Raw genomic sequence first — 127,531 nt, 5'->3', positions numbered from 1 at the left:
AAACACAAATAAAAATCCGAGGAGCCAAAGTCAGCAGTTAGATATTCACATCAGGCTGGAAGAAACTGTCCTTTCAGGGTTTCCAGCCCACACCCTCTGCTGGCATGACTCCACGCCTCAATTTCTCACAATCACTAAAAGAGGAATCAACACTGAAGAATCCTGTTTTGTGTCTGGAATTCTTATTTTCTCCGACCTTGGCCGAGGGTCTCAGATCTCAAGGCACAGCAGCTGAGCAGCACCACGCAGTCATTTGCCTCCCAACCCCCTCCACCCTCTCCCTGCCCAGCCTCCCACTCCTTCGCCTGCTGCTGAAACGAAAAGTAGATTCTGCTCTTCCTGGCTGACTCGCGGGGGGACCTTGGCCAAGACAATTCCCTGTTGACCTTGTGGTGGGGACTATGGCCCTCATATTTCTCAGTCAAATCAATAGGAAACTTTTGTTGGCAATTGTGAGTGATCAGCAATACTGATTTCTCTGCCTCCAGATAGGCCATCTGTCCAGGGCAAGGGGCCCGGGTAGCACTGCTGAACCTTATGTCACTCGGAAAATATGTTGTTTTTCTGGGATGAATTTAAGAGGTTTATTGAGTTAGTGGAAGTTAGGAGCTGAGAGTTTTTACTTCATTTGGAAAATGGTGGCTGCGTGTGGCTGCTACCCATAATGAATTCTCCCAGTCCCAAGTCCAAAGGCTTTCTCCCTAGCTCGTGTAAGGGCACTGGGGTATCTTGCAGTTGTTGTAGTTACCTGGAAGAAGAGTTCTGCAGGCTCCTGCTTTATTGGAAGTTTTACACCTACTGAATGCAAGGCCAGGAAAAGGACATCCAAGTAAAGAACGATAAAGCAGAGGGTAGATGACCCTTAGTGCTCTGAGAATGTGTGCTCTGATGATGCAGGTAAAGGGGAAGTTAAAAGTGGAGTCCTCCTGCAATGGTGGCTGTGCTTCTTTCTTAGGTCAGCTCCACTCTGGAAGTCTGGCAAAGTTAAACAGCTCCATGAAGATGGACCTGTCAACAGATTTGCCTTGGTTTCCTCAACTCAATAACACGGGGAAAAGAAGAAGGGGGACAGGGCTGTTCTAAGTTAAAGGAAATCTAGGGACACAACATTTATGCAATGTGTAGTCCCCAACTGAATTCCAGTTTGAATAAATCCATTTTAGGGGCAATTGGTGAAGGACGATACTTGGGAACTGTATATTAGGTGGGATAATGGTATTATGGTTCTGAGGAAATTGTCCTTATTTTTAAGAGGTGCATACATAAGTATTTAGGAGTGAAATGTCACAACAAAGCAAAGAGAGCTTTTTAAGGAAACATAGACACTACCAAGTAGCCCCAAAGGTGGAGGCAGGCTAGCAAAGCTCATCATCCACTGTGGTCCCCATTTTCCTAACCCAGAGGCATGGTCCTTGAGCTCTAGATCTCTTCTGCTTTCTGAGTAGGGCTCCAAAGTAAACCACTTCTACTTGGGGATCCAGGGTTCAAATATTTTCAAATAATAATTAATCCTCCATAAATTGAACCCATGTACTCCCTGTGGGCATGTTACCCTAACAAGAGGTAATCCAGAGCAAGAAGTGACTAAGGTCACTCCCCGCATCAGGTGGTCATGTGTCCTTGCAGGTTCAGGCAGTGGTCCCCACAGCCCAGAGAAAAGGGTCCAGTGGGTCACTAATATCCAGAGCCCTAGTGCTTCCAAAGGGAATACAAGAGTCAAACATTGGAAGAGTGGCTAATGGGCTTGGTTAAAGGAAAGAGACCGTAAATCATTCAGAAGACCTTTTGCAATAGCCTTAGGGCTACTGGAACACTACAGGAGATAGAATGTGAAGTCTGGAGAAAACTTGGAAAGCTTTTCTAATCTTCCACCCAGCTTGAAATCCCTTTTACTTCCCTAAATTGAGGCATCAGAAAGCCTGTTGCTATCTTTCTGGGAAGGAGAGGTCACACCTGTGATTACAGTTAGTCTGTAAGGCAAGGCATCGCCCTTGAAAGCTGATGAGCAAAAACAAAAGAAGCAAAAACAACAAAAACTCCCTCTTTCATGCAGACCTTTCAGTTTATTTGCCCAGCTTTAGAGTGTGAACTTAAAGAATGAAGTTTTTTTCTGGCAAAGGATCAGAAAACCTTGGGTACAATGTAGCCACACCTTAGTTTTGGGTTAGGTCCAAAAGATAGAATCTGTGTACACTTAAAACTCCTTTAATTTCCCTCAAAGTAGGATATATTGCCAGATTTTCAACCAGCATTTGGACATAGATCAATATCCTTAGCTGAGCACCAGATAAAGTTGTTGGTTTGTAGTTAGGAACTGTGTTGTCTTTTATTTTATTTTTTTTAAGGCACCTTGAAGCACCAGCATAGGTAATACATTCAGGACAATTCCAAGTCCCAATGCCCCCATATTACCCCTCTTTTTCCCTCTCCCTGACTTCAGTACCTCCAGCGGCCACTGTCTTTACATCAATGATATAAATTTCTTCCATTGCTAGAATCCCAATAAGTCTATAGTAGAATACCAATAAGTCCACTCTAGTCCATACTTTATTCTCCAATGCCGAGGATTCTGGGATGGTGATGCCCATTCCACCTCTAATTGAGAGGGGGCCTTGATCTCATATGGCTGATGGATGGGACTCTCTTGATCACAGTTGCAGACCCTTTCAGTTCCTTGGTATGGTTGTTGTCCATCCTCACCTCCTTGTTAGTTGTCTCCAGTCCAATGAACTGGAGAGTAGGTGTTGCAACTCCACTGAGGTTCAGGGCCCAGCTGGCACATGGACAGCCCAAAGATTCAAGTCTCTTGGACATACATCTACCAACTCCAGCACCAATATAGGTCCCAATAGAAGGTACAGAAGAGGCATGTGTAGAGAAGTCACAACTGAGTCCAACAATCACACTCAGGAGCACAAACTCCAAAGTAGGGCCCCCTGGCAAAGCACCAAATTCCAGAACTATCTGCCATGACCGTAGGACCTGGGTGTCTCCAGAGCCCTCAGGAGCCCCACTATTTGGGGAAGTATCTATTATACTTTGGCAGTCTATGAGATCCTGCTGAGACATGCATAAGCATTATCTCTGGGATGACCTACTGACTCAATTTGAAAATACAATGATGGGCAGGATAACTGGCACCATTTAAATTGCCTTTTATCCCAATCTCTCACTTTTTCTAGGGCACATATATTTGATTTTTCAAAGTTAAATATGCTGATGACGTCATTCCAGGCAGAAGTTTGAAGGGTCTAATTTTCATTAATCCATTTTATTGCTCTATTCTTCAAGGTCTCATTAGGATTTCTACAATGAATCACACGGACCTGAAACATATTTAATACCAAACCAATCAATTATTTATTGCACACTTATCATGTACCAGGCACATGCCAAGCATTTTGGCTGAGCATAAAAAAATAATCTTCACTCTCCAGGAGCTACAGCAAGGTTGAAAGAGATGAATCTAGAGTGCTGAATTACCAGAGAAGTGCAGATCAATCTGTGAGGAGATACTGTCTTGATTTGTGACTAGAAGTGTTATGGTCCTCCAGAGAGGAATGAGATTCACTATAAGCTGGAGGAATTGCAGGCCTTGGTGGCATGGGTGGGAGCAAGCTGGCAAGCAAGGGCCTCAGATCAGACCAGTGTAGCTGAGTCTTGGCTCTGCCACTTACTAGTTGCGACTTTCGAAGTCTCAGTTTCGCTTCTGTTAAATGGAGATAATACTAGTACACACCTCATTAGGCCAGTATGAGGATTAAATAAGACAGAGAATGTGTGTCCCCCACAAATAGGAAGCACTTAGGATATGCTATTATTTTTCTTCTGAGTGGGGCCTTAGATATACAGAGGGAAAAAGAGAGCCCAGGCCAGGAAGGGGGGAGGTCTCCAAGGGAGGATCATAGGGGAGGAAATAGAACAGTGATAAAACGGACATGGATTCTGAATTTGGTTCTGCTACTTTCTAGCTTGTGATTTGGGGCAAGGAATTACGTTCCTGTGCTTGAGTTGGCTCAACTATTAAATGGAGATGATAATACCAATTACCACATAGGGGTACAGTGAGGATCAAATGAGATATGTTTTGAATGCTCAGCACAATATCTTGCCAGGCATACATGAGGAACTGGCACACTGTGGAAGACAATTTATTTGCATCTCACTACAAACCCTTCAGATATCTTTAAACTTTTTTACTCAGTGGAGATTCACAATTTTAAAAAATTGGATCTCAAAAATCATATGCAAAAAAAATTAGTATGGAGACTGATAAATAAATACAAAGTAAATGAGAACCACTGTTATATTTGTATTGCTAGGGTAGGATACTATATTCAAAACAGAGTAAGATCATATTCTTTCTCACACTCTTAACAAGAGTACAGGATAATTTCAAGATCTAGCCAAATAAAGATCTAGCCAAACTCTGCCAAAGCCATATTATGAAAAAAGAGATTCACAAAAGAAATGCCGAAATCACTGTTTAGCCTTCTTAAGGAAACAGTTCAAGGATTGAAAGTAATTTTGGCAGCATCTATTTAGATAACAACTAATTGAGCCAATGACTTTTTTTTTCCCTTTTGGCATTTAAGCAATCCAAAGAGGATTTCTACTTGTTTTCCGCAGCTGTTGAACTGCTCAGGAATATGCCTTAAAAATAATAAATTTATATTTACTTTTTATATTCAGTTTTTAAAATACTGTGTAGTTTGTTTTTATCCACATCCGCTGTCTTTGAGATTATTCTGAGTTACTGTATGCTTCAGAAGAGGTTATCAGTATGTGTTTCTTTTCTCTATATTGGGCTTGAATTTATATTTACTTTGCTTTTCTTCCCTTTTTCCTTCTTAAGCATTGTTCCCCATTCCTTAACTACAGGCAGTTTCCTATAAAAACACATTGTGGATCAGTTTGGTATGCTCCTAGCCTTCTAAATGAACGTGTCAATTCTAAAATGCTTTCCCCAGTTTTTCCAGAGATCCTCGGATCAGGATGTTCAATAATGTGCCCTGGGAATTCCAGGCTTTGCTTTCCAGCCGTGGCTCCGCTCTGAGCCCCATCAGCCCCTCCATATTCACGCTTGCCTCCTTCCCAATCCCTGTTGACAACCACCGTCCAGGGGCATGAGAGGGAATCACTGCACGCAAAAGTTGCCAGGACTTCAATTATTACAAGATATTGCATGACATGTAGTGGAATCTTTCTGAATGAATCAATTTTGACTTCTTAAATATCTCGTCATTTTACATACTCATTTTAGCAGTCATCAGAGGGCCTGGTCTTCCTTCAGATAATCTCAATCAATGGCCATTTCCTCTTACTACAGGAAACCTACTGTGTGGCAAATATGCTAACACTGCTTAAATCCCAGAGTAAAATTACAAGAAACTAAGGGGAAAGTCTCTAGCCTTAACCCATGTGCTTAAGGGTTCATTTTAAAAATAGGCAGATTCTACTCTAATTTTTCTCTGTCATATGCAGTGTTTTCCTAGAAGTAAGGCTTACTTTTTATTTTTCAGTTTTGGAGATTGATTTTCCATCTGACTTTCCCACTTTCAACTTACCAGTTACAAACATGAAATCAAAATTCTGGAAAGTTGTCAGAAGTAACTTGATTATAGCTCTTCATCCAAGAAATAAAATTAAAATTGCCTTGAATAAAGAGAGAACAAGACGGTACAGAAAATCCGCAAAGACATCACTTTCCCAACTTGCTTTTTGCCTCACAGATGGGAGCAGATGTCACATTCCTCCTCTGTGACCTCAAAACATTTCTCTGGAAATTCTCTTGCGTGACAACTGAGAATACCCATGTTTAGAGGCTAACATGCTGAGTGAGGCGAAAGGATCACTTTAAAAAAACGTAGGCAGAGAGATAGTATCCAGATGCAAGTGAAGGCATTTGAATCATGTCAGTAACAGTTGAAAGTTAGCATGCTCAGAGGAGGAGAGAAGCTTAATGTTCTAGGAAATTAGTGCGGGGAATTGAGAAGATTTCTTCTGAGGCCATGAATTAAATGAAGCTTGAGCTTCAAGTCCCCTCACTTGCAACAGCCCTGGAGGTGGGGATGGGGAGGCGGGTGGAAGTTGCTGGAGCTGTCAGGGTTCTAGGAGGGAGGGGTTGCAATCAGGAAGCTTTTCTGTGTTGCCATTTCTAGTAAATTGCCTAATCTCAGAAGAAAGGGCTCTGGCAATGTATTGTGCTTTATTTTCTCAATCTGTATATTTATTCTCAAACCTAACTGTTGCATTCAATATTTTATATTTATTTTTCTTGAAGAGGCCCCACAAACTGTATAAACTTCAGGACCAGCCAATTCTGGCTCCACCACCATAGAAGAACAAGTATTTTCATTACAATTAATTGCCTAGTCTCCATTTCTGACTTTCCTTAATCAGTGGTTCCTTTTTAACTTTAAAAAAACGTCATTATGGGAATCTTATAGACCTTTCCCTCCTTCAGCCAAGCTATTAAATGAAAAATGGAAGAAAAGTGTATGTATGTCTGTCTGTAAGTGGGGAAAAGGAATAGTGGAGCCCTGAGAAGATAGGGCACCCATCCCCTACTAGAAAATAAATGGTTATATATATATTTTTTCCTCACTGAAATATTGAAATGTCCTAAACTGGCAAGGTGTTTGTGGCTCTTCAAAGTTCTGAATTCTGAACACACACTAATATTTCAAAGAAACCACTACCACCCACCCTCCCTCCCATAGAATTTGCTGTACTGAAGGACGACACTATTAGAAAGAGCTTACCAGTATTAGAGCTCCTAAAAGGATATAATTGAGAGTTTTTCATACAGTCCTTTTCCAGGAAACTCTCCAAAAATTTTTCTAGTCTTAGTACCAAGAACGGTTATACTTCTTTTGGGCCACTGACCTTTTTATCTTATTGACTCTGTGAATTGTATAACCAGCCATACTCGCCACTTCCGTCTTTGAGTTGGCTTCTATAAGCTTGAAATTAAATTTGCAGACCAGTCACGCCTAATAATTATGATGTGCTTTTGTAGTCTTATTACTGGCTCCATTTTAGGTCAGCTTTCTTCCTTCACTTCTAATTTTTATTCATGATGCATTGTATCTATCTTTTCTGAAGAGAGTACAGTATGTAAATCAATAAAATATTCTTTCAATAGCATGCTGGTCACATTTTTACCATGGGTATGTGGATTGGTAGCAAAGGCCGTGGGTATGTGGGTTGGTAGCAAAAATTCCGTACTTATCATACTACAAAATTTAAAAATAAAAAGTAAGACTTAGAAGGAAGGGTATTTGAGATGAGGAAATCCTCTTTGTTCCTGCCCATTTCCCTTCTTTCCATTCATACTTCCACTCACCAAGTGCTTCAAAAGTGCCTTTCAAATCATCCTAGCATCCTGTCACCTCAGGGAATGCAAATAGTGGCCACTGCTTCAAACACATCTTTGCCACACCCAGGACACTACCACCCCCCAGGCCTCCCTGTCCCCACATCCCCATTCATAGGAAATAGATAGGCACTGATACGCTGGGAGCACTTACCAAGATCCCTGTATACTCGGGATTTTCACAGGAAGGGCAGATGCATGCAATTTAAATTCAGGGAACAGTTCTCAAGATTCTGAGAAAGAGTGTGAACACAGATGGGACTGGCATCACAGAGAGTGCAGAGAGGAAAGACATCCGACTTCCCTTGCCTGGACTCTCTCAATACTTCACAATGTCTTTGTCGGGACGCTAGGCCTCCTGGCAGAAGCACACCAGGTGGTCTGAAGGCTGGGAAAGCAGGGAAGCAGTTGCCCTGGCAAAGAAAGGGGTCTGTTTGGGATTTGCTCTGGCCAGGTCAGTCTTTCTCTGGGCTGGTCTGACCTTTGTAGGTCCCATCTCATTCTTGGCCTCACTCAAGATTTCATACTTGGTGAGAACAGAGTCTAAACAGGAGGTATTCACTCTTACCCCAGAATTTCTCGTCCTGATGGGCTTTTTCTCCGAAGTGCCCTTGTTATGTAAGCACCAAGCCCCAAGGCTGTTCTCTTGTAGCATTCTCCACTCCACCAACTCTCTAGGAGTCCTTTCATTGACACCATTGAGGCTTTTTATGTGTATGGTTTGGGAGTTGAGGGCTAGAAAGTAGGGTTTTCTTGGAATGCCGGAGGGTTTGATGGTCCAGAGGGATGAGGGTCCTTATCTGCTCCATTCCCACTGTGATAGCTCATTCTTGGGGGGAGATACGCTGTCTTCCACACGTAGGCAGCTTGCTCAATCAGTTGGAATGGAGCCACAGCCTTATGACCTGGTAATCACTGCAAACCTCTAACAGTTATATCCCCTAAGAAATGAAAGTCAGCATTCCAGAGTACTTCATGACCCAGATGGAAGGAGTTGTTGAATGGGCACATTAACAATTAATACACTGAATCTGCTCACAAGACATTAACCTCCATGGAACCGGGTTTTTTTTTCTATTGTATTAATTGTCATGTCCCCTGAAACTGACACACAGTAGGTACTTAATAAAGATCTGTTGCTGCTGTTGATTAACTTGGTGAAAATGTGTCTGTATTCGTGTATTAAACTGAACAGTCTCACAGATTCTGAAGCTTCTGTGCATCTAGAAGGAAGTCTAAAGTTTTTAGAGGAAGGGAGAGAGGAAGAAAGAAGACAAGAAGTCTACCATTTGGGTTTCCTCATTGAAGGATATCTTTACATCACTGTTATAATCCTGTGCTTAGTGAAAATGATCATTTCCACAACTGAAGTTGTCTATGGCAGATACTATTTGTTGCTTTTCAATATCCATTGCCTCATGTTTTTCTTTGCCAACAAAACTCCATTGTTTCTCAAATATTAGATGACCCTGTGTGTCAGAAATATTAGTCCTTCCCCAGTCCAGGGAGGAATGTTTTTTTCTTCAAGGAGACTTCACAAAAAGTTGCAAGGTTACAGAAAAATTATGCAGAAAATACAGAGTTCCCAATACCCCTCCCCCTGTGCACACACAGTTTTCCCTATTAATATTTTGCATTAGTTTGGTCCATTTGTTAAAATCGATGAAACAATATTATTAGAATTTTGTTATTAACTAAAGCCATAGTTTACATTAGGGTTCACTCTTTGTGTCATACAGTTCTTATTGGTTTTTATTGGTTATTTTTCTTTTTACTGTAGTAATTTATATACAACATAAAATTTCCCATTTTAACCACTTTTGAATATATAATTCACAATGTTGTGCTACCATCACCACTATACATTAGCAAAAGTTTTCTATCACTGTAAACAGAAACTCTACTCATTCAACAATAATTCCCCCTTCTGCCTTGCCCCAACCCTGACCCTGGTAACCTGTAATCTACTTTCTGTCTCTATGAATTTTCACATTCTAACTATTTCACATAAGTGAGGGCATATAATGTGTCCCTTTTTGTCTGATTTATTTCATGTAACATAATGTCTTCAAGGTTTTCCACTGATGGGCATTTGGGTTATTTCTGCCTTTTAATATTGTGACTAATGCTGCAACAAACGTTGGTGTACTGGTGTACAAATACTTCCAATTCTTTTGGGTAGCTTTTGTGGTAGATTGAATTATGTACCCCTCTCAAAAGACATGTCCTTTATCTTAGTAGACATTCCTGTGGCTATGTACCCATTTATAAGGAAGACCTTTTGAAGACATTATTTTTAGTTAAGGTGTAGTCCAACTGAATAAGGCTGGTCTTACTTAGTGGAGTCCTTCGTAAGCAGAAGAAATTCAGATACAGAAGAGGAGCCAGTAGCCTGAAGTCAGCAGAAAACCTGAAGAACAAACACAAGGAGAGAGAGATCACGTGAGGGACAGAGATGTCTTCCAAGGAAACTCAAGGACTGTACATGCCAGCACCAGAACGCTACAGATTTTGGAAAGAAAGCATGGCCTTGCTGACAACTTGATTTTAGACTTCTAGTGTTCAATACTGGTGGGCCAATAAATTCCTGTTTTTAAGCCAACCCATTGTTTGGTATTTGTCGTAGCACTTGGCAAACTAAGAAAGTTTTATATACAGAAGTGGGATTGCTAGGTCATATGGTATTATATATTAGATTAGATTAGATATAATATAGTTCTATGTTTAATTTTCGAGTAATCACCAGTGGCTATCCCATTTTACATTCCCATAAACAATGCATGAGCGTCCCTACTTCCCCACATCTTTGTCAACACTTGTTATTTTCCATGTTTTGGTTTTTTTTTAACAATGCTATTCAAGCTGGTATGAGGTCGCATCTCATTGTGCGTGTTTTTTCAAAGATTTATTTTTTATTTATTTCTCTCCCTTCCCCCACTCTCCCCATTGTCTGCTCTCTGTGTCCATTTGCTGTGTGTTCTTCTGTGTCTGCTTGTATTCTTGTCAGTGGCACCGGGAATCTGGGTCTCTTTTTGTTGCATCATCTTCCTGCATTAGTTCTTCATGTGTGCAGCACCACTCCTGGGCAGGCCATGCTTTATCGTATAGGGCGGCTCTCCTTACGGGGCGCACTCCTTGCACATGGGGCACCCCTACGTGGGGGACACCCCTGTGTGGCATGGCACTCTTTGTACATGTCAGCACTGCACATGGGCCAGCTCACCACATGAGTCAGAAGGCCCAGGGTTTGAACCCTGGACCTCCCATGTGGTAGACGGACGCTCAATCAGTTGAGCCAAATCCACTTCGCTCATTGTGGTTTTGATTTGCATTTGCCTAATGGCTAATTATATTGAGCATCTTTTCATGTGCTTATTGGTTATTTATCTATCTTCTTTGGGGAAGTATCTAGTCAAATTCTTCACCCATTTTTAGATTGTGCTGTGTAGTCTTTTTGCTGTTTACTTATAGTTCTTTATATATTCTGAATATTAAACCCTTGTCAGATATATGGCTGCCAAATATTTCTTCCCATTCTGTCAGTTGTCTTTTCACTTTCTTGATAATGTTCTTTGATGAACAAAAGGTTTCAATTTTGATGAAGTCCAGTTTACCTATTTCTTATTTTGTTGCTCATGCTTTTCATGTAAAGTTTAAGAATCCATTGCCTGATATAAGGTCCTGAAGATATTTTTCTATGTTTTCTTCCAAGAACTTTAAAAAATGTTCACATCACCAAATATTATTATTTTGATTGAACTCAATAATTTGAAAATGTAAAAACCACACAAATAAGTACATATAATGCTGAGAAAATCTAAGATCAGTGTATTGTACAGTCACACCTTTGAGATATTACAGGTTTGGTTTCAAACCATCACAATAAAGTGAATATTGCAATGAAGTGAATCACACAAATTTTTTGGTTTCCCAGTACATATAAAAGTTATGTTTACACTATACTGTGTGCAATAGCATTATTTCTAAAAAAAAACAAAAACAAAACAATACACATACTTAATTTTAAAATATGTATTGCTAAAAACTGCTAACCATCATCTGAGCCTTCAGCGAATCAAAATCTTTTTGTTGATAAAGGTTCTTGACTTGATGTTGACGGTTGCTGACTCATCGGGGTAGTGATTGCTGGAGGTTGGGGTGGCTGTGACAATTTCTTAAAATAGAATAAAAATGAAGTTTGCTGCATCGGTGGTTGACTCCTCCTTTCATGAAAGATTTCTTGGTAGCATGCAATTCTTTTTTATAGCATTTCACCCACAGTAAAATTTCTTTCAAAATTGAAGTCAATCTTCTCACACCCTGCCACTGCTTTATCAATTAAGTTGATGTCATATTCTAAATCCCTTGTTTTCATTTCAACGATTTTCACAGCATCTTTCAGGAGTAGATTCCACCTCAAGAAACCACTATCTTTGCTCATCCACAAGAAGCAACTCCTCATCCGTTAAAGTTTGATCATGAGATTGCAGGAATTCAGTCACATCTTCAGGCTCCACTTCTAATTTTAGCTCCCTTGCTATTTCCACCACATCTGCAGTTACTTCCTCCCTTAAGTTATGAACCCCTCAAAGTTACCCATGATGGTTGGAATCAACTTCTTTCAAACTCCTCTTAATGTTGATATTTTGACCTCCTCCCATGAATCACAAGTGTTCTTAATGGCATCTTGAATGGAGAACACTTTCCAGAAGATTTTCAATTTACTTTATCCAGATTTATCAGAGGAATCACTATCTATGACAGCTATAGTCTTGAGAAATGAATTTTTAAAATAATAAGACTTGAAAGTCAAAATTAACCCTCAATCCATGGGCTGCAGAATGGATGCATGAAAACAACATTAATCTCATCATGCATCTCCATCAGAGCTCGTGGGTGACCAGGTGCATTATTAATGAGCAGTAATATTTTGAAAAGAATCTTTTTTTCTCAAAAGCTCTCAACAGTGGGCTTCAAATACTGTATTTAGTAAATCATGTTGTAAACAAATGTGCTGTCATTCAGGCTTTGTTGTTCCGTTTATAGTACATACATAGAGTAGGTTTAGCATAATTCTTTTTTTTAAAGATTTATTTTATTTCTCCCTCCCCCCATTTCCCCCGTTGTCTGCTCTCTTTGTCTGTTGGCAGTGTGTTCTTCTGTGTCTGCTTATATTCTTGTCAGCAGCACCAGGAATCTGTATCTCTTTTTTGTTGCGTCATCTTGCTGCATCAGCTCTCTGTGTATGCGGCGCCACTCCTGAGCAGGCTTCACTTTTTTCATGTGGGGCAGCTCTCCTTACAGGGTGCACCCCTTGCTCATGGGGCACCCCTATGCGGGGGTGCCCCTGCATGGCATGGCACTCCTTGTACGCACCAGTACTGTGTGTGGGTCAGCTTACCACACAGGTCAGGAGGCCCTGGGGATCAAACCCTGGACCCTCCATGTGATAGACAGATGCTCTATCAGTTGAGCCATGTCCACTTTCCTAGCATAATTCTTAAGAACCCTAGGTTTTTCAGCATGGTAAATGAGTATTGGCTTCAACTCAAAGGCATCAGCTACATTAGTCCCTAACAAAAGTGTCAGCCTGTTCTTTTTTTTTCTTTTTTAATTAGTGAAGTTGTAGGTTTACGGAAAGATCATACATATAATAAAAAGTTCCCATATCCCACCCTACTATTAACACCTTGCATTAGCGTGGTACATTTGTTAACAATTTATGAAAGAACACTTCAATAATTGTACTATTAACTAGAGGGTTTATTTTAGGGTTCACTGTTAATGTTGTATCATACTAAGGATTTTTTAAAAAATTTTTATTCTAGTAACATATACACAACTTAAAATTTTCCCTTTTAAGTAATGTGTAAGTCAGTGTTGTTAATTACATTCACAATGTTGTGCTACTATCACTACAATCACTACGATCCATTACCAAAATCTTACTATCAACCCAAAAAGAAACTGTATATTTTAAGAATTGATTCCTCACCCCTTACCCCCATCCTTCCCCTGGTAACCTGCATTCTAGATTCTGACTTTATGAATATTATTTCATATCACTAATTATTTCCTATCAATGAGTATATACAATATTTGTCCTTCCGTGTCTAGCTTATTTCACTCAACATGATGTCTTCAAGTTTCATCTATATTTTCTTATATGTCAGAACTTCATTCTCAGCCTGTCTTTTGAAACTTTGAAGCTAGGTTTTTTTTAAAGATGTTTAAATTTATTGCTCTCCCCCTCCCCCTCATTGTCTGCTGTGGGGTTCTTCTGTGTCTGCTTGCATTCTTGTCAGCAGCACCAGGAATCTGTGTCTCTATTTGTTGCATAATCTTGCTGCTTCAGCTCTCCGTGTGTGTGGCACCACTCCTGGGCAGACTGCACTTTGTTTTGCTCTGGGTGGCTCTCCTTATGGGGCACACTCCTTGGGCATGGGGCTCCCCTACACGGGGGACACCCTTCGTGGCACAGCACTCCTTGTGTGCATTAGCTTACCACATGGATCAGGAGGCCCTGGGTTTGAACCCTGGACCTCCCATATGGTAGGCAGACACCCTATCAGTTGAGCCAAATCTGCTTCCCTGAAGCTAGATATTGACTTCTCCTCTCTAGTTTGAAAGTTCTAGATGGCATCTTCTTCTGATGGAAGGTTGTTCTGTCTATATTGAAAGCCTGTTGTTTAGTGTAGCCACCTTCAGCAGTTAACTATCCTCTGTATAACTTGCTGCAACTTCTATATTAGCACTCACTGCTTCACCTAGCACTTTTATGTTATGGAGATGGCTTCTTTCTTTAAATTTCATGAACCAAACTCTGCTAGCTTCAAACTTTTCTTCTGCAACTTCCTCACCTCTCTCAGCCCTCAAAGAATTAAAAACAGTTAGGGACTTGCTCTGGATTAGGTTTTAGCTTAAAGGAATTTTGTGGCTAGTTTGATCTTGTATCCAGACCACTAAAACTTTCTCTGGGTTGGCAATAAGGCTGTTTGGCTTTCTTATCATTTGCGTGTTCACTGAAGTAGCACTTTCCATTTCTTCAATAATTTTTCCTTTGCATTCACAAAGTGGCTAACTGTTTGGCACAAGAGGCCTAGCTTTCCCTGTTTTGGCTTTTGACATGCCTTCCTCACTTCACTTAATCATTTTGAGCTTTTGATTTAAAGTGAGAACTACTCTTCAAGCTTTTAATTGGTCTAATTTCAGTATTGTCATGTCTCAGAGACTAGGAAGGCTCAAGGAGACGGAGGGACGGGGAAACGGCTGGTCAGTGGCATGGTCAGAACACACACAACATTTATAGATTAAGCTCGCCCTGACATGGGCACAGTTTGTGGCACCCCCAAAACAATTACAATGAGAATGTCAGAGATCACTGATCACAGATCACCATAGCAGATAGAAAACAGCATTGAAAGGTTTGAAATATTGTGAGAATTACCAAATTGTAACACAGAGACATGAAGTGAGCACATGCTGTTGGAAAAACTGTGTCAATAGACTTGCTTGTTACAGGGTTGCCGCAAAAAAACGCAATATCTGCACAGCGCAGTAAAGCAGAGCTCAATAAAATGAGGTCGCCAGTATCAATCCTGGTTATATATTGTACTGTATGGTTTTGTAAGATGTTATCATTGGGGAAACTGAATAAAGGGTATGTGCAATCTCTGCATTCTCTCTGTGTTACTTCTTGTAACTGCATGTGAATCTACAACTATCTCAAAATAAAATGTTTAATTAAACAAAACATAAAAATCATTCTTAGCTCCTGGGTCACAACAAATAGGCAACATTTGGCCTGCAGACCATAGTTTGCCAACCTCTGCTGAAGAGAAAATGGAGTTGTTGCAACTGTTTGCTTTGTTTTCCAGAAATCTACCCCATCTCACCTTTCCCATCCTGAATCACTATATCTGGCGCTCGAGAAATTAGATTATTTTGGTCACATTTCTTTCTGTATCTTTTACCCAGGTTCTTTTTATTTGTTCCAAAAAGCAAAAGATTTTTTAAAAAACACAGCTACAATTCCATATTTGATGTTAAGAAACCAGTGCTCCAGGTTTTAAAATGCCCCTGTGAGACCTTTGCTCTTAATGTATACTTAAATCTTCCTTGCGTTCTGACAGAGGATTGTAGGGTGGGACAGCTTGCCTGCCTCCTGGGAATCCTCCCTCCACACCCTTACACCCGAAGGCCCACCTGCAGGATGGCCTCTTCTCTTGCTTACAATCTCTAATTGTTAAAGTCCTTACATCACTGCTCGGTTCCAAAGCCAGTATTTTCAATCCCTTTGTTTTTGAACCCAGGACCTCATACATGTGAAGCAGGTACTCAACTTCTGAGCTACACCTGCTCGCTCAATCTTTTCTTTAAAATTGACCACAGTCTTGTTTAAGAAGATATTCATAATGATGATATTCTTATAATGTCCTGAAGTAAGTAGATCACTTCACAGATTTTTTTCTTGTGTTTTATGACTGTTACATTTATTCTCTTATTTTTTTTTTTTCCTTAGGAGGTACCCGGGATTGAACCCTGGACCTCATACACACAAAGCAGGTGCGCAGCCACTGAACCACTGAGCTACACCCCCTCTGCTATATTGAGTATTTTATGACAAATTTTTAAAGCAGCGAATTGTTGTCTTTGTTTCCATTGGACATGGTTTGCATTGTCTCCAAGTTTTGGTGGGGATTTAAAAAGAGACCATCGCCAAGACCATAGTCCTAACCCACACACTAGCAGAACCCTCCCAGACGATTTAACAGCCTCCCCACGTCCACACTTGCTGTCCCTCCCTTCACTGGGTTCTCCACACTGCAGCCGGGCTGACCTTTTTGAAGGACATATCTGATTATGGCACCCTCTTGTTGAAAACAATTTAATAGTTTCTCGCCATTCTCAGAATAAAATACCCAAATCCCTACCATGGCCTACAAAGTCCAGCACTGACGGTTTCCAGCCTCGTCTTGCTGCCTCGGTGCTCCATCCTCAGGTCCTCGGATGTGCCACACTCCCGCCCGCCACATGGGATAGCAGAGACCGTGCTCACGGTGAATCCACCACACACACACCCCTACACAGGGGTATACGCTTCGTATCTTTTGGGTAAATTCTAAAGAGCAAGATTGCTGTGTTGTATGTTACGTGAATGTTTAGCTTTAGAAGAAACTGTTTTCCAAAGCAGCTGTACCATTTTGCATTCCTGTCAGCAATGCATGACCACATCAGTTGCTTCAAATCCTTGCTACCACTTAGAATTGGCAGTTTTCAGTGTACAGAATATTTTTAACAAACCATAGAATAATAACTGATGATGAGGTCCCACCCAAAGCACAGATCATGAGTAACTGCTTTGAACCCATTTGAGTAGAGCTCTCTGGTCTAAGTTATCTCCTACTCAACCCCAACCTTCAGAGCAATAACGTTTAGCCAAGCTTATGAAAGCACGGGGGGATTTAACGTGCTTAACCACAGAGATTGTTTTTCAGACTGAATCGATAGAAGTACAGCAGCTTCAAAGTCTTACCCTAACATCTCTGCAAAGCTTGGTCTTACTCCCAACCACGACTTCTCTGTTGGAATCAAAGTGGCAAAGATGTGTGGAAATGTCACAGAGGGCATAGTCACAGAGGGCGCAAAGGTTTCCTGGAACGGAAATATTTTAAAGATTGGTTAACGTATTTTCCAGATCAACTGCTAGTTTAACTCTTAAGAGGACTACCAGTGAACTGTTGTTGTTGTTTTTTTCTTAAACACAAAATCTACATGTTGATAACTTTAGAAGATCCAGGTACCTCCCCCACAGATCCCTCCCTCATCCGTTTGCTCATTTGTCTGCTCATTGTTTTTGCTCATTGTCTGCTTATTGTCAGCTCGTTGTTTTTTTTATTTTGTTTTTGTTTTTTGCTCCTTGCCTATTCTTTGTTTGTTTGTCTTCTTTAGAAGGCTGTGGGAACCAAACTGGGACCTCCCATGTGGGAGGTGGGCACTCACCTGCTTGAGCCACGTCCGTTCCCCCCAGATACTTTTGACAAGTGAAGTTTGCACTACTGAATGTAAGTGTGATTAATATTACACCAATTAAAAGGCTGATATGCACATTGCCAGGAGGGTTTTACAGACAGTTTACATTTTATTTCATCAGAATACTCCAGTGAGAATGTTTTTGGCTAATAGGGGAATAGAAGACTGGCTCTGGAGCTAGCCTTTGCTAAGGTAACATTAATGAGTCATCAGAAGCTATAAATAGAACGCAGCATGAACTTCTGTCCACAGCTTCACCACTGTGCCCACAAAGAGAGACGTTACTAATGACAGAACATGCTTGCTAGCCACTATTACAGCCAAACGGGCTTGCAGACCCAGGGAACCACAGCCTTGTGGGAAACGTGCCTTCAGATAAGATTTGCCAAGAGAACATTAATGTACTTTCTCCGTCTCTCTTACAGCCTGTGAAGCAGCTGTATTGTTTTCCTTAAGGATCATCACTGTGTGTGCCAGCCATGTTTTTCAAATTCTTGCTCTCAGATGATAAAACCCAAATAAAAATTGCCTTGAGGACAGGGCCCATGATTTCTTTGTCTTTGTCTCTTCTCTCCTTCACAGCAGATAGCAAAATATATCATATAACATCATAGCACGCATATAGCAGGGCTTCATAATTATTAACTGGATGGATCAGTGGATAGATAGATGAGCATATTAACTCTATGCTTTAATATTGCACTCTGAAATTTTGGCCTTTTATATATAGGTCTATACATTCAAGTCAATTTCCTATGTAATATACATTTAAATGCTTCCCTGACCAAAAAACACCTCTACCAATAGCTCTACCATGTTGCCTCGTACTCCTGTCCTGCTTGTTTCTTTACATAGAAGTGAGAAGAGAGTAAAATGTCACTGGAAGCAGAGAGAAGGTCAACATGTTGAGACATCTACCACAGTTTAGGTCCAATGTTACTGTTAGGGATTGAATCATGTCCTCCACAAAAGACATTTTCAAATCTTAATCCACATTCCTATGGGTGTGTGAATCCTTTGGAAACAGGACTTTTTGAAGATGTTAATATCAGTTAAGGTGTGGTCAAATTGAATCAGGGTGGGTTTTAACCTGTATTACTGGAGGAAATTAAAGAGAGGAAATTTGGATGCAGTCATAGAAGCCAGAGGACACAGAAGCTAGGAATCAGAGAAAGCCACAGGAGGAGACCAAGAGCATCACCATATGATGGAAGACGGCCATCACCAGATGCTACCAACTCTAGGAGAAAGCATGGCCTTGCCAACATCTTAATTTTGGACTTCTGGCCTCTGAAACTATGAGCAATAAATGGTTTAAGCCAACCCATTGTATCTTCCTTACAAATTTGCCTGGTTGCCCTGAATCTCTGTGAACAAGTCTGTAGTAAGTGCTCTCATCTCTGAGTCATTCTGAAAAAGCAGGGTAAAGTAGGAAAGGGGAGGTGGATGTGCTGTGGCTGTAACTTCCTCTTCTTGATCATTTTTGTGAATAGTCTAGGTAGCTGGTGGGAAGTCCAATCAGTGGTCTCTTATTATAGGTTCACCACCTTGTGATCCCACCTCTGGCTCCCTTACTTCTCTCTTCCTCTCCCCAACAATATATACAATACCTTTCCTCTAGTGGCCATGCCTCCATATCTACTTTATTTTCAGTATAATCCTGCCTCGTTTTCTGGCCTTCCAAAATTCAACTCATGGGACCCAATGGAACAAAGGCAAAGATGGCCAAGTGAGCAGAGCAGGAGAGAAGGAATATCTGAAATTCTGAGACATTGAGACTAGTCTATCTCAAGAAGTTTCCATTCTTGGGAGCAAGGAAAATGGACAGATTCCCTTGAAATTGTAGGCCAGCTTCATCCAGGGCTAGCAGTAAGAAGTCCATACTATGTCTTCTTCATGCTGATCTTCAGGTTCAGAGACTCAGTCCTACCTGAGATAGATGGGGCTTGTTGCGATGCCTATCTCTCAGAATGACTCCCCGACCCCACTGTGGTGGCAGTTTAGGAGAACTCTGAGCTCGAATTCTCAACTTTCTCTTCCTTTGACTCATCTGTCATACTCACAGCAGCTAGGAATACACAAATCCCAGGAAAAGAAGGTGTTCACATAATGAGGATCTTCTGCTCTAACAGGTGGCTAAAAGTTCAAGTGATGCAGAAAAGACAAAAGAGGAAATACAAGATACAGAGGTGTCTATGGCAGCAAAGCCTGAGAGAAGAGTCGTATAGGGACTGAATGGCCTTTGAAACCCAGGGAGTAATCTCTGTGTCTCTTTCCTCTAATTCAATCTTAAAGAGAGAGAAAATAAATTCCTCAGCGTTCAGGCTGCTTGGCAGTATATAGTTTCCCAGAATTCTTTTCTTTTTTTAAGATTTATTTATTTATTTCTCTCCCTTTCCCCCCCACCCCAGTTGTCTGTTCTCTGTGTCTATTTGCTGCATGTTCTTCTTTGTCCACTTCTGTTGTTGTCAGCGGCACAGGAATCTGTGTTTCTTTTTGTTGCATCATCTTGTTGTGTCAGCTCTCCGTGTGTACAGCGCCATTCCTGGGCAGGCTGAACTTTCTTTCATGCTGGGCGGCTCTCCTTACCGGGCGCACTTCTTACGCATGGGGCTGCCCTACGCGGGGACACCCCTGTGTGGCATGGCACTCCTTGCGCACATCAGCGCTGCGCATGGGCCAGCTCTACACAGGTCAAAGAGGCCTGGGGTTTGAACTGCAGTTGGATGCCCTAACCACTGGACCAAGTCTGCTTCCATCCCAGAATTCTTAAAATCACATATTACAGTTTCAGTCACTCAGAAGAGACTACTCAATTCTCTATCAATCCCAAATCCAAAATTCCAAAGGAAAGAGTATGCATGTTACAGCTTTGGTCAGATGTGGACCCTTCTACTATGAGTAGAAAGCAGGAACGCAAAGCATAAAGCATAGCTGCCAGCTACTTGCTTCTGACCCCTTATGATTCCAGGTAGGGGGTGTTTCTTAAAGGAAAAAGAAATTGTTGTGAGCTAAGCAGGCATTCCCAAAAGATGTCTACTGCAGGCCCAGAGAAGTTAGAGGAATGTATCTAAAGTTTACATATCCTTATAACGATATAGTCAGGTCCAGAACTGACCTCTCTCATGTCCTTGTCCTCACTCTTTTTGCCTCACAAGCCTGTCTCATTTGGATGCCTGTGCTACTTTTTTCCTCACAACTCCAGTCCTAGCCATACTCTGGCATAGTCAGGGTTATGAACACAAGGTCTTCTATGGCATATCTTGTGCCAGTTCACTGAGGGTTGAGGTATTAAAAGCCATAAATAAACGGTTATTGTGCTGCTGTTGAAAAATGAAAACACCAGAGGAATGGGAATTGATGCCAGCTGATCCCAAGCATTCAAACTGATTCTGTAGATTGTCTCAGCAGATTCCAGGGCTGGTGTTTCCCTTGTAATCTTCTGGTGAAAAAGAATATGACTCCAAGAGAAACTGGGCCCAGTGTCCATGCTGATCCCTTGGTGCTCTGGATATATCAGAGCAGGGATGAGGTTGCCAGGGTTTAAGTGTAAGGGGAGGGTTTGAGCCCAAAAGGGTAGACAAGAGAATTGGAGGGGTGGGAGGCAATGGAACTCCTCTGCATCTTGATTGTGGTGGTGGCAACATGATTATATGCATTTGTCAAAACTCATAGAATTAACATCAAAAACAGTGAATTTTTATACACCTGGATTTAATTTTTTATTTTATTTATACCTCTCCAGATGCTTCTCATGGACAGCTTGTTTGAGAACCAGTGCGTAGATAGTGCTGGATGGTCCGGTTGTTCTATAACCCATTCAAAGTACTCATTGGACACTTATGACCTGCTAACTTACCATTGCTATTTTTCTGGTAACCATTACAGAATTTGGACATTTTCCACAGACTTGAAGTACAAAAGTAATCTGTCATGTCAGAGTGTGTTATGGATCTAACTGAGTATATGATAGATCACAGGACATGGATGACATGGTAATTTTCTTCTAGTGTTTGTCAATCTGAAATCACAATGCCAAATGTAAGACCACTTTAGAACCTTCTTTTAAAATATGAGTTATATCTCAACTCTGAGTCAGATTAATATGGAAATTATTTCCCTTAATGGGGTTTGGAAAGTGTAGCAGTTTGATATTGTTATGAATTCCAAAAATAGATATTGGATTATGTTTGTAATCTGGTCTGCACCTGGGCGTGATTAAGTTATGATTAGGGCTTTGATTGGGTCACATCATTAGGTCATTGAGTCCCCACCCACCAGGACTCACAGATAAAAGACAGAGCAAAAGACAGAGCTGAGGGTTTTTGATGTTGGAGTTTGCTGCTGAAGCCTTAAGCTCACAGAGGAAAGAGAAGCAAGCCCCAGGAAGAGAGGAACCCTGAACCCAGAGAGAAGCAAGACCCTGGAAGGGATGAACCCAGGAAGCCTGACCCTCACAGACATCGGCAGCCATCTTGCTCTGACATGTGAAAATAGGCTTTGGTGAGGGAAGTAACTTACGCTTTATGGCCTGGTATCTGTAAGCTCCTACCCCAAATAAATACCCTTTATAAAAACCAACTAGTTTCTGGTATTTTGCATTAGCATCCCTTTGGCTCACTAATACAGTAGGTAACCAATGAACTTAAAACAAAATGTTTAACAAACAAACTTAAAGACCAACCCCTAATCAAAGGCCCAAATCAGCAGGTATTTTTTGTAAATCTAATGATCCTAACCAATTCCAGTGTAGATGACTTCTCATTTTTCCAGTGCTCTAATAAAGTACAATAGAGTGGTTGGCTTAAACAACAGGAATTTGTTGTCTCACAATTTTGGAGGCAAGAGGTTGGTTGGATCCTGCATTCTCTCCAGTCTGTAGGGTGCTGGCAGTAGCTTTCCAGCAATCCATAACGCAATTTCTGCCCCCCTCACATGACAGTCTCTCTCCCCATCTGTCTCCTCCTTATGTGTCCAAATTTCTTCTGCTTATAAAGACCCCAGTCCGACTGATTATGGCCCATTGTGATTTGGTGTGTCCTCTAGTAACATCTCGAAAGATCCTATTTTCAAATGGGTTCACATCCACAGATCCAAGGGTTAGACTTGAATCTGTCTTTATAGAGGACGTGATTCAATCCATAACAATCACTTTGGGTATTTTCATAAAATTTGACATTTATTTACATAAAGAAATACTTGCCCAAGAATGCAAAGTGAGGCAGTAGCATATTTAAAAATAAACTCAAGAATCCTGAATCCCTTCATTTGTGAAAATGTACAACTATGCAAAATAGATGAACATAATGCACAAGTGTTTATGTATATACCACACTCGTTAACAGTGGGTCTAAACTTGTTTTCATTGTAAAAGGAAATCTCATTTAAAAAAAAAAAAAGAAGCCATATCCGGCTGAGGTTGATTGTCTATTCAAACAAGGTGGTTAAAATTTAAATAGAAACTCTCAGGTATAAAAAGGAAAGAAACAACAAGAAGGCAATGCTTAGATTGGAATATAAAGTTGATTTCAACTTGAAAACAGAGGAAACAAAGAAAGTAAAGCACTTCCCTGTGCAGTAAGGTAGATACTATTTGATGTTTCTATCCCATTACAGTATATTTTAAATTTGCAATTCTCTTTGCTTAGACTAGTGAAAAACGCTTTCTGTTAACCCTATTGTTTTGCTTCCTCATCACTTTACAAAAGATAGCTCAACTCTTTCTCTGAGGCCTTCTGTTCACATTGTATCTTTTTTTAGAGCTGCTTGTGCCCAAGAGAGGAAATGGAGGTACAAGTGTTTCCTTCCCATTCAAAACTGGCACTTTTTGTAGTGGAGGAGTTAGCTGAGGGTTTGCAGTTTGTTCCTAACAGCTCACAAATAGCACTGAGCTTTCCTATAAGCCTCACTTGAAGTCCTTGGGTTATAAATTATTTATAAATTTTATCACAACTTTCAGGAAGCAAGTTGGACAAACTCTCCCAATGCTGGATAGCCAGGCAGACTTTTCAGATGTTGCTGTCCTATTACACATCTCTATTTCTATTTACCGGCCCCGTTCCCCCTAAAGTACATCCAGCTAGAGAGAACATAAAAGGCTTATTATTTCACAGGTTCCCCAGGCAGAAGTTACTCCTTAGTGGAGGAGTATTTGATCTGGACCCAAGATCTGAACAGTAGCAGGGCACTTTCACCTAAGTTCCTTTAGGTCGAAGGCTCTTGACCTTTTTTGTTCCACCAACCTCTCGCCAGTCAAGTGAAAACAATGGCCCCCTTCCTAAGTCCACACTACACTGTGTATTATTTAATAAATGTATCACACCCACACCAACATGTCCCTACAAGAACAATGCTTTTTTGAATTTCAATTCAAGCTCATGGACCCCTGGTGAAGAACCCCTGCTCCAGGTGGAGAGGAGTACGCACAATCCTAGGGTTCAGGGTATAGCCAGGCATTCTATTCCATAATATATTTCAATGTTTGAAATAAAAATGTCAGGGAGTTGCACTGTGTAACACCAATAGTAAAATTGACTCCTCGGGGAAATTTCCACATTTATTGTAGGAATCAGGATTCTTTTGGTTGTGACAGACCATATTTGAAATAGTTTAGAAAGTGAAGGTCATCTAACCAGGAAGGACCAGGGAAAGACTGACTCAAAGACCTGACACCATCAGTACGCTTTTCCTCTCTGCCTCATGGTCTGTTTCTCTGTACATGCAGAGGACGCAGCAGAATTTGGGGTGCCATATTCCTGGTTCCACCATGAAAGAAGAAAGAAAGCCGCATACAAGCCTGAGCATGTACACACACACACACACATACGTGCCCATTAAGTTTTTAAAAATCTCAGAAAAAGATGGGTTACGCGATCTTCCCTGGACAAATTATGTTTAGATGATTCAGACTGTGTACTGGAGCTATAGGGCACCAAAGAACAATTCCCCATAAGGAGGGGGAGAGCACAGGCTTGGCCTCTGGGGAAATTGTTTTGAGCCTGGAACAGATTATTTTTATCCTGAGATTTCATGTATTTTCAGACGTAAGGCCTCATAGTTTCAGGAATATATTTAGATGAGCTTGAGAAGCACAGACTTCTATCATATCTCCGAGGGCCTCCAATCTGCTGCCCCTGAAGAGCTCTTCTCAGGACTGTCTTTGTTGTCTGATAAGCCACTTAGATAGAAGGTGAGCACCTCAGGAGTCTGGGGGAAACCAGGCAATTGCAGAGAGTTAAAAACCCTCTATGTTAGAACAAATTATTAATAGCAGGAATGGTGGGTATGAAAAATAGAAAAATAATGAAGGAATAAAGTGAAGAGAAGAGGAGTCGGCACGAGCCTGACCGTGCCCTTAACAATCCCTAGTAGTGAGAGGGCCAAGAAATCCTTAAAAATGGGAGATGTGTTGTTAAATTTGAAGTTGCTTCTGTCACTGAGGTATAAATACTGTGGCAGAGATGGATTAAATGTTGACAGAATCTGTTTCTCTTCTCCCTGGGCTCAATTTCCTAATCTCTCTTGCAGTTTGGTATCACCAGGTGGGTAGTTCTAGTGAAGAGAATGTGGGCAGAATTGATGTAAACCACGTCTAGGCCTGGCCCATAAAACTCTTGTCATTATCCTCCAAACTCCCTTTCCTTTCCTGCAGGCTGGTTACAGAGGATCAAGTGGAGAACTCCACGGTCTTAGAAGATGCTGGAACCATTAAAGGGAAGGAACTTCAGTCTGTGAATGGCCACATGGGTCAAGCCCCCTCTGCAACACCCATCAAATGCGATATGAATAAGAAATAATCTTTTCTTTGTTAAGTTTTTCAATAAGGGGTTGTTTGTTACAGCAAGTGACCTATCCTAACAAATACAAAATTCTTCACTCTATCCCCTCTCAAATCTTCAAAAAAGTCTACTACATATGCAGGTATCTTATGAAAGTGAGAACTCTTTGGCATTCAAAAGAGGCTGAGTTTCATATCTGGATTAACACGGCACAGAATAGAAACCCACATTTATAAGTACAATGTTCCAAAATCTGAATTCATTTGCAAAACCGGAGTTCAAGGTCAGAGGTGACGGTGAGTCCATATCCTGAGGAAATCACAGAAGTATTGGAATGGGCCTTGACTTCTACAGAGAATGGAATGGGGGAGGTTTCAGAAAATCTTATCTAGATTAGAAGGGGCCAGAGACTGCCAAATGACATAGGGATTAACATAGTTATTTTTATGTGGTTCAGGGTGTCAAAGATGAAGATTTAATAACAAGAGTTTAATAACTCTTGTGACTACAAAATCCTGAAATGGCACTTAAATCACTGGAATCATTAAGGAAATTTTTACTTTCAAAATTACAAGAAATGCCCGAAAGACAGCTGAAAGGGGTCTGTTTAACTGGCAGTGAAAAGTGCATCCTGGATGTCCAACCTAAATTAAATCCCAATCCCCATTTTTTCTCTCTCATAACTTGATATTGTTTTCCTTTAAGGTCTTCAGCCCAATTTTTAATGAGCTTTTTATTATGGCATATATTTTGCTAAACATGTTCCCTCATTAGGCTCTAAGCTCCATGAGGAAAAGGACTGAGTCAGTTTCATCTCTCACTGTATACCTGGCATCAGCTTAGGGCCTGGCAACACTCCATAAATATTTGTTGAAATGCAATGAAATATGTAAATGTGGGAACCTCAGACAGTTACCTGTTGGCCTCAGAGAATTCACCTTCTAATTTAGTTTTGGTCAGTCAAATATTTTCAACTATTTAAACGTGTGAAAATGCGCTATCTTTCTTTATGTAAAGAAAATATGTCATTTATATATAAATATGATATGAGTTCTAATGAATTTTACAACCCAATATATAAGTGTTTTTTTGTTGGTTGTTTTTGGTTTTTTAAGGATAACATCTGCTTCTTCCTAGAAAACACACAAATCTTTCTTCCATGTGTTACAGCCTAGATGGAGTTTGAAACTGCAAGTGTCTCTCTCCTTTTAGTCCAGGAAGCAGCAATATTAAATAAATAGATTCCTGGCTGAACCTCAGTTGACCTGCCTACTGGAACCTTGCTTATCAGAGTTCCAGGAATGATCACTTTTGTTTTTTAAGAATAAGATATTGAAAAAACATAATGGCATTATTATAAATCTGCCAGTTCATCCTCAAACAATATAGCTTAAGACTCATAATTATCCTTTGTCCCACTCTCGTATAGCCATTAGGATACAGAAGTCCAAACTTCCACTTTAATATGTTCTTAGCAATTTTAAAGAGTTTTGTGCAAAGTTATGTTGAATACATACTTATTTATATCCTTTTTTTTCTCTGCTGGTCAACATGTTAGGGACAGATTCAGTAAATACCTGCTGATTTTCTTTTTCCCTTCATTCTGAGAATGACTCCTTGAGATAATTGTTGTTGCTTCTTAAAACAGTAGAAAGAAATAAAGAAGAAATTTTATGCCAGTCTCTTCCTTTTATAGATGAGCAACTAAAACCTAAAGTAACCTAATTTGTTGCGAGCTGACACCTACATGAGTGAAATCTATGATAAGCTGAAGGTTTAAGTATTCGTATAGGGAAGGGATAAAATGGGGGCATAGGGATACCTTTGGGTGGGGCTTTGTGGGCTTGAGGGGGCTAGGGATGGGAGAATGGGTCAGATGGCCCAAGAAATTGGGGGGAAGGTGGGGGAACATTTGAACATAGGAGATTGTCAGGTATGTAGTTGAAATTATAACGTAGAGAAAACTCTTTAGAAAATATAATAAGGAAGGTTACCTGTTTAAGATGCTTAAGGGGGGGCATCTGATATAGGGCAAGCTTCTAGGGAGGGTGTGAGTGCTCCTTTTGTCATAGTGGATTATATCATTGGGTGGAAACCCATACAATGAGAGTGAAGGTATACCCACATCCTGGGGAGGACTGATATTCTCAAACAGAGGGAATTGTGTCTCTCCAGAGAATTTGTGGCTCCCAGTGGGTTAGGGCAGTCGAGTACGTCATGCCCTCTACATTGTTGCAAGTATCTGTGAATCTGGTCCTTCAAGTTATGAAGATTGATTGTCACTGTCGGCCCTGAGGGAAGGGGGAAAGAGGTATTGAATAGATGGAATCAGTGTAACTGTGGGGCAATGGAAATGTTCCACAAGATCATGCAATGATGAATATAGGACATGTTAAATTACACCAAAAATGTATAAAAGTCTATAGGCTAAAATGTAAACCACAATGGAAAACATAAGATAACTAAAAATTTAGAAAATTGTATAGTCTTTAAAATATAAACCGTAATGTAAACCCAAATGGAACCTTGTTTGAAAACTACTGTTTCAATATCTGCACATCAGTTGCAGCAAATATAATATGAACATGTAAAAAGATCATTGCTGGGGAAGGGACAAAGTGTTTGATGTTGGATATGTGGGAGTACAGTATATTGTATATGTGAATTACTGTGATCTAAAACTTTTGTGAAGACAAACTTAATAAATAGAGAGAAAAAAAAGAAAGGATGTAGACACTGAGGAATAAGTGGAAGAAATTGCCTTGCCACTATACATACAAGGCAACACCTACAGCAGTGATGAAAGGCAAAACGTCAAAAACAAAGCTTTTTCATTTTTTCATTTTTTGATACCCCAATTTATTTTTACTTTAATTTTTCTAAATTAGTATGTATTCTATATCTAACCTTTAAACCCATCACTGTATTCCATTTTACTATTAATGGAAACTGGCAATATATTAGGCTTCATTTTTAAAAAAGTTTAAGACCACAGAAAGGTTCAACTGTGGCAGGGGAGGAACACAGGGGTGGGGTGTTATTGATAGGGGGCACATGGTTGGGAGGGAGTTCTCCAGGGCACATATACAGGGTACATAAAAATGTTTGGATATTTTCATAGTGGTTTCAGTTAAAAATGACAACTGAGGGAGTACTGAGTTCCTAGCAAGGGGAGCTCTATCACATTCCCCAGCAACAATCCCCCAAGTGCTATGGCAAAGACCAATAAAGACAGATGGTTCAACAATGAGTCCTTGATACTGATGGCTACAATTATAAGCCCATGTGCCTGAAATATGAAGTAGCCTAGAGCTGTAGGTGCCTAAGAGTTACCTCTTGAGGGTCTCCATGTTGCTCAAATGTGGCCACTCTCTAAACTAAACTCAGCATGTAAATGCATTCCTCCCCCAATGGCATGGGACATGACTCCCAGGGATGAACCTCCCTGGTACTGAGGGATTACTACCAAGCACCAGCTGATGATGTAACTAGAAAAAGACCTTGAATAAAAGAGTCAACTCAGACCAGTAGAATATCTCAGCCTACATGTAATATCGGGAGTTAAAAACTGCTTTATGACTTTGGATAAAAGGGGAAAATGGAAAGGACAAATGAATTTATATGGCTATGCGTCTCCAAAAAAGAGTCAGGAGGTCATCAGATGGGTAATGCTTATGCACACCTCAGCAGGGGTTCCAGAAACAGCCAACGTAGATAGAAGCCTAGGTACTGGTTCTTCTGAGGGCTACAGAGACCCACAGGTTCTATGGTCATGGCAGATGACTCTGGAGTTCAGTGCCATGTCAGTTGGCCCTACTTTGGAGTTTGTGTTCCTGAGTGTGATGGAGTTGGACTCAGATGTGACCTTTCTACACATGCCTCTTCTGTCACTTTTACTGAACCTGTGTTTGATGCTGGGGTTGGTGTATACTCAGGAGACCTGAATCTCTGGAGTGTCCATGTGACAGCCAGGTCCTGAGCCTCAGCAGACTTGCAACTCCTACTGTCTGGTTTATTGGACTTACCCTGGCCAGCTAACAGGGAGGTGAAGAAGGTCAACCACCACACCAGGGAGCCAAGAGTGCCTACAACTGCAGGCAGGAGAATTGCATCCATCATCCATGTGGACTCTAAGCCCCCTCCTGATATAGAGGGGGAGTGGACATAACCATCCCAGGATCCACAGGCTGGAGGAATAGAGTATGGATTAGGGTTGACTTACTGATATTCTACTATGGAACTATTGTGATTAGTAATGGAAGAAATTGTAGCATTGATGTGGAGAAAATGGCCACGGTAGCTGCTGAGGGTAGGGAAAGGGAAGAAGAGATATGATGTGGGGACATTTTCAGGGCTTGGAGTTGTCCTGGGTGGTACTACAGGGAGAGATGCTGAACATTGTATGTCCTGTCATGGCCCACTGTGTGGACTGGGGACGAGTGTCAACTACAGTGTAAACCACTATCCATGTGGTGCAGCAGTGCTCCAAAACATATTCACCAAATGCAAGGAATGTGCCACAATGATGAAAGAGGTTTCTGATGTGGGAGGAGTGGGGTGAGGGGGGTAGGGGGTATATGGGGACCTCATATTTTTTAATGTAACATATAAAAAAAAATAAAGAAGGAAAAAAATGCATATGGAGAGGCAAAAAATAAAAATAAAAATAAAATAAAATAAAGTAACCTACTTTACTTGCACCAAATCAGGCAGCTAGTTAGCAGCAAATCCCTTTCCTTCTGATTTTACTTCAATATCGTAATGCATTTATTTCCGTAACACCACAATTTCATTTGTATGTCAAATGATCACCTTGAATTCATCATGAATTTACCAAGTATTTTACAATGTGCCATTGCAAGCAGTCATACATTACCACCAGATCAGGACTTATAGTAAATTTAAAATAAGCCTCTTGCAACTTCTTCAATGTGCTACATGGTTTTGTTAAAACCCTATGCTATTGCACACAGTTTTACCTCAGTCTGTAAACTCCTTTCTTACCTGGTAAACATTATTCATCTGTCAACATCCTGTTTAAGAACGTCTTCTCTCTCTCTCTCTTTTTTTTTTTTCTTTTTAAAGAAGCTTTAGATTACATAAATGTTACATAAAAAATATAGGGGATTCCCATATACCTCACCTCCTTCCCCACCTCGCCCTCCCACATTAGACTCATTTGTAGTTGTCCCACACATGGCTCTTCTGTCCCTTTAATTTGAGCCTATACTTAGCACTATTCTTGTTAAATACATGTCCCAGAGACTTAAATCTTTAGTCCGTTCATATGTCAGCTGAGCCCTGAATCTCAGCAGAGTTGCAATATCTACTCTCTAGTTCACCCAGGACAACTGACAAGGAGATGATGATGGACAACACCCATCCCAAGAAACAGAGAGTGTCTGAAACTTCAAGCAAGATAGCTCCATCCATCTGCCCCTGGGATCTAAGACCTCTCTCAATTAGAAACAGAGCTGTCATCACCACCCCCAAATACTCAAGACTGGGGCGTGAATAATGGACTTATTATTAGAAGTAGACATTTTTATTCTATTATAAGAACGCCTTTTCTCTAAGGCCTTTCTTGCCTCCCTCAGCCAACCGCTTTTTTCTCTTTATTGTCATGGATACTTATACTAAGTTCTATTACTCCATGAAGCAAAGGCCTCAAGACCAGGACGGTGATGTCTGTGTGCTCTCCCAGAAACTAGCATTGTTCTTTGCACTTAATAGGTACTTAAATTAATACCATTGAAGTAGTAAGTGAATTAATTAGGAAGTAAACTCAATTTAACACCCTCTGCCAAAAATTAGTTATTCACTTCTTAAGAGGTACAGCAAAGAATGAGGAATATTTAAAGATGCTTCATATATTCTGTCAATATCGTTCTGCCAGCAGCTAAATGGCATAAAATATCTAAAGCATCCTGGAGAGTGCTGACATAGACATTTAGTAAACGTCCTTTTTTTTTCCCCTTTGATTCCTCATCTTCAGTCTCTATTAGGCACAATTATTGTGATGGAATAAAAACAGAAGATCAATATTTATAGGTCTGTCAAATACTGTGAGGAAAGAAATTAACTCCTGCATCCTTTGACTCCAGTTTGACTGGACTGTCCTGTGGAGGTGACTAAGCAGTTTGATGTCCAACCAAACTGGAACAATATCTTGGTTCCTGACATGAAAAGATGCAGATCTGTGTGATTGGACTGACTAGATTTAATTTGAAGGTGACCTTTGTTAAAGTGCTTGGCAGTCATTGTTCCAATCCACCACAGAAAAAGGCAGCAGAGGAGATCTGAAGAAGGTGCACATCCTCAGAGCTGTGGACAATTGAAGGGCTGCATTTTCTGTGCAGGTCAAGTAAGCACAACTTTGGGGAGCCATGGAAAAAGCTCTGACATCCTCCCCGGGCCCTCCCTTACCCCCTTGACAGGTGGGAAGTGACCAGCACTCCTCTTATGGCTCCCTGGACTTGTTTTGGCTGGGAAAACCACACTTCTTACTTCCTACAGGTGCTAAAATACAAATGCAGAGAAAGTAGTGATAAACTTATGGCTTTGGACATTTAATATATAAAGGTATAATTTGTAATAGTCCAAAAATAGATGAGGGGACAAAGAGGTAAAGAACAGTGTATAACTCAGCTAAGATGGAGTTGAAGAAGGACAACCACCACACCATGGAGCCTAGAGTGATTACAACTGAAAATGGGAGGATTGCATCCAGCATCCAGGTGGAATCTGACCCTCCTCTTGACATAGAGGTGCAATGGACACAACCAATCCAATGTCCACATAGAAGAGGTGGCATTGGATTGGGAAAAGTGGACATAATGGACAAAGGGTATGGGGAAAGGCAGGAAGAGATGAGAGGTGGAGGCGTCTTCGGGACATGGAGCTGCCCTGGATGGTGCTTCAGAGGTAATCACCGGACATTGTAAATCCTCACAGGGCCCACTTGATGGAATAGAGGAGAGTATGGGCCATGATGTGAACCAATGTATATGAGGTGCAGAGGTGCCCAAAGATGTACTTACCAAATCCAATGGATGTGTCAGGATGATGGGAACGAGTGTTGTTGGGGGGGGGGAGAGGGGGGGTGGGGGGGGTTGAATGGGACCTCACATATATATTTTTAATGTAATATTATTACAAAGTCAATAAAAAATAAAAAAATTAAAAAAAAAAAAAAAAAAAAGAACAGTGTATGTCCATGCTATTGAAGTCAACTTGGTATCAAAATGAATATGATTGTTATATATCTAGGATGTTAAATTTTAACCCCAAGATAACCAAAATGGAAAGTATATGAAAAAATATGTCCAGATAGAAATGAGAAGGGACTCAATATGGTACAATACAAAAAATCAAATAAATATGAAAGTAGATAGTAACAAAAGAATTGAGGGACAAAAAGTGTATAAGACTTACAAACACTAAATAGTGAAACAGCAGAAGAAAGTCCTGTATTATCAGTAGATATGTTAAATGTAAATGGATTAAACTTTCCAGTCAAAAGACAGAGATTGGCAGCATGGATAAAATAGTGTGACCAAACTTTATGCTGTGTGCAAGACACCATAAATTCAAAGACATAAGTAGGTTAAAAGTGAAAGGGTGGGAAAAAATATACCATGCAAGTAGTAACAAAAAGAGAGCTTGAATAGTTATACTGATATCAGATAAAATAGACTTCAAATCAAAAATGGCTATGAAACACAGACAGTCATTATACACCAACAAATGGGTCAATTCAATAAGAAGACATAACAGTTATAAATATATGCACCTAAAGGCAAAACCTTAATATATATGAAACAAATACTTTGAAGATTTGAAGACACAAATAATCAGGTTTTTTTCTTTTTTTTTAACTTTATTTTTAAAAACGTCTCAGAGTACAGAAAAGTTACATCAAAATAGAGGGAATTCCCACACACCCCACTCTCTCCCCTTCTCACATTTTCCCCTATTAACAACATCTTTCATTAGTGTGGTATATTTGTTACAATTGATGAACAAATCCTGAAGCATTGCTACTAACCATGGTCTATAGTTTGCATTATGGTTCATATTTTGCATCATACAATTTTATAGGTTTTGACAAAATGTATAATGGCCTGTATCCATTGTTGCACTATCATTTAGAACAATTCTAAGGTCCCCAAAATGTCCTGTGTTCCACCTATTCTTCTCTGCCCCTCTCCTCAAAAACTCTGGTGACCACTATCTTTATATCAATGGCACTAGCTCTTCTATTATTACACTAATCATAAGTCTACTTTGATTCATGGTTGCATTCCGCCCTTATGTTTGTTCATTCCTCAATCCTGAGGATTTGGAGATGGTGATGCCTGCTCTGCTTCAGATAGAGAGGGGGTTTAGATCCCATGAGGCTGATAGATGGAACTGTCTAGCTTGTAGTTGTAGATATCTCTGTTATTTGAAATGGGCATTGTCCATCATCAACATTTTGTTAGTTGTTCTCAGCAAATCTGATGAACTGGAACGCTACTGATATTCAGGGCTCAACCGACATATGAACAGACCAAAGATTTAAGTCTCTGGAACATATATTTAATGGGTATAGTGCTAATTATAGGTTCAAAGAAAGGGGCAAAAGAACCATGTGTAGGGAAATAATAAATGAGAAACAGTTCTATATTAATAGTAGGTGACTTTAATACACCACTTCAATATTGGAAAGAACGTCTAGATAGAAGATTAACAAGGAAATACAAGACTTGAACTATACTCTAAATTATATAGAACTAACAGACATACATATATATAACCCTTCACCCAACAAAAACAGAATACACATTTTTCTCAAGTGTCAAGGGATTATTCCCAAGGATAGAGCATATGTTAGATCACAAAGCAAGTCTCAATAAATTAAAAAACAGTAAAATCATACCAAGTATCTTCTCTGACCACAATGGAATGAAGCTAGAAATCAATAATGGAGGGAGAAATGAAAAAGTCACAAAGACATAGAAATTAAACAACATACTCTTAGACAACCAATGGGTTAAAGAAGACATCACAAGAGAAATAGGAACTATCTTTTTTAAAAAAAGTTTTATTGAGATATATTCACATACTATATATTGCATCCAAAGTGGGGTTTTTATTTTTGGAATAATGAAATTGTTCTAAAAATTTTTTGTGGTAATGGATGCCTAACAGAGAGATTGTACTAAAAGCTTTTGAATGTATCTTTATGAACTATCTTGAGGTAAATAATGAAAATGCAAAGTACCAAAATTTATAGGGTGAAACAAAGGCAGATATGAGAGGGAAATTTAGAGCTCTAAATGCTTAAATTAATAAAAAAGCAAAAATCATAAACTTAACCATAAAACTGGAAGCACTAGAAGAACAAACTAACCCCAAAGGAAGCAGAAGGAAGGAAATAATAAAGAACAGAGATAAATGAAATAGAGAATAATAAAGCAATAGAGAGACTCAACAAAACCAAATGTTGGTTCTCTGAAAAGATCAATAAAATTGACAAACTATTGGCTAAACTGAAGACGAAGAAAAGAGAGAGAACACAAACGACTAAAATCAGAAATGAAAGGGGGATATTACTACCACTCCCACTGAAATGAAAAGAACGAAAATAGAATATGATGAACAACTGTATACATCCTAGAAACACAAAACTGCTTACACTGACTGAAGAAGAACTAGATCTCAACAAATCTAGAACTACTAAAGGCATTGAATCAGTAATCAAAAACCACCCAACAAAGAAAAGCTCAGGACCAGTTGACTTCACAGGGAAATTTTACCAAATATTCCAAGAAAAATTAACACCAATCCTTCTCAAATTCTTACACAAAATTTAAGTGGAGGGAACACTCCTTAAGTCATCCTATGAGGTCAACATCATCTCACACCAAAAGCAGATAAAGATACCACAAGAAAATTACAGACCAATCTCCCTTATGAATATAGATGCAAAAACCCTCAACAAAATACTAGACATCTGAAGCCAACAGGACATTAAAAGTATTGTACTCCATGATCAAGTGCGATTTATTCCAAATATGCAAGGGTGGTTCAACACAAGAAACTCAATTAAGATAATACACCACATTAACAGAATGAAGGAAAAAACCACATGATCATCTCATCAATGCAGGAAAGGCATTTGACAAAATCCAGCACACCTTTTTAAAAAAATATTTTCTCCCATTGAGTAAGTTGCTTTTTTACTTTCTTTTTTTTTTAGCAAATCAATGTTATTGATACGTATTAATAAAGCCTACAATTCATCCAAAGTGAACAATCAATAGTATTTGGTATAATCACATAGTTGTGCATTCATCATTTAATAATTATTAAAGCATTTTCATTATTTCAATAATAATAAACAAAAAACAAACAAGAAAATTCTTCACTTCTTAATCTCTCTGTTTCCCATGCTGTACATAGCTGTTATTTCTGGCTATACTTGCACAATTATTTATTTATTTATTAAGCAGTTCTATTGAGAAATAGTCACATACCATACACTCTATCTAAAATGTATAATCAATGGCTTTTAGTGTAATCACAATGTTGTATATTCATCATCACAAAAAATTTTAGAATTATTTCATTGCTCCAAAAAGAAAAACTCTGCATGCCTTAGCATGTCTGCCCTAACCCTACATAATCACTAATCAAATTCGATCTTTATAAATTGATTTATGTTTGCATTTTATATAAATGGAATAATACACAATGTATTTAGTTCATAGTAGCACAATCATACAGTGTTTTTCCTTTTGTGTCTGGCTTGCTTCACTCAACATAATGTCTTCCAATTTCACCCATACTGTCATATACTTTATGATTTATTTCTTCTTTTTTTTTTAAAGATTTATTTTGCCTCCTCTCCCCTCATTGTCTACTCTCAGTGTCCATTCGCTGTGTATTCTTCTGTGTCTGCTTGTCTTCTCTTTAGGTGGCACCAGGAACTGATCCTGGGACGTACCAGAGAGGGAGAGAGATGCTTGATCTCTTATGCCACCTCAGCTCCCTGGTCTGCTTCATCTCTTATTGTCTCTCCTCTGCGTTTCTTTTTGTTCATCATCTTGCTGGGCCAGCTCTCCACTGGTGCCAGCTTGCCATGCAGGGCAACACTCCTGCACAGGCCAGAACTCCTGCAGGGGCAGCACTTCTGCAAGCCATGCAGGTCAGCTCACCATGCAGGCCAGCACTTCATGTGGGCCAACTCTCTGCTTGGGCCAGATGCTGTGTGGGCCAGTTGCCTTCACCAGGAGGCCCCAGGAATTGAACCCTGGACCTCCCATATGGTAGACGGGAGCCCAGTCGTTTGAGCCACATCTGCCTCCTTCATTTTTTTCATAGTTGCATAATATTCCATAGTGTGAATACACCACAGTCTGTTTATCCATTCATTGGTTGATGGACACCTGGGTTGTTTCCAACTTATGGCAACTGTGAATAACACCACTATGCAGATCATTGTGCAGATGTCTATTCATGTCACTGCTCTCAGTTCTTCTGTGTATATATTCAGTAGTGGTATTGCAGGGTCATGTGGCAAATCTATACTCCACTTCTTTCGGAACTGCCAAACAGTCCTCCACAGTGGCTGTACCATTCTGCCTTCCCACCAAAAAAGTGTTCCTATCTCTCCATATCCTCTCCAACACATGTCGTTCTCTGTCTTTTTTAATAATGGCCATTCTGATAGGTGTGAAATGATATCTCACTGCGGTTTTGATTTCCAGCACCCCTTTTTGATAAAAACACCTAGAAGTCAAGGTGTTGAAGGAAACTTCCTCAACATGAGAATGGAAATATATAAAAAGCCCACACCTAACATCCTACTTAACGTTGAAAACTAAAAGCTTTCTCTTTAATATCAGGAACAAGAAAAGTATGCCCTCTATCACCACTCTTATTCAACAGTGTCCTGGAAGTTTGAGTTAGAGCAATTAGACAATAAAAGGAAATAAAATGCATCCAAACTGGAAATAGAGTAAATTTTACTTTACCCTATTTGCAGATGGCATGATGCTATACACAGATAATCCAGAAATATCTGCAACAAAGTTCTAAGAGATACTACATGAATTCAAAAAAATGGCAGTTTACAAGATCAACACCCAAAAATCAATAGTGTTTCTATATACTAGTAATGAGCAATTGGAAGAAGAACTCAAGGAAAAAATTCCATTTACAATTGCAACTAAAAGAATCAGATATCTAGGACTAAGTTTAACCAAGGAAATAATGGACTTGTACATAGAAAACTACAAAATATTGCTAAAAGAAATCAAAGAAAACCCAAATAAATTGAAGAACATTCCAGTTTCATGGTTTGGAAAATGAAATATTGTTACGATTTCAATTCTACTCAAAGTGATTTACAGACTCATTGCAATCCCAATCAAAATTTCAACCACATTCTTTTTCAGAAATGGAAAAGTCAACCAATTTATATGAATGGGTAATGGGTGCTAAATAGCCAAAGCCATTTGGGAAAGAAAAAAAAAGCGAATGAAGCAAGTGAACTCACAATTCCCTATCTTAAAAGTTATTACAAAGTCACAGCAATCAAACAGCCTGGTATTAAATTGAGAAAATTAACCTTCAAGTTTATGGCCAAACGATTTTTAACAAGGGGCAAAGACCACTCAATTGGGCAAGAATAGTCTCTTCAACAAATGGTGTTAGGAAAACAGGATCTCCATTTGTGAAAGTATGTAGGAAAATCCCTACCCCACATCCTATATACAAAAATCAACTCAAAATGGATGAAAGACCTAAATATAAGAACCAGGATTATAAAACTTGTGGTAGAAAGTTCCTCTTCAAGAACTTGTTTAAGCAATGCTTTCTTAAGATTTATGCTCAAAGCACAGGCACCAAAAGAAAAACTGGATAAAAGACCTCATCAAAAGTAAAAATTTTATAACTGAAAGGACTTTAGCATGAAAGTAAAGTGACAACCTACAAATGGGAGAAAATATTTGGAAACCACCTAACCAATAAGGGTTTATATATAGAATATATAAAGAAATCTTTCAATGAAACAATAAAAAGACAAAAAAAAAAGGCAATTCAAAAATGGGCAAAAGACTTGAATAGATATTTCTCCAAAGAAGATATTTAATTGGCAAAAAAACACATGAAATGATGCTCAACATCATTAGCCATTAGGGAATTAAAATACAATGGGTTACCATTTCACATGCACTTAGAAGGGTTACTTTAAAATAAAATAACATGGGAAGTGGGTGTGACTCAACCAGTTGGGCACCCACTTACCACACAGGAGGTCCCAGTTTCAAGTTCAAGTGCCCTCTAAAAGAAGATGAGAAGATGCCACCTTTGCCACAACAAGGTTGATGCTACCGCCCCCACTGCCACCCCCATTGCAGCAAGCAGATGCCACAAGCCAGCAGACGCTATAGCCCATGGGGAGCAGATGTGGCTCAGGATGTCGGGCACTTACCTCTCATGTGGGAGGTACCAGGTTCTGTTCCCAGTGCTTCCTGGAGAAGACAAGCAAACAATGAGCAGACAGACAAGAGAACCATCTGGGGGAGGGAGAGACAAAGAAAGAAAAATAAAGTAAATAAATATATCTTTTTTTTAAAATTACAGGTCTTGGAAAGGATGTGGAGAAATAGAAATACTCAATCATTGGTGGAAATATAAAATAGTCCAGCCACTATAAAGACAGTTTGGTAGTTTCTTGTAAAGTTACATGTAAAATTGTTGCCATGTTACCCAGCAATCCATTCTACTTCTAAGTATATACCCAACATAATTGAAAGCATGGCCTCAAACAGATACATGCACTGATGTTCATAATCACATTATTCACACTTGCCAAAAGATGGTAGCAGCCCAAGCATCCATCAGCTGATGAATGGAAAAATAAAATGTAGTGTATAAACACAATGAAATACTATTTAGCTGTAAAAAAGGAATGAAGTTCTGATACATGCAACAACATAGATGAACCTTGACGACATCCTGTTGAGTGAAATAAGCCAGACACAAAAGGACAAATATTGTATGATCTCACTGAAATGAAATAATTAGTATAAGCAAATTCATATAGCCAGAATCTAGAATATTCCAGGGGTGGGGTACATGTAGGGAGTGGAAAACTAATGCTTAAATTATACAGTTTCTGTTTGAATTGATGGGAAAGTTTTGGTAATGGATGTTTGTGATGGTAGCACTTTTTTTTTTTTGTATTTCGCAAAATATATTTCACATATTTAGTTCATAATAGGACAATTATACAGTATTTGTCCTTTTGTATCACATTTTGAACGTAATTAACAGGACTGAATTACATATTTGAATGTGATTAAAAGGGGGAAATTTTAGGTTGTATATATGTTAATACAATAAAAAAATGTTTAAATCCATAGAACTACACAACACCAACAACGAACCCCAAGTTAAACCACAAACTATACGGTTAATAGTACAATTATAAAAATGTGCTTTTATCAAGATAACAAATGTACGATTCCAATACAAGGTGTTAATAATGGGATTGTATATGGGAATCCCGTGTTTTAGGCAGGATTGTTCTGGAAAGCCACAACATTCCTACCAAAAATTTTTTTAGAAAAGCAGATTCAATGATTGATATCTTGTGGTTGATTTCACTTAGTGGGAATTAGTGTCAAGAAAGATGAAACCCAAAAGATTAGATCTCTTATCCTTTTGCAAACAAGAAAAAGAAGCAGTCGTCTTAGTTTGGGGTTTTGAGTCTGAGTCAGTGTTCAGGTTTTGAGGGCTAGTTGCTGCATGTGAGCACCACAAATACAAAATAATGGCACTGCTTTAAATACATCGCACAAGATGTTTCACAATCAACTAGTCATACTTGCAGAGGAATTTCTAAAGATTAAGCAGTCTCTCAATTACCTCGAAGCGAATTACCTGGAACCATTAATTCACCATCTTTTCCCTCTGTAATATATGTGTAAATGAATGACGCCAACAAGCAGATATTTGTTGACACTTTCTATGTACCCAGCTATATGACAATAGTAAGGATTTTTAAAAAATAAACTGCTACTATATGTCTTGACATGAGTACAGTTTCATGCACATTGCCATAATTAAAGAAAAACTAATTACATTCTGCCTGTTCCACTTATTATTCAAAAATAAATTAATATTAATAGGTAACTTTACTGAGTTCTCATTATGTACCAGGCACCATGCTAAATATTCCTTTAACCCTCACAACAACCCTGGAAGAGTTTATCACCCTTCCTTTATAAATAAGGAAATGCCATTCAAAAGTAAATTTTCTTCGCAAAACCACACAGTTAGGCAGAGCACAGTTGGAATTTGAATACAGTTCTGTTTAACTCTAGAGCTGGGCCCTTAAATGGTGCTGCATGTTGTCTTTCTCACACATTAGACAATTTTCAGAAACTAGGTTTAAAACAAAAGGGGATCTAGGTAATGCACAGTTGATCAGAAAAGTAAACCAACCATTCCTCCCATCTTTCCTTGGGTTTACTTTATATCACTGACCCCTAATCGCTTTAAGAGGTAGTGCATCTCCTTTGATACCCATGCATATATGCTGTATATACGCATTGGCATATAAATAATCATTAGGTATACTGAGGATAAGGCAGCCAGATTTAGATAAAGAAGGAAAAAAAACCCCATATCATTACACTTGAATTTCAGATAAACAATTTTTAGTGTGTCTCATGCAATATTTGTACTTGATCTGGCAACTCTAACTGAAGAAGATACCATTAATTCCCTACCAAAGTGATCATTTGTGCTACCATGTGATATAATGAGAAACTAAAACAGGACTGTGGTAAATTAAAGATGGCCACAATTTCTTTGCTATTCCTTCGATTGAGAGGATATTTCCCTCCTTTTTTTTTCTTTATTTTGTTTAATGTTACATTCAAAAAATATGAGGTCCCCATATACCCTCCACCCCCCTCACCCGACTCCTCCCATAACAACAACCCCCTCCATCATCATGGGACATTCATTGCACTTGGTGAATACATCTCTGAGCACTGCTGCACTACATGGTCAGTGGTCCACATTATAGTTTACACTCTTCCCCAGTCCACCCAGTGGGCCATGGGAGAACATACAATGTCCAGTAACTGTCCCTGCAGTACCACCCAGGACAACTCCAAGTCCTGAAAATGCCCCCACATCATATCTCTTCTTCCCACTCCCCACCCTCAGCAGCTACCATGGCCACTTTCTCCACATCAATGCTACGTTTTCTTCCGTTACTAATCACAATAGTTCATTGTGATCGGCCTTAGAGACTTGCTTAACAAAGAAGTTGTGGCATAAGTGACATTCTGGGACTTCTGAGGCTCTGTGAATAGTCTCTTTAGAATCCCTGAGCTGCTGTGTAAGAATTCCTTCTGCCCTGAGACTACCATGCCAGAAAGGCCACGAAAGAAATGAAAAAAAACCGCCATGGACCTTCAGACCAGCCTACCCAACAGCTGCGTCTACTGAGTGACCTCAGTACTCACTCCGTGGAGCAGAAGAAATGGCAAGGCAAGCACTGTCCAAATTGTTGAACCACAAAATAATAAGATGTAATAAATGGTGGTTGATTTATAAGCCACTAAATTTGGGGGTAATTTATTACACAAAACAGACAACCAGAATAGAAGAAAACAAAAACTACCTTCTTATTCATTATCCTACTAATCAATTGAACAGAAAACTATGAATAAGGGTACTTTCTCACATAATAAACACCATCTCCTTTAGGCCAATACCAAGATCATACTTAGAAGCACAGGAGATATATCCACTAACATTTCAAAAAGATAAGAATGACGACTCTCAAAATCACCAGTTAAGTTTTCTGGAATTTTAGATAAATTTCAGTGAACAGTAACAATACTTAACTCATTTATTCTTTTGGGTATCTGACACCGCTAGTGACCTCACCTGACATCCTCTCAGCCCACATTTTGCTCCAGCCTCAGCACCTTGCTTCAGCTGCACCTCATTCTCTAGCTCTCCTCCCCGGGGGCTTCTCTGACACTCCAATGTGGGGTGCCTGCAGGAACCTGCCTGGCACCCATCCATGCACCCTGTGCTGTCACATGGAGCCCTGTCCTGGGAAGGGCCCATATTTGGTATTAAGCTCTGCTATTGCTGTCTTGAAATTCATAATAATTTCTAAAGGCCCTGTCGTTTCACTTTGCCCTCGGCTCTGCATATTAGGCAACTGGTCTTGCATGCACCTGGGGAAATATAAGGCCCATAACACGCCATGGAGCCGTTGCCCAAACCTGGAACAGAACCTGGTGGATAGATACTTCCTTTTTCTGTAGCTTAAGTGGATAATTCTGAGACGCATTGAACATGGCTCTACAGAAAATGAGCCGTGGCCACCGGAGAACATGCATTTGTATTGGCTTTCCCTCTTTCACTGTTTTGCTCCCTCCTCCCTCCCCCACTTCTCTTGCATGAAATCGCTTCTCAAAATATATGCAAGCCTTGTAGTAGACTCCATTTTGTAGGAGAACGCAGGCTAGAATAGTATTTTTGGGGGATCTTCTATGTGCCACAGTTCTTTAAAAAAATTTTTTTTCTTTTTAAAACAGCTTTAGATTACATAAATGATACATTGAAAATACAGGGGGATACCGCTCCCTTTACCCCTCCCCCACTTTTCCCCATTAATAACATCTTTGATTAGTGTGGTATATTTGTTACGTTGATGAACACATATTACAGCATTGCTACTAACCATGGTCAATATTTTATATTATAGTTTATGCTTTCAACCGCACATTTTTATAGGTTTTGACAAAAGGTATTTTTGCACTGTCATTCAGAACAATTTCAATGTCCTCAAAATGCCCCCTGTTACACCTATTCTTCCTTCTCCCTCCCCTCAGAAACTCTGGTGACCACTGTCTTTATATCAATGACACAAGTTCTTCCATTGTTAAAATAATAAGTCTACTTTAGTTCATAGTTGCATTCCCCTCTGTGTTTGTTCATTCCTCAATATTGAGGATTTGGGGGTGGTGATGCCTGTTCTGTTTCTGATTGAGAGGGGGCTTAGATCCCACCGGGCAGATGGATGGAACTGTCTTGCTTACAGTTGTAGATAATCTGTTTTTTTGGATGGGCGTTGTCTGTCATCATTCTTTTGTTTGTTGCCCCGGGCAAGTCCAATGAACTGGAGAGTATCTGTTGCAACTCTACGGAGATTCAGGGCTCAACCGGCATATGAACAGATTGATAATTTAAGTCTCTTTTATGTATATTTAACGATTAGAAGGTTAATTATAGGTTCAAATAAAAGGGGCAGAAGAGCCATGTATAGGGAAATTATAAATGAGTCTAACTCTGTTACACTGGGGAAAATATATTCCAATGTAAAGCCACTGCCAGGGTGCCTAATTCCTGAGATTGTCTGCCCTGCCTAGTGTCCAGATGTCTCTAGAGCCCACAGGAGCACTCCTGCTTGAGGCACTGTCCACTGTGCCACTGTTCTTGATACCAGTAAATGAGAGAACAAATAAACAAAATCAAACAGGTAAGTGCTTTGGAGAGCACAAACAGAGGGCAGGTAGGTAGGGACAGACATACAGACTTGAGACCTGACTAATGAGGAGGCTGACAGGCACTAGAGACTGTGGGAAGAATGTTCCAGGCAGAGGAAGTAGCAAGTCCAAAGAATACCCTGAGGTGTATTGTAGGGACAGAAATAACCCTAGTGGCAGTAGCCCAGAGAAGGAGGAGGAGAGATGGGGTTGGAGATGCTGTTGGGGAGTTAGGCAGGGACCAATGACACGCAGCCACGTTAAGGAGTTTGTATCTTATTCTAAGTGCTAAGGGAAGCCACCAAAGGGTTTTCAATGAGGAAATGAGTTCTGATTTAGGCTTTTAAAATATTACTTTGAAACAAGAATGGATTGGAAAGGGCCATTTAGGAAGTTACTGCAGGAGTTAAGGTGAGAGTTGCTGGTAGCTCAGAGGAAGGTGGGAGCCAGGAAGATAGAGAGAAGTGAGAAACTGCACCAGGGCAAGCAGTTAATCCAAGGTCTGATCCTCTGGTCCAAGAGGAACAGGTTCCCACTGGAGCAAGAAGCATGTTAGCAACTTCTCCCTTGGTGCAGAAGCGGTCATCACCTGGGACAGCCCCACCAAGGGAGGAAGGAAGGGAAACAAGGAGAACGTAAGTGGCAGATCACTGTCCCCAGCAGAGCAGTTGCTCAGGCCGCAGCTGCCGGACAGCAGGTCCCCTGCCAACCCCCCGGGCCATGGAAACCGTTCTACCCACACCTCAGGGCATCTTCCGCTTGGTTTTCTGATTGCACTATCCCTGCTCTGCTCCAGTCCGCCCTCCCCCTCTCCTGGAACCTTACCTTCAGTAGGATCCTCTTTGTTTTGTAGCAGTGAAGAGAACAGCTGAGGAGACATTGCTTTAGACCATGCAGCAGGGGCCATTTTCAACAGACAGTATTAATGAAACAGAAATAGGAGCTGTAACTATGTGAAAAAGGTGAGCATTAATCCAGATGATCTCATTATATTATTAGAAAACCCAGCAGAGTCAACTGTAAACCCTTTAGAATTCCTAAGAAAGTTATTCAGAATTTGTCAAATACCATGTATTCAGAAATCTGTTAATGTCCCACATACCAGCAATGACAAATTAGTCCATAGAGTGAGAGAAACAGACCCATGTACAATACAAAATTATTAAAACTGTGGAATTTATCCTACCCAGAAATGTGTGATCCTATGTGAAAACAACTACAGAGATAACAATTACAAGCTTGCAAAACTTTAAAATAAAATTTTAATAAATGAAGGGACATTTGATATTCCTAAAAGAGAATATTTATAAGATATTTTGATTTCCCCAATTAATTTATACGTTTAATTCAAATCTAATAAAATGATTTTTGTGGGAACTTGACAAAATATTAAAATAAACCAAAAGAATAACCATTCAAGAATTTCTAAGAAATTCTTGAAAGAGAAAAGCATTGCACTATCAACTATTAAAACATATAAAACTAGAATAACTGAAAGTGTACTCTTGATCAAAAATGGAATTTTTTGGAACCCCAAACAGACCTTAGAGCAGCAAGGGGTCCGTGAGCTTGAATTGAAATTCAAAAGATCATTATTCTTGTGGGAACATGTTGGTGCAGTGTGATATATTTATTAAATAATACACAGTATAATGTGGATTTAGTAAGGGGTCCATGATTTTCACCTGACTGGCAAAGGGGTCTGTGCACCCCTGTCTTAAAATATATAAAAACTCAATTTAAGGAAGCAGATGTGGCTCAAGTGGTTGAGTGCCTGCTTCCCACATGGGAGGCCCTGGGTTTGGTTTCCAGTGCCTCCTAAAAAAACAAAAATAAACAAAACCAAAAAAAATGAGCTCAGCAGAGCCAATGTGGCTTAGTGGTTGAATACCAGCTTCCCACATAAGAGGTCCGGGTTCAATCTCTGGCCCCTTGGTACCTCAGGAAAAAAAAAACAAAACTCAATTTATGAATGCTACATTATGTATCACAAACTAACATGGGAGGAGGGCTGGATTTATATGCGTAAAAGCAGTAGGAGAGGCAGTTGCTGTAGCTTGAGAAGTCAAGCACCCACTTCTCTCATGGGAGGTCCCAAGTTCAGTTTCCGGTGCCTCCTAAAGAAGAAGCAAACAGACAACAAGCAAAAAACCAAGCAGGCAATGAGCACGAAACAACAAACAAAAACAACCAGCAAACAGGAGAGGGAAACATCTGGCAGGGAGAGAGGAGCAATAGGAGAAAACACCAAAGAAAACATTGCCATATTTGATCTTATATTTGACCACAAAGAAGTTTAAGCTTTTACACAACAAAAAATCAAAACAAAGATTAAAAGAAAATTACAAACTGTGAAAAATATTAGTAGCTAAACAACATACGTGAGTTTAATATCCTTAATATATAAAGAGTCCTAACCTATCTATAATAAGAAAGTATCATTCCTATTGAGAGTAGTCAGTGGTTGTAAATGGACAATTCACACACACACCAAAAGAAAAAAGCAATTGTCCAACAAACATAAGAAATGTTTATCATCACTAGTAATCAAAGTATGCATTTTAATGCAACAATGAAATGCAATCTTTCATCTATCAAATTAGGAGGAAATTTTCTTTATGATAACAGATGAGCATTATTTTGTACTACTGTGTGCTGGGCACTCTCGAGTATTTTTTTGTAATGTGTCATTTTAAACTTCATAATAACCATATGAAGTAGGCACTATTGCTATCTCTGAATGGTGGAATTATAGGTACAATTTATTTCCTAGTTACTCTTTTCTACACCTTCTAAATTTTCTACAAAGAAATCTACAAGATATTTTTATAATCAAGGAAAAAGACTATGAACATTATACTTTTTGTTGTTGTTTGTTTGTTTTTAGGTACCCAAGACCCCTATGTGGGAAGCAGTGCTGCATTGCACCCACATCTGCTCCCTGAGTTGGTTTTTTTCATTTGTTTGCTCACAAACATTTTTTTGTTTTGGGGAGGCACTGGGAACCAAACCTGGGACCTCCCATGTAGGAAGCAGGTGCTCAACCACTTCAGCCACCTCTGCTTTCCTACATTATGTTTTAACAGAATCATTTTGAATTACTTTTAATCTTTCAGAAAATAAATTGATATCCCCCATTTCATCTGCTCAAACCAGAGCAGCACTGGAACCTCATACAGCTATATTTGCTCTATATTTGTCTGATTGGGGTGAATGAACAATGTGAATATCTGAATTCTCACCCCCAAAATGTTGTTTTGTTGTTAACAAGTAAAAGAGAAATGCTAATAACAATTAAACCAGTGGCTATGTATGTTTTTTAACCAAATGGTCTTGCCCCTTCAAACCCTGTCAAGCAGACATGAATTGCTCTGACATGCAACAAGTCAAGAACTTTTTTTTTTTTTAAAGATTTATTTTTATTTATTTAATTCCCCTCCCCTCCCCCGGTTGTCTGTTTTCTGTGTCTTCTTGCTGCGTCTTGTTTCTTTGTCCGCTTCTGTTGTCGTCAGCGGCACGGGAAGTGTGGGCGGCGCCATTCCTGGGCAGGCTGCACTTTCTCTCACGCTGGGCGGCTCTCCTTTAGAGGTGCACTCCTTGTGTGTGGGGCTCCCCTACGCGGGGGACACCCTGCGTGGCAGGGCACTCCTTGCGCGCATCAGCACTGCGCATGGGCCAGCTCCACACGGGTCAAGGAGGCCCGGGGTTTGAACCGCGGACCTCCCATGTGATAGACGGACGCCCTAACCACTGGGCCAAAGTCCGTTTCCCAAGAACTCTTGATGCGTTCTCTTCCGAAGTTCTTCCCGGCAAAATCAGTGGGCCTTTGAAAGTTAACCCACAAACTGGGGAACCTTTATGACCTAACACACAAAAAAGTATATCTTCAGAAAGCCAAGCTCTCCATCAGGGTTCTCTGGAAACTAGGGAAAGCCCCTAGAGCTCAGTATCTCCAACTATGAAAAGAGGGCTCAATGACCTTTAAGATCATTTCCAGCTGAATAGTCCATGACTGTTAATGTCAAAGTCCACTTAGTTCTTAGCCTAAAAATTCCCACGCTGATTCTTTCTGCCTATTCCAAGTGTAAATGAAATTCAATATTTCTCCCTCTGTCCTGACACCCTGCAAATGTTAGAAGCAGACCTGATAGCAAGTTTTTCCATCGTCCTCTAGACAAATTGTTCAACTCTATCCCTGATAAATTGGCTGGCATTAACCAGGTAATGAAACTAAGGAGTGATATTAGTTGGACTCTACCTGAGAGCAGGTTCCTGACCTATCTCTGTACCCTGACTGCAATCTTATGTCACAATTCCTGTATAATAGTATTAGCTAATGTTTTGTCCAGGCTTGCTATGTGTCACTATTCTAAGCACTTTACATGTATTGACTCCTTTGATCCTTCCATCAACTTGTGAAATAATATTATCACTATTCCCATTTTATTGATGAGGGAACTGGAACACAGAGAAATTAGGCAGCTTGTCCAAGGTCATCCCACTAATGAGTGGCAGAGCTGGGATTTCAACCAGATGGTTTGGTGGTTTGGCCCTAGAGTTCTGTGCTTAAACATTATGCCATCACATCCTCAAATAAGAGCCAATATTTATTGAGCAAGCCCTATAGGCCAGACTATCTGTTAAGTGCATTATCCCATTTAATCCTAATAACAACCCAATAAGGGCAGTATATTGTTTCCCCCATTTTACAGATGGGAAACTGTACTTTGGAAGGTTAAGCAATCCATCCAAAGTCAGATACCTTACAAGCTGTATTGGTAGATTTGAACACAGGATTCCAAATACCTTCTCTTAACTAGACCAAACTGCTTGCTCAATGACCTTTCCTTGAAGGAGAACACACGGTGGTTAGGAGAGCCTGGTCATATTGTTGGGTCAGATTGTGACAGTTACCACAGAGGAAATTCATCTAAACTCAATGAAGAAATAGCCTGTCTTAAGAAATACGACAATTTGAGGAAGTTAAATGGATTAAGATTGCAGGTCATGTTTCACATTGGGAACTGTACTTGCATTTTTAGTTCCTGTGGCTTGATATGAAATCTCAGAGTGAATCATTACCATCACATTCTGACTTTAAGTATATCTTTAGTCCCAGTAAGAGTGATTTGCTCCTCAGGAATTTATAAGCTATTTCAAACAGAGAAGCTCCGAAGCACCCTACCCCTTAGATCTGTTTCAGTCTAATTCAACATGATCTGAGATCTCTGCTAATATAATAGATTCTGTCACAAGAAAGTAGTTTGACTGTGTATTAAAGTTTGCCAACTGGGAGGCTTTTCCCAGGATATCACAGTACTCCTGCATTAGAATGTTGCTCAAATTCTCAATTTGATTGAAAGCTGGAAATATGAAGATATGCAGGATGTCTGAAAATACAGAAGTCACTGGACAGCCAAAGAATATGTATCTATCAGAGCCAAAGGGGTCACTGAGGAACAAAATGGGTCAGGGAAATGACTTCACTCTCTGCCCCACCTCTGCTGATGCTGAGCTGTCTGGCCTGACTCCATAAGTGTTGTCATGGTAGAGGACCCCACGGATTCCCAGGGACGCCTCAGTGTCTTAGCTCAGGGTGGCTTTGGGTTGTTTTCCAGTCCTCTGGTCTTGTGCAGGGCTTTGTTTTCTGATCTTTATAACTTTAAAAATGTGGTGTAATTTTCAGGGAAGAGCCTGCCTAGAGTAGCTTAAAATATAAATTTAACACTCAATGCACAAAAGAGCTTTAACTCAAGGAGAGAAGATGGCGACCCACATGCTGTGATTTCCTGGGGAAAATCCCTCAAAACAAAAAAATAGACAACCCCTGCCCCCAGCCCTGTCTCCTCCTTAGTTGATGCCTAACATGTCTATCTTCACACTTTAATTTATTTAGCTAAACAAAGTCCTATGCTTGTATTTGCAACTAGAATGTTCTCCTGATCAGAAAGGTCATGTATCTATTAATAACACAATTACATTCATATTTACCAGTTCAGAATGCAATAAGTTAGGCTAGGACAGTGGTTCTCAAACTTTAACTTGCATCAAAATTACCTGGACAGCTTTTTAAACCACAGATTGCTGGGGTGCACTATGAGAGTTTCTGATTTATTAGGCTGGAGTGAGGCCTGAGAATTTGCATTTCTAAGTTCCCAGGTGGTAACGCTGCTGCTCATCTGTGGACAATACTCTGAGAACCACTGGATTAATGGTACTCAAGCTTTTGTCTCACACTTCTACCCACCTGGGTGTGGAATCCTGGGGAGAGGACACTATCATCTCTCATCAGTGCTACCAGCTCACCAGGGCAATGATCCTGGCTAAATGTTTGCAGTACCAGTGGAGCTTTCCAAAAAATCAGTCAGGCTTCTACCCCAAACCAAAGAACTTAGAATCCCTGGAGGTGGGTCCCAGGCATGGGTATTTTGTGTATGAAAGTTGCCTAGGTGATTTCAACGTGCAGCAAGTGTTGGGAACCCTTGCAAGCCGATGAGATCCTCTTGTGAGGGAGGGATGGGACCCATATTTTGACACCCTATCCCACTATTTCTATTACAACTCCCTGGGGTGATACTCCTTCCACCCATTTAGTAACCAGGTTGAAAATCACAGATATGATCCAGCTAAGAAAGTTGAAAAGTTAAGGCTTGGAGATATCTGGAATTCCTTGATGACTGGCATTTTTTCTTTCTTTCTTTTTTTTTTTTTAACTTATTACTGGATAAAAAGGTAATACCACTGCATAAATCACTGGATAGAAAGGTAGTAAGTTGGGAGCAGCAGTGAAATAAAAGAGCTGGAATAAAAATGGTTGACTCACTCATTTGTCCTTTTCTCCTGCCCCCACTCTTGCTCCTACACACTCTTTCTGAATTTGCTGATACCTGGGCCACGGGGAGGGCTACCCAAACTGGCTAAGTCAGAAAATCTGAAGCATCCTAAGAACTTCTGACACCAATCTGACCTCAAGGATGTGAAACCCAGGAACAGGTGCTCTGGAAGAGGAGATCTCAGTGGGTGTTACAGTGAGGGCCCCAGGATTCCCCAGAGACCTCAGTCAAAGGCTTTAACCTCTTAAAAGAATTGGCTCAAGATCAGATGACAATAATCAAAACTCAAGGTGTCCCTTCCAAATGTTAACACTCCGTGACTAAGGGTAACTTCCTGGAATATCAAATTTCTCTCTATATATACCACAAGGAAAATATGCTAACTCATCTGCCAGAGGTTTTGTGAAACCAACTCACATGTTTTCATATAATTATACAGCAAAATAACAAACATTTCATACTGAAGCTATATTCTTTGGGTTAGAAAATATTGCCTTTTTAAACTTTGCAATATTTCTATTCCTCTAACTCCTTCTTTAGAAACTCCCAGGAATTCTAGAGCTCATAATTTTGTAACTGTAACATATATCACATACAATTCAGCTTTCTGCATAACAAGCAGTCCATAAATACATGTTGATTAAATGATGCATGATTACTTGATTGAATTGAGGCATTTTCAAAATCAGACATACCACTAATAAATAGTCACAAGCTGTTATTCTAAATAAATAACTCAGTGACCATTTCCTAAAGAGAATTAATTACCATAGTCTACAGCAACCCTGCATTAGAGATATTAAATATGTGAAACACATAATAAATTTTTAAATTAATCAATTTCCTCAAGGCTGAGTTTAAGGCAGCAGAAGCAGAAAAGTGACAACCATATTTAAGCGACCCAGCGCTCTTTGTTATTCTGTGATGAGAAGAATGTAGACCTCAAATCGACTACCTGCTCTAGTTTTTCTTGGGTTTCATATCATTTAGCACCCTCCAACGTAGTACATAATTTACTTATATATTATGTTTTTAATTTATTTTCTGCCTCCCCCATCTAGGATATAAGTATTACAAGGACAGGAATTCTTGTCTATTTTGTTCATTGACATATCCTAGGTTTTTAATGTCCAGCACATGGTAAGCAATCGATAAATATTTGATGAATTAATAAATGAATAAGTTAATGAATGACTTCGACCTACCTAGGATTCACAAGCCCCACACTTAACTTGAGAGATTCTCATATTCTGTGAATACAGGGCCAGTGGTGACTTAAGAGATCATCTAGTTCAGGGATTCCCAAAAAGTTGTCTAGTCACCAGGCCTTAGAGAAAATGTGGATGTAAGTTTATCAATCATCATTCTGAGATTATGCTGTTGTTTTTTTATAATGTCCTTTCATTTTGTGATATTGCGGTATTAGTAGATGGTAATTGGGCCAGGTATGTGTGTGTGTGTGTGTGTGTGTTTTAATGGTGTACTCTGTGAAACCTTGGACACAGGGAACCACTGCTTTAGTCCAAGGTTTCAATAGCTTTACAGGGAAAGAAACAGAGGCTGGAAAGAAGTGACTTACGTAATGAACACCTTAGCTAACCATTCACAAAGCTGTGATTTAAACTCAGCTCTTCTAACACTCTAATAAAGTTCTTTGCAATGTACCAACTTCTGAACAGGCAAAATTTTGTACCAGGCCAACACTTAAATGTGGAATTCACTTTTGCCACTAAACTAATTGGGTACTGAAGTTATGTCTGCATGGTGAAATACCCACTTTCTTTAAACTTCCACATTTTTTCATAAAGTTTCAACAATTCAGTAATCCAAGAACCTCCTGGTTTACATGCCCCAAGAAGAAGCCCATATAAAAATTATGTAGATTTTAGGTGACCATGAGTTTAATTTGTGTATAATATATTTTCTGAAAAAGCAAAACCAACAATATATTATGTATAGCCCACACAAGATATAGAATCTCTTAGAAAGTGATGTCGCAAGGTATTCTGCATCAGTCTAACTTTGCACTGAGAAAATTATGTTCAGTTCCAGACACCATCATTTTGGTGAGACTGACATAAGTTACAGTAATCTGAAAGGGGGTAATAAGTCTAGATAGCCCCACGCGCAAGGAGTGCACCCGTAAGGAGAGCAGCCCAGCGCGAAAGAAGGTGCGGCCTGCCCAGGAATGGCACCGCCCATACTTCCCGTGCCGCTGACAACAACAGAAGTGGAGCAGCAAATAAACACAGAGAACAGACAACCGGGGAAGGGGAGGGAATTAAATAAATAAATAAAACTTTAAAAAAAGAAAAAAAAAACTCTACCATATTCAAAATTTTTAATGCTGCTGTACTGCTAGATTGGCCCCAAATTGTCCTTAGCCTGAAGGAGTGGAACCATATATGGTTTTTTTGGGATGAGAAAAAAAGTCTAGTAAAAGGGTTAAAACAACAAAGTTCAAACAATTCTTGATTAAAATTTCAGGATTCTTGATTTTGCAGAGCAAGGAGATATACGTGTTTGTCATCTGGATTTTTGTTTGACTTTATAATTCTGTGTGGGTGTATTAGTCAGCCAAAGGGGTGCTGATGCAAAATACCAGAAATTGGTTGGTTTTCATAAAGGGTATTTATCTGGGGTAGGAGCTTACAGATACCAGGCCATAAAGCATAAGTTACTTCCCTCACCAAAGTCTATTTTCACATTTTGGAGCAAGATGGCTGCCAACGTCTGCGAGGGTTCAGGCTTCCTGGGTTCCTCTGGGCTCATTTCCTCTGTTTTCTCCACAAGGTCAGCTGTAGACTGTCAGGTGAATGCCTCTTTCTCTTTCTCTGGGGCTCCAGCTCAAGACTTCAGCATTAAACTCCAACATCAAAACTCCAACATTAAGAACCACCAACTCTGTCCTTTGCCGTGCCTTTTATCTGTGAGTCCCCACACACCAAGGGCAGGGACTCAATGCCCTAATGATATGGCCCAATTAAAGCCCTAATCATAACTCAATCAGGCCCAGGTACGGATCAGTTTACAAACATAATCCATTATCTATTTTTGGAATTCATAACCTTGTCAAACTGCTACGGTGGGGTTGAGAAGAAGGAGTTTACGTAAATTCTTAAACTGAATTCCAGACAACGACTTGAATCAGTTTCTTAAAAAAGACTCTCAAAGAGGTTAAATCTCATTCCATGAACAGGATTGGAGATGCCTAACAGTAAAATCAGTTCAAACCTAATTTTTGGCAAGTTATTAAGTGGAAAAAAACAACAACAACAAAAAAGAAACTAGATTAAGAAAGAAAAACAGGAGTATTCTTTTACTACTTTTCTTCCAGAATTTATATGTATTATGACTGCCAGATGTAACTAATTTTCAATAAAAACTTTTAGTTCTGGATGAAACAGAAATACTTGGCAGCCAACACTAATTATTAGCTCTGAACTCTCTTTCACTGTGGGCTGTATTATGGCCAAAGTTTTAGAAATATTTTTTAGCTTAATACAAAATATGTTTCATATTTTCATGAGAATTTTAAGTCATAAACATAAAATGAGTTAGTGCAAACTGATGCTTATGGTTTAGTAAAACGTGTTATTACTGTTAAGAATGTTAAGCAAAAAAGATAACAAAAGTTATATTTATGATGAGTAAAGAGTAGTTTCTATGTAAATTAACAGCAATGTCACATGTCAGTTAGGATCCAACAGGGTAAAATTCAGTTGATACTGATGACTTTCTTCTCTCTCTTAGATTCTTGGGTACAGGACCAAGAAGAGATCTCCCAATTGGAATCACATCTTTTACTGTTGAATCCTGGTTCACTAGCCTGTGTTCAGATGTAGAAAAGGATCCTTGACCTCAAAGCACACTGTAGTAAGGTGACCATGTTAATTTATATGTAAAAATGTCCAGGACACTTTTGAGAGTGAAGGGGAACTATCCCAAGCAAGCCAGGACATTTGGTGGGCATATCTGTAGAAGATATTGTAGTTGATACCCCAACACCCATTCCACTCCAAGTGATTAGTGTAAGATCTTAGCGCTCAGAGTGTGGTCCCAGACCGGGAGCACCAGCCTCACAATGCAAATTCCAACCCCAGACAGCAACACCACAGGGCAGGACAGCAAGTTTTCACAAGTCCTCCAGGTGATTTTGATGTACCCTAAAGCTTGAGATCCACTGGTATAAGCCATCATAGTATTCAATTTCCATTATCACTGACAAAGCCACAGGCAGTCCTAAAGCCAGTTTGAGCCAATGAAATACAAAGACAGGCTAGCTTAGGATTTCTGGGAAAGATAAGCAATCTCTCTCTTCTTGGATGTGAATATGATACCTACTGTAGATGCTGACATAGGACTGCATAATAGACTAATGGAAAAAATCTAGGTTTATAATGACACTGTTTTGCTGCTGAATCAAGTAATCCAGAAGCCTATTCTACCTCTGGACTATGTGAGGAAAGCATCCTGTAGGAGTTTGATATAGTTATGAATTCCAAAAATAGATATTGGATTACATTTGTAATCTGGTCTATTACTGGGCATGATTGAAGGCATGGCAAAGGACAGAGTTGGAGCTTTTGATACAAGAGTTTTTGATGGTGGAGTTTTGATGTTGAAGTTCGATGCTGAAGCCTTATTAAACTGGAGCCCTGGGAAGTAAGCTCACAAAGAAAAGGGAAGCCAGCCCCAGGAAGAAAGGAACCCTGACCCCAGGAAGAAGCAAGCCCTGGGAAGGAAGGAATCTTGAACCCGGAAGGGAGGAACCCAGGCAACCTGAACCCTCGCAGCCACTGACAGCCATCTTGCTCCAACACCTGAAAATAGACTTTGGTGAGGGAAGTAACTTGGGCTTTATGCCATGGTATCTGTAAGCTCCTACCCCAAATAAATACCCTTTATAAAAACCAATCAATTTCTGGTATTTTGCATCAGCACCCCTTGGCTGACTAACATACATTCTAACTCCCCAATGCCCATTCCCACTTTTGAACTTATCATTGCATTATCCCCTCTCCTACAATGCCACATTCCCTTCCCCTCTTTTATCCCCACTTCTCTTTACTTAGTCAAATCTCATCCATCTTTCAAAGTCCAACTCATCCCTGCCTTTATGCAGGTCACCCTGACTGCTCCACCTCAAAGTGTCTCTCCCTCTTCAGAACTCAGTTTCAACTAACTTTCTGAGTCACCAACTATTTTCATCACATGTTGTCTTCTATTATTTTCTGGCATTGACTGTGGTGCACTACAGATGCCCAGTAAATATTTGCTCTTGACTGTGATTCCTTTGGTCAGTGGAGATGAGGGATAGGTTGGGTATCAATTGCTGCCACTGTTAGTAAATGCTTCCCATTCCCAGATCACAAACATTCCTTGCTGTGACCACCACACTAAACCCTGTCTTGATTACAATTCTAATCCTACTGCAGCTAACTAGTCAACTTCATGATATCTATTAAGCAGAATTTCCAGGAGCAGAAGGCCTCTGTTCCCTTTTCTTTCCCCAACGAAGAAATACAGGTTACCAGGAAAGTGCTTAACCATTCCCACAGAACAGGGCAATACTGCACTGTGGGAGGTCTGTGTGGGAAGTAGAAAATGTAATTGCTAGACCACCATCAGCACCCAATCCTATTTTCTGCTTTTGCTTTCTTCTGAAACTGGATACCACCAATGAGGTTGTCTTTGGTGCCGGGAAGCTGAAAGTGTGAGGATATATGTGAGCCAGAAGTTTGCTTTGGATTCTCAGAATACAGTAGAGCTTAATGTTTGAAGATATGGATTTTAGAACCAGACAACCTGGATTTGACTCTTGGCACCCCTGCTTTACTAGCTGTGTGAAATTGGACAAATTATTTGACCTCTCTGACCCTCAGTTTCCTCATTTGTAAAATGGGGGTAATAATCATTTCTACCTTATTTGCTGACAGGAGAAATATATGAGATATTGCACATAAAACACGTAGCATGCCTGACATTTAGTAAGCACTCAATAAATAGTAGTTATTGTCACGAGGGTGACCCAACCTCTCTTTAGCTAAGCACTGGCTTTCCTTCTCTTTGTAGTTGTGGGAGGTGAAAGACTAAGTTGTGGGAAGTGAAGGACCTTAAACTTCCCTGCTCAAAGGCCAGGCAATGAATAAATAGTGGGGAGAGGAAACTGAGGTCTTAAGTGCAGCTAAAGGGAACAGATTTTGCCCTGGCTTTCTGCCTGCCCAGCAGCTGTGATTTAGCATCTGAATGTAAAAACTGCCTATATCCTCCTTGGCACAACATTCCCTCCCACTGACTCCCCTCTCCCACCTCCACTCTTTTTCCCACCCTATCAGTTACATTGAGAACTAGGACGTTCTGTGGTTGATATTAACTCCTGGCTTTTGCCCAGCTTTTCACAGTTTAGAAAGCCCTTTCCGATCTGTTCTTGTATTTGACCCTCATACACACCCTTTTGCACAGCCAGGGTCAGCCTTTGTTAGTTTCATTTTACGGATTAAAAAACTAAAATTCAGAGTGATTATGTGATTTGCCAAAGGCTGCAGAGTCAGGAAGTTACGGAGCCAGGACTCAAACAGAAATTTTCTGACTACAACTTAGTCATCTGCCCACTACCGTCATGGCCCATATGCCTTGCACATGGAATGAAGTTTTCCAGAGAAAAGGACAATTCTCTGCATATAAATTCATTTCAGCCAAATTGTAGAATAGTGAAAACCTTCTCATCTCCTTCTCCAGGACCCTTTGTTTAAAGTTCAAGTATGTATATGCTTTCCAAGAAAAAGAGGAGAAAGGGCTGCCTTTCATTTAGTCATCCATAAAGTATTTCTTTTTATGCCTTAACTCTAAGCAGTAACCAAATCCTAATCCTATTTAACCCAATGTTTGCTCAGATTCCTCCCTCTTATGTACATTCAAACCAAAGTTTCATATTTGACAATTTATAGTGATTATTTTTCTCCCTTTCATATTCATGGAAAGAATCTGATGTGCTTATGAAAACTGAAAAAGGAGGAGAAGGTCAAATGTAAAGATCTGGAGAACTGGGGTCAAAACTGATTGTAAATTCATGGTAAGAAGGAAAGATTCTAACTCCTTGCTTGCTGTGGATAATCCAACTCCTTGCTTACTGTGGACTATCTCAACTGTGTGAATTGTGTTGAGCAAAGGGCGCTGGTAGAGGACTGTCAATCCTTGTGCAGAAGTTTTGTTTTCAAACTGGCTGGGAACTAAAGATATGGTCATCAGTGAAACTGTCTGAGTCATTCATAGTCATTGACAGGTGTAAGTGGTGGAAAGTGTCTGGGCTTCGGTGTTGTACAGACCTGGCTTAGAATCCTGGCTCTGTGGGTATAACTCAGTGGTTGAGAACCTGCTTCACATGCACAAGTTCCCAAGTTCAATGCCTGGCTCCGGAAGCGTCTGTGGCTCTAGCAACTGAGTTCCCGTTTACCATGCGGAGGACCCGGTTCAATGCCTGGGACCGCCTCATAAAAGAAAAAGAGGCGGCGGACTTGGCCCAGTGGTTAGGGCGTCCGTCTACCACATGGGAGGTCTGCAGTTCAAACCCCGGGCCTCCTTGACCCATGTGGAACTGGCCCGTGTGCAGTGCCGATACGTGCAAGGAGTGCCCTGCCATGCAGGGGTGTCCCCCGCGTAGGGAAGTCCCACGCGCAAGGAGCGCGCCCCGTAAGGAGAGCCGCCCAGAGTGAAAGAAAGTGCTGCCTGCCCAGGAATGGTGCCGCACACACAGGAGAGCTGACACAACAAGATGACGCAACAAGAAGAAACACAGATTCCCGTGCAGCTGACAACAACAGAAGCAGACAAAGAAGACGATGCAGCAAATAGACACAGAGAACAGACACCTGGGGTGTGGGGGGGAAGGGGAGAGAAATTTAAAAATAAATAAATAAATCTTTAAAAAAAAAAGATAAAAGAAAAAGAAAAAAAGCATCCCAGACCTGCACAGAGAGGTGCAGGCCCCCACGTGGCAAAGTGATAGACCAAAAAAAAAAAAGATTATGATGTAACCAGATAGAAAAAAGAAACATCCTGGCTTTGACATTCACCAACTCCTTCACCTTGAACAATTTCCCTAGCTTCTCTGAGCTTAGATTTGTTCATCTGAAAATAGGAGTGTAGAACCAATTCTGCAGCAAGTCACACAGTACTATATCACATTTATTGAGGACAGTGGAAAGAGTCTTGGACTGTAGGCTGTCATCCCAATTCTGCTATTAACTAATTGCTTGATTCAGAGACTAATTGGCAACAAGGCAAATCACGATTCCTCATCTGTAAAATAAGAAGTTTGGAGATACAGTCATATTTCTAGGGTCTCTACCAATTCTCAAAAGCTATGATTTTAGAGTCTGGAAAGAATCCAACCTTGACTGTTTGCTGAATGGGAGGCAAGGAGTAGAAAGATTAAAAAAAAAAATCTATCCCATCATTATCAAGAACCCTAACCAAACAAATTGCAGTGTGCGTGTATATATGTGTGTGTGTAGAATAAGGATCTGACATTCATATTTGCATTGTTATTCTGAGCCCCCAATCCATGGATCCCCAACTAGGTTATCATAGATTACTAGTCAATCTGTCAGCCTTTCATGATTAAACTCAATAGTAATAACAATAATAACAATAAGAGTATATCTTGACATTTGTATTTTTCTGTGTAATGTACTTTTACATATATATTATACTATTTTGATTTTATAATATTCTCATGGGAGGTTCAGAAGGGAAGGTGACCTTTCTAAAGTTATAAAGCTAATAGGTGATCAAGCTACCTGATCTTCTGTCTCCATGCCAGTAAAGCCTCTCAGATCCAACAACATAAAAAAATAACAAATAATCACCAATTGTCTAACATGAAAAGGTGTTCTGTCCGCCTCTATTTGCCTGACTAGTTGCTTCCACCAAAGGCCCAGCAGAAACAGAAAACAGAGCAAACAGCCAGATATCCCTTAATTAGTTGATCTGTGCCTTGCACTCTCAGCACATAATAAAATCATTGTGAGCTTCACACAAAATGCAAAGTCATCTGAAGGCACAAAATAATAATTAATAATTCCTTATATTGGTATACCTTCCTCTCTTCTAGAATGTTCACCTTACCAATGCTGTCATATAATTTTCTCCAAGGCAATTTTTTTGATGTGGCCTGTTTCCTTATGTGAGAAAGTTTCAAGAAGAGTTTGGGAACACATTACTTGCCTCACAGAAGAGAAATATTTTGTCTGGCCCAATGTCAACTCTTAATCCACAGGATAAACCTGACTATTCTACTTAGAATAAGTACAAATGAGTCTGGACCCACAAATTCAGGATTTGAAACATTCTGGCCAAAGTGTAAAGAAACTGGCCTTCTTAGAAGTGAAAATTCCAACTGAGGTGAAAAACATCGCATATGGAAGACACCATATCTCCTCAGAGAACTGATGCCAGGGCTGTGCTCAACATTTTCAGGGTCATGCAATCGTAACTTCTTTGTCCCATGAACTCCTATAATTCTGATTAATGTTTTCCACTCTTCGGTCTTTTTACCCAAGCCAGAATGTTTCTCCACTCATGAGTGAGTATGCATTGGTGTCCAACATTTTTCTATTCAGGGATGGTGGGACTAGGACAAAGTAGGCACAAGCTGCTGTGAAGTTTTAGCTGACTCTCTTCTTGTCCACTCCCCTCACAAGCCAAAAATCCCAGAAATCATCCAGCCAAAAATCCCAGAAATCTTGTATCACTTACAGCCAACAGGTTGCTCAAGGCTTGGCTGTAAGTGATACAAGAATACTGGGGTCAGGAGAAATAGCCAAGTAGTTGCCTCCTTCCAAAAATACACCCAGAAATATAGCCAGGCTAATGTGAAGTCACCACACCCTCCAGCTATGCTAACTGCCAATATCTGTACCCACATATCTCTAACTTTTTACTCTGTACCTATCAGGAGAGTTCACCGAACTAAAAAAAAAAAAAAAAAAAAAAGCATTATGAGTATAATCATTAAACTGAGCTATTGACAACATGGGAAAATGCTGAGGCCATAGTGGTAATGGAAGAAACAAATAAAAATTTTAACACATGTAAAAGTATCCTTAGAAAATAAGATTTGAAGGAAATACAGCAAAATATTAATACTTACAGGTGGTAGGAGTGTCGGTGCAGTGGATAATTGCCATTTCCTGCCCAGAGTATATTCCCCCCACAGGAAATAATTCTTTGTATTAGCTTTGGGGAACCACCTTCCTCTCATTCTCAGATATGTGGTTTGGGTAAGCTACAGAGGTGGAACCCAAAGGGTTGAAACGAATCATCTTACCTCATGCCATTGGCCACAGTTTGTGCATGGATAATTGAAGCGAATTGTCTTCCTTGTAGACAAACCTGCTCTACTTTTGTTCAACATCCACCAACTTGCCCAAGCTATAAATCTTGCACTCATCTCTAATGTTTCCAAAACCTCACTTCCTAGTTCCAATGATGACCAAAGGAAATAAAATTATGCATAAACATTGGGCCTACTCTGTACCAGGTCCTATGGCAGTTAAACTCTCCAGTAACCTAAGAAACACGTATTGTCTAACCATTTTTTACAAAGGGAAAACAGAGTCTCAAAGAATGCCCAAGAATACCTAACTGTTAGCAGTGATTGAACCAAACTTTGATGCCAAATCTGTCCATACATTTCTCACCATACTGTGCTGTCGAGTTCTGCTCATTCCATCTCCCTGGCATCACTTGGAATAGCACCTTCCTTACCCTTTGAAAGGAGGAGTAGCCCTAGAAGTTCTCATTAGCTCAAGTTTAGACTGCTGCAGTAGCCTGTTGACTGAACTTATCAACTCTACTCTCTGGCTCCTCCAACTCATCCTCCACAGTGCTGACAAAATTTACTTTCTGAAACACAAAAGTGACCACTGCAGTTTCTTGCTTTAAAAACTTCATTGCTCCCTACAGAATGAGGTCCAAACTCTCTGTGAAGCATGGCATCTAAGGAAGGCCTCTATCTACCTGTCCAGTTTAATCTTTCATCATGGAATCCTTCCTCTAGCATCACCAGACCTCTCGATCATGCCTTACCCTTCCACATTCCTGCTGCTCCTTCTTGATGTTCTCTCTGATACAAATTCCCTTCCTCTATTTTCTCAACTGGTGAGCTCCTATTCATCTTTCAAGAACCTGCTTCACTGTCACACCTCCTCTAAAAGCATCTTCCAAATTCTTCAGGCAAAAGTAATTGTCCTTTTTCTGGAAGTCCTATGGCACTTTGTCACACAGCTAATATAGCATTCATGACTGTGGATATCGAGAGAAACTAATACACAAACAGAAATGGAATGAGCTAAGCTGGTATTTAGCTTAAGGAGTAAGAAATTTTTCCTGTCTGCCATTTTTTTTCTGGTTTCCTTCTTTCTCTTTTTGCTCTGTGGTTTACATGCCTTCTCTAACTTTTTCGATTTCTTTTCTAACGCCTTAGAAAAGAATCTGGAATTATTTTCATTCTTTCGTTATGCGTTCCTCATGACCTTGAGCAGGGAGAAGCCAGAGAAGACTTCCAGGAGGAAATATCTCCTAAGGTAAATATTGAAAGATGATGAGCAAATTAAGGCAAAAAGAATAAAGAAAGCAGTGATAGGCCAAAGGACACCATAGCTGTCTTCTCCTGGCATAGAAGCAGGAAACAGTATATTGGATAATAGACAGAAACCACTAGCAAATTGGTAATATGAGGGCCTATAGTTGGAAGTCATGTTAGAAAATAAGCCTGGAAAAGTAGGTAGAGGTCGGGTAATGGTGGACTTTTATGACATACAAAAGGGCCTTAGGTGATGGGTACACATTGAAGGAGCTTCAAGGAGAGTGACATGATAAGATATGTCGCAGTAAGCATGATGGATTTGAGAGTTTTGTTCTGTTTATTTATTATTCCGTAACAAACAAGCAAAACTTAGTGATTTAAAACAATAAACATTTTATTGTATCTCACAATTTTGTGGATCAGGAATTTGGGCAGGTTCAGCCAGGCAATTCTGCTCTATGTGGCATTGATTGGGGTCACTTAACAATATTCACTTGGTGGCTGATCTGGTCTGGAAGTTCCAAGATGGCTCAACTCATACGTCTGGTGCCTAGGCAGGGACAACTGGAAGGCTGGGCTCATTTCAGCCTCTTTTCCTTTCAATTTAGTGCCACACCTATTCATGTATGTGGCACTTCTTATATGGTGGATAAGGGCTCCCAGAGACCAAGGTAAACGCTATCAGCTCTCGTAGCCTGGACCCAAACTGGCAAAGAGTCACTTTTGTTGTACTCTGTTAATCAATACATCCTCAGGCCTACCAGAATTAGCAAGAAAAAGAGACTCCACCTCTCAATGAAGGGGTGCCAAAAAATTTATGGCCATCTTTAATCTACCAAGGAGTGTGAAGGTGTGATAGCATTCTTAAAATCCGCAGGTACCTAAAAAGAACAAAGAAACAAAAAAAGAATATTAAAGGACGGTTTTATCTTTTAAAAGAATAGGGTCCCTTCTTTTGAGAGGGGAGGGAGATAAAGATATAATTGCTTTTTAAATTAGAGAAAAGTGGAGAATGCTCACAAGTACTGGTCTTGATTTTGCCAGGAAATAATGAAGTAAGGTTCCGTATTAAGAATAAATGTTGTCACCACACCATGGAGCCTAGAGTGATTACAACTGAAAATGGGAGGATTGCATCCAGCATCCAGGTGGAATCTGAGCCTCCTCTTGACATAAAGGTGCAATGGACACAACCAATCCAGTGTCCACATAGAAGAGGTGGCATTGGATTGGGAAAAGTGGACATAATGGACAAAGGGTATGGGGAAAGGCAGGAAGAGATGAGAGGTGGAGGCGTCTTAGGGACATGGAGCTGCCCTGGATGGTGCTTCAGAGGTAATCACCGGACATTGTAAATCCTCACAGGGCCTACATGATGGAATAGAGGAGAGTATGGGCCATGATGTGAACCAATGTATATGAGGTGCAGAGGTGCCCAAAGATGTACTTACCAAATCCAATGGATGTGTCATGATGATGGGAACGAGTGTTGTTGGGGGGGGGGAGAGGGGGGGTGGGGGGGTGGGGTTGAATGGGACCTCACATATATATTTTTAATGTAATATTATTACAAATTCAATAAAAAATAAAAAAATTTAAAAAAAAAAAAAAAAAAAAAAAAAAAAAAAAAAAAAAGAATAAATGTTGGGGTGGGACTAGTAGTTCAAGGAAAAGGGAAATAGTTTGGAAAACTAAAAGACTGTAGTAGGAAATAGGATTAACAAGGTGAACATAGTTGAAAGACAGGAATTGAAGATACTAGTGAGAATATAATTGAAATGGTTGAGAAAAGGTTTGGCACTGCTTAGGAAGATTTGAAAAAAAGGTATGAAATAACTGATAAGCTAGGAGAACAAAGACACACACCGAGGACAAATTGCAGATTTAATGGTTGTGAAGTTAAGACGTGGAGGGGTAAGTGGCTGTAGGTACAGAGGGGGAAAGTCACAACTCATGGAGGTGGAGTAATTTCATCTGATGACTAGTTTGAAGGTATGGCTAAACCTGTGCGTTGCTAATAGAGACTGAAGTCCAACATCATTAGAAAAGAGAAGGATGAAAAATTATGAGGTCAGGGAGTTGAGTCATTACTGTGGATGCTGAAGTCACTATGTTGATGAAGGACATGGGGATAGTTCCTAGGCTGACACACAGTTTCAGAAACACAACTGGGCACAGGTGAGGAAGTAGGTGGTTATCCTGCTCAGGGCCAGATTTAGGCAAATAGGAAGGCAGTCAGTTTGTCTTCAACATTGACCGCCCTTGTTTCATAGCATTTAAACCCAGGCGCTCTGGAATAAGAGCATATACTTTACTACACATTGCCCCCTAATAAATGTTTGCTGGATCTAAATAAATTTTTAAATAAATATTTATAAAAATCTGTTTTTAAAGTAAACAGGCCTGCTCTTTCCCTGCCACTGCCTGCGTTGCCCAGAGACAGAGGTTCTGGTGACCTCAAGATTGGGCTCCAGCACTAAACTACCACCATGGGTGGGTGGGCCAGGAATGCATGACTGCTGGAAGTGTAAGGGACGTTAACACTGCTTTACCTGAGGTGCTGAAGACCTCCCTCATTCACCATGGTCTTCCATGTGGTATCTGCCAAGATGCCAAAGCCTTAGACAAGCACTAAGCCCATCTTTGTGTGCTTGCAGCCAATCGTAATGAGCCTCTGTATGTCAAGTTGATGGAGGCCCTTTGTGCTGAACACCAAACCAACCTAATTAAGGATGATACCAACAATAAACTAGGGGAATGGGTGGGCCTCTTGTAAAACTGACAGAGAGGTAAAAACCCATAAAGCATTTGGTTGCCTCTGTGTGACTGTTAAGGCCTATGGCAAAGATTCTCAGACCAAGGAAGTCCAAGAATATTTCAAATGCAAAAAACAAACAACTTAGCTCTCAAAAAATAAATAAAATAAACACCCCTAATAAGTGACAAACCTAGAAAATTCAATCATGTCCCACTCTGTAGGTTAAATATAGGATGAAAAGGATCGGCAAGCGCTAAACATGATGGGGCTTTGTTTCTCCGATGCTCGTTTTCTCCACATTCCCCGTGGACTCGTTCAGCCTTTGACACAAATGAGGCACATTTTGATGTGACTTAAAAATGATCTCATTGAAAATATAACATACCTTCATGTTTTACTCTATCTGAATCTGCAAAATAATACAAGAACCTTACAAATGTCTCATAATTTACATTTATAATTTGTCCCAAGCCCATTAAACTATAGCCTGCCATTCTTCAACAAAAGGCCCTGGTCTTGGCCGTGTTTCAAAAATGTGCACATTCGAGCGCACGCGCGCGCACACACACGAAACTCATCTTTTCAACTTCTCGTCTTGCTTCGGAAAAAATATTTACTAAAGGAAGCCTGAAAGTCCATTTCCCTGGCTTAGGGGAGTAGGAAATGAATTGTAATCAAACTGATTTTTACTGGGTATTTTTAATCACTGATTAGAAGGCACAAACCACAGGGAAAAACTAGTTTCGTGGCGGGTCCCCAGCTCTGGGGTTTACTGAAAAATCATATCTGAACTCATTTACTAACTTAAAAATACATAACGTGGCATTACAAGGTTCGTTTACATAAGTCCTGGTGGACGCATCCGCCACAATCTGTGGCAATCTCGTGGACAGTCACGGCCACTTTCCCCGAGAGAGCTCTTCCCCAAGGGAGCCCGGCGGTCCCCCGCGCCTCTGAGTCCCTCAGGGAAGGCCGCGAAGAGAGGCCGCGGGGATTCCTGCAAGCAGCAGCCAGCTTCAGTTCATGACCCTGCTATTCCACAGAAAAATGGAACATTCCGCTCCCCCTCCGCCCGCAGCGAGGAGGTGGGGAGATCCCTTCGATCTCGTCTAGGAAAGGCGACGCGGAGGCAGCCACCGAAATCCGGGACGCCGGGAGCCGCGTTACGGGAATCGCAGCCCCTTGGCGTCCCGCCCCCTTGCCGACGAGCGGCCGCTGAGCCAATGCCCCGGCGCGCCGTCTCTCAGGGGCCAATCAATGCGCAGGTCCGGGAACTCGGGGCGGGGCGCTGCGGGGCGGATTGTGGGGGGGCGCAAGGACTGGCTGCGCGAGGTCGACGGGGTGCGGAGTCCGCCTGATTGGATCCGGGAGCTGGCCAGAGCCTGGGCGAAGATCCCGGAGGCCCGCGGAGCCGCGTGGGGGGCGCCCGGGCACGGTCTGGCGGGGGTGGGGTGGGGGGGGGGGGCTCCCCTCCGGCCGAAGGTTCCGGCCCACGGTTCCGGCCCGGCCTGGCGCCGAGGGGAACGTGCGCTGTGTAGATGCGGAGGATCGAAGCGCGGCGGCCTGAGGTGAGGAAGGACCGGGGCCGGGTGAGGGACCGCGTAGTGGGAAGACTAGGGACCTCCCTGTTGGGGGCGGATGGGCGAGCGGACCTGGCACTAGAGGGACCAACCTTCCCTGAGAGAGGGGCGCCGCGACACCGCGCACGCCCCGAATTTATCAGCCCAAGGCTGGAAATCCCCGCATTCCTTCCTCTCCCTGCTCCCATACCCTCGAAGTCCACTTCTCCCAACTTTGTCATCTCGATTTCTCAATATTGAATACAAACCTTTAAGGTACATCCCGCCGCGCCCCCCCCCCCCATCTCAACCCCCCGCCCCAAAATTCTGGATCATACCCCTATTTGGTTACCAAATCCCCACTCCTTTCTATCTGCCCTTAAATTCCACTAGCCCTGCACTTAATTACAGGAGGTTAATTTTCCTTCCCCAAAGCCATCTTTACGGTGTTAAATTAACGTGTGACCATTGTTGAAAGTTCACAGTGCTTATAAACATTCTTAACTCCTTAGTTTTCTTCTGATTCTAATCTCGTATGTACCATTTCTAACGAATCTCACACACTAATCTTACACACTGCGCGATCCGAAGGGTGCACTCTAGGGGCATCAAATCCATGTCTTTAAAATTTCACTTCTCCTTCCACCCCACAAGCCTAAAGGTGATTTTAAGCAGCAGCGTTCTGTTTTTCAGGGAATGAGCAGTATTTTATACATAACCCCAGATTGGATAATGTCTTTGGCTGAAAAATGACACTTGGAACTTTTGTTCTTTTCTCCTTTTTTCCCCAAAAAGGAAAAATCCATTTTGCTTTAATTTGTGTTTCACTGCATTTCAGTAATTATGTTTGCTTTAAAATAATTATTATTAGAATGTCAGGATAAGTCTTGCCAGGTTAAAAGGGGGTGTTTGGTTTAATCAGGGCTGTAAACAAACCTTTTAGACTGCGTGTGCCTGCCAGCCTCAAGCTGGAACAACTCTTAATTTTGAAATTACTGACTCTCATCATTAAATCAGCTGTTTGCCATTATCTTAACTTCATAAATTTTCATACATTTTTGTTAATTTCTATTTATAAGTGTATTTGAATGATAAACTGGAATACTACAATTATAGAGCCAACTTGATATTAAGTTAAAACCATTTGTGCTTTCGAAAATATTTCTCTTGGGATAAATTTGAACATTTGCTTTTAATCACAAGTGGGAGGAAAGAGTTACAAGAAGAAAGTGTCAAAAAGGGATAAACTTCAGTGGAATTTTCCCCTTATCTCAAGTCTGTATTATTGACAATACTATGTATGTTTAATTCTCTCATAGATAATTTAGAGTATTATGAATACTACTACCAGATAATTTAATACAACCTCCTCTTATATAATTCAAAATGTATTGTGTTCTCATCTTTATTTCTGAATAACAGTGTTTTCAGTTTGTTTGAAATTTTGAGGGAATTTGCACCTGGGTTAAATGTTAGGGTGAATTTTGATTAGTTATATGACCGTCAAGTGTTACCATACCCTCCTCATAGAAAGAAAACTGAAGGTCGGTCAGGGTCTCTCTGAAACCTAGATCTCTGTGACTCCAAATTGTGTGCTTTCAATCATTTTACCAGGCTGGCACATTTCCCATAGAAAACCTACTACCACAATTTGTTTTGGGATTAATGCATAACTTCTCTAGAGTGACCTGGAAGGTTTTGGGCCCCAGAAGCCATTCAGAGCTCCTCATTTTAATGGTAGTCAGAATTGCCTGGCTCTAGTTATTTGCAGCTTGGCTCCTAGAGAGGCTTTTCACAGGCTTCTCCATTTCTTTGATTGTAAAGGCAATATAGTATGATCATAGTTGAAATTTCTACTGAGTTTTTATTTTTCACTACTAATGTTATAGAAGTTGAGAGAGGTTAAATTATTTGTGTATAGAAAGGCCAGGACAGCAGGAATGATTTTGAGAAGGAAAAATGATTTATTGATGGCTGGCCGGACTTGGGTTAAAGGGATACTGAGCTGGCCATGGGCTGTAGTCATTGCCTAAAAGGGTGTAAAACTTTTATTTTATTTTAACTGGAGGAATATGGATCTGGCGTTCTGTATGAAGCTGGATGAAGTTTTCATATGGTTAATAAGTTGTTCATTCTGAAAGAAACAAATTTAATTAAAATTTTGGAATATCCATTTTTAAAAGAGGGCATTGGATTACACTAACACTGAGCCATTACTGCTAGTTATAGGAACTCACAGAGACTCATGAGTTGTCCTCAAGGCCTTCAGTGAGTTTAGTATATTGGGTTGACAAATGTTATGCATGAAAAATTACAAGGATACAAAGCAGTTTTAATTAAATGCAGAGATAAGTGTTAGGAATTTAAATTAAGGACTGATCATTTATGGATTGGAATGATCAAAGGTTTTACCAGAAGTAACCCACTTAAAACCTGGTTAAGATTTGCTAAGTAGAAAAATGAAGGGAGCCCATTTCAAGTAGAGGACTAGAATGTGGAAAAGGTCAGGACTAAGCAAGGTATATTAATTATAATAGCTAATATATATTTAATGCTTATTTTGTGCCAGTCATTGCTCCAAACACTTTATCCTTATTAACTCATTTAACCCTGATAACTTCATGAATTGTAGGTATTATGTTGTTATACATTGGGAAACTGAGGCACAGAAAAATTAATTTGCCCAATGCACATGGCTATTAAGTGATATAGCCTGGCTTCAGAAGCCGACCTCTTAACCCCAGTACATACTGCCTCTTCATATAGTATGCGTAAGTGATGGTGAATAGAATATTAAGGCCATAACAGAAGGTGTTTAAAAACCCACCGTTAAGTATCTGCTATATGTCTCAAAGTATGTTAGATTCTGAGAATATCAAGACATAATTGGATAATTATGGTATGGTCCTGTTAGGGAACTATGTACTCGTGAATTGGGAGCAAGAAAGATGCTTTTAAGAGTGGGGAGAAATACATAGAAGAGATCATGTTTCATCTAAGTCTTAAAAGTAGCTTATAACAAAGTCAGGGAAAAAGCATTCTAGAGGCGGGAAATAGCACATGGAGAAGCACAAACTCTGAAAGAACAAGATATATTAGAGAAAGTCAAGTAGATTGTTGTGGCTTGAACTTAGAGTCTATTTGGATGAGTAGTAGGAAATGGTGAAAGTAAGACCAAATTGTGAATGGCATGGTAAGGTCAAGTAAAATGAGGAACTTAAATATTTGCTTTGCAATTGGGACACTACAGAAATAATTCCAGCATGATAGGAGTAGAAGCCAGAATGCTTGCTGTTCTTTCTAGAAGTTTATTGGTGAGTTAGCTTGAGGAAGAAAATATGAGGAAAGAATTGTTTAGGAGACTTGAATATTGGAGAAAACAGATTGGACAGACAAACTGGAGCCAGAATTTTGGATCCTTGAATGCATAAAATGTTTAGCATTGCTATTGACCCTTTAAAAAGCCTTTGGGGAAAAGAGTGTTTGGTTTAAAAAGTAGTGTTTTAGAAAGATTAACCTACCAGTAGTGTTGAGAACAATTTGGAGGGAGGAGAGAAACTGGAAGAAGGAAGGCTGTAACAAGTAGTGAAGTCATTCAGTGTCTCAATTAGTTTGGCAATGGTAGGGGGTAGAAAAGAAGGGACAAGAAAGAAGACTTGGTAAGATTTATGACTGAAAAGAGATAGAATGCACTAGAAATGTAAGAGACAAAGATGGACCCTAGCATTTCAAGAGGGTAAGTTTTTAGATAGGGTAATAATAAAATCCTTTGATTAAAAAGTGTGTGCATTTATGTACATATGTGCATGTGAGTATGTATATATTGTTTTTAGACCTGTTAAATTTATTGAATCAGAAGCAGAATATGCAAGAAGATGACAAGAGGCTGGAAATAAAAGAAAGGCCCAGGCAGGAATTCTTGAAAATATTTTGCTTGTAGCTGATAGTTGGAGTCATGTGTCTCCTAAGAAATTTATATTTTGAAAGAAGAGTCGACGTCAAATACTGTATGTTTGGGGTACATTCATCGCCAGGATATTAGTAGAGAATTCAGTAAAGGAGATAGAAAAGTAGATAAAGGAAAAAGTTCATCCACTTTTTACATAGAAACCAAGAGATGGGAGAAATTCAAGAAGCAGGAATGGCGAACAATGTGAAAGGCTTTAGAAACAGGATTGTCATAACAATGGCTGCAGTCTCTTCTTTTTCATTCTGTGGTTATCTAGTATATCTTAGTAATAGTCAATGAAAAATAAGTTAGCTGATTGATTTTGTGAATAAGAGGGTCATAGCTACTGAAATGATGTTGTATGGATGATTGCTTTAAAGCAGCATGCATTCATATCCAGATCAGGTGCTACATTCCTTTTAGCACACTAAATCTGTGGTCCCTGTTAAAATTTGAATGTTTTTCTCTGGAATTTCATTTTCCTCCACTCAAACTAAGCAATTTTATCCTTTGCTCTAGGGTAAATTGGTCTCATCATTATTTCTGGATAGTGTATATTATATTGTTGTCTTCTGTACACTTTTTTTCTTTAGATGTTTGTACAGGGCACACTTTCCCCTGTCTTTCTACCTAAAACCAGCAGCGCAAAGTAAGCTCACCAGAGCTGTGTTTCAGATACCGTGCTTGTGTCGGTACACTGGCATGCTCTTGGGTTTTGCCATTGGTAATCCTGACTTGACAATTAAAATAATGGTGTATAACTTGTGTATGCAATGAACAGCCTCTCAGCCTTGGGATATCATATTTTTTCTGTAAAGAAATCCCTTAGTCTTATTTCAGGGCTGATCTCTCCTGGACACCGTCTGAATTGGGTAGTTTCTGTGCTCCTGTAGCACTGTACATATTCAATTTCTCTAAATTTTGAGCTTCTAAGGAGCAAGCGATTTGTTTGACTTGAATTATATTACAATGTTTATTTCTTAACCTATGGTGAGACCATGGATGTTCATCAGAATCTACTTTAAACTTTTTCGTCTGATTAAAACAGTCAATGATAATTTGTAAAAGGCCTTTTAACCTATGGTTATAGTCTGTAATTTCTTCTGATACTCTTATAAACTTATTTTGCATTTAGGTCTTTAATCAGTCTGAGTGTGGAGAAGTAGGGCGCTACTATTTTGCTTATGCAGCCAGTCTCAGTACTATTTGTTGAATAGTCCTTTATTTCCCCAGTGATATAAGATGCCTCCTTTATCAGTTAGTAAATTCCTGTATATACTTGGGCCTATTTCAAGATTTTTGTTTTGTACCATTAATCTGTCTATTCTTGTGCCAATGCCATGTTTTAATTAGTATAGCTTTATATTACATCTTATAGCTAATAGAATAAGTGTTCTCTTTACTCACTTTGAAAGTCATCTTGTAGCTATTCTTAAATATTTTATATGAAATTTTAAATTGGTTTGTAACCTTATGTAATAAACCACTTTGCAATTGGTATTACAATTGCTGCATTTATATATTCTATTATACTGGGTTTTCTCATTCCATGGTATTTAGATCCTATTAATGCACTTTAGTAAGGTTTTATAGTTGTCTATATAATTCTTATATATTAATTATTAGTTTTTTCCCTAGGTATATTACAGTTTTTGATGCTATTGTAAATAGGGGTTTTTCTATTACATTTTTGACTTGGCTATTACTGTTGTATAAGAGGGCTTTAATTTTGGATGATCTTTTGTTCAGCGACTATATTAATTAAACCCAGTAGTTTTGGGTTTTTTTTTTGTCTTTATTTTTTTAATGTTACTTTAAAAAAATATGAGGTCCCCATATACCCCCCTACCCCCCTCACCCCACTCCTCCCCCCATAACAACATCCTTCTCCATCATCATGAGACATTCATTGTACTTGGTGAATACATCTCTCTGAGCACTGCTGCACCTCATGAGGGTCAGTGGTCCATACCATAGCCCACACTCTCCCACAGTCCACCCAGTGGGCCATGAAACCTAGTAGTTTTAATAGTTTGCCATTTCGTTCTCTTTTTTCTTTATAGATGATTGTATCATCTACAAATATTTTCCATTTTTATATCTTATTATGTTTTTGCTTAAGGCTAAAACACTGTTACATAGGTGGTGATACTGAGCATCCTTGTGTGAGTGAATCCTGACTTTAATGGAAATATTTTTAATTTTTACCTTTAAACATGATTTTTGCTGTGGGTTTCTAATTGTTTTACTTGTGGCAGTAGCAATAAGAGCTATACTAACAGCAGTACCTGCTAATGTTTATTGAGTACTCACTATGAGCCAGATAGGATCCAAAGCACTTTATTAACCTATTTAATAATATTCACAACTGTCCTAGATAGTTGGTAGTGCTGTTATCCCTATTTTTACAGATAAGGAAATGAAGTGAGGAATGTTCAGTAAGTCATCTTAAGATGTTTTATAAAATATAGAGGAGCTCGTCACCACTGTGGAAGAGTTTGGCAATTCCTCAGTAAGCTAAGTATAGAATTACCATGTGATTTGGCTATCTCATTTGTATTTCATAGCAGCAGGGTTCACAATTACCAAAAGATGGAAGTGACCCGAGTGTCTATCAGCCGATGAATGGATAAACAAAATGTATATACATTCAATGGAATATTATTCAGCCCTGAAAAGGAATGAAGTACTGATGCATGTAACAACACGGATGAACCTGAGGACATTATGTAGAGTGAAATCAGACAGACACAGAAGGACAAATTGTATGATCACTGTTATGAATTAATTACAACAAGCAAACTAATAGAGTTAGAATCTAGAGTATAGGGAGATAACTTGGTTTTAGAGAATATGGAATTGATGCTTAACTTGTAGAGAATTTCTGTTTGGGCTGATGTTAAAGGTTTGGAAATGGATGGTGGTGATGGTAGCACCGTATTGTGAGTATAGTCAATGACACTGAGTTGTATAGATGAATATGGTTAAAAGGGTAAACTTGAGGCTGTATATATTACTGGGATAAATATTTAGAGAAAACATAGGACTCTGCAACAAGTGAAGCCTGTTGCAGAGGATGGACTATAATTAATAGTTCAAGTATATGGTGAATTATGATACTAATACAAGGTGTTAGTCATAATAGGGTGACATATGAGGAAACTATACCTAATGTAAATAATGGATAATACAGCTATTTTAATCATCTGTCACCAGTGGTAACAAAGGTAACTACTATTTAAAAAAATAGTACAATTATTAAAAAGTATTATTATTAACTGCACAAATGTTCCTACACCAGCGCAAGAGTTGGTGGTGAGGTGGTATATAAAAATCCTGTATGTTATACATGATTGTTTTGTAAATTCACAACTTCCCTGATTAAAAAAAAGTAGAGGAGCTGGAATTTGAACACAAACCAGGCAATCTGATCCCATAGTACAGCTCTTCTTCGTTATGCTACATTAAGAGAAAGATATTTTCTTTTGTTTTTCTGACAGTGAGGTTTTTTAAATAATTATAAATAGTTGCTGAGTATTATCAAATGCCCTTCAAATACCTGCTGGCATTATCATGAAGTTTTTTCTTTAATTTGTTAATAGAGAATAACACTGATTTCTTTTCTCATGTTGAACTAGTATTCTTGAGCTGACTTCTTCATATTCATATTTTGTTGTTTTCAAATACATTGCTGGGATCAATTTGCAAATATTTTATTAGGCTTTCTTACATCAATATTCGTAATAGCTTGACAATAGTTTTATTGTATAGTCCTCATTTGGTTTGGTATCCAAATGTCCATGGAACTTCTTCTGGCCAAGGTGAATTAAAAGATTGGATTTGTCCTCCGGTGTGAAACAACCAAAAACAGATCAAATATGTGAAGAAACAGTTTTAAGACAATGAACATCAACAGTGAAAGATGGTGATCTTGACAGAGGAGAAACAAATGAAGTGAGCTCTATGACTGCACTTGGCTACTATTGCCTTGAGAGAGTTTCCAGGCTGTGGCATGGGGAGTGGGAACTCAGCCTGAGCTGGGCAGACCATCTTTTTTTTTTTTTTTTTTAATTATGAAAATAGTTTTGTTTTTTAAATTAGAGTTGTAGGTTTACAGAAGAATCATGTATAAAATGCAGAGTTCCCATATAGCACCCTATTATTAACACCTGCATTAGTTTAGTATATTTGTTAGAATTAATGAAAGAACATATTTTATAGTTGTACTATTAAGTATAGTCCATAGTTTACAATAGGGTTTACCTTTTGTGTTGTACAGTCCTATGTTGTTGTTAAAACTTGTATGCTACTATTTATACTATCTAAAATTGCCCTTTTAACCACATTCAGATATTTTTAATTCAGTGCCGTTAATTACATTCAAAATGTTGTGCAACCATCACCATCATCCATTACCAAAAGTTTTCTATCAACCCCAACAGAAATTGTACAATTTAAGCATTAACTCCCCATTCCCTTTCCCCACCTAAGACCCCAGTAAACCATGTTCCGATGTCTGACTATTAATTAGCTAATTCTAATTATTTTATTATATCAGTGAGATCATATAATATGTGTCCTTTTACATCTGGATTATTTCACACAACATGACGTCTTCAAGGTTCATCTATGTTGTCACATGGATCAGCAACACTTCATGCATTTTTAATGGCTGAATAATATTCCATTGTATATATATACCACATTTTACTTGTCCATTCATCAGTTGATGAACCATGGATTGCTTTCATCTTTTGTGTATAGTTTGTGTATAGTGCTGCCATGAGCACCGGTGTGCAGATATCTGTTCGAGTCCCTGCTTTCAATTATTTTGGGTATATACTTTGAAGTGGAATTGCCTGGTAACGTGATAATTTGATACTGATTTTCTGAAGAACCACCAAACTGTCTTCCACAGCAGCTGCACAGTTTTACAGTGCCACCAACAATGAATGAGTGTTCATATATCTCTACATCTTCTCTAACACTTTTTAAAATAGTAGCCATTCTGGGTATCAAATGGTATCTCTTTTTGGTTTAGATTTGCATTTCCTTAAGGGCTAATGATGAGAATCTTTTCATGTGCTCTTTGGCCATTTGTGTGTCTTTGGAGAAATGTCTATTCAAATCTTTCACCCATTTTTTAGTTGGGTTGTCTTGTCAAGTTGAAGGATTTTTTCAAAAATTTTGGATATTAAATCCTTACAGAATAATATGGTTTGCCTCTTTCTCTCATTGAGTAGGTTTTACTTTCCTGATAAAGTCCTTTTATGCACAAAATTTTTTCATTTGGATGAGGTCTTATTTATCTAATTTTTTTCTTTTGTTGCCTATGCTTTGCATTTAAAGGCAAAGAAACTATTGCTTTAACCCAAGGTCCTGAAGATGCCTTCCTATTTTTTTTCTAGGAGTTTTATAGTTTCTGGTTTTTATATTTTGGTGTTTGATCCATTTTGAGGTTTTTTTTTTTTTTTGTATATGGTATGACTTAGGGGTCCACCTTTATTCATTTGCATGTGGAAATCTAGTTTTATCAACACCATTTGGGCAAGAGACTATTATTATTTCCAAATTGAGTAGTTTTTGTCCCCTTGTCAAAAATCCATTTGTGGGAAACAGACGTGGCTCAAGCAGTTGGGCTCCTGTCTGCCAAAAATGAGGTCTAGGGTTCTATGTTCAGGGCCTCCTGGTGAGGGCAAGCTTGCCTGCGTGGCAAGCTGACCCACGCAGAGTGCTGCCCCATGTGGGAGTGCTGGCTGATGCAGAGAGCTGGTGTAGCAAGATGATGCAACAAGAGATACAGAGGAGAAAAAATAAGAAGACGCTGCAGAACAGGGAGTTGAGGTGGTGCAAGAGAATGATTGATCACCTCTCTTCCACTCCGGAAGGTCCCAGAATCAGTTCCTGCAACTGCCTAAGGGAGAACACAAGCAGACAAGAAAGAGTACACAGCAAATGGACCCAGAGAGCAGGCAACGGCAGGGTGGGGTGGCGGGGGGGGTAGGTTGTGTGTGAAATAAAATAAATCTTTAAAAAAACAAAAGAACAGTTTGCCATAAACTTGAGAATTGATTTCTGAACTCTCAGTTCAGTTCCATTCATCTGCATGTCTGTCCTTGTGCCAGTATCATGCTATTTTGATTACTGTGGCTTTGATTACTTTTAAGATTAGGAAGTATGGAAGTGTGAGTCCTCTAACTTCATTCTTTTTCAAGATGGCTTTGGGTATACAGGGCCACTTAACTCATCCATCTAAATTTGATCATAGGCTTTTCCATTTCTGTAAAGAAGATTTGTTGGAATTTTTATTGGGATTGCATTGGATCTATAAATCACTTTGGTTAGCATTGGTATCTTAACAATATTAAGTCTTTAATCCATGAACACGGTATGTCCTTCCATTTATTTATATCTTTTAAAATTTCCTTTAGCAGTGCTTTGTAGTTTACTTTTTACAAGTCCTTTACATCCTAGGTTAGTTAGCTTTATTCCTAGATATTTGATTCTTTTACTTGCTGTTGTCAATGGGGTTTTTTTCTTGATATTTTCCAATTGTTCATTGCTCTTATAGAGAAGCACTACTGATGTTGGGATGTTGCTCTTATACCCCACCACTTCACTGCATTCATTTATTATTACCAAGACTTTGGCTACGTCTGGATTTTCTGTATATAGCATCATGTCATTTACAAATAGGGAAATTTTTACTTCTTTCTTTGCAATATGGATGCTTTTCTTCTTATTGCCTAATTGCTGTAGCTAGAACTTCCAGTACAATGTTGAGAATAAAAGTGGTTACAGTAACCATCCACTGTCCATCCTGATCTTAGAGGGAAAGCTGCCAGTCTTTAACTATTGACTATGATGTTAGCTGTAGGTTTTTAATATATGCCCTTTATCATGTTGTGGAAGCTTCCTTCTATGCGTATTTTTTTAAGTTTTTTTATCAAGAAGGGGTAGCAAATTTTGTCACGTCTTTAATTGGAATGATCATTGGTTTTATCTTTTATTCTATTAATTTGGTGTATTACATTAATCGTTCTTATGTTGAATCACCCTTGTATAACTGGGATAAATCCCACTTGGGTATGGTTTGTAATTCTTTTAATGTGCTGTTGTATTTCGTTTCCTAGTATTTTGTTGATATACAATAGTATATCTGTTGAAAACAGATTTTTGCATCTGTATTCATATGAGATATTGGTCTGCAACTTTCTTGTGTTATCTTTATCTAGCTTTGATATGAGGGTGATGTTGGCCTCCTAGAATGAATTGGGGAATGTTCCCTCCTCTTCAGTTTTTTAAAAAGTATGAGCAGGATTGATGTTAATTCTTAGAAAGTTTGGTAAAATTCACTAGTGAAGACATTTGGTCCTGGGCTTTTCTTTGTTGGGAGGTTTTTGATTACTGATAACTAGTTATTTGTCTGTTATGGTCTTCCATTTCTTTTTTAGTCAGTGTAGGTAGTTTGTTTCAAGGAATCTCATTTATCTTTTTCTAATCTCTGTTATGTCTTCCTTCTGCTCTCTTTGGGTTTAGATTGTTCTTTTCCTGGGTCCTCTAGTTTTGAGGTAAGATCCCTGATTTGAAATCTTTTTTTTTCCTTAAAGATTTATTTTATTTATTGACACCAGCACCACCACCACCCCACCATTGTTTGCACTCTCTGTCCATTTGCTGTGTGCTCATGTCTTTGGGAGGCACTGGGAACTGAACCTGGGACCTCCCATGGGGGGGGAGAGGCCCTCAATCACTTGAGCTACCTCAGCTCCCTGCTTTGTTATGTCTGTCATTATCTTTCCTCTTTGTGTCTTCTTGTTGCATAATCTTGTGTCAGCTCACCATGCCTGCCCTTAGTGCCAGCTCGCTGTCTTCCTAGTCTTCTCCAGGAGGGACCAGAAACCAAACCCAGGACCTCCCATGTGGTAGGTGGGAGCTCAATTGTTTGAGCCACATCTGCTTCCCTGAAATCTTTTTTAATGCACCACTGCCTTTGCTGCATCTCATAAGTATTGGTATGTTGTGTTTTCATTTTCATTCTAAAGATATTTCCTGATTTTCCTTGTGAGTTCTTCTTTGACCCATAAGTTTAAGAATTTGTTGTTTAATTTCCACATATTTGTGAATTTTCCATATCGCCCTCTGTTAATGATTTTTAACTTCATCCCATTGTGGTCAGAGATCGTACACACCATCTCTGTATTTCTTAATTTTTTGAGACTTGTTTTGTGACCTAACAAATGGGTGGGTCCTGGAGCAAAATCTTTGGGCACTCAAAAATGTGCTGCTGGGTAAAGTGTTTGATATATGTCTGTTAGATATAGTTGGTATAGAGTATCGGTCAAGTCTTGTGTTTCCTTATTGATCTTCTGTCTTTGTTCTTTTCCATTTTTGAAAGTGGTGTATTAAAGTCTCCTACTATTAATTTAGAACCATGTCTTTCTCCCTTCAAATCTGACAATATTTGCGTCATATATTTTGGAGCTCTTCTGTTATGTACATGTTTATCTTCTTGTTGATTGACCCCTTTATTTGTATATAATGATTATCTTTAATCTTTTTTTACTTAAAGTCTGTTTCATCTGATACTAGTATAGCTTCCCTAGCTCTCTTGGTTACTGCTTGCATGGTATATTTCTTTCCATCCTTTCACTTTCAACCTACTTAAGTCTTTTAATTTAAGGTGAGTCTTTGATAAATAGCGTATGTTTGGGTAATGCTCTTTTATCCATTCTGGTAATCTCTGTCTCTTGACTGGAGAGTTTAATCCATTTACATTTAAAGTAAGCACTGATGATGCAGGGCTTTCTTTTGCCATTTTGCTATTAGTGTTTATAAGGTTTATACCTTTTTTTGTCCCTCAGTTCTTCTAATACCTACTTTCATATTTGATTTTTCATATATCTTGTATTGATCCCTTTTTATTTATACCTGAATATTTTTCATATATTTTAATTTTAGTTACCATGGGGTTAAAATGTAACATCATATATATATAATAATCATACTTGATTTGATATCAACCTGACATCAGTAGAATACACAACACTGACCTATACCTCTCTGTCTGCTACCTTTATTTGTACTTGTTACCATTTATATCTTTGTGCATTATATGTCCAAAACCATAGATTTATCATTACTTTCTGTGCATTTGCATTTTAGCACCTGTAGGAAGTAAGAAGTGAAATTACCTACCAAAAGTAAAATACAGTACTACTGGCATTTATAATTACCCAAATGGTTACTAGATGTCTTCAATTACACCACTTTTACCAACTATCTAGTGTCCTTTCCTTTCACTCTGAAGAACTTCCTTCAGCATTGCTTGTAGGGCACATCTAGTAGTAGTGATGAACTTCCTCAGATTTTTTTGGGAATATCCTAATCTCTGCCTCATTTTTGACAGAAAGTCTAATTGGATATAAAATTCTTAGTTGGCAATTGTTTTCTTTCAGCACTTTTAAGTATTTCAGGCCACTACCTTCTTAACTCCATGGTTTCTGATGAGAAATCAGCACTTAATCTTGTGGTTTTGAAGCACAGCCAGGGTTGAAATAAACAGCTCTTCTATTCTATTCACCACGCCACGGTTCGAGTCTTGTCTGCATTATCCCTGCCAAGGGATACCACTGACCTGCCTGAACTACTTCAGCAATGGGAAATATTCCCTCCTGTTCCCACCTTTTCTTGGTTAGAAAATTCTTTATTAGGAGAAATACTTGGCCTGCTAGATTCACGATATGATGGATATAGCGTTTTAGAAAAAGTTTGTAGTCCTAGAATATCAGATTGAGGCAAAAGGGAGACAGAATCTTATCAGAAGCTCTTGCAGACTTAGTTATTTTAGGTTTTGGTGTTGATAAAGACGTCAACCAAGAGGAAGAACAGCATTTTCAAAACCTGATGGTAGCACTTTGAGAAATTTAAAATGGGATATTGTGTTCATTCATTCAAGAAATGAATTAATGCCAATGATGTGACAGGTCCCTTTCTCAGTGTTTTTGATACATTGTGAATAAAACAGACAAGTTAAGTTAGTAGGACATTCTACTGAAAATCCTTAATATATTGATTGGAAGTAATGCTTTGAAAACTTAGTTTAGGCTGGAGATTGTGATTCATGAATTGCAGGTTAATGATGAATTGAAGTCCATCATAAAAGGGATTGTGAAGAAAGACTACACTGTAGTTGTAGGCTCTTTCGAGATTGCATCTCTTTCATATACAGTATTCTATGAAAAGTGAATTTTCCTATTATAAGCAAATAACTATCAGTTTAAATAGTTTTAAAACTTATTTGGGTAAAAATGATGGCATTTTCTTCTGAAGATAATTGTTGTCAGGAATTACTTATGTAGACAATCAGTATAGTCTTTTTTTTTTTTTTTTTTAAGGAGGTGCCCAGGATTGAACTCAGGGCCTCATACATGCAAAGCAGGCGCTCAGTCAACCCCTGAGCTATACCCACTCTGCTTGATAACACTCTGTAAAAAAATTGTAGTTATGTTTCTCCGTTTCCGTGCCTGAATTAGAACAGTATTACTTGTTTTGTATCTCACATTAAGCCAGCCACTTAGTAAATTAATGTGTGTGGTAGTCTGAGAAGTAATGTTCCATGCCATAGAATGCTAACAAACCAAACTTAAAGATTTCTGTCCATAAGTGGACATCGATCAAGAAAGTATTCCCTCCCCCCCACCATTGTCATTAAAGATAGAAAGTGAACTTTAGCTGCATAGAGAACTGAAGTGTGCCACTGAAAATCTTATTTATTGTTTAAGAGTCGAGTTATAGTTGTAAATCTCTTTATTAAGCGTTTAGACTACTGCTAAGTTACAATTTAGGTACATAATACATAATTTTACCTGTCTAATTTTAAAAGTTTTTGTAATATTTTTCCAGTTTTCTTATTTATTTGAAAGTTTTCTCAGCATTTTAAAAAATAACCTTAAATTATAAGTTATGTTTTCACACAGTGTATTACAAAGCTGTAACCTCAGTGGGAATAAAGGAAAACGTTCAGAAACAGGTTTCTTTCCTGCATTCTCTAAGGTATTTTACCACCTTTTAGAAAAGAGCTAAGCAATGAAAGCAAAAAAACTTTAGAAATTGTGTCTTAACTTGTGTGTATATAAGAGAAAAATATTAAAATAATATTACTTGTTTCTTTACAGAAATATCTAGGCAAGATGTTGGCTTTGCGGACTTTGATAGTGCAAGCCTTGTTTATTTTCCTCACCACTGAATCTAAAGGTAAGGAGCATGAAACACCCTGCCTCCCAATCCCAGCAAATTAAGTTCATATATTTATATAAATAAGCTTATGCTTCATAATTACATAATTTTACCTATATATTCTTCCTAGGACCATTACTGAAGAAGAAAATGCTGTTTTATTTTTTATATATTTTTAAAAGATTTATTTATTTAATTCCTCCCCCTCCCCCGGTTGTCTGTTCTCTGTGTCTGTTTGTTGCGTCTTGTTTCTTTGTCTGCTTCTGTTGTTGTCAGCAGCACGGGAAGTGTGGGTGGCGCCATTCCTGGGCAGGCTGCACTTCTTTCGCACTGGGCGGCTCTCCTTACAGGGCGCACTCCTTGCGCGTGGGGCTCCCTTACGCGGGGGACACCCCTGCGTGGCAGGGCACTCTTTGTGCGCATCAGCACTGCACATGGGCCAGCCCCACATGGGTCAAGGAGGCCCAGGGTTTGAACCGTGGACCTCCCATGTGGTAGACGGACGCCCTAACCACTGGGCCAAGTCCGTTTCCCAAAAATACTGTTTTAAAAATAACTTTAGGAAATAAAATAATCTTGACAATTTATTTCTTATATTGAGAGTTGAAACACTGCATTACTCAATCCTAAATACAGTTTAACTATACCTACAATAACTATAAGGTGGGGAGGATAAATGATATGCTTTTTTTGTTAGTTTTTAATTTACTAATAGGAGAAAATCTGCTGACTCTTAGAACTTCACTCCCAAAAGGTGTCACTGAACTGTGTGTTGTATCATCAGAATAAAGAGGTCACCTAGAGCAGTGCGATTCATACTGTGATCCACAGGCTCATGTCTGTCTGAGAATTGGATGTCACTGGTACACAGGAGACAAGTACAGAAATTAAGAATAAATGTTTAGAAACTCTTTTATCAGTTTAATACAGCTCTGATTTCCAGGCATGTGATCAGACAGTTTAAGAAGGTCTAAATCAACCCTTCTCCAAATCCACGAATGCAACTTATTTTGAATGCTTCAAGTGACAAAAAGTTTATATTGAAAAAACTTTTTAGAAAATTCTTCCTTATTCTTGAATATTTTTCCTTCTTGGATCTTTTTCTTATTAATCCTAGTTTAGAATAGGCCCACTTTCTCTTCCCACAGTTCAACCCTTCAAGTATTAGAGGACTACTTCCATGTGTCTAGGCGAGCCTTCTGTTCTCCAATCTAAACTTAGGTTATCCTAATAATTCCTTATAGAATTTGGCTTCCAGCCCTGTGCATACTGATTTCCTTTTCTGAATCTTCTTTTGGTTGACTGTATCACATTTAAAGTGTAGTACCATCTCAGCTGTGTGTGTCTCAGTTTCCTGATCTAGACAGTGGGGATAATAATGGTACCTAATTCCTAGGATTATTGCAATGATTAAATTAGTTAATATATAGAAAGTACTTGGACAGTGCCTGGTCCACAGTAAGCATTGTAAGTGGATAGAATGGATATTTCTTTTGTGATCTTTTAATAAAATGCACTTAAAAAAATAAATAAATGTACCAGACCTAGATATGAGTTGGGTGTAGTGGATTTATTCCTTACATTGATTTAAAAATCATTTTTAATAAAGTAACATAGCTTGTAAATCAAAAACAGTCAATTACTGGCAATTTCATAGTATTCAAACTAATATCTTGTAATATATTCTAATTCAGTTCTTCATCTTTCCCAAATATACAAAGTAACTATCAAATACCTTTCTTAATTCTCTCTCTATCATTTTGTCTCAAATAGCCAGGTAACCCTGTAAAAATTAAATTAATTTGGCATAGATGGTCTAATGAGCCTGTACTTCACTCTGGAAACTGAAGATTGCCTATTTCTAGTATTTCTCTTACTATATGTGGTTAAAAATTATTAATGTTGACTCTCTGATTATATATCTACTATTCCCTGCAGTTACTTTAGGGAATATGAAACAGGAGTAGTTTTGCCAAGGAATAAAGTGAGGTCTAGAGAGTTATAGACCTACTGGCTTAGTGTTGTAGTAGGGATATTCTCCACGAGATGAAGTTATATATTATTGGAAATGGAGAATCATATGTGTTAGGACCTAGTTATAAACATGTAATAGCAAGGTGATGTAAACAAGGCCACATTATAACTTTTGAAACAAAACATCTTTTGACTCTAGACGCACTGAAAGATTCCAGGTTTCCATTTGGTAGAATAATTTTGACTGTAAAGACTTTTTAATTCTTCCTGTTGGCTTTGAGAGAGATAGAATAAGAAAATAATTGTTTAACTTTTTTAAATGGTTTTATCTTTTGTGCTGTCTGGCTTGGAACCAAGTAGGGAATTTGGGAATTGGAAGTCTGGCTGATAATTGAGATTGACTATGTAAAGGTGTCTTAGCTTTATAAAATAAAAGGTTGAAGTAAATGATCTCCAAGGTTCATTTCAGATTCTGTACATTTTATCCTGACTGCTACAACCAGTCACCCCTAAGGGAGCCTTCCAGACCCCATCAATGGATTAGATTACCTCTCTGGAGAGTAATAATCATGATGATGGACTACCATTTACTGGAGGCCTCGAGTACCAGGCATTGTCCTGGGTCCTTCACATAAGTAATTTTTAATCTCAGAAACCCTACAAGATGCTGTTATTAACTTTATTTTCCAAGTGAGAAAACTGAAGATAATAGGATGGGTAATCACCCAAGGACCTATTGGTTAATGGGATTCACTGGGGAAAGCAACCTTAAATTTGTAGACATTGAGGTTAGAGAAAGACAATAGAATAGTGTCAAATAGTTTAGACTTTTATATTTTTATGGTAATAGGTAGCCGTTAATGATTAAAATTAGAGAAATGGTCTAATTTTAGAATGCTGTTCAGGCAGCAGTGTGTAGGGTAAATAGGAGGGAGGTCAGACTGGTATACGATGGCCTGAACTTCAGCAGTCAGAATAGGGTTGGCGAGATGGAGTTGATGCACATGATATTAAGAATATAGAACCAAGAAGACTTAGTGCTGAATTTTAAGTTAGGGGTTGAGGGAAGCTAATTAGAGATTTAGAAGGTGACTAGAGTGTCTGACCTAGAAGACTGCATGGAACCTGTGCTGTCAGCAGATTTGAGAGATTAAAAGAATAAATCTGAGATTCATAAAGTTTTAAGACATATTCCGCTTTTAAGGTTCCCATGGGATATCTTAGGTTTTGTCTAGTAAGCCATTAAAAATACAGGAGATTAGAACAGTACAGGTATAGCTCAGTGGTTGAGCATGTGTTTTGCATGTATGTGGTCCCCGGTTCAATCCTCCATACCTCCTAAAAAAATAAAAAATACGGGAGGTTAGGGTTAGAAATAGAGATTTATATTTCATCAACATGGAGGGGTTGTTAAAGGATATAGCTGTTAATATTACATGTTTAAAACCCAATCTGATTCTTTGCTTAATAATAGAGGTTTTTTATCCTATACATTTATTGTTAAAACCAATACAGTTGATCCTCATTAATCATGGATTCCACATTTGCAAATGTGCCTGTTCTCTAAAGTTTATTTGTAACCCTCAAATCAGTACTTGGATTGAGGGTAGATATACCCCTCAGACAAATGCAAAGTAGTGAAAAATTTGAGTCATCCAGGGGCACACATTCCCAGATGAGATCAAGGACAGCCCTCTCCCTTCTTGTTTCAGCTCTCAGAATGTAAGCAAGTAAACTTTTCATAGTCTATTTGGTGCTACATTTTCCACATTTTTGTGCTTTTATTGGTGATTTCATTATTTCCCGTGCCCCTCAAGCATAGTGCTAATGTGCTATCTGGTGTTGCTAAGCACAAGAAGGCTGTGATGTGCCTTGTAGAGAAAATGTGTTAGGTAAGCTTTGTTCAGGCAAGAGTTATGGTGCAACTGTTTGTTGTGAGTTCAACATTAATGAATCTATAATATATATTAAATAAATAGTGAGAAGTTAAGGGATTCTTGATTGGGTGCTACCAGCCAAATATCATTCTATACCAGAAATACTTGAGTCCGTTTTTCATGTTTTCTATTATTTTTCCTTTTCAGGTGGACTTTTAGATCCATGTGGTCATATCAACCCTGAATCTCCAATTATACAACTTGGTTCTAATTTTACAGCAGTTTGTGTGCTAAAGGAAAAATGTATGGATAATTTTCATGGAAATGCGAATTACATTTTCTGGAAAACAAACCATGTTATTGTTCCTAAGGAGCAATATACTGTCATAAACAGAACAGCATCCAGTGTCACCTTCACAGATGTGTCTTCTTTAAATATTCAACTCACTTGCAACATTTTAGCATTTGGACAGATTGAGCAGAATATTTATGGAATCACAGTAATTTCAGGCTGTAAGTTTTAGTGTTGTGTGTTGGTCTTTCCGAAATGTACTTTTTGGGTTTGGTAATGTTTGGACATACTCATTTAAAAAATTTAGCTTAGAAGTAGGAACTAGTTTTGCATTATTACTGTACAGAAAGTCTACAGAGTAACAAAAGCTTTATATCTTAAAAGTCAAGCATCTGTCACTTCCCTAGAAAAATATTCTAGATGTAAGGCCTCCAAAAAAGTATTGTTGAATTGAAACCTGTGAATGTATTCACAATAACTTTATTAATATTCCTTAATTGCTCAGGAAATGCTCATTTAGAGCAGCTACCTAAAGAAGGTAAATAAATTCTAGAGAAAGCTTATGGCTCAAGATAAATATAGTCAACTTTCTATGAGCCCAGAGTGGATTGTCAAATTTGTGGATCATCCAAACTTTACAGTTTGGGCATTTGTTCTTCTTCCAACAGAGTTTAGAAAGGCAATGGGAAGAGGAGAAATATAAATGTCATTTTTGCTTCTACTTAATTGCTTCTTATATGTAATATATCACTGAAAAACAAGTGTAATGGAGAAATCAGTTGATACAATCATTCAGTTATAAATGAAAGTTGATTTTATGTAGAAAATTAATGTACAAGTATCTAATAAGTAACGATTATGATAGAACAAGTGTAAAAGTTTAAAAAGTGAACTTTTTTAGTCACCAGTTTTTATGTCCATACTTTTTTCTTGAGTCCATACTTTTTATGTCCATACTTTTTGCTTGAGTTTTTACTGTTTTAGGTTGTCATTTACTAATCTAGGTTATAAATGTTGTGGGTAATATGCAAATTGTATATTCTTAGTGAAACATGAAGGTTTTTTAAAAATGTTACTTATTTTCTTTTAGTGCCTCCAGAAAAACCTAAAAATTTGAGTTGCATTGTGAATGAGGGCAAGAAAATGGTGTGTCAGTGGGATCCTGGAAGGGAAACATACCTGGAAACAAACTTCACTTTAAAATCTGAATGGTAAGTTATTTTAGGTTTATTGTATGTTGGATTTATTAAATTAGTCATTTGTGTTGGAGGTTTTCATTTGTCAGTAGTAATATCAAATGCAAAAATTTAAACATTTAACTTTTTATTTTGAAACATTTCAAACATAAACATAGAATAATATAATAAATGCCCTTGTACCCATCACCCATCTTTAACAAATGTCAGCTCATTTCCAGTGTTATATCTCACCCCAGATTGTTTTGAAGAAAATCCCAGACATATCATTTCATCCATAAATATTTTAGTACATTGAAGATTAATAGTTGCCTTGTGGGGGAGGGTAGTGGCTAAGATTAAGTAGAAAGGGGCATGAGAGGACTCTCTGCAGATACTGGTAATGTCTACATCCTAAAAGGGGTTTGAGTTATGCAGGCATATGCAGTTGTCAAAACTCATATATTGCATTTAATGTAAATGTTATCTAAAAATATCCAGAACAACCTGTTACAAAATGCTGATTTCTAGTTAATGGTGTAAATGATGAAGTGTTTGGGAGTAAAGTATATTGATGTCTGGAAATCGTTTTGAAATGCATAAAAAGAGAAGATGGATTAATGGAGGGAGAAAAGGATGCATAGATAAATAAATATATGATAAAGCAAATATAGTAAAATGTTAAATGTAGAATCTGGGTGGTGGGTATACTAGAAAATTCTTTCAGCTTAGTGCTATAGGTTTGGAAAATCCTACCCCCCTCCCCCCCAAATCTAAAAAACAGTGGGAGATTTTAAAAATGGATGGATCAGGCTAACAACAGGTGAATCCATTGCTCAATCTTAATATCAGAGAAAGAAAAACAGTCAGACATTATGTTGTCTCTGTAAGTACATACCACTCCAATGAATTTTTTTTTTTTTGACAGGCTTGGGCAGGTATCAAACCCAAATCTCAAGTGTCTAGATTTAATAGCAATTTTTAGGAAATAGAATATATTAAACAATGTATAAAATGTAACAGTTATTTTAATAACTAAATTGCAAGGAAAAAGAAACTAAGCAGGGGGAACCTGTAGTTTAAGAGATAAAACATATCATCATTTTGCAATATATGGAGCTTTTTTGTATCCCAGGCTCCACAAATGTAAAATATATATATATTTGAGAAAACTGGGGAAATTTAAACACTTAACTGAATATGTAATGATATTAAAGTTTTTAAAATGGTATTTGAGTGTAATGGTATTGTTGTTATGCTTAAAGTATTCATTGCTATTGTGTTGTCATTTTTCATTCCTCCCCACCCGGTTATTTGCACTCGCTATCTGCTCTTTGTATCTGTTTGTTGTGTGCACTTTCTGTCTGCTCGTCTTCTTTTTGGAGGCCCCGAGACCCGAACCCAAGGCCTCTTGTGTGAAAGGGGGGTGCCCAATCACTTGAGCCACATTCGTTCTCTGTTTATTGAGTCTCTGGTTGTGTCTTCTCGTTGCGTCAGCTTGCCATGCCAGCCTGCACATCAACTTGCTGTTTTGCTCATCTTCTTTAAGAGGCACTGGGAACTGAACCCGGGACCTCCCATGTAGGAGGGGGGCACCCAACTGCTTGAGCCACACCTGCTCCCCAGAATGTTCGTTTTTAAATATAAAACATCATCATGCATTCATAGTGACATTTCCAATTTTAAATAATTAAAATTTTTCTTTAACCTCATCTGTTTTATACCTTCTCTTTTCTTCTGTGCTGAAAACCCTCATTCCCAACAATGCCAACATAATCATTTGTTTTACCCCACAATGAACACAATAGCAGCAGAATAAGAATGCCAATATCATCACCAATTAATATGATTACTAAAAACAATTTTAAGATTTTTTTTCCCCTCAACCAAGGATGTATAGTCAAATTACTATGTTTCAAAGTCACTTGGAGTAGTCCCTTTCATGTACTTATGCCACCAACTCAATATATGAGCTCATATGTTTCCTTTTGCTTTTATATTTAGGAATTATTTTTAAACAATTATGTAAAATAATGTTACTCCAAAAAGTCAAACTATAATGATATTCAGAGTAGTCTTAAGTTTTATCTCCCCCTTCTATCATAAGTCACCTTTATTTTTTTAAAAAAGTTTGTTTTATTTTTCCTTTTTTAAAAAAAAAACTTTTTTTTGAAATACTTGCAGACTTACAGGACAGTCACAAAAATAATACAAACTGCATACAGAGAACTCCAGCATGCCTCCAGATACCCAGATCCATCAATTTTAACATTTTGTATAGTTGCCATGACATTGTCTATCTGCCTATCTAATCAACCTATTTATCAATACATTTTCTGAACACTTGAGTGTAGGTTGTGTACATCATATTCCTTGAACACAATATTGCCATGTACATTTCTAAGAACAAGGATATTTACTTAAGGGCAATTATCAAGTTAAAGAAATTTAACATTGATATAAAGCTTATAGTCTATACTCCAGTTTTTTCATATGTACCATTAATGTGCCTTTGTACCTTTTTGCCTCTATTATTAGATCCTTTCCAGGACCACATTGCATTAAATTTTCATTCCTTCTTTAGTTGCTCATTCTGTTTTTTTAATTGTGGGAACATATATATGCAACATAATCCTTCTCATTTCAACTACTCTCAAGCATACCATTCAATGGGATTAATCACATCCACAATGTTGCATATCCTCAATACCTTCTTTTACTAAAACTTTCCCATCCTGCCAAACAGAAAAACCCTATAGCCATTGTCTAATTGCTCCCCATCTCCCTCCTTCCCCACCCCCAATAATCTGTATTCTAGTTTCAAACTCTTTGAGCTTGCATATTTTCCAGTATTTTCTTTGTAGTTACCATGGAGCTTGACATCCTAAATCTGTAACATTCATTTTCTTTGATACCAACCTAACTTCAGTAGTATACACAAGCTATGTTCCTACACCCCTGTCCCCCCACCGCCTTTATATACTTCTTGTCATAAATTACATTGTTTATACTTTGAGCCCAAAACCACTGGTTTGTTGTCATAGTTTATGCATTTGCCTTTTAGATATGCTAGGAAATAAAGAGTGGACTTACAAACCAAATATACAATAGTATTGGCATTTATATTTAACCATGTCGTTACTCTTACCACATATTCTTGTTTGAATGGATTTGGTCTGTTGTCTAGTGTCTTTCCAACCTGCAGAACTCTCTGTAGCTTCTTCTCTAGGGCTGGTCTAGTTGTGATAAACTCTCAGCTTTTGTTTATCTGGGAATGTTTTACTCTTTTCCTTATTTTTAAAAAACAGAATTTTCAGATACAGAATTCTTGGTTGGCAGTTTTTTGTTTTCAGCACATTAAATGTTACACCCTTGCCTTCTTGCCTCCATGGTTTCCAATGAGAAATTAGCATTTAATCTTATCCATGTATGTGACACATTGCTTCTTTCTTGAGGCTTTCAGATAACGTGTTGTCCTTAAATTTGGGTAGTTCTCAGCCATTATTTCTTTGAATATTCCTTTTTGCGCCTTTTTCTTTTTCTGGGATTCCCACAGTGTGCATATTGGTATGATTGATCATGTCCCACAGATTGCTCAGGCTTTCTTCACTTTTCTTCATTCTTTCTTCCTGCTCTTCAAACTGGATTTCAGTTTTCTTCACATTTACTGATTCTTTTCTTCCGCCAACTCCAATCTGTTGTTGAACCCCTCTAGGGAATTTTAAATTTGTTATGTGGTTTTCAGCTTCGTTTGGTTGCTTTTCATAATTTCCATCTTTCTTGATGATATTCTCTCTGTTTTCATCTATCATTTTTCTGATTTCCTTCAGCTTTTTTGGTCCATGTTTTCCTTTAGCTCTTTAAACATAGTTAGGATCTTTTAAAAAAGACTCTGTTTGGTATGCCCCAGGATTGCTTCTCCTCATCAGTTGTTTCTAATGCTTTATTTTCTCCTTTGCCTAGGCCATAACGTCCTGTTCTTTGTGTATTATATAGTATTTTGTGGAAACGTGAACTTTTTGATATTTTAATGTGTTATGCAGAGGAATCTGTTCCTTCAGCTTGTATCCAGCTAGTGCTATGATAAAGCTTTCCTTGAATGCCAGGAGCCAAAAGAAAAAAGAAAAGTCACTTCCCAGTCTTTGCAGATGACCTTTTCAAGTGCTTTCTTCAGGGTTTATCCACTCAGTGAGTGTAGAGAGTAGCTCCAGGCAAAGTAAAGGGGTCCTCTCTGATCCTTTCTCTACACAGGTCTTGCGCATTTACATAGTCTACACATGTCTTCTCCTCCCTAGGAAACAATTTCCTCACAACTGTCCTACAGCCAGCAATCCCTTGTCCAGTGCTCTTCCACAGCATTCTGTAGGGAGAGCTCTGTGAAATGCCTTGTACACGGTACAGGTTCTGGGACAGTGAGTCCCTAAGGTCGTCACCTTACATACTGAGTCAGACATACCTGCGCTCAGAATGTGCATGAGGGTTACAGAAGTCTACACTGGGGGGCCTTGTCTGTTTCTGTGCAGAGCCTGTGAGGAGTAGGGATGGGCCAGCCAGGGAGCTTTTTCTTAGTTTGGCTTAACCTCCAGAAACCTGGAGTTTTGAGAAATAAGCTTCCATTACTTTCTGGTTGTTCAAAGCTTCTGGGGAGCAGAGCCCTGAAATGGCTCGTTCCAAAATCCTGATCAGGGCAAGGCCTCTTTTTCCATTTTTATACAGTATGTATAAAAATATTTTTTTAATTAGTGTGTAATTTATAAACGTGAGTAAATATAGTGATACCACTTGAAGCATTCTGTAGTATCTGTGGTGATATAAATAAGAATACTGATTGTCTGGTTGGTGGGATTGAATGGAAAGAGGCTGAGGAAATTTGCTGGGGTAATGGAAATTCTTAAATCCAGCCTCCTGTCACCTCCTAGCATTCTGTTCTTAAAGACAGGCATTTCTGGTACAATAAGGATTCTGACTCAGGAAAAGAATGAAACAGTTCCAGAAGCACAAGGAAATAGACAAATAATTTGGGAATGGTAAGTGAAGAGAGCATAAAATTCTAACATGCAATATTTTTAAGTAAAATTTTTTAAATAATTTTTTATTTTAAATTAAAGGCAAATTTTAAGAACTGTTACTTGTTTTTAGTGATCAACATTTTACTCAAAAATTTGCTATGCTACAACAACTTGAGTTTCATCAAACCCTTTTCCAATGGCTTTTTTCCCTCTAATTTTTTCAAATTATTTTTAATTGCTGACTCTATTCTTTTTGTATTTAGGGCAACAGAGAAGTTTGCTGATTGTAAAACAAAACGTGACACCCCCAACTCCTGCACTGTTGATTATTCTCCTGTGTATTTTGTCAACATTGAAGTCTGGGTAGAAGCAGAGAATGCCCTTGGGAATGTTACATCAGATCATATCAATTTTGATCCTGTAGATAAAGGTATTTTTAAACCTGAATTTGGGAATTTATTAGAATATATATTGGCTTGTAAAATAAAATAGTTTTCACATTTTAATTAATATGGAATAAAGCAATTACATAATTATCTTAGTTACTTTTACAAAATCATTTTATCAACAATATTAAAAATAATTTTGAAAGAGAAATCTTCATAATACCGTGATAAAGCTGTTTTCGTTTTGTTTTGTTTTTAAAGAAGATGGCTTTTTTTTTAAGATTTATTTTCTTTCTCTCCCTCCCCCCCCCCCCCCCCCCGGTTGTCTGTTCTCCTGTGTCCATTCACTGTGTGTCCACTTGCATTCTCAGTGGCACTGGGAATTTGTCTCTTTTTTTGTTGCATCATCTTGCTGAGTCAGCTCTCCATGTGTGTGGCGCCACTCCTGGGTGGGCTGCACTTCTTTTGCATAGGGCAGTTCTCCTTGCAGGGTGCACTCCTTGCATGTGAGGCCCCCTACGCGGCCTTCGTGGCACAGCACTCCTTGTGCGCATCAGCACTGTGCATAGGCCAGCTCACCACACAGGCCAGGAGGCCCGGGGTTTGAACCCTGGACCTCCTGTGTGGTAGGTGGACGCTCTTATCAGTTGAGCCACATCTACTTCCCTGTTTTCATTTTGAATGTTATCTTCTGTATTTGTCCAATTCTCAGACATTTTACAGCATTGTAATCATAATATTAATGTTCCAATTTTTTTCCCTTTTTAAAAATTTTATAATCATAAACATTTATCTTTTGACAGATATCGGATACCTGAACCTGATTATATTAACAAATACAATAAATTGTCTGGGAAAACTAAAGTTTCTTTAGACATTTCCTCTCCATAGTGATAGTATGCTATAGCATTGCTTCAGAGAAATTAGTCCATGTGATGAGAATAATTGAATACAATGAAATAAAGAAAAATATAAAAGTTCGTGTATGACGTTGTAAAAGTAAAACATGGTTAACATTAGGATTTATTTTATTCTTCAGTGAAACCTAATCCACCACGTAATTTATCAGTCACCAACTCAGAGGAACTGTCTAGTATCTTAAAATTGACATGGATCAATTCAAGTATTAAGAATTTCATAAGACTGAAATATAACATTCAATATAAGACCAAAGATGCCTCAACTTGGAGCCAGGTAAATTGAAACATACTGTTATTCAAAAAATCTTTTCTTACAGTGCCTTAAACCTAAAATGTCTCAGTCATTTTCTGAATGCCTTCAAGTTTCTGGTTATGTGAAATACTGTCTTTGTCATCTCTTCTAGATCTTTATTTCAAACAAAAGGCAAACAGGTCATCCAGACAGAAATTACAGCTTTGCTGTATGCAGTAACCTTTAAGCAAAATACGGAAGGGACATAGGGTGATGGGGAATAGCACTTTTGATGGGAGATCAAAGGAATACAAGTAGTAAATAAAGTGGGGGACCAAAAATAGAGATGATATGAATAAGGTAGAGCAGTGAGTGATTGGCAAATTCACCTCTACATCTGTTTTTGTAAAGTTTTATTGGAATACAGCCATACCCATTTGTTTTTGTACTGGCTTTGACTCTTGTGCTGCAATGAAAGAGTTAAGTACTGGCCCACATGGCTAAAATATTTGCTGTCTAGCCCCTTACAGAAAATGGTTGTTAACCAACCTTAGAGGTAGAAGGATAGGTGGGGAGCTTGTAAGACTGGAAGGAAAAGCTATTAAGTTAGTATGGTGTATCCAAAGATGATGCTATCAACAAAATAAATACTTGGACATTTTCAAAAGGCTATCATCATAGTTTATTCATACTATTCTTTGTTATGCCTCCATATATCACTAGCAGAATGCTTTTGCTTTTGCTTTTGTTTCTCTGGTTGCAATAATGAGCTCATTCGGGAATAAGAACTTATTGCTTCTGTCCTCTATCCTACTCATCTAAAGGGCTCACAATACAATAAGAAAAAGCAACTAATCAAAATTGAATTAATGCTTCATGTTATACAGAGAGGATATGTGCTTGAAGCTCTTCAAAATATGTTTTTTAATATCATGGAATCTTAACCAGTGCTATAAAAAAGACTGATCCTATTTTGTATCCAATACTGAAAGCTCACAGTATTATAAAGTCCCAGAATTATTTATCTCTAATTAGTCTTTTTTTTTTCTCCTGAGAGACAAATTTATTTATATGATAGGTTATGTTTTTCTTGATTGGGCTGGATATTTTCCTTTGACTATCTAGATCTACATTCTATCCTTCTCCACCCTACTCTTTGTCTTGGAATGCTGAGCTGTATGAATTTCGTTGGTGGTTACCTATTCACTCTAGCTTTCTAATGAGTTTGGCTCAGTGGAGGGGAGAGGGCCTGGCATGAGAGAAGGAGGACAGAAGAGAAGGAGATCTGCATATTTGCTTTCTCTACTCCCTCCCTGGAGCTGGCTTTATTTGTCAACTCTAAGTCCCTGCAACTATCAAGGCAGCCATCTCTATCTGATTTTCTTCAAATCCTTTTGGGCCTGGGGTTGGTAACAGCTCCCTGCTGTTACAATCTCTTGATATCTAAAGAGGTTTGCCTAGATTCCCTGTACTAATAAACTTCTTGAATTAATTCTAACTGGAGAGTACTGTCATTTTCTCGCTGAGACCTTGAGTGTTACAGGCCCCATAGAAGAAAGAAAAGAAGGGGAAGGTTCCCATATTTCTCAGAGCTATTTCTTTACTGATTTTGACTGCTTTTTGACTTGCATTTCTTTCTCTCTAGAGCAGGGGTTCTTAACCAGGGGTCCATGGAAAGATTTCATGGGGTCCATGAGCTTAAATGGAAAAAAATCAATTTATTATCTTTATTTTCTCTGACCTCTAACTGAAATCTAGCATTTCCTTCACTTATGAATATATGTAATAAATTACAGTTGTATTCATTTCATGGCACATTACAGTTGCATATCTCAAAAAATGGCTCACACTCATCCAATACTTGGAAATGACTATAATTGTTTGACCCGACGCTAGTTGAGTGTCATAAAACTATTTGCCACTGCATTCTGAGAAGGGTCCATGGTTTTCACCTGACTGGCCAGAGGTTCTGTCGAACAGAAAAGGTTAAGAATCCCTGCTCGAGCTTGAGATTAATTTATTATATTATGCAGTTTAGAAGATTTATAATAATACCATTGGTTTTTTTGTGCTGGTTGATTTGTTTTGTTTTCAGATTCCACCTGAAGATACAGCATCCACACGGTCTTCATTCACTGTCCAGGACCTTAAACCTTTTACGGAATATGTGTTTAGAATTCGTTGTATGAAGGAAGATGGTAAAGGATTCTGGAGTGACTGGAGTGAAGAAGCAAGTGGGATCACATATGAAGATAGTAAGTAAATTAAGTTTTTGAAGAAAAAAAGCAAAAGACTTCCAGCTGTGAATTACTCTTGTTTGGTTTTAATGATGCTTACAGTAGACTTCATTGCTTCTTATTTTGTGATCATTTTATTCAAACTGTAGTGTTTTATACATTCATTTATGTAGGGCATCAGAATGTAAAATTTAATACGCATTATTGGCAGCACAAATCTATTTGATACCTAATTAAAGGAGATTATCCTGGAATGAGGGTCTTAGATACCATCAGAAAACTATTGAATTACTTTAAGGTTGATGAGTCTGGAATGTTTTATTAAAGAGTGGCCCTGAGATATCTCTAAATCATACCAGTCACGTTATCTAGTAAAATATAGCTTAGACCTCACTATCAAAGTATTTGTGGGAAGTGGATGTGGCTCAAGCATTTGAGCTCCCGCCTTCCACATGGGAGGTCCCAAGTTTGGTTCCTGGTGCCTCCTAGAGAAGACAAGCAAGATAGCAAGCTGATGCAATAAGATGATGCAACAAGGAGGCACAAAGAGGAAAGACACAAAAAAGCAGGGAGCTGAGGTGGTTCAAAAGATTATTGAGCTCCTCTCTCCCACATGGGAGGTGACTGGTTCAGTTGTTCACAGTACCTCCTAAAGAGAAGACGAGCAGACACAGAGCACACAGCAGATGGACACAAGAGAGCAGGCAGGGAGCATAAACAGTGCGGGGGCAGGGGGAAAAAATAAATCTTAAAAAAAAAGTTATTGGTACTCTACTTTTTATTCATTTTCTTCTACCAGCACTTGATAGACCCCTGGAAAAGCACTGATCCTGTATTTTTGGCTATTGGTCAGTTTGTTTTCATTTTCCTTTTTCCCCGTAGATAATATGATGCATATAATATAGAATCTAAAAGGCACATATTCCCTCCCCAAAACAACTAACATTGCATGATTTCTTATGTAGCCTTCCAGAAACAATCGTATGGCCTATGGGGTTTTCTTTTTGAACTTTTCCTATTACAATTTTACTCTTTAGGTCTTAATGGTAATGGCCATGACTTTAAAACCTCTCCTGCCACCAGTGGATGTTCTGGTAGGGGTTTAAATTGGAATAAACTTGAAGCATTTATCAGCTCTGCTAGTTTAGATAGAGGCTTTTCCTTTAGTTGTCTAGGTCTGCCTTTCCTCCTTTTTTGTTTTGTTGTCTGTAATGGCCTTTTCATGATCAGTACATCACTGCTTGGTTTTTACTCGTTTAAATCAATTTTTCTTCTATTGAATTACCATATTTTGTCATTATATTTGTAAAATACCAGTTGACAATACAAGATTTTTTAAACCAAATTGTTAGTATTTGACATTTTATATATTAAAGTGCTTTTCTCATGGTTGGTGATTATCACAATAATCTTGTGAATTGTTTTTATTATATACTATTATTCTGAATCATCCCGATATAAAGTAGTAAATTTATATTACATGTACTTCATTTATTTTGTTGTATATTCTACTTAGGTATTTTAAGCATTTAAGTAGGATTTTTTTTTGGTTTGCTTTTTAGCACAAAGAAATAAATAATGGTTTATTATGTAGGATATATTTGTATCCTTATAATTTTGAGGTTAGAAAAGAGTTCCAGTACAATATGAATGTCAAGCTATTGCCCTGGACTAAAGGAGACATAGGCTTATCTTGCTATGTTGGAAAAATACTGATAATAAAGAGAGACTATTGCACTCAAAAGGCAGGAATATTAAGAGCAAAGTAAAATTTCTAGGATTTTATTTTACTGTTAAAAACTTTTTATTTAAAAAAAGTGTTTTCCTTTTCTTTAGGACCATCCAAGAAACCAAGTTTCTGGTATAAGATAGATCCATCCCATACTCATCATGGTTATAGAGCTGTTCAACTCATATGGAAGGTAAAAAAAAAAATTTATATTTATATCTTTTGTGTGATATAAGATGGCATAGAAATAGATATAAGATGATAGATAGTGGGTTTTTTTTCCCCAGAACTTAAATTTTCAATCATTTTAGTATCAGCAAAGTTCTTCAGTTACTTTTAATAACTATATATAGATATTAGATTCTGTAAGAAGAAAGACCTTGTCTTGATCTTTATTGAGTTTTCCAGAGTGCCTCATAGAAAATAATATATAAGTTTTTTGTAATTGGTATTTTAGACCAATTACCAAATTTAAGCATAATGTATGTTGATAACAGGAAACAGAAAATCGTCATTCCATAAATGTGCTGAGTAGATGGCATAGAGAGAAAAGTACTCAAAAAAGACATAAAAGAATTTATTTCCACATAATACAGTAGACTGTATTATATACAGAGCAGACCGTATATAAGAAATAAATAATAAGAAATAAAACCTATTTTCCCTCTCTTAGTAGGTCATGATTTTACTCTTTATTCAGCATGCACTTTAGTACTTAGTTTAAAATTGTGATGTTGGTCTCTTCTAATTAAATGAGATTTTACATAATAGTAAAAGCAGTGAAATTGAAGAGAAGCTGGTTAATTTTGTTCAAGATTCATGATAAAATTTTTAAATAAATTTTTACAGACATTGCCTCCTTTTGAAGCTAATGGAAAAATCTTGGATTATGAAGTGACTCTCACAAAATGGAAATCACATTTACAAAAATACTTAGTTAATGACACAAAACTGACAGTAAACCTCACAAACGATCGCTACGTGGCAACTCTGACAGCAAGAAATGCGGTTGGCAGATCAGATGTGTCTGCTTTAACTATCCCTGCCTCTGACTTCCAAGGTTTGTGTCTGTGAGAATAAAGCCTGGCTCAGGGATAGAAGAGGATAGTTGGGTGTGAATGGGTTAGAGCAAGTTGTTTGAAACTATCGCCTCATTATCGAGATGACCATATTTTTAGAACTGGCAACCAAATAATTGTTATGCAGCTCACTTGAATTTTGTAATAAATTTTGTGGTAAAATTCCTTTGTAGAATTTTCTGATTACTTACCTATTTTTTAAAAACTGTAGATAACACAAAACTTAAATATAAAACTTATGTACACAAAACATTTGAAACATTTTAGGAAGGCAAGATTTAAGTTTCAAAATTGACTATCCTCCTTACATGTCAGTGATAATTAAAGTGCTTTTATTAATGAAAATACCTGTTAATATTATGGTATAAAAACTGATGACAATCCATAAATTATATGGTATGGAAATGCCTGCAAAATATCAAAACTTCAAATTTTAAGTGAATATCTGTATCATCCTTTTTTTTTCTCTCCCCTAAAGCTACTCACCCCATAACAGATCTTAAAGCATTTCCTAAAGACAATAAGCTTTGGGTAGAATGGACTGCTCCAAATGAATCTGTAAACAAATACATAGTTGAGTGGTGTGTGTTATCGGATAAATTACCCTGTATCCCAGACTGGCAACAAGAAGACGGTACTATACATCACACCTATTTAAGAGGTAAACCAGAATATAAAAATTCTTCATTTTTCTGATACTGGTAATAATGAATCATTAAGAAAAGGTAAAATTACTCTTTAAGAAGGTAAAGGAGCCTATAATTTCATGAGTAATGGTTAAAGAAAGATAAATTTGTGTTGAAGATATAATCTTCAATATGATGAACACTTAATTTTGCAAGTGGACAGATAAATAAAATACTATATAAAAATAAAAATTTTTCTTTTGAGGAATAGATAGGTTACTTTGGAAAAATTATAAATGAAAGAATTATTTAAAATAAATTTATCTTTAAACTTTGGTTATCTTCTAGGGGGAAATGGCACTAATTCTTTTTTTCCCAGTCACCTGACTAATTAGGATCTTTAGTGCCTTCACTACAGTGTTTTGTTTTTAAATTAGAGAAGTTGCAGGAAAATCACACAGAAGTACAGAGGTCCCATATACCCTCTCCCACATACGTGTGCACCATTTTCCCAGTTTTTAATACTTTGCATTAGTCCTAGGTTTTAATAGTGGCGTCTCACTTACTAGGTGGTTCCAGAGAATTAGGTATAATTTACTGTATAAGTAAAACCCAGGATAATTTGATATCAGAGCTTTTAAAATAACTTGATAAATATAAACCCTAATATAAATGCAGTCATTATTGAGTTTCCATATTACTCCCTATTAGTAACACCTTAATACAGTACATTTTTTACAATTCATGGAAGAACATTTTTATAATAGTTCATTGCTTACAATCAGTAGGGTTCACCATGTTGTACAGTCCTTTGTTTTTTAATTTTTATTCCAGTAACGTGCAACTTAAAATTTCTCTTTTTAACCACATTCACATATTTAATTCAGTGCTGTTAATTACATTCACCATGTCGTGCTACCTTCACCACCATCCAAAACCAAAATGTTCCAGTCATCCCCAAAACAACCTCTGTATATGTTAAAATTAACTTCCCATTCCCTACCTCCTACCCAGTCCCTGGTAACCTCTATTCCAGATTCTGACTCAGAGTTTGATTATTCTAATTGTTTCATATCAGTGAGGTCATCATACATTATTAGTCCATGTGTTTCTGGCTTATTTCACTCAACTTGATATCTTCAGGGTTCATCCATATTGTTGGATTTATTAGAACTTCATTCCTTTTCATGGCTGAATAATACTCCATTGTGTGTGTATACCACATTGTATTTATCTATTGGTTGGTTGATAATGAGTGTTCCTATTTCTCCCCTTCCTCTCCAACAGTTGTAATTTTCCATTTTTTTAATAGCTATTTTAGTGGGCGTGAAATGGCATCTCATTATGGTTTTGATTTGCATTTCCCTAGTAGCTAATGTTGTTGCGCATCTGTTCATGCGTTTTTTTGACCATTTATGTATCCTCTTTGGAAAAATGTCTATTCAAGTCTTTTGCCCATTTTTAAAATGGATTGTTTGTCTCTTTATTGTTAAGTTGTACAGTTTATTTATTCTGGGTATTAACTCCTTATCAGATATTTTGTTTTAAAACATTTTCCCATTGAGTAAGTTGTCTTCTCATATTCATGATAAAGCACTTTGATGCTCAAAAGTTTTTAGTTTTGGTGAGGTCCCATTTTATCTTTTTTTATCTTTTGTTGTTTGTGCTTTGGGTGTGAAATGTTAGAAGCCAGTGCCTAACACAAGATACTGAAGATGCTTCCTTACGTTTTCTTCTAGGAATTTTATACTCCTGGTTGTTTGTTTAGGTCTTTGATCTATTTTGAGTTAATTTTAACATCGGGAAATGTGAGTCCTCCAAATTTGCTCTTTTTAAGATGGTTTTGGCTATTCAGGGCCCCTTATTCTCCCAAATAAACGGGATGTTGGTTTTCCCATTTCTGCAAAGAAGGCCATTGGAATTTGATTGGGATTGCATTGACTCTAAATAGTTTTCTGTAGAATTGACATCTTTATAATATTTAGTCGTCCAATTCATGAGCATGGAGTAACCTTTTACCTTTATAAACAGTTTTACTTACTGAGCCTGAATCCAGTAAACAAAATTGAATGTTTCCTTAATGAAGTTGCAATTTTAAGTTACCATAAAATTATAATGTAAAAGATTATTATTATAGGAAAATATACTTAATCTACTCTTCTTACTGTAGGGAGCCTAGAGGAGAGCAAATGTTATTTCATAACAGTTATACCAGTATATGATGATGGACCAGGAAGTTCTGAATCTGTAAAGGCATACCTTAAACAAGCTCGTAAGTCCATACTCAACTTTCTTTGAAAGATGTTAACAACTTTGAATTAACGAACACATTCTTTCACTTTTAAATAAGGATATTGCTCCTATTTAAGTAATTTTATCATAAGGAATTTTTACTAAATTCTAATGATTTACCAAATTCTAATGATTTTCAATTAGGAAATAAACTTACTCTGTTTTACAGCACCTTCCAAAGGACCTACTGTCCGGACAAAGAAAGTAGGGAAAAATGAAGCTGTCTTAGAGTGGGACCAACTTCCTGTTGATGTTCAAAATGGATTTATCAGAAATTATACTATATTTTATAGAACTATCATTGGAAATGAAACCGGTAATAAAACTGTATCTGTTATTAAGAATCAGATGTTTTTTCCTAACCTTTTAAATACTAATTTAAATCTTATCTTTTCATGTTAATGCATGTAAGTATGTTTTATTTTTCTCAGAAAAGAGACACCTGAGAATATGATTTCTCATTGCATTTGTGATAACAAATAGTCTTTTGTGCTTATAGGAGAACCGCATGTAAGTATATTTTATTTTTTTCAGAAAAGAGACACCTGAGAATATGATTTCTCATTGCATTTGTGATAACAAATAGTGTTTCGTGCTTATAGGAGAACCATGTCAGGGTTATGAGAGTTTCCTGGTGAAATATTTTGATTTCTTGTTAATATTTTCATAATGCCAGTTATAGGCCAGATGAAGCAAAAACATTAAGTGGTTGAATAAAATATACTTACTGGTTTCTTCCAGCTGTGAATGTGGATTCTTCCCACACAGAATATACACTATCCTCTTTGACTAGTGACACATTGTACATGGTACGAATGGCAGCCTACACAGATGAAGGTGGAAAGGATGGTCCAGAATTCACTTTTACTACACCAAAGTTTGGTAAGAAATAATGAAGTTTAACCTTTCATTAATTAATTTCATTACCCTTTCATTAATGAAGTTTAAAGTCTTCTTTTTCTCCTTCCTTCTGTCCTTCCTTCCTTTCCATCTTTATTTTAATGTAACCAGGCTTAGTTCATATGCTAAAATTTTATTAGAAGTTCATCTTGGGCTCATAGAAAGGAATTTAGAAATTATAATTTTTGTATTCATGTTTATCTTTGGTTTCAGTTGTTTCTTTTTAGAAAATATTCTTGCTCATCAAGTCTTCCTGGTGTTTTTATTAACTGTTTCTGACTGAATTCACTTATACTCTGAATGCCCAAAGAATTTGTGTACCCTTCTAAACGGGTTCATTAATTCATTGGCAAAACTTAGGTGTGGTATCTTTTCCTTCCTCTCCTTATTCATACCTTTTATAAGTAGGTTACTGGAAAGAATAGTCACAGTTGCAGACTCCCACTTCCATATCTCCAGTCATTAACCTACTGAGATCAGGCCTCCACCCCTCCACCACTCCACTGAAATGTCTTTGGTGTCACTCTCAGAAGACTCTTGGTTGTTATAACTACTACATGCTTTTAAGTCTTCGTCTTTCTTCTTTTAAATGTTTAACTCTGTTGGCCTCTCCCTCCACTAAATTCCTCCTCCCTTGGTTCTAACAGTACTATTATTTATTCTTCTAAATACACACTCCTGAATCCCCCCTCTCTCTATACCTCTCTGTTCTCTCTCCTTTTTCTGCTGTTCTTTCAAATGGTTTATATTTGCTTTGGCTCTGTCTCAGCTCTATTTTCCTTTTTTTTTTTTTTTATTTCTCCCCCCTACCCACCCCAGTTGTCTGTTTTCTGTGTCCATTTGCTGTGCGTTGTTCTGTGTCCGCTTCTATTCTTATCAGCAGCACTGGGAATCTGTGTCTCTCTCTGTTGTGTCATCTTGCTCCATCAGCTCTCCATGTGTGTGGCCGCCACTCCTGGGCAGGCTGAACGTTCCTTTGTGCTGGGCGGCTCTCCTTATGGGGTGCACTCCTTGTGCATGGGGCCCTCCTACGCAAGGGACACCCTTGTGTGGCACAGCACTCCTTGCGCGCATCAGCACTGCATTGGGCCAGCTCACCACACGGGTTAGGAGGCCCTGGGTTTGAACGCTGGACCCCCCATGTGGTAGGCGGACATTCTATCCGATGAGCCAAGTCCATTTCCCTCAACTCTATTCTTATCTGCCTATTCAACCCCTGTTTGTAACTGCAGCCATCCTCTTTCTTCCCCAAATACATTTCTCTTCCTGTGTTCCACACTATAGCCATCTAACTCTTCTGTCAAAATTGGAAGTTTAGATGTGATTTTAGTAAATTTCTTCATTTCTATTTCCCCACATAAGATAGGTTTCAAATCGTATTGATTATGCCTTCTCATACTGCATGTACATATTCTTTCATAGTCATGACCTTCTTTGACCCTAAGCCCTTTATAATTTTCTCTGCATTTTCCCTCCCTTTTCTCAGTACATTGCCCCTTCTTCTTGTGTTTTGGCTGTTCCTGTAGCCTCCTTGAAGCACATTTAAGCTATGTATTTTCTGTGTTCCCATTATATTTGAGTCTTACATTATACTTTATTATCATTGTATTTGTAACTCCCACCCCAAGTGCCAGCAAAATGAATGATAAATAGTAACCTCTGTATTCCTTGGTGGTTGAATAATTGGTGAAGAAGAGGATAGATGGATCAGTGACTGCATAAAATAGATAATAAAAGATCCTGAACTTTGCCGATACAGCCTATGATGACTGTAGGTTCTGGAATAGTGTTTGTTGTGATGTGTTAATAGAATAGGTGTGTATAGGTATTTCTTGAAATAAAACTGTACCATGATCTTAGAAAAATAAAAATAACTCTTTAAAGTTTATTTTCCTGGTTATAAAAGTAATGCTATTTATAGGGGGTTTAGACTATGCAATAAAAGATAAAGACAGAAAAATGTCACCCATAACACCTCACCCAAAAATAATTCACAACATTTTTTTTACATCCCATGCAACCATTTTTTTCCCAAAAATTAGATCATACTTACTATTTCATAATCTGCTTTTTCTCACTTACCTGTCTTTATTATTATTCAATTAAAAATTGTTTCAATTACCCATCTTTGTTTATTATGACTTCTTCACGTGGTATGGGCTTTGCCTTAAGGACCTTATAGCTTAGTTGAAGAAATAAGGCATTAGTAAACAACACAAGTGCAGAGCCAGTTGGCACATGTAGATATAAATACAGTAGAAATTTAAATATTTCAGGAAGGGGGCAGTTTCACCTTCAAAGAAGGCTATTTATGGAGGAGGCAGTATTTGAGTCTTAAAGGAAGCAGACAAATAAAAAGAAGGCCTCTTAGAGCTTCTCAACCAAAGATCCAGGGCATGAAAAATAGGCTGAAGTTTAGCACAATAAAGGAAAGATTCTGCCTGAGTTTAATTTGGATATTTATTCTTAGCATTCAAGGGTTAATATTTTCCAACTAATTTTATATACGAAGGGATCTGTGTGATAGAAAGATAAGACTAAGTGAACAATATTAAGACTAAGCAATATTATTCATACATTTTTCCTTTAAAAGATTAATTAAAAGAGGGGGGGAGGAAGCTAACCAGAAACTACAATAAGATACTCATTTTTAAATTCTCCAATATATTGTCCCAGTTAGCAGTATATTTGATTAATAAGCCCCCTTTTAAATGCAGATAGGGATTTATATAATGCAGATATATAGTCTTAGGCTTGTTGTTTTATAGATGATATTATTCCTGCCTTTGCCATTTTTTGTGCCTTTGGAGCATCTCCTAAAGTTCTTAGCCCTATATCAGATATATCATCATTTTGGAAATGTTAAATAACTTAAAATTTTGGCTGAAGATTGTTGCATTTTTGTTCCTTGTAGAAGGTGAAATTAGTAGTCCAGTTTTTACTAAATCTTGTTTTATAGCTCTTCCAATTCTATCCATTACCCATATTTCTTCTGATATAATTTCTCATCTGTTTGGCAGTGTTACAATACAAACCTAAGGTTTGCTACAATTCTGCTGAGTGCAGATCATAAATGTAGTTAAACCAAAGTGGTTAGGCTTTGAAAGCTCTAAATTACCAGATTATCTATCCAGTAACTCAGTCCAGTGTTCATTATATACTTATTGTGTGGCCAGATACTGTTTAAGGATAATTTACCAAAGAGAAAAGGAAGGACATGTAACTTGAATCTTTAGTATGAAAGGGTTATTAAAAGAAAAATATTTCATTTTTTCAACATTACTGTGGTAGGGAAGTTCTACTATTTCTCCTTAGCATATGTCTCAGCAATTATTTCCCATTTTACCCATTTTTGTTTTTTAGCTCAAGGAGAAATTGAAGCCATAGTTGTACCTGTTTGTTTAGCATTCCTATTGACAACTCTTTTGGGAGTATTGTTCTGCTTTAATAAGCGAGATCTGTAAGTACCCTTACTCTTATTTTTGCAGTTTTTCCAGCTTTATTGTGATAATAATTTACATATAGTAAAATTCATTCATTAAGTGTATGGTTTGATCAATCTTAATAATTGTATACAGATGTATAATTGCCACCACAGTCAAGGTTTAGAACATTTCCATCACCCTAAAAAGTTTCCTTGTGTCATTTGTAGTCTGTCGTATTCCCAACTCCTGGCATCAAGCAATCACTGACCTGCTTTCTGTTACTGTAGCTTTGCCTATTCTAGAGGTTCATACAAATGGGATTGGATAGTATGTAGTCATTTCTGTATGACATATTTCAAGTAGTGTAGTATTTTTGAGATCCTCCCATGTTATTGTATATACTAATGTTTTCTCCATTTTATTGCTGCATATTATATAAAATATGGAATCTATTCATCTGCTGGTGGAAGTTTAGATTGTTTCTAGTTGGGGGTTTTTATGTATAATGTTGCTGTGAACATTCACATACAAATCTCTGCATGATCATACTTTTTGATTTATGTATGTTTAGCTGTATAAGATACTGCCATACTATTTTTCAAAGTAGCCACACCATCTAGCATTCTCAATAGCAATGTATGGGTGTTCTATTTGCTTCATACTATCATCAGCACTTAGTAGGGTCAGAGTTTTTTGTTTGCTTGCTTGTTTGTTGTAGGAGGTACCAGAGATTGAACCCAGGACCTTTTACATGGGAAGCAGGTGCTCAGCCACTAAGCTACATCTGCTCCCCAATGAAAGTTGGTATTTTTCTTTGTTTTGTTTTTGGGAGGTACTGGGAATCAAACCCAGGACCCTTATATCGGAAGCAGGTGCTCAAACACTTGAGTTACATCCGCTCCCCGAGGTTTTATGTTTTTTTTAAAAGAGTTATTTTTTATTTATTTCCCCCTCCTGCCCGTTGTCTGCTCTCTGTGTGCATTCGCTGTGTGTTCTTCTTTGACTGCTTGCGTTCTTGTCAGCGGCACTGGGAATCTATGTCTCTTTTTTGTTGTGTCATCTTGCTGCGTCACCTCTCCGTGTATGTGGCACCACTCCTGGGCAGTCTGCTTTTTTCACATTGGGCGGCTGTCCTTGAGGGGTGCACTCCTTGCACTTGGGGCTCCCCTACGTGGGGGACACCCCTGCGTGGCACGGCACTCCTTGCACGCATCAGCACTGTGCTGGGCCAGCTCACCACATGGATCAGGAGACCCAGGGTTTGAACCATGGGCCTCCTATGTAGTAGGCAAATGCTTTATCAGTTGAGCCAAATCCTCTTCCCACAGGGTTTTTAACTTTAGCAGTTCTTTCTAGTGAATGTGTAGTGCTCTCTTGTTTTAATTTCCAATTCCTTGATAACTAGTGACAGATCTTTTCATGTGCCACTGATATATCTTCTTTTCTGAAGTGTCTCTTGAAATTGATTGCCTGCTTTTAATTTGGGTTGTCTTTTGCTAATCTTGAGCTAGAAGAGTTCTTTATATGCTATGTTTTTAAAAAGTTTATCGATAAAGTTTATGCAGGTGTTTCAATCTGTTGATCTTTTTGTTTTCTTAACTGTTGACTTCAGAAAAACTCTAGAAAAACTTATAGAGAAGTTTTAAATTATGATGAAATCCATTTTACCAATAATTTCTTTTATGATTCCTGCATTTTTTTAATCTACTTAAGAAATGTTTGCCTAACCCATCATCACAAAAATTTTCTCGTGTGTTTTCTTCTAAAAGTTTAATAGTTTTAGCTCTTGTGTCTGTGACACATGTTAAGTTAATTTTTGTGCATGATATGAGGTCAGGTTTTTTTGTCATTGAATTTCTTTCATATTTATATTTCATATGAGGTTTCACTATGTTATATAGTCTCATATTACAATTTTTCGCTTTCCTACTAGTAATACACATGTCCTTAGACTTTTCCCTTTCAACCACAGTTATACCCACATAGTAGCTCTGCTAATTACAGGCACTATAAAGTGCTTTCACCATTTCTATTCATTTCCAGAGATTTACAAACACCCTATTTACCAATTCTGCACAGATTAACCCTCAGCTCTTCCACTCTCTACCCTCATTCTATTTTCTGGTGACCTGTATTCTAATTATTAACTGCATGAATGTACACAGTATATTTAGTTCATAATAACTCAGTCATACAGTATTGGTCCTTTTGTGTCTAGCTTCACTCAACGTAATGTCCTCCAGGTTCATTGATGTTATCATATGCTTCATGACTTCATTTCTTCTTATTGCTGCATAATATTCCATTGTGTGTATACATCACAATTTGTATATCCTTTTATCAGTTGATGGATACCTGGGCTGTTTCCATCCTTTGGCAATTGTGAATAACACTGCTATGAACATTGGTGTGCAGGTATCTGTTCATGTCCCTGCTCTTAGTTCTTCTGGGTATACACCTAGTAATAGTAACCATTGCCGGGTCAAATGGCAAGTCTGTATTCAGCTTCCTTAGGAACTGCCGAAAAGTCCTCCACAGTGGCTATACCATTCTAAATTTCCCACCATCAGTGAATAAGCATTCCTATCTCTCCCCATCCTCTCCAACAATTGTAGTTTTCTGACTTTTTAATAGTAGCCATTTTAATAGGTGTGAAATCATAGTTTTGATTTGCATTTCCTTTATCACTAGTGATGTTGAACTTTTTTTCATGTGTTTTTTCACCATTTGTATGTCCTCCTTGGACAATTGTCAATTCAAGACTTTTGCCTGATTTTTAATTGGGTTGTCTTTTTATTGTTGAATTCTATTATGGATATCTCGTTTTTCCAGCACCATGTGTTCAATAGACTGTTCTGGCCCAGCTGGGAGGGCTTGACAGCCTTGTCAAAAATCACTTGACCAGCCTGGCCATTGGCTTTCACCGTTGCTAGTGGGGTGACCAGTAACATCTGGGGCCCCTCACCTGAACATTAGCAGGGGGAGGAATAATTTATAGCTTAAAAGGTAACCATACAAGCCAAATCTCAATCTCTCTGCTTAGAGGAACGCACATCAAATCTCAGTGTGGATTTTCATCCTTCTCTCATTTCTCAGCAAGCTTTCCTCTTTACCCCCATCTCACTTGGCCATAAAAGGGTCCTTAGAAATAGACCCATTGAGGGTCTGTTTCTGAGTTCTCAGTTTGGTTTGTTTGGTCAGTCTGTCTTACCTTTATGCTAAAATCATGCTGTTTTCCCACTGTAGCTAGGTAATATGCTTTAATGTCAGAAAGTGAGAAAAGAATTTAAAGCTTCAATTTTAGCTCTTTTTTTTTTTTAATGTAAGCATTGAGCAGTATAAATTTTCCTCGAAACACTGCTTTTGCTGTATCCCATAATTTTGTTGTATTCTCATTTTCATTCATCCCAAGATATTTCCTGAATTCTCTTTCAAATTCTTCAACTCACTAGTTATTTAAGAATGTTTTGTTTAATCTTCATATATTTATGAATTTTCCCATTTTCTGTCCAGTATTGATTTTCATCTTCATTCTGATATGATCAGAGAAAGTGTTTTGTATAATAGGAAACTTCTAAATTTATTGAGAACTGTCTTCTGACACAGCATATGATCTATCATGAAGAAGGAGCCATGAGCACTTGAAAAGTGCTCTTTTGGCATGTAATGTTCTGTAAATGTCTGATAATTTAGCATATTATTCAAGCTCTGTTTCTTTTATCTTCTGTACAGTTCTGTCTAGTACTAAGAGTGGTATATTGAGGTCTCCAACTATTGTGGGGACATCTGTTTTTCCTTTCAGTTTTGCCAATAAATGTCTCATATATCTTGGGGCACTCAGATTAGGTGCATAAATATTTATTATAGTAATTTCTTCTTGGTAAATTGACTCTTATTAATATATAATGACCTTCTTCATCCCTTATAACAGTTTTCCAATTAAAATCTATTTTGTCTGATATTAATATTGCTACTTCAGCTCTTTTTTGGTTATTATTGCGGGGAATATCTTTTTCCTTCTTTCACTTTCCAACTGGTTATGCCCTTACCTCTGAGGTCAGTCTCTTGTAGACAGCATGTAGATGGCTCATATTTTTTCATCCATTCTGCCAGTCTGTGCCTTTTGATTGGGGAGTTCAAGCTAGTAACATTTAACGTTACTACTTTAAAGACAATACTTACTTTGTCCATTTTGTCCTTTGTCTTTCCATTGTCATATCTTAATACTGTCTTTTTACCCTTTAATTTATCCATCCCAATAAACTTCATTTCTACACTCTTTTCCAAGTCTCTTGCCCTTGTTTTTTCCTTTTAGGCTGCCGCACTCCCTTTAGTACCTCTTGTAATTCTGGTCTTTTCGCAACAAAAACTCGCTCATGTTTTACCTGTGAAGTCTTTTAAACTCACCCTCATTTTTGAAGGGCAGTTTTGCCAAATACAGAATTCTTTGCTGGCAGTTTTTCTCTTTCAGTACTTAAATATATCATACCACTTCCTTCTCCCCTCTGTGGTTTCTGATGAGAGGTCAACACTTTATCTCATTGAGGTTCCCTTGAATGTGATGCTTTGCTTTCTCTTGGCTGCTTTCAGAATCCTCTCTTGACATTTGATTTGTCATTCTGAATAGTAAGTAGGTGGCTTGGAGTAGGTCTATTCGAATTTATTGTTTGGAGTGTGTTGTCCTTGGATATTGATATTTATGTCTTTCATAAGGGTTGGAAAGTTGTTTTCTCACATATTCTTTCTGTCCCTTTCCCATTTTCTTCTCCTTCTGGGCCACTAATAATGCATATGTTTGTGCCTTTTGCATTGTTACCAATTCCATTTTTTTCTATTATTTTCTCTTTCTGTTCTCCTGTCTTTGCTAGCTTGCCCTCAAAATCACTAATTCTGTCTTTGAGCAATTCACATTTGCTGTTATGTGCCTCTAATATATTTTTAATCTCATCCCTTGTGTCCATAAGTGCTGTTACTTTCTTTGTAGTCTTTAGATTGTTCTTCATGCTCTCTCAATGTCTTCTTAATATCCTTTGTCTCTTTTGTCACATTTTCCTTTAGTCTTTGAATAGATTCAGGAGATTTGTGTGATTATCATTGATTTGTTGCTTAAATCCTGTGTATCTTGAGGATATTTGGTTTGTTCATTTGGCTGGGCCACTCTGCCTGTTTCCTAATATGGCTTGTAATTTTGTGTTGATGTCTAGGCACCTGAATATTTTGGTGAATTTACTGTGATGGTCAATTTCTCTCTTGCCTACTGTTTTTGTTTTGTTTTGTTGTATTAAGGCTCTTCTTTGATATTTGGTTCATCTTATTCTAAATCTTTAAAATTGCCCAGCTTTAGTTATCAAAATTGGGCCACTAACAGGACTCTAATGGGGTAGTTTTTCTCCCGGGGTGAAACTAAAGATATACCTAAAAGCAGTTTTTTTCCTTGCAATTTCCTGGCCAGCCAGCAAGTGGGGCTTATCTGCAAACCTTCCCATGCAGGTGTTTCTTTCAACCCCCATTTTCTCTTTCTGATCTGGCTGCAGCCAAGATTCAAGGTGGGCTCAGCTGTCTGAATTCATTAGAGATGCCCTCTGACTCATCCTTCCTCTTTCCTTTTAACAGCTGACTGGGAGGTGGACTGACCCTCTGCAGTGAGCCAGGGGTTTTTCCCAGGCTTAATGTCTTGAATGTGGGGAATGGTAGGCCTTCTCGACCATCTTTAGTAACTCACTAAACCCCCAAAGGGGTTTGTTGTTTTGGGTTCTTTTCTCTGTCCTTCACCCTCCTAGGAGTTTTACAGTTCTGTCCTGGTCTGCTGACCCCAACGCAGGTCCCTCAGCTTTTGGCTCCTTCTCTGTTGTTTTTGTGAGGAAACTGAGCCCTGCCTACCTATTCTGACACCATCTTTCCAGAACTCTGGTTTTTCTTTATTCCATGAGTATGGTGCATTTTCATTAATTGATTTATATTATCTTTGCAATTCTGGGTTATTCCTAGATTCAGTGTATTATTTTGCTAATCACTGTGTTCGTGAGTCATATTGGCCCATCTTTTGTTTGTGATTTTTTTGTTTTAGATCAGGTAATACTGGCCTCAGAAAATGAATTGAAACATATTGCCTCCTATTTTCTGCAAGAGTTTGATTAGGACTTATTTCTTCTGTGTTTAATAGAGTTCACAAATGACGCTATGTAGGCCTGGAGTTTTTTTGTGGGGAGGTTTTTAATTTCAATTTCTTTTTAAACACAGGACTATATAAGAGTTTTCATTTTCTCCTTCAGTCAGTTTTGTGTCTTTCAAAGAAATTGCCCATTTCATGTAGGTTGTCAACTCTTGTTTTTTATAGTATGCACAGATTTTTGTAGTTGTTTTCTATAGGAGTGTTAGTCTGGTCATTTACCCTGACCTTACCAGAAACACAAATTCTCTTTATTCATTTTTATTATTTTTATTTCATTTTTTATATTTGGACTTATTCTCAAGATTGACTCACTATATACCTAAGAGTTTTAACTTTCAGCTAGGAACTATGTTAAGGTAAACATATATAAACAGGTTTTTGGTGATAAGGATATTCTGAATGAATTGGGTATGTTTAATATTTATTGTTAGTCTTTCTTCCTTGGTAAAAATTCAAATTCATTATCTTTTACTTGGCATCAATGTGAAAATGTATTTTTATTTGATACCTGGATTCTTTGGAAATTGTACATTTTTATGTTGTTTCTCCTAGAAGGTAGTGTACCACCACATTTTGTGCCTTGGCTAAAGCTTTAAAGTGACTTTTATTATCAGGGTTTTTAAAAATTGAATATTGATTGAAATTTTTATTTATGAATGGATTAAGATCTTCATGCATTTTTCACTTTTTTATTGGTTATAAGATTTAGTCTTTTTATTGGTTATAAGATTTAGTAGACTAGCTATTTGGTTAATTGATTTAGTTACTATTCTTAGATGAACATGCTTAGAAATAGGAACTAGTCGTTGTTTATTAAATGTGATTGTACATATGCCTTATTTCTTTCCAGGATAAAAAAACATATTTGGCCTAATGTTCCAGATCCTTCAAAGAGTCATATTGCCCAGTGGTCACCTCACACACCTCCAAGGGTAAGATAAAATACTTCTGAGTAGTTCATAATGTAATGCATTTCTAGAGTTCAACCAAAAGATAATCAGACTGAAGGGAAAAGTAAATGAAAACAAATAGTACAGAAGTGGGAATTTTAATAGAAATATGTAATTTGTATACATTCTAGCCATTTATCATCATCATAGCATATTTTTCTGATATTCTTAATTCAGGGAGCCTACACTAAATTCACTGAGAGCTGAAAATATACCCCAGAGGGGAAATGATTCATAATTATGTTTCAGTAATCCCTGAATTGAATTAACAGATTAAAATGTGTATTTTATATTCCACAAAATCCCAGTCATTCAAGTTTGATTTTTCTTTATCTGTTTCTTAGTTTTTTTATCCATGTAATCATAGGTTACGTAGTCATTTTCTATTTATGAATACTGTCTGTAGATCATTAGCTTATCAGAATGTGACACCTACATTACTGATGTATAAAATCTGTGGATTTACAACCTGATGCATACTTCTTAAGAAACTGACTTCACAAGCATCTGTAGTTCAGGTAGATGACAGTAATTTAGTGGCATTTTAGAGGTTATCTCTGCACCTTTGAAAATTACTGAGACTTTTCAGACATGTATTGGCTCTTTGCTCTAATTGAGTATCTAATCCATTTTTACTCTTTCTTAGCACAATTTTAATTCAAAAGAGCAAATGTATTCAGATGGCAATTTCACTGACGTAAGTGTTGTGGAAATAGAAGCAAACAATAAAAAGTCTTTTCCAGAAGATCTGAAATCATTGGACCTATTCAAGAAGGAAAAAAATAGCACTGAAGGCCACAGCAGTGGCATTGGAGGGTCTTCATGCCTGTCATCATCTAGGCCAAGCATTTCAAGCAGTGAAGAAAATGAATCCACACAAAACACTTCGAGCACTGTCCAGTATTCGACTGTAGTACATAGTGGCTACAGACATCAGGTTCCATCAGTCCAAGTCTTCTCAAGATCTGAGTCCACCCAGCCCTTGTTAGATTCAGAGGAGCGACCAGAAGACCTACAATTACTAGATAACGTAGATGGTGGTGATGGCATATTGCCCAGACAACAGTATTTTAAACAAAACTGCAGGCAACATGAAACCAGTCCTGATATTTCACATTTTGAAAGGTCAAAACAAGTATCAGTCAATGAGGAAGATTTTGTTAGACTTAAACAGCAGCAGGTTTCAGATCATAATTCACAATCCTATGGATCTGGGCAAATGAAAGTGTTTCAGGAAGTTTGTGCAGAGGATGCTTTTGGTCCTGGTACTGAGGGACACAGAGAGAGATTTGAAACAGTTGGGATGGAGGCTGCAATTGATGAAGGAATGCCTAAAAGTTACTTACCTCAGACTGTAAGACAAGGTGGCTATATGCCTCAGTGAAAGATTGGTTCCTGCTACAACTTCATCAGTACCTGTAAAGTAAAGCTAAAAATACTTTATCTGTGATTTGAGATCAAAAAAGTCTTAACTCACAGAAGATGATTATTTGCCCTAGGACAAAATCATACTGTATCTTACATGGGCTATTTCCATTCCTGAATATCTGGGATCCTACTTTAAGCACTACATAGACTGACTTCATCCTTTGAAGAGCTGAATGACTTTATGCTATTTCAGGATGTTTGCACTGAAGAAAAGCAGAAAGCTTGTCTGAGATGTATAAAGTAAAACTTCATTTTTATTTTCATATGTAGAAATCAGAGGGTGTTTAAAAAATTAGCAGCGATATACTTAATGAGCACAGCTATTCTGATGTTGACAAGGATAATCAAAGTGGCTTAGGGAGAGAGAATATAAAAAATTAGAAAAACAAAGGTCTAAACCCTCTACTTCAATTGAAAACATAAATGTAAAAAGAGGTTCATATGACAGAACTACGAGCCAAGTATTATAGGCAAAAAACAAATATTGGTCTCATTTATAATCATGACCACCATACAAAGTAATAATTGGTTCCCTGCCATTGGTAATGATGCTGTCAGTTGTTAATGGAGAAATGGATTTCCAAAGTTTTAACTTAGCAGATTAAAAGTATTATTTTTTTGAATATAATATAATCAGTCTTACTAAATTTTCAAAAATTTACCTTGTGTCGTCATTGACAGCCTCTTTTAGGTTCGACTTTCACAAATTAAGAGTGCCCAGAAAAGAGCTAGGAATATGTGCCACAAACTGTCTTAATTATATATTTTAAAACTAATTTGGCATTTACAAAGGCTGAAATTTTAACATTTTTCAGTATGTGTATATATAAACACCATTCACCCTTCCTTCTAAGACTTCAGAGAATTTGGTTGACGAAGAACTTTATTCAGTATGTCTTCAGCTAAAAATGTGACTCTGTGTACTTTGTTTTTAAGTAAGCTAATATTGAAAAATTCCTTCTTTTCTCTAGTTGGTGTTTTCAACAAACTTAAGGTAGAGGTCCTGAAAAGTATTCACCAAAACAAAAACACAATCCAACAAATGCACATACCGATCTTAGTAAACATCACAGTTAACAACTATCTATTATAGAGGCACTGAAGGAATAGATATTTTCTCTTCTGTGGCAGGGTAGGAATATATTAAACCTCTTCCTGCCAGTCTTGTTTTTCAGGTGAGAAGTGAGCCAGGTTTCCATGGTTTAGCAGTGAAACCACTTACATATTCATGCCATCCCCTACCCCCCAGATATGACACGGAGGCAGAGGTTGCAATTGGGGGATAATAATTAAAAGAAATTGGCATTCATCATGAGTTGTTTAATTTTATACTACTGCTATCAAATTAATTCAGAGGAAATAGGTTTTGCTGTTCTGTCATATTTAAATTACAGAAACCAGGCAATCTTAAGATATTTTGTAGAGGTTATTGAAGAATAAACAGCTAAGAAAAATTGGTATATGCTTACAGTTGAAATATAATTCTACTTTTTACTCTCTTAGAATATTGTTTGCATTTGACTTTGTGCTATATTTTACCCTTTCTATTCTTGAATTTATTTAATGCATAATACTTTGCAGAGTTTTTTCTCATATGATTTCCTTTGAGACAGAGCAGATGCTTTATTTTACTATATCCAATTTCTTACTTCTCCAAAGCCAACATGAGATTGGTAGAATGACAGAGTTAGGAGGCAGTGAGGAAAATGAGTTATAGAGAGGTCAGGTAGGGGCAGAGAGACCCAAATCCACACTACAAAATAATGGCAGCACCACCATTTAAGGTGGTTGTCAAGGGCCAGTCCAGGTTGGGACTGTCTTGCTCTGTGCCTGTCAGAAAATTTTTACCCATTAAAATTTTCAATTCCTTAAAGTCATCTTACTACATCTTAGCTGTAACTTTCCTCGTAACAAGCAACAGTGTTGTGAAGAAAGTTGTACAGTGAAGTTTGTACATTTTGGGGGAGGGCAGCTGTTATACAATGTGAACTCCTGACCTAAGGGAAAAGAATGAAGGGTCATTAAGAAAGCATATCTTGTAGGCAGATCTCTATGTTGAAACCTGTATAGAACCTGGTGCAGTGAGTGACTGCCCCCAGCCACAGAGCTCTTTAGACATACTTTATGGATCAGTGGTTACTGTGCAAAAAGTCATTCAGGAAATGAATAGCTATTTGAGCACTGATAGGTAATATGCATCTTTGCCCAGTAGGGAAAAGCAATCATGGAACTTGTTTTAAATAAAGAATTATTTACCTAGAGCATGTCTTAGAATAATTAACGTTTTCATGCATGTAAATTATATTTTAGTTAGGTAGAGGAAAGAATCTTTATGTGAAAACTAAATAAAGTTAGTATCCAAAAATTTTATCTTCGTTTAAAGTAATGCTAGCACATCAGAAAAGAGCCTCTTTGTGAACAAAACTCACTGCTTCTGATATACTTGTCCCCTTGTATGATTTGAAGAAGAAAAAAATGATACAGTGTATTTTAAGTGTGTTAACTGTTATAATGTGACTTTTGGTTGCCTATGTCTTCAGTGCCCTGCCCTTATCCCTCATAAAGGCATATTTCTGAATAACTATTGGAAAACTATAAAATGTCAAATTTTTTCTATTCACTAAAATCTAAAATTTTAATACTTTTTTTACATGACTCAGTCAGCATTCAGGAACATAACCAATATTTGAGTAGATGCCAGGGGAAAAAGCAAAATCACATTCATATGTTCTGTATTCATATTTGCTCTCTACCTAAATTTTTCTTTAGTGTCTACCCATTTCCTAGATAGGAGATTTTGCCACGTTAAAAGTTAGCCAGTATCCCTAGCTCTTATTATGAAGGTAAAGGTAAATAAAGTTGAAGCATACTTGTAAAACATTTATTAAAGCTTATTTAAAGTATAATATCTGAAATAGCTTTAGAAATAGAAATGAGACAAATACAATTTTAAAAGATATCTTTTTTCTACCTGCACAGTTAACTAGTAAAGGTTGTGACAAATATAGAAGTAGAATAGAATTCCCTAAAATGGATTTGTGTACTGGCATATATTGACTAAGTAAATCCAATGCCAAAGCTCTGCCACCATTCTGCTATATTCCACATCTCTGTTTGACTTGCTCAGTTGGTTTTAAGAGCAAATTTTTAAATCAGATGTAGTTTAAATTGCAATAATATTTTTAATCTAAAAAATTACTACCGTTTGAGTACACTTCTGTTTCAATAAAGTTTTATTTTGTTGAGATGAGTAAAATGCCAGAGTGTAATAAGCTGCATAAAACTTCAAGTGAATTGTTCAAAAAAATTATTGGGGTATCTTTTTATTGTAGGTATTAGATCATAATGCCCAGGTAAGGTTACTTTTTAAAAAATGTATTCTGTAAATTGAGAAACTATGAAGCCATGCAATGGCAAGGGTAATGAGAATTAGCCAAAATTGGGCACTACCATAGGTTTCAAAGAAGGTGTAATCCTAGTGGACAGCCTTACTCTTCTTTGGACTGGTCCTTTACAATAGTACTTTTTAGGAAGTTACTTTATTAATAGAAGGGTGGTCCAGGGAAACCCATTAGGGCTTCCTTGGGAATATCTTTAATTCTTACACTTCTATACTTCTATTGAAATGTAAGTTAAAAAGAAAACTTTCCAAAACTAAATATAATAACTTTTTAGTATGATATGCTATTATACATTGCATTAAAAATTTTAAATGCATAGGGCGAACTCTTTATGTTATTCATTTGTTCCAAAATTTTTAAGGGCCTTTTGCAGTCAATGATTCCTTCAAACTGGTTACTTTATCTTCATTACCCAGTTCATTAAAGTTGATGTAAAGTTGATAGATGATGGTGAAAATGTATTTAAAGCTGATGGTGATATATGTTCCAGATCTTTTATCCCTTGAACAGAAAGTTTTATCTAGGTGATAACTACATGTCACATGAGATGTGTCAGAAACAAAGGGATATTTAAAGGTGGGTATTTGAAAAGTCTTTAGTTTTAATGCGTATTAAATGATATACTCTAAAAATAAATGTGCAATTTACTAGTACTGCAATGCAGTGATTAGCATTAGGTATGTCTCCTTTTTATATCCTTGCCGTGTTCCATTTATGCAGAAGTATAATACTTTCAAGTTCACTTGCTGTTTTATCCCCACACCTAATCTAACTTCATATAGAAGGCTTGTATTGTATGTATTTTTGCCTTGTTGCAGTGAATTGCATGTGCTAATTATAACCACAGCTATATTTTTATGTTGACATAACTAAATGTTGAAAAGTTGTCATTTATCAGCTCTAATCAAGTAAATTTAAGAAATAAATTCTTTTTCACGTGTGTGATCACTACCATTTTACTGTCATTACATGTGATTGAGGTAACAATATTCATCACTATTTGTGTTGGGTGTAAAGCATCTAGTCATAAAGCATAAAGTCTTAGTGTAAACTAGATGCTTTATGAGGGTTCAGTTTTGTAAATGCTCATTTGGCCTACTGGAATAAGATTTAGAAGAAAATCTTGGCCTTAACATAGAACAGGTTCTGAAATATCCAGTCTTTTACCAGTTTTCCAGATTTACTAGGTGAGTTCTGGAATCCCAAGCATCCTAACTCCCTGGTGCATTTTTTCCCTACTGGCTTGCCAAGGAACCATCCAAGTACAGAAGTGCTGCGTCTTCTTGTGGACTGTGACCTTTTCTGGTGCCTCAGTCCTTGTCATGCATCTTGAGGTTACTGAGTGGGAATGTCTGAAACTAACTTCAGCAATTTCACCTGGAAGAAAAAGTCTGAACTATTAGGTTTGCAGGCCCTTTACATTGTGATTTTATTTTTTTAAATCCAGAGCCAAAAAAATTCACAAACTGCCAACATGCAATGTCATCCCTTCACATATATACTAGAGGTTATAAAAATTAATACCTTGGCTTTGGGCTACATATTCCTTTGTTAAAAATCTTATATTTGAGTGCAGTACTTTTAGTCTCAGTCCGACGTCATTAAGGCATGATACATCCTGTCTTAATCCTAATTCTCATGGTGGGTCCAATCTGCCCTGCCTCCAAAAGAAAAATTTAATGACTCCTTTAGAGCATTCTGTTTCTATAGCAAAGAGGTAGAAAAACAGTTCTCTTACTTAGGATTACTTAAATGCCAGCTTAAGCCTTTTTTATTTTTAAGGTTAAAAATTTTTTTTTACCCTCCCAGAGCATTTGAGACCCACCTATTGACTAGAAGTTTCATGCCTCTGTCCATGTCTTTTGCTATTGTAGAATGATGTTCTTTTACTAACAGGGTTCAGGATATAAGCAGTAAATACACATCTAAATCTTGTCTCTGCAGGAAATTGTTTTCCCAACTGTTCTGGCCATAGTAGAAGTAGCCTGTTGAATTAGTGATGGCTCTTAAAGGTACTAATGAAAATTATATTCTATAAACTTCCATGAGGAGGAGGAGCTATTTTTACATTAATGGTTAAAAATAAAATTTAAAAAGGTACTTATTCTGTTATCGTGATAATAGAAAACAGTGTTGCACAAGCATTCTGAGAATGAAAAGGAAACACAGTCTTCCTACAAGCTAAAGGCGGTGATTTTGCGCACAGTTCAAGCTAGATTTACAACACCAGGGTTATGAGGCTCCAAGTCCCCGTTTAGAGTCGTGAGTGGAAATTGCTACCCAAAGAAAAACAAGACCAAATGGGGTCACTCAATGAAAGCGTTCCCTGGGCTGCTTCCTACATACCCAAGGCTATTTCTGAAGGCAAATCAGCAAGCATTTCTGATCATCTACTGGGGACTGCATGCAGTAAACAATTACATGCCATTTATGGAGTGTTTACTTTGTGTCAGTAATTCCTTGGAAACTTTGATAGCAGTCCCATTTCACAGGAATCAGAGAGGTTGAATAACTTGCCCGGGTTTATATGACTGACAATAGCAGAATTGGTTTCTAACGCTAAATCTGACTCCAAAGCACATGCTCTTAACCACTGTGCCAAACTGCTTTTAGCAAAACCTAAGAGCTTGGCAGGCCTGGAGCAAACGTGTGCAGTAATGCACTTTGAGTTTCTCCTGTCTCTGTCTCCCCACCACCATGATGAGCAGGGGCACCTAGTGCCTTCAAGCTGCCGCCTCAGTTGCCTCAAGACACCCCAACAGAGCCCTAAACCCAGAACAGTGTTTATGAGGATCTCTCCTCACCTGTCCTCTTCAGAGTTAGATCTAAGGCCTGCTCTCCTTCGCTAACACACGCATTTGCTCTAACCCCATATAGAAGTGCCAGGGCCTTGAGGGGAAGTAATTTTGCCCCCTCTCTCCTGAGGAGAAGCATTTTAACATGACTCCTAATGTTTATTTTAGACAAAAAAGATTCTCTAATGGTGGAAACCTGCCCACTGCAGTCAGTGGCGAAAAGATGTAGGGGCACTGAGTGCTCAGATAAGACGACTCCTGTCCCAGGTCACTTCTGTCCACAGTCTTTCCTGGCACTCCTACCACGTGCACGTACCCATCCCAGCCCGTGGGCCTCTGGGCCTTCACGTCCATGTGGTCCTCTGACATGTTCAGTGAGGGGGCAGCACTGGCCTCAGCAAAGGACTTGCTATAATACAGCTGCTCTGAACATATTCTGCATGTTTGCTTTCCAAGCCTTTCCCCTTCCTGCCCTGCCTCTCCAGTCTCACATCACTTCCTCTCCAGCTATATACTCCTTATAGTTTCTGGGACATAATTTGTTTCTTCTGCCTTTGCACATGATTTCCTTTCCTGAAATGTTCTCCTGACCCCTAGAAAAGTCTTAACCTGTTCAGCAAGAATCAACTCAAAATAGTCGCTCCTTATTGGGGAAGCGGACTTGGCCCAATGGATAGGGTGTCCACCTACCACATGGGAGGTCCACAGTGCAAACCCCGGGCCTCCTTGACCCGTGTGGAGCTGGCCCATGCACAGTGCTAATGCGCACCAGGAATGTCATACCATGCAGGGGTGTTGCCATGCAGGGATGTCCCCGCGTAGGGGAGCCCCACGTGCAAGGAGTGCCCCCGGTAAGGAGAGCTGCCGAGAGCGAAAAAAGTGTAGCCTGCCCAGGAGTGGCACTGCACACACACAGAGCTGACACAACAAGGTGACGCAACAAAAAGAAACACAGATTCCTGGTGCTGCTGGTAAGGATAAAAGCGGTCACAGAAGAACACATAGCGAATGGACACAGAGAGCAGCCAACGGGGGCGGGGGGTAGCGAGAGGGGAGAGAAATAAATAAAAAAATGGATCTTAAAAAAAAATAGTTGCTCTTTGGTGGAACTTTCTGCAATCCACTCTCCTTTCCATTCCCCCAGAGCGAAGGGCCTTCCTTCTCCATGTTCTCAGAGCCCTCACCATAGGTAGGTGCCCAGTGTTTTGATTCCCTCTCACCTAGTGTCTGAGTCTTCTGGAGTCCATCTTAGTCATCTCTGAGTTCCTGGCACCCAGTTCCTGGGATAAGCAGAGAGACACGTTTTTTTTTTCACTCCTCCCCCCCCCCCGCCCCACCTGCTCCACCCTGCCCGGTTGTCTGCTCTCTGTGTCCAGTCACTGTGGGTTCTTCTGTGTCTGCTTGTATTCTTGTCAGTGGCACCCGGAATCTGTGTGTCTTTTTTGTTGCGCCATCTTGCTGCATCAGCTCTCCATGTGTGTGGCGCCACTCCTGGGCAGGCTGCACTTTTTTCACGCTGGGCAGCACTCCTTGCCGGGTGCATTCTTTTCTCATGGGGCTCCCCTACATGGGGGACAACACTGCGTGGCACAACACTCCTTGCGCACATCAGCACTGCGTGTGGGCCAGCTCGCCACACGGGTCAGGAGGCCCTGGGTTTGAACCCTGGACCTCCCGTATGGTAGGTGGATGCTCTATCAGTTGAGCCAAATCCACTTCCCAACAGACATGTTTTTTAATTTTCATTTTTAAAATGTGTCTCAGATTTCATTTTACCCAGAGTTGTATACTGCCAATGGGCAGCCAGGAATTTGCCCTCCTCCCCACCTTCAAATATTCAGAGAAAATTAGAGCCACGATGGATATTTACAGATCATCTTGTCCAATCCCCTCATTCTTCAGACAAGAAAAATGAGGTTTCAAGGAGGTCAGACCAGAAACCTTCCAAACATCACAGAAGAAAAACTGGTTTGGTGGGTTACAGCAGAAAATGAAGCCAGCCCTGCCCTCTGGGAATTTACTGTCTGGAGAGGGAGATGAAATAAACACCCAGGATCCGGCTTAGCTTTAAACAGAACACATCAGAAAGGGCAAATAGGTGCAGGCCACACAAATCAGGCCACGAGTAACCTCTGGCCAAATATCCAAGGCAGTCCCAAATACAAAGTGACCCCCCAATTTCACAAGAAAGGTTTTTGGATAAGTTGGTCATTGATTTAATAGTCAGATGTCTACCTATGGTGTATATTTTAAGTCAGATGCTATAGAATAATACAGGAATACAGGATATTGTGTTTGTTTTGTCACTCATACCTTACGAAATAATTCTTTTCAAATCCTCACATGAACATGGGCATCAGGGTCTTTCCTTGCCATCACCGGATCATCAATTTTCCAGGGCCATGTCACATCCATCTAGTTGAGACACAGCATGACTTGACCAGGATGAGCCCGCTGTTATAATGTTAACATAGTTTCCCCCAAATTACCTTAGAAATCATATGTATTGTCTCAATAATGTAACTTCTTACTGTTTCTCTTTTTAAAATGGTCTTTTAGAAACTTTTTCTTACAATGAAATCCAATCTATTTAATTTTGAGATAAAACCGCAGGAAGAGTTACTAAATCTTTTTTCTGTGCTGCTGGCTTCTTTTGTGCTGATTCCTTCTGGTGATCTCCATTAAGTGCTTCCCAGACTAGCATTGAATGGGTCATTTTAGGCAAACTGGTCTTTCCCAATCAGAACTTACATTTTCAAAGTAATTGAGTGGGCCTATAATATGAGAAACTTTGCAAGGACTCAACTATTAGAGGACTGACTTTTTTCTGGTGAATGACTTTGGAAAATATGTACTTTATAACCAGGACAGAACTGTGTTCATCAGGTATGTCTTCCTGGAAGAGAAATTTCTGTTGAGTTTTGGAAGTGGCAGTGGGCATAGACTGGTGAGGGAGGAGCATTGTGTGCAAACTGTTTTCTAGTAAATGTTACCTTGCTTCTCTGGGTCAGACTAAACCATCATTCTTTTGTTTGCACTGAGACTTAAATTTCAGGACTGGCCAAAATAATTTTTATTAACCTTTCTGTACATTACCCAGAAGTTACCTGTCCCACTTTCAGCCCTTTGCAAAAGGTGTGATTTCCTCAAGAAATCAGTCTCTGCTTGGGATCCTGAGGGATCCACCTGCAATCCACAGCCAGGTGCTAAGGGGAAGATAATCTGATGTTTTTCCCATTCCCAGTGCAGACATGGGATTGCCCAAGGTGAACATCTACTCTTGGATCTCTGACCTCATCCGAGGCAGGTTCAATAGAAACATCCAGTCGTAACATTTTTACTTCATTTGAGGCAATATATAGTAGCTTGTCTCTCTTATCCAATAGGTCATGGAAAGCAAGCCAGCTCCATTTTCAAACCAGGAGGCTTGGTGTAAATTGTTCTGCGGGTGTCAGATTTCCCCTTTCATCATTGTAACTTATCTTTGGGGGAAAGGGACTCACTGATCTTGGTATATAGCCTGATCCCATGATAAAGAGAGTAACATGACCTGATGATGTCAGAGAGCCTCTCCACAAAGGGAAGAGCAAGAAATAAAGTGTGTGGTACAAAAAGAGTTTGGTAACAGGGTTGGGGCTACAGTGAGGCAAGCGAGGCACCTAGGGCTCAGGACAGAAGGGAGCTTTTGGTGCACTTGCATGACCCTTGCTTGCCTCACCCTAGTCCCTTGGTGATGGTGTGACCAGCTGGAGGGTTGGGCTTTTTGTAATCGCTGTCTTAGTAACTATTCCAGGCTCATGAATTGGGGAAGGGGAATGATTTTTTTTTTAAGCAAATCAATGTTATTGATACATATTAATAAAGCATCCAAAGTGTAAAATCAATGGTATTTGGTGTAATCACACAGTTGTGCATTTATCATTTCATTCACTATTAGAGCATTTTCATTGTTTCAATAATAACAATAATAAGAAATAGACAAACAAGAAAATTCCTCACCTCTCAATCTCTGTATGTTTCCTCTGCTATACATAGCTGCTATTTCTAGCTATCCTTGCACAATTATTTATTTATTTATTAAGTAGTTTTATTGAGATATAGTCACATACCATATGATCCATTCAAATTGTATAAAGTCTTTTAGTATAATCACAATGTGTTCATTCATCATGACAAAAAATTTTAGAACAATTTCATTACTCCAAAAAAGAAAAACTCCAAACCACTTAGCAGTCCTTCCCCAGCCCTACATAACCACTAATTTAATTTCATCTTTATAAATTGCTTTATATTCACATTTTATATAAATGGAATCATACAATAAGTAGTACTTTGTGTCTGGTTTCTTTCACTTAGCATAATGTGTTTTTTGTCTGATAGTAACAGATTGTGGTATTAGTATACATTTGTTCAGTTTCAAGGAAAAATGGTCTTACATATGCAATTTTACCCATATTCATATTTCATATGTGGTTTTACTATGCTATACAGTTCCAAGTTACATTTTTTAGCTTTCCTTTTAATAATATACATCACCTTTGACTTTCCATTTAAACCACTTTCATACCCTCATAATAGTACTGCTACTTACTACAAACATTGTGTTGGGCTTTCACCTTTCTAATCATTTCCAAAGATTACACAAATCCTTGTTAACAATTCTGCACAAGTTAACCCTTAGCTTTTCATTCTCCATATTTGTTCTATGTTCTGGTGATCCATATTCAAGTTATTAACTCCATGAGATTACACAATATATTTAGTTAACAGTAGCAAAAAAATTTTTTTAGTCATTTCTCTCCCCTCCCTCCCCCCCCCCCCCAAGTTGTCTCTTCTCTGTGTCCACTTGCTGCATGTTCTTCTTTGTCCGCCCCTGTTGTTGTCAGCGGCACGGGAATCTGTGTTTCCACCTGTTGCGTCATCCTGCTGCGTCACCTCTCCGTGTGTGCCGCACCATTTCTGGGCAGGCTGAACTCTCTTTTTTTGCGCTGGGTGATTCTCCCTACAGGGCGCACTCGCTGCACGTGAGGCTCCCCTACGCGGGGACACCCCTGTGTGGCACAGCAGCCCCTGCACACATCAGCACTGCCCGTGGGCCAGCTCCACACGGTTCAAGGAGAACTGGGGCTTGAACCTCGGACCCCCCATGTGGTAGGCGGATGCCGCATCCATTGGGCCAAGTCCGCTTCCCAACAGCAGCAAAATTATACAGTAGTTGTCTTTCTGTGTCTGGCTTGCTTCACTCAACATAATGTCCTCCAGTTTCATCCATGTTGTCATATGCTTTGCGACTTCTTTTCTTTTTACAGCTGCATAATATCCCATCATATGAATGCACCACAGTTTGTTTATTCATTCATTGGTTGATGGATACCTGGGTTATTTCCATCTTTTGACAATTGTGAATAATACCACAATTAACATTGGTATGAAGATGTCTTTTCATGTCACTGCTCTCAGTTCTTTTGGGTATATTCCCAGCTGTGGTATTACAGGGTCCTGTGGTAAGTCTATATTCAACTTCTTTAGGAACTGCCAAACAGTCCTCCACAGTGATTGCACCATTCTACATTCCACCGACAGTGAATAAGTGTTACTATTTCTCCACATCCTCTCCAAGGCTCGTAGCTCTGTCTTTTTATTACTGGCCATTCTGATAGGTATGAAATGATATCTCACTGTAGTTTTGATTTGCATTTCCTTAATTACTAGTGATGCTGAACGTTTTTTCATGTGTTATTTATTTTTGCCATTTGTATTTCTACTTTGGACAGATGTCCAAAGTCTTTTGCCCTTCTTTTAATTGGGTCATTTGTCTTTTTATTGTTCAGCTATAGCATCTCTTTATATATCATGCATATTAAACCCTTATCAGACATGTGATTTCTAAATATTTTCTTCCATTGAGTTGGCTGCCTTTTCACCCTTTGACAAAGTCCTGTGAGGTGCAAAAGTGTTTCATTTTGAGGTAGTCTTATTTATCTATTTTTTCTTTTGTTGCATGTGCTTTGGGTGTAAGGGCCAAGAAACCACCACCTACCACAAGGTCTTTAAGATGTTTCCCTACATTTTCTTCTGTAGCTTTATGATCCTGGCTTTTATATTTAGGTCTTTGATCCATTTTGAGTTGATTCTTGAGATAGAGGTCCTCTTTCATTCTTTTGGTTATGGATATCCAGTTTTCCCAGCACCATTTGGTGAAAAGATTGTTTTGACCTGTCTACATGAACTTAGTAGGTTTGTCAAAAACAGTTGGCTGCAGAGGTGATAGTTTATTTCTGGACTCTCAATTCTATTCCACTGATAGATGTGGATGTGTCTATCTTTATGCCAGTACCCCACTGTTTTGATCACTGTGATTTTGTAATGTGTTTCAATTTCAGATAGTGAAATTCCTCCATATCATCTTCTTTTTTAGAATGCTTTGGGCTATTCAGGTGCATTTTTCCTTTCAAAATAATTTGGTAATTGTCTTTTCTATTTCTGTAAAGTAGGCTGTTGGAATTTTTACTGGGATTGCATTGAATCTATATATCAGTTTGGGTAGGATTGACATCTTCAGGATATTTAGTCTTCCAATCCATGAACACAGAAGGTTTCTTTCCATTTGTTTAGGTCTTCATTGATTTTGTTTAGCATTGTTTTGTAGTTTTCTGCATATAGGTCCTTTACTTCTTTGGTTAAATTGATTCTTAGGTATTCGAGTTTCTTTTTTGCTATTGCAAATGCAATTTTTTCACTGATTTCCTTCTCAGATTGGTCAATACCAGTGTACAGAAACATTGCTGATTTTGGCATGTTGATCTTGTATCTTTCCACTCATTTATTAGCTCAAGTATCTTTGTCATAGATATTTCAGAATTTTCTAAATATAGGATCATATCATCCACAAATACTGAGAATGTTACTTCCTCTTTCCCTATTTGGATGCCTTTTATTTAT

At 38.3% G+C, this 127,531-nt stretch overlaps 1 protein-coding gene across 1 annotated transcript; it reads left to right on the top strand.

The window, feature by feature from the left end:
• The first annotated feature begins 66,246 nt into the window (after positions 1–66,246).
• On the top strand, positions 66,247–118,748 carry IL6ST (interleukin 6 cytokine family signal transducer). The gene is made up of 16 exons (XM_004459335.5): positions 66,247–66,512; positions 81,630–81,708; positions 85,749–86,054; positions 86,924–87,044; positions 92,281–92,447; positions 93,443–93,597; positions 95,651–95,810; positions 97,629–97,714; positions 98,371–98,581; positions 99,079–99,261; positions 101,397–101,498; positions 101,688–101,834; positions 102,260–102,400; positions 105,782–105,878; positions 112,866–112,947; positions 113,612–118,748. The coding sequence occupies exons 1-16, from the start codon at positions 66,483–66,485 to the stop codon at positions 114,347–114,349; spliced, it is 2,805 nt and encodes a 934-aa protein (XP_004459392.1). The 5' UTR covers positions 66,247–66,482; the 3' UTR covers positions 114,350–118,748.
• Positions 118,749–127,531: the final 8,783 nt, after the last annotated feature.

This window comes from Dasypus novemcinctus, chromosome 2 (assembly GCF_030445035.2).
Source record: "Dasypus novemcinctus isolate mDasNov1 chromosome 2, mDasNov1.1.hap2, whole genome shotgun sequence".
Taxonomy (NCBI): Eukaryota; Metazoa; Chordata; class Mammalia; order Cingulata; family Dasypodidae; genus Dasypus; species Dasypus novemcinctus.
The sequence above is the reverse complement of the archived record's forward strand: the minus strand, read 5'-3'. Positions and strand labels throughout refer to the sequence as shown.

Bases quoted from the DNA above. Each gene is read 5' to 3' on its own strand.
- IL6ST (XM_004459335.5), top strand. From the start codon at position 66,483: ATGCGGAGGATCGAAGCGCGGCGGCCTGAG. The intron at 93,598-95,650 runs GTAAATTGAAAC...TTTTGTTTTCAG, and splicing joins ATGCCTCAACTTGGAGCCAG to ATTCCACCTGAAGATACAGC. The intron at 97,715-98,370 runs GTAAAAAAAAAA...AAATTTTTACAG, and splicing joins CTGTTCAACTCATATGGAAG to ACATTGCCTCCTTTTGAAGC.